The sequence below is a fragment of the Lontra canadensis genome, unplaced genomic scaffold, assembly GCF_010015895.1.
Source record: "Lontra canadensis isolate GAN:19392208 unplaced genomic scaffold, GSC_riverotter_1.0 scaffold94, whole genome shotgun sequence".
NCBI lineage: Eukaryota > Metazoa > Chordata > Mammalia > Carnivora > Mustelidae > Lontra > Lontra canadensis.
The window spans coordinates 4,154,450-4,295,344 of record NW_022631088.1 but is presented as its reverse complement, the minus strand read 5'-3'; the positions used below and the strand labels follow the sequence as shown (position 1 = coordinate 4,295,344).

At 51.4% G+C, this 140,895-nt stretch overlaps 3 protein-coding genes across 4 annotated transcripts in view; 2 read left to right on the top strand and 1 right to left on the bottom strand.

Annotated features, from left to right (window-relative positions):
• Nucleotides 1-25,895: 25,895 nt before the first annotated feature.
• On the top strand, nt 25,896-103,640 carry HOMER2 (homer scaffold protein 2). The gene is made up of 9 exons (XM_032836893.1): nt 25,896-26,095; nt 69,499-69,655; nt 79,361-79,492; nt 91,213-91,305; nt 96,851-96,957; nt 99,736-99,892; nt 101,582-101,692; nt 102,285-102,365; nt 103,448-103,640. The coding sequence occupies exons 1-9, from the start codon at nt 26,091-26,093 to the stop codon at nt 103,634-103,636; spliced, it is 1,032 nt and encodes a 343-aa protein (XP_032692784.1). The 5' UTR covers nt 25,896-26,090; the 3' UTR covers nt 103,637-103,640.
• Nucleotides 103,641-118,098: 14,458 nt separating this feature from the next.
• On the bottom strand, nt 118,099-135,823 carry WHAMM (WASP homolog associated with actin, golgi membranes and microtubules). The gene is made up of 11 exons (XM_032836902.1): nt 135,148-135,823; nt 133,875-134,048; nt 131,327-131,477; nt 129,801-129,970; nt 128,707-128,872; nt 125,229-125,416; nt 124,106-124,192; nt 123,749-123,844; nt 119,908-120,120; nt 119,646-119,784; nt 118,099-118,409 (listed from the first exon to the last, which is right to left on the bottom strand). Exons 1-11 carry the CDS (start codon nt 135,733-135,735, stop codon nt 118,111-118,113), a joined length of 2,271 nt encoding a protein of 756 aa, XP_032692793.1. The 5' UTR covers nt 135,736-135,823; the 3' UTR covers nt 118,099-118,110.
• The window catches only part of FSD2 (fibronectin type III and SPRY domain containing 2), a 45,460-nt gene continuing 37,981 nt past the window's right edge, over nt 133,417-140,895 (top strand). Inside the window, exons 1-3 of one of the 2 annotated variants that reach the window (XM_032836941.1) lie at nt 133,417-133,428; nt 138,517-138,550; nt 139,522-139,692. In XM_032836941.1, coding sequence (XP_032692832.1) covers nt 139,535-139,692 — 158 coding nt within the window. In that variant the 5' untranslated portion in view covers nt 133,417-133,428; nt 138,517-138,550; nt 139,522-139,534. Of the gene's footprint in view, nt 133,429-138,516; nt 138,551-139,343; nt 139,693-140,895 lie in introns of those variants that run through there. The other variant, XM_032836942.1, reaches the window with a different exon arrangement.

Here is a 140,895-nt window from a genome sequence, read left to right as displayed (position 1 = left end):
GTCGGTTAAGCCTCTGCCTTCGGCTGTGGTCATCATCTCAGGGTCCTGGGATCGAGTCCCACATTGGGCTCCCTCCTCAGGGGGCGCCTGCTTCTCCCTCTTCAGCTGTGCGTGTGCTCTCTCAAATGGATAAATTAAAACCTTTAAAAAAAGAATAAAAAAAATAAGCCACCTTTCTTTCCCCCAGCCTCCCTGCCCCACCCATGAATATACTGACCGTCTTCCATAGAGCCAAGCACATGGATGGGCTCAATAAATAAGTTCCTGAAAAAGAACTAAAATACAAAAGTCTTCCACTCCCTTTTTCTGACCTGGGCAAATGTCAACATGTTTCCCTGCCCTGCTTTTATCTTCTGCAGAATGGGAATAATAATCCTCTCTTTCTCTGCCTCAGTAGGTTATCGTGAGAAATAATTACTGCATATACGAAGTCCTTTGTGTTCAAGTGAACAAAGACATTATGCAGATGCTAATGATAGTTATTATATGATACATAAATATTTAAGCGGCATGAAAATGCTTCAGGTTATATGCAGCATTGGTTTAGAGAATTCTCTCTTATAAAATTTTATTTATGTATTTATTTTAGAGAGAGAGAGAGCACAGGCCTGCATGCATCACTGAGGGGAGGGGCCGAGGGAGAGAGAATGTCAAGCAGACGCCCCGCTGAGTGGGGCGCCCATTGCGGTGATTGATCTCAAGACCCGGAGTTCAGTGACCTGAGCTGAAGTCAGAGACACAACCAGCTGAGCCCCCCAGGCGCCCCAAGGCATCGGGGTAGATTCACATCTGTCCTCCTGTGACTTTTAATTACAAGGAATTGTTTTAATCAGAGATTACAAGATCCTAATCCAATTCCGGCCCTCTGGTGCCATCCTCCCACAGGAGGAGTCCTTCGAGTAAGGGACTTTCCCCAGGAGAGGGTAGGAAGCAAGCCCGTGCTAGTTCTTTTGTTTGCTACCTGAGCTTGACTATTTCCTGTAGGAGCCAGTTGGTATCATCGAAGAAATCACAGATGGAAAAATGAGCAATCTTGGGGAGGAAAAAGCTATGCATTGGGCTTAATGGGTTGGAACTAAAGTCTCTTCCCATTCTACAACCCAATTGTGATATGAAGGGTTTTTCTCTCCTTTTCCTTGTGTTTGTTATGTAAATAGTGGCCCAGTCTACGTTTTCTAGGTGGAGGAGACTTGGATTCAAGTTGTGCTTGAATATCTATCTGATTCTGCTTCATTTGGCAGGGCCCGCGCAAGGCCCTGTGATGGCTCCCGTCTTTAGTGTCCTTCCTTCGCTTTTCGTGGCTGCTTTCTCTGCGTGCTCCAGTGCCCAGCTCTCATAATCTACTGCAGCGTCCTGTTCCCGTCCACCTCTTCATCAGATATGCTTGTTACTCTTAGAAGGGACCTTGGAAACGTGCAGAGAAGCCAAGAGACTTGTCCACTGAGGTGATCATCACAGTTTAAGTGTTACAAGCATTCGCTAAGCCGCTGGGACAGGCATGAGGAAGTCAGGATCCTTATCTGAGGAGGAACTTCTGCTAACTGCCCCATTTTAAGAAGGTCTCAAACCAGGATCTTGGCAAGCTTCTTGTCTTTGATGACAGGGTGGCCTGTTCTGCCCTTGTGGGAAGGCAGCCTTACCTGGCGATCTTTCCGAAGAAAAGTATCGGAAGCCCCCTCTTAACAGGGTGGCGTTATGTGAAGCAAGTGTCTTCAACCTAAGTGAGTGTAATGTAGGGAACAGAGCACCAGGCAAGGAGTCAAAGACACTTGAGTTAAAAATCTTACTCCCTGTGGCTTGTTGCAGGAGGTCATAGGGTGTGACCACCAGATGACCCCGGAGCTGGCCCGGGAGCCATCAAGCTCCTCACCTCTCCCTCAACCTTCCAGTGCTGGTCCTGCCCACCATGCCCACGGCTGGAGCTGTTTTCAAGGATGCAGCCTGGAGAGACAAGATGTTGAGACCAACCCAGTGGAGGCCTCTAGTAAGCGTCTGAGAGTCTGGCAGGCAGTGTGGAAATCTACCTGTCTTGTGGCCACCCAAGACAAGCCTCAAATGTACGTTCCCTTGCTTATGAAAGCCGCCATCCACTGATCAGGAGGGGCCCCCTCTTTCTTTGTTCTCTCCCTGCCTTCAGTGGGGGGTGGGGCAGTTCACGCCGCCCCTGGGCCTTACTTTCCCCACCTTGTGGGGAAACTGTGGCTTCAGCCTCAGTTCCCTCAGCTTCTCGATCACAGACCTACAGCGCACCCACCTCTGGCCCCTTTCCCCCATTTGTCTTCCAGGGTCTCAGGGCCGCTGTGTCTTGCTTGGGTCAGTGTGCAACCTGCTCTTCGGGTCTGTGCTTCTGCAGTTCCTTCTGTCTCCTCTGTTTTCATCCCCCTACCCCCACCCTGGAGCCCTTACTTGGTCTCAAGTTTCTCAGTCTCAAAACAAAACCGACACCTGCCCTCAGTCCTGTGTCCTCCTTTGAACACCTCGGATCTGCTTTCTCCACACCGTGAGCCCCTCACCAAGAGCCCTGCACACCTGCACCAGCCCCTTTCTGCCCCCAGGCAAGCCTCTGAAACACTTCGCCAGGACAAAGTTGACCTGGGGCGGAACGCAATGACTGACTGTCTAAGGCTTCAGTTTATTTCGTACCTGTGCGACATTTGACACTGGCCTCTCCTTGCTCCCTTACACCTTGCCGTCCCCTTGTTTCCAGGTTTCCCATGATCCTCCTTGGCCCCAGGTCACTGTCACGTCTCTACCTCCATCTCCTTGGCCGACTCCTCAGTCCCCTGCTCATCCCTAAGTGCTGGTGTCCCATGACCTCATCTGTACTCTCCCGGTGTCACCTCTGCGTGCTCAGTTTCTCTGTGACTCCAGCTTCCAGCCCTGTTTTGACGACTCAGCAGTGGTGCCCCCAGCCAGCTCTAGACTCATAAGTACTGCCTGCTAGAAATTTCTCTCTGCAGGTCTGGCCGACTTCTCCAGCACATGTCCATAGGCAAGTTCATCCTCCTTTCTGGACCCATTCATCTGCTCTGTCTTCATTTTCAGGGACTGTGTCCTCCCAGTTACCCACACCAGTAGCCGGCGCTCATCCCGGACCTCTCCCCCTCTCTCGCACACCCTCCCTCCCCGTTCCCTGGGGACCTCAGCTCCTGACCGTCTCTTCAAGCAGAGAGCCTCCTCTTCCCTGCTGCCACAGTTCTGACCCTCACCCCTTCTCACGCAGACCAGGTGACAGCCTCAAACTGTCCCTGTAAGCCGGCTCTGCTCCCCTCCAAACACTTCTCCACCCCGTAACAGGTGTTCTTTAATTCTTATGAAACACGCAGAAAAGAACTGAGAATAACATAACCAACCCCGGTGTGCCAACCAGCTGGGGGGGGGCGGTGTCTTTCTAAACCACTAAGCTGGTGACTTCTGCCCCTTGACGGCCCCACCTTTCCGGGGTTTCTCATTGCTTCCAGCATACACTCGAGGCTGCTGAGTGTGGAATTCCGGCCTGGGAAGTTTCATTCTGTCCTATGCAGCCTCTCCCGCCACTCTCCCCATGCGGACTAAATGCACGGCCGCCGCAAACCATTTCAGGTTCCTGGAAGACTGTGTTGTGTTGTCTACGTGCTGTTCCTTCTGTTTGCGGTGCCCTCCCCACTCTGGTCTACTTGGTAAACCCTAGCCTGTTATGTCACCTTTGGGCGGCCTCAGTCATACACCCCTTCTCTGTCCCCACCTCCAAGGAGAACCAATGATTCCTTCCTGAATATCTTGCACGTGTATAGCCCCATCTCCCTAAGTTAGAGACTCCTTGAGGGCAAGGCTGTATCTTTCACATCTTTGGCGATTAGTGTAGAGTCTAGTGACCTGATACATAGCTGGTGCTCGGGAAATGTTTACTGCTCTGGCCCCTACCTTCCTGTCCCGTCTTGTATTTGAGAAATCTTTTCCCACTTACTTTCTCCCCAAACGCGTATATAGACCCTGCCCCCCTCCTGTGCACAGCATATGTGTCCCCTAGACACCCCTTCCCTAGGCACCCTGGTCACCTTGTGGAACCTCTCCGTGGTCCCTGCTGGAGTGTAAGGTGCTGCGAGCCCCTCCGGACCACCGTGCGCGGTCTCTGCCTCCCAGACACCTGAGCATCAGGGCCAAGGCTCAAGGCAGGGGAGAAGCGTTTGCGAGCCTGCAAAGGAAGGAGTCAGGCTTGCTGATTTCTATGTCCTCCAAACTGTGTGATTCGAGGTTCTGAAAACTGTGACATAATCTGGAAGTTTTCTCCCAGCAGATGGTCAGAACGGTTGAAACACCGGTTCAGACAGTTGGCAGATACGAAGCTAAGCAGTGAAGACAGTGAGTCAGAAGGAAGGTGAATCCTCCGACGGGAAGGGGAGCACTGGCCAACAGCCTCCCGGGGTCGCCCGCGGGCCTGCACCCAGCGGTGGGTTCCGTATGTTTGCGCCCGTGATCCGTGGCCCTCGAGAGCGTCTCAGAAAGGTGTTTGACAACTTCCCTCTGACTAAACCCCACTGGCTAGGAAGGAGCTGAGAGCACATTATTTCTTTCTCTGCAGCAAACATTACTTTTTCTTTCCCTTCAGCGTTTCACTTTAGTTTGCTCATTTTTGTAAACTCTAACACCAAGTTTGGTCATTTATTTAATATTTTATTTCTGTTCAGATAGAACACTGGAGAAAACCCTGCCTAAATGCTAGAGAAACTCCCCCCTAAAGACGTTCTGAGGGCTTGTGACCTTGCTTATTTTCTCCCCTCCATGAGCACTTATCCACACCCAGCATGTTTCTAGGGTAAATGCTGGGGGAAATGGACAGAAGTGATGAGACGTGGAACACAAATCGTAGGATCTAAGCGAAGAGTCCAGTAGAGGATTGTCCCGCTGTAGTGTAAGCATCATCTGAGCAGGACGAGGTGACCCCATCGAGTGCAGGGAAGGGTAATCCCAGCGAGGTACCTGGTGTAGACAGACTCGAGGCTGAGGAAAAACTCAGAGCAAAGTGAAGTTAGGGCAGATGCACGCACACACACACACACACACACACACGTGCACACACGCATGCCCACAAGCAAGCACAGATGCCAGAAGTGAGCCCCAGGGAGGAATCTGGGCTTGGGGTGTGGGGGATGGACAAGGCTCCCCACTTCCCTTTAGGCCCACTCACTCCCTCTCTACTCCTCTCTCTCCCGAGACCCCCCAGAGTCCCGCTGTGTAACGTTGCCCCCCTTCTACTTGGAATGTGGGTTGTGACCTCTGCTGACACGGGGCAACGCGTGTGTCTCCTTGACTTTGGCCTGTTCCAGTGAGACATTGCTGAGGGTTGACTCTGTCTCCCTCCTGGCGGGTGAGAGCCTGCCCCCTCCCACAGGCTTGTGTTGGGGGGAGAGCTTTTGCTCCATGGGGACCTGGAGCATTTTTAGGTGGAAAGAGCATCGGCTTTCCGTGCAGGCCAGCCTGAGTGACCTTAACCAAGAATGAGGTTATTTCTTCTTATTTCTAGAATGAGATGATAACAATCATCTTCCACTGCCGAGATTATGATTGTAGGGCTTAAGAAACGTTAGTGAGTCCCCCCCTCCTTCCTCACTGTTCTCCAGACCGAAGCGAAACACTCTGACTTGGCTGGTTTGAGCAGGGAGAGGCTCTGAGGCGAACCTTTTGCAATGGCCCCATGAAAACACGCCTGTCACAACACTCCCACCAGCGCCGTCTGCTGAGTGCGGACTCCAGTCCTCGGCACTGCCTCGGAACTACTACGTTATCTCCTTCAGGCCTCGCTGACTCGAGGTAACTCGCCCAAGGTTACGCAGGCACGCAGAAGGGAGATTCGAATCCACGCCCTCCTCCCCAGAGAAGGGACACCAGACAACCTCAAGAACACTGCATCAGACCTGGAGGTTTAAGGAATAGGCGACGTGAGACACAGGCCAGTCACGACTGCCCCCTGTGGCTGAGAAATGAGAACCCGGATGTTCGAGGCATTGGTCAAGGAGGCGCCATTGGCTTTCGTATGAGACACTGCTCGAGCCAGCCGTGGACTTCCACATAGCAGCTGAGACTCAGTTCACTTTGACTTTGGTTTAGTCCAAAGCAGGGATGGGAATGAGGCAAGGAGTCCAGGGGGGCTCCCTGAGGCCTGCCTTCCTGAGCCTCAGGGAGGTGTGCGCATACTCCAGCGTGTCCAGCAAGCCCACGCAGGGTGAGGTGTCTGCCAGGTCTGAAGCAAATGACCCTATAACGACGTGGGCCGCCACGGAATGCCGTCAGCCTGCTACTCACAAGGCCACATCACCTGGACCTGAGAGCCACGGCTTCGCCCTTGAACTTCCTGCCCAGTGTGTTAGAATGTGCAGCAGCCTCCCTTTCCCTGCACGTACACTGCAAGGCCTAACAGGTTTCCATTTGTGTCCACTCGTGTCCACTGGGGTGCTTTCCGTGGGCAGGCCTGGCCACGGCCTGCGGCAGATGCACCAGCACAGAGTCACGTTCTGCTGTAGAAACTGAGGAAGGCGGTGTGTGTCCTTACCCAGAGGGCCAGCCCTTCCTCAGGCAGAGGCGCGAGAATTTATGGACAGCGACATCCAAAATTGTGTTCAAAAAAGAGGCTCTGACGGAGACGGAGAACTCATCAGTGATTGCCGGGGTTTGGGTAGGAGAGAGGGACAGACTACAAATGACAACGAAGGAGCTTTTGGGGGTCAGGGACCATGGAAATATCCTGAAGCCAGATAGTGGTGGTGATGGCGGCACGACTCTGAAACTTCGCTAAAGAGAGAAAGAGAGAGAGAGAGAGAAAGGAGAACAGCTCTGGAATTGCATGAACAGATGACAAGCACTTTGTTGAAACCCCAGCCTAACAGACCATGGACCATCGAAGAGAAGATTCTGGCCTAGAGGGTGTTAAGAGCAGAAGCAAATCATTAGATCTACTGTTACACATCCAGCCTTGAGTAGTCTGCCTCCTGATGGGCCTCCTTGGAAAGAGGACGATTGCAATATATATTTTTTAAAGATTTACTTATTTTAGGGGCACCTGGGTGGCTCAGTCGGTTAAGCGTCTGCCTTCGGCTCAGGTCATAATCTCAGGGTTCTGGGATCGAGCCCATTATTGGGCTCCCTGCTCAGCGGGGAGTCTGCCTCTCCCTTTCCCTCTGTCTACTGCTCCCCTGCTTGTGCTCTCTCTCTCTCTGTCAAATAAATGAATAAAACCTTTAAAAAATGTATTTATTTTAGAGAGAGTGCGGGAAAGTGTGTGAGTAGGGGAGGGAGAGGAAGAGAGAGTCTCAAGCAGACTCCCCGTTGAGTGCAGAGCCCAACTGGGGTTCAGTCCCACTACCCTGGGATCATGACCTGAGCCAAGATCAGGAGTTGGAGGCGCAACAGATGTGCCCAGGCGCCCGACAGTCATAGTATTAGCAATGCCTCCGACAGAAATGGCTCGTCCCCTTGTCCCCTCCCCCGATATCCACCCCCTTCCGCAGAGAGGAAGGGCTTTGAGGCCCTGGTGGGCCCTTGGCGGAGTAAGGTTAACAGCCAGAGCCATCCTTTCTCGCTTCCAGGAATCTTTCAAAATCCGTTTGAGTTTTCACATCAGTTCTCTGTGGTAGAAGTTGTTGCTCTGAAGAGAAATGTCACGGTGAGACATTCTCAGTGCCACAGTCACTAAAATTTGAAAAGGGTGTCAAAGAGAAAAAAAAGATACCCTTAGTGGCTCTGCCTCCCCAACAGCATCTGTCCGTCTCCCTCTGTGTGTGTTTCCGTCTCCACGCCCACCCACCCCTCCATCCCCTGCCTTTGACCACCACCTGTTCCCCCACCCGGTGCAGATCTGAGAGAACCAGCATCACCAGGGTTAGGAAGAAGCCTCGTGCAGTCGCCACGCCAGGGAACTGGGGTGGCAGGGAGGGGCACGTGAGCCTCCTCTACCCCCTCCCCACCAGGTGATTTGAATTACCCGCACCTATGGCGTGATTCAGAGCCCAGGCCCCCCGCTGGAAACATCCAGAACTCCGGGTTGCTTGCTGTTGGCTTATACCGACCAAGCTTGTGTAACCACGCTAGCGTACCAGTGTCTCGGGAAACCAGATGTCAGTTTATTAAATTACGGTGAGAAATACACCTTCTTTGCGATGGGCTACTCCCCCCCACCCCCATCGACAACTCAGAGTGCCTCTTTCCTGGCGTCTGGGCCTCTGGGCCGCCGACCATGCCTTTCCACCTCAGCCCCCTTGGAACACAGCTGGTGCTCAGTAAATATTTGCCAAACCGAGCTGAAATTTTGCCGGGGATCAGCGTTGTTTATCTTTCGCCATTTTTTGGTTGAACAGGAGCTAGAGATGTTTTACTCAGCGTATTTTCTGAGTCAAACGCAGTTTCTAACCCACAAGGAGCCATGCAAACACTGTATGGCAAGATTTACCAAGAGGCCATTTGTCTGATTTTCTACCCCCAACGCGGCTGACTTCGTTCAAAAGCAAATTCTTCTCCGAGGATTTACCTAGCAAGAAGGCAGTTCGCCTCACTGTGTGTTCTCCCTTTTCCTCTATGTTTGAAACGAATGCTGTAAAAGATACGGTAATAATAGCACACACGGCTACGGCGGTCCACTGCCCATCCCCGAAATAGATCTTCAGTAGAAGAACAACAGTGTTGTCATTTACCCGGTGGTATGGGAAGCAGAGATCGGAACTGCAGACATAAAAAGACTTATGAGTCAGCGGAGTCTAATTTAGCCTTGGTAGTAGTGTGAGGCCTATTATTAGGTCCATTTTCAGGGAAAATTGTATTGTTAGGGAAGGAAGCGTTCCGTCCCTTTGTCAGAGCCCTGGTGATGAAGTCCCTGGCTGTAGGGAGCTCTTTTTCAGGCTCTCAAACAGTCCTCCCCTTCCGCCCTCCTCTCCCCTACCCAATCTCCTGCTGATCTAAACACCCGTGAAGGTCCCCAACCCCTCTGACAAGCTCTGACCACCCCCGGGTCAGGCAGGAAGACTTTCTGGGGTAGGGCTGGTGAGGATGACTTGCTCTGAGCTCTCAGCTGCTGTGACACTTACTCTCTCTGTGGTCTGTGTACCCGGGGCTCGGCCCCCGACCTCTTCTCATCCTCCACGCTCTTCACGGGAACCGTGTCCGATCCTGAGGCTTCCACTGCCCCCAGATGCGGGCACCCCTGCTGCTCATCCATGGGGTTCGGCCCACGCGGCTGCTGTCCACCAGTGCTCTTCCCCTCCGTCCCACTACCTGCTCGGTCCAGCCCCACAGACCCGGACTGCAGGGTTCTAGTCTCTCAGAATAAATGCTCCTCTGTTCAATCTGCAGAATTTTTCATTTTAGTTTACTGTCCAGCAACTGTGGAATCCCTGAAGTCTTAGCTGTCCGCTCCTCTCCTCTTCCTAGCCCTGCATCCTCCCTGAGATCACTCATTAACACAGTTTCTGTGTCCCAGAGAGAATTTTCCAATACACATGTCAGGTTCCAACTGTTACCTGTCTCATTCGGTATATGAACTTGGATGTTTCTCTATCTCCTTAAAATAAACATCTGTTGTGGCTTCGGTTCCTGGATCTCTAAAATGCAGCAGTGAATACAGAGATAATTTAGTAAGTTACGGTGTATCAGTGCAACGCAGTTTTTAAAAAAACACTTATTCATTTATTATTTGAGAAAGAGAGCGCACACACGTGAGAGCAGACGGTGGGGAGGAGGGCAGGGGATGGAGACGGAGAATCTCAAGCAGGCTGTATGTCTGACACAGGGCTCGATCCCATGATGCTGAGATCATGACCTCAGCCGAAATCAGGAGTCGACTGCGCAACTGACCGCACCGCCCAGGAGCCCCTCAAAGCAGTGCGGTTTTGAGCAGCTATTAAGAATGCTTGCAAACGACTGTGGGTAAATCCTGTCTCTCTATGCACTTCTAAATTTCCCGAAGGAGAATTCTTTCTTTCCTAATCAGGAAAGAAGGGAGGACACAGGTGACACGATCAGTTGTGCCGGAGACGAGAAGGTGGAGAAGAGGCAGTAACTCACTGACCCCTTCACCAGCCACACCTGGCAGATCCCTGGAGACTCCCCGGAATCCTCCAGATTAGCAGTCTTTTCCCTTTCCCGGTGCCCGACTGTGAAGACAGATGAGATGATGATCGGCCTCGAAGCTGAAGCCTCTAGTTTGTCTCTAGTTCTCTATTCTCAAAAGAAAGTACTTTTTAGACCCAGAGCTTCCCCGGGAAAGGACCTTATTTTATTCATCTCCATAACCCCAGAGCACGCATCGCAGGATGCGGATTCTAGCGTGGCACCACGGGATACTATACAGCTGGGAAAAGGAGGGGTTCTTTTTGTTCTGTCCTAGAACAAGCCGCAAGGTACTTAAGGCGGAAAAGGCCAGCCACAAAGCAGTATGCATAAGATGGTACTGTCTTCGTAAACGAGGAAGAAGGAAAGTTTTAATCTCTGGAAAGATGAGTAAGAAACGGATACCTCTGGAGAGGGAACTGTGTGGTGGGGCCAGAGAGGTCAGAGTGAAGACTTTCACCGCAAACCCTTTTGAACTTTTTCAGTTTTAAACCCTGTTGAATGTTTTAGTGATTACAAAAAATAAAATTTAGGGGCGCCTGGGTGGCTCAGTGGGTTAAAGCCTCTGCCTTCGGCTCAAGTCATGATCCCAGGGTCCTGGGATCGAGCCCTGCATCGGGCTCTCTGCTCAGCAGGGAGCCTGCTTCCTCCTCTCTCTGCCTGCTTCTTTGCCTACTTGTGATCTCTGTCTGTCAAATAAATAAATAAAATCTTTAAAAAAAATTTAAATTTAAAAAATAGATGTTGAATTTATTTCAAATATGCAGAACAGGTAAATCTGTGCAAACAGAAAGCAGGTAAGTGGTAGCCAGGGGCTAAGAGGAGGAGCGAGCAGGGAGTGACAAATTAATTGGGAACAGGTATCCTCCTGGGGTGAGAGAACTATCGGAAGCTGGATGGTGGTGATGGTCTCGCAACCTTGTGAATGTACAAAATACCACCGAATTGTACACTTTGTTTTTTATGGAGGTATAATTGGCATCGTGCACACTTGCAAATGGTTAAAATGGTGAATTTCATGTTACGTGAATTTTGCCATATTTATACAGATAATTTTACGTATTCTATGTAATTATATTTTTGAATGAGCAAATGAATGAAAAGATATAATGTCTATTGTATTTATAGGCCTAAATTAGGTCGTCTCTCTCTGTAATGAGATGTCCCTGCTTTGTGGAGTCTTTTTTTTTAAATGAAAAAAAAGTTTTTGGGGTCACCTGGGTGGCTCAGTGGCTTAAAGCCTCTACCTTTGGCTCTGGTCGTGGTCCTGGGGTCCTGGGATCGAGCCTCTCATCGGGCTCTCTGCTAGGCGGGAAGCTGGCTTCCTTCTCTCTCTCTCTGCCTGCCTCTCCACGTACTTGAGATCTCTGTCTGTCAAATAAATAAAAAAAAAAAAGTTTTTGTAAGTAATCGCCGTACCCAGTGTAGGGGTCAAACTCATGGACCCCAAGGCCAGGAGTCTCAACCTGTACCAGCTGAGCCAGCCAGGTGCCCCTGCTTTGCAGAGGTTTCAATGGGAAATTTCAAACATACGCAAAAGTAGAACTGTATAGTGGCCCCCTTACCTAAACCCCAGCTCTGACAATTAGCAACTCGTGGCCAGCCCAGCTGCACTGATACACTGGGCCGCTTCTCCTCCATACCTCCCGGATTATTTTGAAGCAAATTTCAGCTACTGCTGTGTAGACCTCTAATAGCTAAGGACTCTTTAAAAACAAAAACAAAACAAAACAAAAAAACTTATTTACAGTGTGTTACCATCTCTAAGAAATTAGGTTATTCCTTAATATCATCAAAGGGCAGTGTTCCAATTTCCCAGACTGCCTCGCAGATATGCTTTTTAGATTCGATTCATTGCTCTGTGGTTTAAAGAGACCAAATTGCTTTTCCCAGAACCGACCTCGTAAGTTCATTCCCAGCCACAACGAGATCTTAAAAAAAAGAAATTCAAGTTTCTTCATGAGGACGACTGAAGTCGGGCAGCATGCTCTTAAAGTTCCAGTCCTGCTCAGGCGTTTTCTTGGAGGAATCCCTTTGCCTGCCGTGACCCACATTGCTGTGTGGTGATGGAGGCCAGTCCTGAAAGGCCAGTGGGATGACTGAAATCCTTGTTTGAGAGGCCGCAGTTTAGCGCTGGAACTCACCAGCGAGAGCATCTCCGGTCTCCCTCTCAGATATTAGTATGGTAGCCCCCACTTTCTTGTTTGGGGGGGATGTTCCAAGCCCCCTAGCAGATGCCTGGATCCATAGAGAGCACCCACCCCATACAGACGACCTGTTTTCCTGCACACAGATACCTGCGATCATGCGTACCTACGTACCAGTTAGACACAGCAGGAGATGAAAACAGTAACTCATTCTTTTTTTAAGATTTTACTTATTTATTTGACACAGAGAGAGAGATCACAAGCAGGCATTGAGACAGGCAGGGGGGCGGGAAGCAGGCTCCCCTGCCGACCAGAGAGCCCGTTGCAGGGCTCCATCCCAGGACCCCAAGATCATGACCTGAGCTGAAGGCAGAGGCTTAACCCACTGAGCCACCCAGGCGCCCCAGTAACTCATTCTAAAATAGAACAATCGCAACAATACATTGTAACAAATGTTATGTTAATGTGGCCTCTCTGTCCAAAGACCTTACTGGGATATTTCTTATTCTTCCCATGAGGATGTGAGATGAGAAAGCGCCTACAGGAGGAGATGACGTGAGGTGGGGGACGCGGGCACATATCTGCGACAGAGCGTTGCGCGGCTGGTGACCTGGGATGTGTTGGGATCGTCTGCTTCCAGACCTTGTGTTGACTGTAGGTAACCGAAACCCCTGAGACGGAATAGTGGGTGTGTGGCGGGGAAGCTACTGGATCTTAACTTCTCCCCCTCTTGGCTTATGCAGTTCCAGATGCCTGTCCTTCTCCCCCTGGTGACTCCTCGGTGGCTCTCAGCTCCCCACACTCTCCTGACTGCCCTCATCGGTCATCAGCCCCCTGAAGACGAGGGCGATGGCCCTCGAGGCATTGCGAGTTACAGTGGAAGCCGTCCCAAGAAATTCTGAGGTTTGACTCTTTGCTTTCTTCTCCTCTACTTTTGTCCCCTCTGTTTTGTGTTTGTAACGCCTTGGTGGACCCGCATAAGTACATATTTCTACATGGCCCATCTTAAGGTGGACTTGATTCTCTTCTGTTCGTCTTTCTGCACATTTTAGTGATCGTTTTCCTTCATCCCACACCTCTGCATTGCCGCCCAGATGCTCGGAGCTTTAGTACGATGCTCGTCTTCGGTTAACTCCTACCCCTTCCTTCACCCCTCAATTCTACTCTCCTCCCAACGTGCTGTGCTTTCCAAAGTGACCACTAGCTTATGTGCAGGATTATCAAGCCTGGAAGTGAGCGAGAGGACCCCCCTCTTGCAGGAGACCGTGACTCTGTGGCTGGACAGTGCTAGCTCAGGGCGTGGCTTCGTCTCCTTGCCAGCACCTTAGTGCAAAGGTGCCAATACTGCCCATTTTACAGATGACAAACTTGAGGCCTAAGGAATTTAGTAAACATGCCTGAGCCTAAAAGCGGGGGGAGCCCGGGTAAGAATCGAGACCGTCTACTCACCTAACTACAGTGCTCTGTTGCTTAAGCCTTGGAAGTGATTTTTGTTGTTACAGACAGAATAGTTGGTATTCACCCGAGAGCAAACACAGTAGCAACCACTTCTTTCTTTTTTTTTAATTAAAAAAAATTTTTTTCATTAACATATAATGTATAATTTGTTTCAGGGGTACAGGTCTGTGAATCATCAGTCTTACACAATTCACAGCACTCACCATAGCACACACCCTCCCCAGTGTCCATCACCCCGCCCCCCATCCCTCCCACCCCTCTCCCCTTCAGCAACCGTCAGTTCGTTTCTTGTAAGTCAAGTTGGCACTGGGTTATGGCATCCCTTGTTTTACCATTTCCCAAAACGTGTCCCCTCTGGAAAATGTAAGGTTTTGTTGTTAGTAAATTCACTTAATTTAGGAAAGATAGTATATTGCATTTACTTCTTGGATTTTCCTGTCTATATCAACACAGTACAGGTTCTAAAAAGTGAGCGAGAGAGAGAGAGAGACAGATAAGGAAAGAAACCTATTTTAGTTTCATCCAAACCCACGGAGGACAGAAACTTTTCCTGCTGTGTAACACCTGCTGACATCCCACGGAAACGCTGCTTTACGTAACTCTGGAGCGAAGGTCAACACGGAGCTTTTTCAGAAATTTCTTGTCCTTTTCTAATTTGTTTTAATGACAATAAAGCCCTTCCTGGCTTTATTAAAAGGAAGACATTTCTGAATTTCTAGACTGTTTGGCCATAACCTTCTCTGACCCATCATACCCTGGAGTGGTTGTGGGAGAGGAGGGTCATGTTTCTGTGGTGCTCGGAGGCCCATGGGGCCCCCGGCTAGAGCAACCTGAACATGAGTCAGCCTCCCGGGCTTTGGGCTTCCTTAGGCTGGCTTGCATCAGAAGGGCCCCCAGGTGGAATTTCAGCTGTGATGATATGGTTGGTGTCCAGTGTCTCCCTCGGTAAACACTGACCTCCGATTTGGTAGATATAAGCTTCCAGACTTATTTCCATGTAATGACCCAGATGGAGCTAAAGGTAGAGTCTGATGTTACCGGCCAGCTGTAGTCATTCCCTAATTAATACCTAGCCATGACTACCTGGCTCTCTTGTTCTAAATTAGGACTCTAGCTCATTGTCATCCCTCAACTATGGGGAGCCAAGCCAGGGGATGAGCCAGGGCCTGGATTAACCAAGGTCCTCGGCACAGAGCAAGGAACGAGAGGCGGTACATGGGCCCTGTGTTCAGGATGTGGAAGAGGAAGGGCCAAGCATGCAGAGGCAGCAGGCACAAGGGAGTCTTAGGGGCCAGGAGGCCAGGGAGGGCTTGGAAAACAGCCCACTGGTCTGAGCAGCTCTGGAGCATAACGAAAAGTCTGGCTGGGAGCCTTTATCTTCCCAGCCCCAGGCCTCTAGGTTGGCCCCGCCTTACTGATGGAACATTCTAGTTCATTCTAGTTCATTCTTTCCAAATTTGTCTTTCATAAGAATCGCTCCATGTATTTATTAAATACGCAGATTCCCAGATCCCACGCCCTGAAAGTACTGATTGGATCTGCTTAATGAAGGCCCTGAGAGGTCTGTGTGATGAGGCAAGTTGGGGGAAATCTTCCTCTGGTTGTTCAAGGGATGTTACTCCGGAGTAATGGGCTCGGTCCATGCCTCCAAGTGATTTTGTGTGCTGTGGGCTCATCTTTTGGTCTGAGATGGAACCCCACAAGGGTCTCACATTCTCTCAGCAGAGAGGACAAGGGCCTCGTCCTCCTCATTCTCATCTTCTTTGAGGGTCTTGGACACCTGGCCCCTCTGGCCAGGGACAGCGTGTAGCCTGATGTTGGGCCCCATCTAGAAAAAGTTTCTAGGTTTTCTCCCTCTCGGGGATGGGGGGGAGTGTCAGTCTTCCCCGTCTTGCTTTAGTAAGACATAATTTGGGGAGATGTGGTTTGATGCACTCTTGGTTCCTGTTTGGTGTCTTTTATATTAAACCTCTTGTCTGCACTAGTTGGCCCAGAGTATTTATAGAGCAAGGATTATGTGTAGAACAAGGAATAAAAACTAAATTAAACATGTTCCCATCCTCTGGGCATTGACAACTTTGTTTGGATTTCGAAAAACGAAAAAGTTCTGGAGACAAAGAGTGGTGATGGTTTCGCGACATGGCGAATGTGTAATTTCATCAGAACTGTATACTTAAAAATGATTAAAATGATAAATTTTATGGGACATGTATTTTGCTGCAATTAGAAAGAAAGAACAAAACCCAACTTGCTCAGGAGACGATATACCCGAGAAACAACCGAAGATGTTTCCCGAGCGATAAACCAGCAAAAGTGTGACCTTGAAGGGCCACTTGAGTGAAGAAAAGCAAATGCTCAGGCAGGTTTTGGTGTTGTTTCTGAAGAAGGTTAGGAATCCTGAGCTCGTGAGATGTTGCGAGGGAAAGAGTTCACACAGAATAGAAAACAAAGTTCTATAGGGGAGGCTCCATGGAGAAGGCAGCCCCCACACTTCCCAGCAGCCCGGAGTCCGGGAAGTGTTTGCCGGGAAGGAAAGGGAATGATGATGGGGAGAGCTCCCTGGGGGAAGCAGGGGTGGGCTCTTGTTTCCACAGGGTAGAGAGGTATTGTCTTGATTTCAGGGGATTTTCTGCTGTCTGGTATTATAGCACTGTGAGAGGAAGGAAACTCTGGAGATCCCCCTCCATAGCCCCACCTCTAGGGGTGAGCTGTTGGAGGGATGGTTAGAAATGGCCAGAAAAGGGGCGCCTGGGTGGTTCAGTGGTTTAGGCCTCTGCCTTTGGCTCAGGTCATGATCCCAGGGTCCTGGGATCAAACCCCATGTCAGGCTCTCTGCTCAGCGGGGAGCCTGCTTCCTTTCAGAAATTTCTTGTCCTGCCTGTCTCTCTGCCTACTTGTGATCTATTTGTCAAATAAATAAATAAAATCTTTAAAAAAAAAATGGCCAGAAAAGGTGGATGTGCTCCTCTCTGGACCGACGCCGGATGGTGCATCTCTGCCCTGCGCAGCATGGCGAGAGCCAGAGGTGGGTCTCGGAGCAGGACTGGGCTCTGACTGGGAGCCCTGCACAGGCAAGGGCTTTGTGGAGCTCACAGAGCCAAAACCCACTATGCAGTGATGGGAAACAGGAGGCTTTCAGGAAAGGTGTTACTTGGCACAAGGACCCAGATTCGCGGCATGGGGGGGGGCCTCACTGAGGACAGCTGGTGGATGCGCTAAGCTTCACTGGAGGCAGGGATGCCAGGAGCCGGAGCCACTGTGGCCTCCCAGATGGGGCTGGGGAAGGGATCAGGGGTGGGGCTGTGGGTCTCACCGGCTCCCAGGCCAGCCCAGACATCTGTGGCCAGTCTGGCACGTGGCAGGCATTCGGTGACTCTGTGCTACATTGAAATGAATCGAAAACCCACTCGTTTCTGTTTCGTAGGATTTGCTTTTTGTTTGTTTTTGTTTTCTAGTAAAGAGTTACTTCTATTTTTAATTTAAGATATTTGATTCAACTAAATCTGGCTGAAGGGGGTTGGTCCACAGCTACAACAGGTGGCCCCCTGGGTGCCAAGGGCCACTTTTCCACCCCCCAGGCTCCCCTCCCTCTCCGGGTAGTTGGCCCTATGCCTTCCGCCCCACCTCCGCCCCGTCAGCTCAGGGACGCTCCTCCTGGAGTCCTGTCTCAGGGCCGGCCCAGAGTGCCCTTCCACACGCCATCCCTGCTGTCTCCAACTGCCCACTGATCATCTCCTCTTGCTTGTCCCTCGGTATCCTGCATCTCAGCACGTCCAAAACTGCACCCACCATTTCTCCTCTCTGCTCTGCGGCTGCCCCCCACCGCCCGCCCCGGGCTTCCCTGTACGCTGGAATGGCATCACCATCCACACCGTATCTCCAGCTAGAAGCCTGCTTAACTCATCCTCAGTAATGTTGAGTCGCCTCAGACGGGGCTCCGGAGCTCCAAGCTGGTCTAGATATGCAAGCAGGCACCTCTCTGTTCGGGGCTGATGCCAGTCAGAGGCAACTCTCCCCTGAACCCAGCCTCCCTCAGAAAGCGGGAGCAGGCTTTAGGATCACCTCCTTCTGTCCTGTGCTCAGAGGGGACCCTGCACGTCCCTGGCCCCACAATTTCCTGGGGTTTCTTAATTCCCCTCTGGAGCCCTAAGTCTCAACCAAGCCCGACCGATGAGCTAGGATATGTCCTTTCACTCCCTTCCAGGTCCCAAACTCCTGGGGCTCCAGCCTCACCCGTGCCACTCTCCGGGCATCCCGAGGCTTGGAGTGGTGGTTTGCAACCCTGGCTGCGTGTTGGGATGGCTTGGGGAGTTTACGGGCTGACGGCTGTCTGGGCACCACCCAGGCCAATAAAACCCCGCTGTCTGCAGGTGGGGCGCTGGTGCTGACATTTGGTCAAGGCTCCCTAGCTGACTTCAATTTCCAGCCAAGGTTGAGAGCCACTGGTTTGCAGCATGTCTTTCCACTCTTTCTTTTTTGGGGGGAATCTCAGAATTAAGTGTTCTCCAGCTCCCCAGACTGGTTCTTTCAAGTTCTCCTCCAGGAATAGCTTAACTTGGAATGATTCTGTCATATCTTTGACTTTCATCTAATGATTCACCCATCTCCTCTGTGCCCGTCCCCAGGAAACCAACAGAACCATGTGTTCATGGTGGGCATCTGTTCTCATAACCCCCTGCCCCAGCCCACATCGGTTTACTTTGATTGTCCCAACCCTTGATTTTCCTGTGGGTGTCTGCTCCCGTCCTAACCCCAGCACAGTCCTCTGCGAGCAGCTGCCTCCGCACCTCACTTGGGGCTGCGTGTGACCCCCACTAAGCCCATCAGGGCATGCCGAGCCCCCAGGCAGGCCAGTCAGATGCGGTGCGCCTCCATTCTGGGACCGTGGTTTGAATCACTGGGGAATTTGCTCATTTCTTGCTGCATCTGAATGTGGGCCCAGCGCTGGGAAGAGAGCCTATCCACGAACAGAGCCCAGCAAGGAAGACGAAGTGAGGGACCCTGCCCTCGGAGATCGCTGTCCTACAGGGGGACTCGCCTGCTGAATCGTCCCAAAGGCCCAGTGGGGGTGATCGGGTGCTAGCTCGAGGCTGTGTAGCGGCAAAACCCAGACCACCCTGGGGTGCCTGCAGTTGGCCGGGCTGCTCCTCTGGTCATTTCCAGTGTTGCCCGTTGTAGCTGAACTCTGGGTGGAGACGGCCAGGGAGGTTCGGCCTCGCCTCAAGTTTGTTGGACTGTTGGATGACTGACCCCTCCGCCCAAAAGCTGGAGCTTTCCAGCGTCACAAGAACTCCCTGCTCCCCGCTCTTAGTCCAGGCTCCCGTCCCTTCCTGGAGGCTGGTCAAGACACCTCCTCTCCCTTCCCAGCCTCGGCTGAAACCTGCCCTAACACCGTTGTGCCCACAGCCTCTGCCCCTCTAGGCCATTCTCCCTCCAGCTGCTAGAGGGTCTAAGATCCGAATCTGATCATGTTCAGGGTTTGTACTTACTCCCCGTGGCCCTCAGAATCAAGTCCAACATCTTCACGTGTCCCCGAGATCGTTTGGTGGGGTCTCACCTGACCTCTCATGCCTGGCCACTTCCTACCACCCACTACTGAGCCAGCCACGGGGACATTGCTACCGTTCCCTGTGTGAGTCACACCCTGGCCCTGGTCTGTTTGTAGGAAGCGGCTTTCCCCTCCATACATCCTTCACGACCCAGCTGGGATGTCCCCCTTTTGCTGTCTAAGCCAGGGAAAGTCTGTGTCTCATGGAATTTACTTGTACCTCAGTTACACGTTGCGTATTAGGTTGTTTGGAATAGGTGCTCAGTCAGGGTTAAATGAATTATTGAATGCTTTCAGAATTGCAGCAGGACAGACAGACTTAGGAGAGCCCTGGATGGGAGAGTAGAGGGTCACAGGGACTGCTGAAAACCGGTGATGGCTCGCCTTCCTAAGGGCAGGTCCTGGGCCAGATTGGAAACAGAAGGGACTGGCGCTGGCGGTCCCGTATCCCTCCGGTGTCATCTTAAGATGACATCTTTTCTGACCCTCCGGTGCCCTGCAGAGGAATCTTGACACTATGGAGAGTTTGGGACACAGGTTTGCAGAGTGTCCCCAGGCGAGAAGTGTGTGAGCCATTTCGTACATTCTCAGAATCCTTAAGCTGACCCCACTAAGTTGTAATATGTTGCTATATAAATAGTATTGGATCAGTATTCGTTCGGATTTTCCCCAGTTCCACCACGAAAGCCAGTAATAATAACGGTACTTATAGTGTGTCAGGAGGTACTGCTTCAGGGACTGAGCTAAGCACAGAAGTCTTGATCGGGAGGACCACAGGGAGCAAGCACGGTCCAGTGAGGTCCCTTGCCTGGCAGGCAAGCGGACAGAGAGGCTGGAAAGCTGGCCCCCATCACCGATGGTTCATGGCACCGCCAGCGTGAGGCCCAGCTCTGTCTGACTCTGGTGTTGGTGCTTTCCCCCCCGTATTCCTTCTGCTGCCTGTGAGCCAGATTTTCATGTTCTGTATGTCCGGCTCTTGGTCCCACACACTGATAGTTTCTGCCTAACCAGAGTCCTGACACAGTGAGAATGGAGACCTAGATTACCGTCCCAACTAAACTTCCTATCAAAACACATACCCGGTCCCTCACCCGATCCTGTGGACTCTACCCCCAGATGCATGTCTGATCCGTAATCCACCTTCCTGCAGCCCCTCCCTTATCTTTTGTCTCCACGTCTTTACTCCTGCCCCCTTCTTACTTCTCCTCCCTGTAACCAGACTGGGCTTTGCAGAAGCTAAATGAGATCCTAGCATCCTCCCCGCCCCCGCCCCACCGCTGCCAGCGAGCCCAGATCCTGAACCAGGCCTCGGGCCCCTGGGTCCCCCTCCCACCTCTTCTCGTGCCTCATGAAACTCACCATATTTGAAACAGCCTGACTTTCCAATTCCTCCAAACTTCCCGCTTCTCCCCCAGCCCAGTGTCTGTCCTGTCCTCTGCCCAAGACCTCGAGCTCCACACCATCCCCAGCCCGTCTTCAGGGGCCGTTCCTGCCCCCGTCCTCAATCTAAATTAGAACTCTTCTCTTCACACAGATCACAGTTTATATATTGTGTGATGATTTGACTCCTATATTTCACGTGATTTTATAATTCCGTGATGGAAGGACCAGGTCTCTTTTGCTGACAGCTTTGTCCCTGGTGCCCGGCACAACATCAGACACCCAGTAGGTGATGAATATTTGCTGAAAGAATAAATATTTTTCCGTGTTACTCTATGGTCTTCCCAGATCTCATCTAGTAGCTGCGTAGCCCCTCATAGTTCTCCATTGAATTAAGGGCTTTCATGAGATGTTTGTTTCCTATGTCAAGAACTGACCTTGTAGGGTCAGAAGATAAAAAGTGTTTAAAGTCCTCAGATCAGCAGCATCAGAAATCTGAACACACTAATAATATCATCCGTGGACACGGTGAGCCTCATCTTGCTGTTGAGAGAAAAAAACATGTATAGATTACAGGTTTCAAAATCAATGGAGCGAGTTGTGGGCAGCACCGCTTTTAAAAATAGAACAGAAGGGACGATGCTGAATGCTTTGCGGGTGAGAGGGTAAGCATTGTTCTGTGTGACTTTCCTATATATATATATATGTAACTTTTGTTTCCATTTTGTACAGACAGGTATCTGCAGAGAACGCCGAAGCCGGGCCTGGGCTGCGGTGTCAGATGCGTTTCTCAGCGCCAGTTGCCTGCAAAGCATGGATACGGACGGCTGGCTTTGGGGGTCTTGCACACCGTGTCAAGCCCCAGGCCTCACCAGGTGGGGTGCTGGCCCCGAGCTCCGCAGGCTCACCTTCCCGCCGTGGCCGGGGCGAGGGGTGTGTGGGACTTGGCATACAGGACATCCCCAGGGCTACTTTCTTTTTCAATAAACTTGTTATTTTGGATCAGTTTTCGATGTACAGAGAAGTGGGAACGATAAGGCCTAGAGCTCCTACACACCCCTCACCGGGCGCCCCCCGCCATCAGCGTCTTACGGTGCCACCGGATGGCAGCGCGAGGAGCCTGCCCTAGCGCGTCGCTAGTCACTGAACTCCTGACTTTCTTTGGATCTTACCCGTTTGCCTTTTCCCTCTTCCAGCACTGAGTGGAGGATCTCGGATGCATTCAGGCCTCATGTCTCCTGGGTCTCCCCTGGCCTGTGACGGTTTCTTGGTCTTTCTTTCTTTTTCATGACCTTGACAGAGGAGTCCTGGTCAGGTATTTTGTAGAATGCTCCTGAATGTGGATTTGTCGGGTGTGTTTCTCGTGAGTCAACCGGGGTTATGGGTTTAGGGGAAACAATCGTCACACAGGTGAAGTACACGTCTTGTCACACCCTATCAGGGGCACGAGATGCCAACATGCTTCATCACTGGTGACGTTAACCTTGATCGCTTGGTCAAGGGAGGTCTTCTGGGTTCCCCCACTGTGGTGTGACCACGTTTCCCTCTCTGTATTCTTTCAAGGCAAATCACTAAGACACTAAGACACAAAGGAGAGGAGGGTGGAGGGGTGGGGTGTGTCACATGCTACCTCCCAGAACGGAGGGTATCTGTGCATCTCATTTGGAAATCTTCTGTAGGGGAGATTTGCCTCTTCTCCACTTACTTAATAATTTATTATTTTTTAAAAACTTTATTTATTTGAGAGAGAGAGCATGCATGCACAGAAGGAGAGGGAGAGGGAGAAGTAGATTCCCTGTTAAGCAGAGAGCCCAATTCGGGACTCGATCCCAGGACCCAGAGATCATGACCTGAGCCACGTCAGGCGTCCCCTTAATAATTTACTTACGCATGGACCGATGTCGATTTGTTTCTTATTTTGCATCGTAATGCTAATCAGTGTCATTTATCAGAATGCTCCCAGTGTTTCAGCTTTGGCCACTGAGAGCTCTTTCAGGGGCTCCTGGGTCCCCATCCTCGTGTCTGCTCGAGCAGGTCCTTACTTCCTGGTACACCAGCATGCTTTAGCTCACTTGTACTTACCCTGCCCCAGACGGAAACCGGCCATTTCTCCGGGAGCTGGTGTTGAGAGGCAGGAAGTGAGAGTCACGGAATGCTGCCGTCTCAGGCACAGAGAGCGCACAGTGCTTTTCCGCCACGGCAGCTGGGGGTTGAGGGGGGGTTGCAGGCCATACAGAGGAGGGGCGCATGGGAAGCTGCTCCCTGTTTCCTCCGTTCCTCAGCTCTCTGCGCCTGCAGCTCTCGGCTGAGCCCCTCCCCACCCCCCCCTCCCCCTCCGCGGTGGCCAGATCTGCCCTGGTCAGAGTGCGAAACGTTCCTTAGGCCGATTGTCTAGATTGTCCGTTCCTGGTGCTCCAGCTCTGGAAACCTCTGTTACCCACACAGAATGGCAGGAATGCAAAGTGCCTGAGTTTGTGCTGGTCGAGGTCTGGCTTCCCAGACTTCTGGGGGCATCTCTGCCCCACCCACTCCCAGCTCTGGATCTAGGCAAACATCCCCTTTGACCTTCCCGAGGCTGATGCTTCATAGTTGGCCTTCCCCAGCCCTGCTCTCGCTCGTGCTTCCTGCAGAAGACTGTGAGCCCACCCTCGCTGTCAGCTTTCTCCTCCAGACCCTCCCCTCCTCTCCAAGGCTCACGCCTCTGCCTGGGGCTGGACCCCGTGCTCTCCCGCTCTCCTCTGGGCGGGACCTCCCTCTCCCCACCCGCATCTTCAGTCTGTGCCCCCACTGGCTCCTCTTGCCCAGTCTAAAAGGATACCCAGGCCTCCTGGCCCTGCCTCAGCCTCCAGCCAGCACAGCCTCCCTCCTCTTCACCTCGGGCCTCTTCAAAGAGGAGACTTGGCCCATTCTTTTCCTTGACAACTGGGCCACACAGAGCATGTCGCTGGGAGAGGTTTCCCACAAAAGGGGTGACGGTTTGGATGGAGCAGCAGGCCCGGATAGGAACTCCGCGTGGCCCCCCTCGGGGAGATCCCACGGTGACCAAGTGCTGCTGAGAGGGCCCACCCGAGGCCCTGGCTTGTCTGGGAGCCTCCCAGGAGGCAGCCCCCACTCTGGGCCCGGAGTTGGGGTTGAAGGAGAGAAGGGAAACCTCCCCACAGGTCCTCCAGAGTTGGTGCGGACGAGGGGCATCTGTTTCCAAATCTTGTCTGCTCCATGCTTTTCCTTTCTCTCCTCACCCCGTAGGGAGGGCCTTTGTCCAGGGGACAGGCACTTAACTCATGGAGTTAAGCCTTCCGTGTCGAGCCTTCCGCGGGCTCCTACCTCCAGCATCGCCCTGCTTCACACTGACTGTGGGAAACAGCCCAAGTGAGTCACCAGCTCCACCTGCTGTGCCTGGCTGTGCCCTCCCAAGGTAAGTGGGTGCGCCCTCCCGTCAGTGGAACAAAAAGCTATTCCTGTTCAGGATTCGGGAGGCTGCTCAGCCCCGCCGCAGGGCGAATCTGTGTGCTGATGCCCCCGCCAGCTGAGCTGGCCTCTCCATTATTCTCCTCTGCTGACTTCTGCCTTCCACACTGCCCAGGACGGCCCTCACCCCCACCCCAACCCCTGGTCTTTGGAATTCAGCTGCTGATAGATGCAGCTCCTCCAGGACCAAGTACTGAACAGACTCCGAACAGACTCACTTGTGCTTATGGACGCTGGCCAGTTCTGTCTGTCTGGGGCCTGGCTTATGCCAATTCATTCATTCAACAGGTGTTTGTGGAGGACGTGCAGGCATAGCTCTATGCACTGGAGAGACAATGATGAAGAAAAAGAGATGGCTCCACAGAGTTTGCAAATGTGCCCTGGAGAGATAGTACACTGGTAGCTTCACAGATACATACTGCAAATAATAAGTGCAATATGGGCGTTCACAGTTTGTCTAGGGCATTAATTAAAGGTTCCACAGGAAGGGAGAGTTTAACTGCGATCTGAAGAGTGAGTAGGAATTGACTAGGAGTGACACAGACATGAGGGGAGAAGATTTTCCCAAAGGGTGAGAATAGCATGTGCAAAGGTCCTGGGGCTGGAAGGGGGATGTTCAGTTGGCTAAGGGCAAGAAGAGGAGAAGGAGAGAGAAAAGGCTGGAGAGGGCAGTGGAGGCACCATGGGGGCAGGGTCTTGAGGCATGTTTAGTATCTTGGTCTTTATCCTAAGGACAGTGGGAAGGAACCCCCTGAAGGGTTTTAAGAAGAGTGACATGATCAGATTTAGTTGAGATAATTACTGGCCACAGTGCGAAGTACAGGGTGGGTGCCCCCCACCCTCGCCCAGGAGACCTTGGTGGTTAGCAGGTAAACTTGTGGTCCCAAAAGAGATGAGGGGAGGTTTGAGATGGTGGCCCTACTTCTTATGCTTCTTCCTTTACTTTTTTTTTTTTTTTTAAACTGTCCTGAAATGGCAGGTTTATGTGGGCAGTGTGTTCTCAGCAGATGATCTGGTGGGAGGCCCTCAGGGGCAGAAGGTTAGCTTAGTCCCGGTGCCAGCCTTTGGTAGGGAACCGGAACATGATGACAAGGGATTCAGGGACTGCTCTTCAAGTTCTTGTTGCCATCTCAATTTCCCTTGCTCTAAGAATAAAACCAAGCTTAATTAAGCCTCCTTAAAAGCTATTAGGCTCTCACTGGGAGCCCAGCCCCGTCTTCACCCGCGGAAGAGCCCAGAGCACCCGCTGCAGGTGCAGGACCGCCTGCCACGTTGGCTTCCCGGATTTCATGGCGGCGGGCACCGGGAGCCACGGAGCCGGGCAATGGACAGCAAAATGAAGGGCTCCGAGGAGGGGCGTGACCGTGCCCATCTCAGATTCTGGAGACCCGAGCTCGGGTCTGAAAATGTGACCTGGGGAAACTCACTGCCCCCCCCCGCCGGAGCCTCAGTTCCCTCCCCTGCAATCTTGGGTGGCACCAAAGTCCCTCCAGCTGCGAGGGCGACTCTCGGTCCCGCAGGCGGGGTGCCCGCCCGGAGGTACAACGCCAAGCCCCCCCGGGGCGGGACAGGGACGGGGGTGCGCCCACGCTGCCCGCGGGAGAAGGGGGCTGCGCGCAAGGCTGGCGGGGAGCGCGCAGCCGCGCGGGGAAACGGTCCCCGCGCAGCCGCGCCCCCCGCCCCTGGCCGGGCGCCGCGGCCCCGGCCCCGAGGTTACGTAAGGAGCCGGCGTGGGGAGCGGGGCGGGGCGGGGCGGGGCCCGAGCGCGGCCGCCCAGCCCCCCCCCCCCCCCCGCCCAGCCCCCGCCCACCCCCGCCGGCCCAGCCCCCTCCCGCCCGCGCCTGGCGGCGGCGGCAGCTCCACGGCAGCCGCGCAGCCCCGCGGAATGGAGCGGCGCCGGGGCTGAGCCGGGCGCGCACGGGCCGCCGCATGTGCCGCGCGGGGAGCGACTGCGGAGCGCGCGGGGAGCGAGCGCCAGAGGGCCCGTCGGAGCGGCCGCCGGAGCAGCGCCGGAGATGGGGTGAGTGAGCCGGCGCCCGCGGGAGGGGCCGCCACGCGTGCCGGGCTCGGAGCCCCCGGGGGGGCGGCGCCCCCTGCCCGCGCGCGCCTTCTCCCCGCACCGGAGGCCGGGGGCCGGCTCCTGCCAGCCGGGGGGCCGCCGACCCCGCGCCCTCCGCCCCGACGCGCCGGCCTCCCCCCGCCTCCCCGCCGGGGCAGCCCGGCCTGGGCGCGGACTTTCGGCCCCGCGCGCGTGGCCCTCCGCCTCCGAGCCGGCCCCGGGCGCGACCAACTCCCGGGCCTGTGTTGGGGAGTGCGAGCAGCAGTTAGTCGTCCTCCAGGACGGGGTTTGTTACCAGCGGGATGGAAATGGAAGTTTTCCTGCGGAGGGAACGGGCGAAATCATCCCGACCCCCCTCCCCGAGCGTAGGAATAGTGGACTTTGCTTGGAGACGGATGAGGGTGAGGAAGTCTGGAAGGAGCCGGAGGGAGGCTCCGGCCCTCGACACAGCGGAGTAAGGTGCTCAGGGGAGAAGTTGAAATACTCTGTCCGAGTGACTAATGCTTGTGCGTACGTAAAGTAATTCAAAAGGCGGGACTGATTTCTCCCTTGGCGTCTCCGCGAGCAGCAGGCGCCCTGAGTCAGGGAGCCGCTGTGCTGACACCACTGACTCCTTACACCTGCTCCCCGGAGAGCAGCGGCGAGGTGCGCCCGCCTTGTTCCGGGCACAGCTGTTCTGCCCATTTTACAGATGAGGAAACTGATGCCTTAAGTGGTTCGGTGACTGTCCCCAGGTTGGACAGCTGATGAGTGTTTGTAGAAGGACATTTCGTGCATCTGCAGAGGGGAAGCCGCAGCCTGACAGCGGCCACGGGGATGGTGGGCGTGTGGCGAGTTCCTGAATCTCTGTGTCCCCTGCTGCTGTGCTTAGCGCCCTTCAGACGGCCCTTATCACTTTTGCTGGGTGGGTTTAGAGAGCGTGCTTTTCTGTATGGGGTTGGGGAGGAGTGGAAAGAGGCGCCACTGTCCTGGTGGCCTGGCTCCCACCGGTCAGTGGCTCTGTGGCACCTCACTCCAGGGAAGTTTCTGGAGTCCACTTACCCAGTGAACCTTATTTGTGGGGTCGGCAGGGTGTCAGAAGGAACCAGAGGCAGGCGGAGAGGAATTTTGATGAAAGGCAGTGTGAGGGCTCCAGACCCCCATGAACAGGACAGTGGGGAGAGAAAGGGACCGAGAGATTTGCTTAAGACATAGGTGCCAGTCCAGGAGATGTCACACGTAGAGAAACTGTGGGTGAGAATACCAGAGGCATACTGGTGGGGAAGCAGGTTTTCTGTAACATTTTCAGTGACCTCTTGGTAGACTATGAAAGAGCTGCTCTTTGTGCAGTGGAAAACTTTGAGGTTCTCAGATTTCATACTTTAAAAAAAATATGTACGGGGGGAAGAAGGAGTTGGCAAATGTAGGTCTCAAGATGGAAGATGAAAGGGATCTGGTAATTTTAAGTCCGTGTCCCTCCCCACAGACAGCCACAGAACCAACTCAGCACGCTTGTGTGATCAAAAATATTGAAACTCTGGTTGAGATCAAATAGTTCTGTGGAAATGAAAATGTTTACTCACAGAAGCTTGAAGAAAACAGCAGAAGGCAACTTGTTTTTGGAGCATCCGGGAGGACTGGCTTGGGGATCGGGTTTAAGTGGGAGGTGGCTTTCCTGTACTTTTTTCATCACTTAGTCTGTCCCTCACGTCGCAGAGGTGAGGGCTGGTTCGTGACTCCTGCTTACTTCTGCCAGTTTCCATATATCCCTTCTTCTGTAATTTATGTGATACAAAGCACGGCTGAAAATGGGGTTGGCGCTAAGGCTGGATAAGCAGTTCAGACAGAGGAGGGTGGAGGGAGCCATTTTCACTGGAAATAGAACCAATGTCATGCTTTCTGAGAGTTGAGTGGGACGGGGGAAAGAACAAAAGGGCAGCCAGTGGAGAATCTCACTGTGGTTATCTGGCCCTGTTACGGCTTGACTGTGCAGACGTGGCCAAGAATTAAGGAAAAAAAAAATTCTGAGTTTACTTCTTCCCCACTTAAGATGCTTTTCCTCTGTCAGACATGAACTGTTTCCGCTTCTCTTCTGTGAAGTGTTTTGCATTGAGCCTGTGATTTCCCCAGTAAGTTTGCGCTTTTTCTCCCCGAGGCCGCTGTTTCCTACCTTCTCTCCTGAGACCGGTCTCCTCTCCCCTCACACACCTTCACTGACAAAACAAGAGCCACAGACCGAGGAAAGCCTCATGTTCCTGCCCCCTGCCGCGGGTGGCTGCCCCTGGTGGCTTTCTTGCTCCCTGTCTCAGCAGCTGGCCAGGCCCTCCTGTTGTCCCCCACCCGGGACCGTCCATCCCGTCCCCTCTCTGCCTTGTCAGGCCACCTCCCTTCCTCCCTCCAGGGTCTGTCTCATCCGTATACCCACGAGCTTTGGTTCAGTGCTGTCCAGTAGACCTTTCCACACCAATGGGAATGTGCTCTGTCTGCAGGGCCTGATACAGCTGCCACCGGCCACATGTGATTGTTGGGCACTCGAAATGTGTCTAGCGTGACCGAGGACCTGAATTCTTAATTGAAGTTGAAATAGCCGCATGCGGGTAGTGGCGGCCATCTTGGAGAGCCTAGCTGTAGCTTCTGTCTTCTCTCTCTTGCTTCTTTGTTCTCCTTCACCTGAAAACATCTCAGAAGATACGTCCCAGTCTCTCCATCAGCTTTCTTCTACCATGCGTTACCCTTCACACTCTGCAGTCGCACCCAGCGGCGGGATCCCTGGGGACCTGCCAGATCTCTGTCCTTGTGTTGGCCCCTTGGCCCTCTTCCTCACCAGTGGCCACTCCCTCCTTCCTGGAAGAATTCCCCCACCCCCCATCCTCCCACCACCCTCCAGCTTCTGGCCTCCCTACTCCCCTGGTTTTCTGCTCACCTTTCTAATGGTTCCTCTTCAGTCTCCCTGCTGTGGCTTCTCTGACCTCTGAATGATGGGGCTGCTTAGGGACTGGACCAGCATCCTTTGTGCCCTTGACTCTCTCTTCCGACAGTGTTATCCACCCCACCCCTGCTGGTGACTCCCATGTTTTTTTTTTTTTTTTTTTCCAACACAGCCCTTCTGGGCGCTTCTAGCTCTTGTCCATGAATGGAGCTCTTGATACCCCGTCCAGCTCTCTCGTTCCCTTCATCTTCTCCGTCTCCGTCAGGGGCCCCACCATGCACCCACTTGCTAAGAGTAGTCCTTGCTTCTCCTCTCCCTCACCCTCCACATCTTCACTATCTGTGAGTCCCATGGTTCAAACACCAGGATGTTATCTGGTGTCCCCCTGTCCTCATGATCGTAGCTCCCACTCTGGTCCTGGCCACCGTTGCCTCCTTCCTGGACCAACATCCTAACAGGTCCCCCAGCTTCCCCCCTGGGTATCTCCAGTCCATTCTCCACACGGGACCCCGAATGGACTGGCTTTTAAAACTGCCGATCAGATCACATAACCCTCCTCCTTGAATACCTTCAGCCACGAGGGGCTGTCCTGTGCCTCATCCCCAGCTTCCTGGTCCCTCTGGCCGTCCCTCACTGCCTTCTGCTAATGTGAGCCTCATTTCTGTCCTTGCTCTGCCTGGGGATCTTTGAACTTGCTCTCCTCTCTGCAGATACCCTCCTCCTTCTCACGCTTCCAATTCCAACATCAGGGTCACCTGCAGAGTCTCTCCTGCGCACGGCCGTTGCTTGCTAACGTGGCCACACCTTTTTGTCTGCACGAGCTCGCCACTGCACACCTGCGATCACTTGGGCTTTGTTTAAGTGTTTATAACCTGTCTTCCCCAATAGTATCCCACAAGGATCGAGTCTTCGCTTTGTCCCCAGTGTCTCTCAAAACCTAGCGCGGTGACCGGCACCTAGGAGGCCCCCAGGATTTCTTGACTGAGTTAATGCTTGACTGTGGCGGGTGGCCTTGCTTGGATGCTGGCCTGGAAGGTGTGATAATTTCTGGATTACCTTTTATATAGCTTGCTTAATTGAGGGTTGCAAGGGCCAGGAGAGAAAGAAATCACATTTGGGTGCAATTTTCTTTTAATGCTAAAGCAAGCCATTTAGCTTTTATTATGACTTGGGTTAATTCTCGGGCTGTCAGCTGTCACCCGAGTACTGGGGCTGTAAATTATCTTTTTACCCGCCTGCAAAGGTAATGGAGAAGCCGGCTTGCCTGCTGTTGTGACTTTCAGCTGATTCTGCTGGTGTTTACAAGCAGGATCTACTGTAGTTCTGTTTGGCTTCCGTTTACACACTCATTTATTTTGTCCAGCCAAGGTTACGTTGTGATGTGCGGCGGGCGCAGCCGTGGTCATCGGACACCTTGGGCCTCCTTTTGGTAATCTATCCTGGTTAGCCTTCTGTTGCTGTTCCTTCCTTCCCCTCTGACTTTCCATTCCTCCTGCAAAGTACAGGCTTTGCTCTGGGGTTCGTGTTGACTAGAACAGATATCGTCTCTCCGATACCCTGAGGGAACTTGTCTTTCTTGGTCCTGCCTTGGGCTTCCAAAACTTCACCCACTAAGGCTCATTCAGTCTGTCTATATGGAAGGCATTTGGAGGGTGCAGGACGAGCAGACCTGCTAGGTCATTCCTGTCCTTATGGAGTTTGTATTTTAGCCTCGGAGATAGGCCACAGAGAGAGGTAGCAGCTCTATGTGTGAGTTGAAACAAAATGTTGTCCTGCAAAGGGTGTTGGAGGCAATGCCAGCCTATCTGGGCACTTAGGACAGATGCGCCGGCTTGCTGGAGGGGGCGCCGGGGGGCTGTTAGCACCTAGGACCGCCCTCATGACGTGGGCAGCCCTTAGTGGCCCCCTCTGTGCCGGAGCTGGGAAAAAACCGCAGTGTTTGGAATGGGGTAGACGCCAAATGGATACGTATGGCATGAATGAAGGAAGGAAGGAATGAATGAATGGGAATTAGTGACTACTCACTGGGTTGACTTTTGCTCTGGGGAGATGCCATCATTCCTGTTGAAAACAGCCCCCAAACCCCTTACCCTTGAGAGCTTGACGATGGAGTCAAGGGCATATTGGCTGCTCCCACACCGTCCCTTGAAGGAGGACTCAGGGCCCAGCGGGGGTTTGTTTCTGTCAAGTGCACATTGTGATTTCTGTAAATCGTTGGTTTTCTTTTCTGTAGTGGCTCCTGGGGAACTTAGAGTTAAATGCGCGGTCACTCACAGCAAGTTTACCAGATCTCGTCCTTTACCTCTATTCCTTGCTCCATTGTACGGCTCTACCCTTGTTTGCCTTCCTCCTGGCTCATCTACGACTTCTTCTTCCTCTTCTTCTTTTTTTTAACAAAATGAAAATAGCTTTGCTTTTTTTCTAATTATAAAAATGCTACATGCTCATACTAAAACATGACAGCATAAAGAAGGAAGTGAAAATTACCTGTCATCCCACATCTCAGGCTTGACCCCCGCCAGTAGTCAGATGTCTGCCTCTGCAGACTTGTTCCTGTGTATCTGCGTCTCTGTGTCTAGATGTAGGTCTACCTGGAACAAGTGTATTTTTAACAAAATGGAATCATATCCTACATCTGTTTTGTAACATAAGTTTTGCAACTTAAAATACCTTGAGTGGACATCTTTTCATGCCAGGAACTATAAATAATACAGCAGCCTTTAAATCCACACCTACTTCTAAGTTGTCATGTTGCTACATTTTATGCATCTTTGTAAATTTGTTTGAATGCCCTCTAAAACAGGCAGGGTTTTTTTAGGGTGGGGGAGACATTTTGACAATTCCTTAAAGCAATCGGTTGCTCTAAATGAATTACCAAGGGAAAGAAATGGTAGAGAAACCAGCATCACAATTAAGATTGGGTAATTTGCGACGACTGTGCAATTTTGGATGAGTCACTGCTCCTTAGTGAATCTTGGTAAGAACATCAAGGATTCATCGTTGTTGCTAAGGGTGGTTGGTGGACTAGGACCCAGCTGCTCAAATTCTTTCTGCTTGTTTGGAAATATCAGGGCAGAGTGATTCTCCTTTCAAACCTGGACTAGAAGGTTCTCTGCGAGCAGAAAGCACCCGTACCCACGCCTGAGGGCCTCTTTGGCTTCAAAGCCCTTTGCCTGGGGGGCACCACCACCCGTCCTTCGGAGAATTCCCTTGGCAAGAGGGTTGACAGGGACATACATACGGAAAGGGCATTATAGTCCCTGCTTTCGTTGTAAGGCAATTAAAACACACATAAAACCTGGATAAATCCTGTAACCTGTCACCTCAGCCAGCACAGGCACTTAAAACCTTTGGAAAAAGACTTCCCTTCGGTCAAAGGAACGGGGATGGGAAGCACTTGAAAAGAAAATCTTTACTCCACCTTTCTTAAAAAAGCAGTGAGCAGGAGACCCCTATGATACTGTATGTCAGTTAGGCTTTGATGATTTAACAGTGTTAAGAAAAAAAAAAAAAAAAGGTAAACAGCAGTCCCAAAACAGATTTACAATAGAGAAAAAGCATTTTTCAGAAGATTAGAACTCTCATGTGCCAAGTCCTCACCTTCTAGATCTTGAGTGAGACGCGCCCCTCCCCGCCCCCCGCCCCGTGTCTGCATTTCTTGTTGGGGTGCGGTGTTTCGGGGTTCGGAGGTGGGCCCCGGCATCGCGGGGCTTGTTTCTGAGTGGGGCGCACCTGTGTGGGATGTGGCAGGTTGGGAGCCCTCGCTAAACCACCCGAAGTTTCCAGCCGTTCTGCTGCGGGGCACCGTTCGTCATATGGTATCATTCGGGGGGAATTTATTTAAATTATATTTCAAATTAGCTTGTTAGAATAAAAATATGCTCGTGGGGAACACATTTAGACATTTGTCAACGACTAGAGAGATTAAAGGGTGGGGGAAGAAGCATTTTTATTCACAAGCCCAGCTGATAGTCCCGTGGTTATTGCTCTGGGGGCCGGGGACGGTGGCATCACCCCCAGCCCGGGCGGTCAGCCGAGAGGTGTGCAGACCGAGCCGCGGGGCGCAGGTGTCTCCCGCCCACTCGGAGCCCGGTCCCCACTGAGGGAGGGGCTCTGGCAGGCCTCGCCCTGGGTAGGTCCTAAGTCAGGGCGGCTGAGGCTGTTTGTCCCCTGGCTCTGGGGGGTACTCCTGTCTGTGGGTTATTGGGTCGGGGGTATCCGCGGGGACCCAATTAGTGGGGAAGAGCACAGACGCTGCTGTCTGGCCAGTGGATTCCTTCTGGGATCTTTAATTGGGATTCACAGAGGGAGGGGAGGAGACCTGCTTTGCCTCCTGTTGCCCTGGGGGAGGAGGGCCTGGGAGGTCCTCATGGGGAGGAGGAATGGAGCCTGTTCTGGAAGGCTCCAGAGAGCTGGAGGAGGAGCTCCCTGGGGGTAGGCTTCAAGGGACAGCTCCCTGCCGCCTCCCAGTGACGGAGGGCAGAACTCTCACCCAGTGGCTCCCCTTGGGTCACACAGGGCCACCTGTCAGGGGGACCAGGAGGACGGTGAAGTAAAGTGCAAACCCAGTGCCCCAGGCTGTGTGCTTGAACGGGTCACTCTCTCTCAGAGGTCTCTGTCCTCTGTACCTGCACAGCGAGGTGACTGAGCGGGGGTAGGGGGGAGGGTGTGAGGTGTTGAGCACGGTGCCTGGCCCCTAAGTCCCCAGCACCTGGTGGCCAGCTTTATCAGCCTGGCCGTCATTCCTGCGCTGGGTGGGGTTTGGCGGGTGAGCCCTGAGGAGCCTTCTGGAATATGTGGTCAGGGTTGCACCATCCCTCATCTTGGATCCTCTCGTGCACACAGCCCCCCCCACCCCCCACTGTGGCTGCTCTGAGCCCCGAGCACTGCCAGAGGTGGCTCCCTGTCACTGGGCCGGACAATATGACGTCTGCCCTTGGAAGCCTTGCTCACCGCATGAGAGCGCTCGGGGGCGTGGGAGCAGGACGGTCACTGGAGGGGGGACGGGGAAGCTCAGGAGAGCCCACCCACGTACGCCAGCCAGAAAGCCAGTCTGCCGGCCAGTTGCTTTCGTGGGGAGGAGAAACTGAGGGGTTTCTCCCCATTCTGGGCCTCAGACTAAGGATTTGCGTTGCTGGTTGGAGAACCCTTGGCTTGCTTAGTCGTACATTCCCTGGATGGTGGTCACCGGACGGACTTTACCTCATGGATTGGCCCCGGGGAATACGGGGCCAGGGGCCGTGTAGACTATGAACCAGTGTTGTTCAGGGCCCTGCATTTCGTGGCCCTCACTCGCTCCCAGGGGTCCCAACTCCTTTCTCATCACCCCTCATCTCTTCATCAGCTCCTGTAGCTTTCTGGAGCCTCTGCCCAGTGACCACCACCCGGCCGTTGAGCGCCGCCTCTGGGCCAGGCAGCAGGGAGACAGAGGTGGTAGAACCGGCTCCCCGCCCTTCTGCGGGAGGACGGTGGTGAGCAGGGCAGGAGGGGCCTGGCCTCGTTGCTGTAATAGGAGCGAGACTGAAGCGCTTTCTTCCGGAAGAGGTGTGAGAAGGCTTCTTGAAGGAGGTGACCTTCAAACTGGGTCTTGAAGGATGCATAGGAGTTTCCCAGGCAGATGAGGAGGAGTTTGGGCGGGGTGGGTGCGAGATACTGAGACACAGAGCTCTGCCCGGGCCCACGGGAAACGGTGGAGCACGGAGCTTGAGATCCCGGACTCCGTCCTGGCTTCCCGCTCACCTGCTGCATGACTGGGAGGGAGACGCTGACCTCCTTTGAACCTCCATGTCTTCATCTGTGAACTGGAAGCAGTAGTAGTACTGACGTCATGGGGTCATCATGAGGAGCTGAGGAAAGGGGCACATTTTGATGTGCCTTAGCCGGGAGCAGTGGAGGCCAGGGAGAGCGAGAGGTGCACAGTCAGATCGGGAGTGCAGAAGGTTGGGAAGGTATAGGCCTCTGTGCCACGGTGCTGGGACTTAGTCCTGGGAGTGCTGGGACTTAGTCCTGGGAGTGGCAGGGAGCCTGCCAGAGGTGAGGCAGGACAGAGGGGAGCAGGCGGTCCTGGGAGGAGGCAGTGGCAGGCAGTGAGCTCGGGGAGCGGGAGAGGACCGAGTGGGAGGCGGAGGCGTGCTGTCCCCCGGGGGTTTGGACTTCAGTCTGCAGGCCAGGAGGGAACATTTTTGAGCTTGAAGATGAGAATAATACTGGGAGCGAGGACGTTATTCCATGGACCGTGCTGGGAGCAGAGGGGCGGAGAGGGGAGAGAAGACACAGCCTGGGTGTACATGGCGTGAACCTCGCCTGGGTCAGTAAGGGATCCGAGGAAGCCTCTGGGAATACTGGAAATACAGGAAATGGACTGTATATGTCCGGCATCTCGCTGGGGCCTCCCACCCGCGGAGAGGGCTGGAGAGTCTTTCCTAAAACATCCCTAATTTGGGACACAACTGGAGACATCACCTCACGAGACATTAGCGGGCTGGCGTTACTGTGTCTGTATCTCACTTAATCTCCTGGCCCCCACTCTCATGGCTGGGGAAGCTGGCCCTGGGGAGACTCCGTGATCTGCGCAGGTCCCCACAGGGAGGGATAGAGCTTGGGACTCCAGCTTGAGTCTGTTTGGGAGCAGAGCCCACGTTCTTCAGATATACTTCCTGGGGCCACATCCCCTGTGCCAGTCACAGGGCCAGGGGACCCACAGCTCTTGCTTGCTGGGATGAGGGACGGGAAGAAGCTGGGGGACCAGCTGTTGAGATGTTTCTTGACTGTGTGGCTGGTGCCATTGGCTGAGGTTAAGATCATAAGGGGAGGTGCAGTTTTTGGGGGGGGGGCAGTTGGGAGACCTTAGTTTGGGGTGGATATGGTGAATTTCTGTCTGGGGTGGATCTTGCATGGGGTGGCCTCTGTAGGTGGAAATTTGGCTCTGGCACTCAGCAGTCAGGAGAGAGCTAGAGGAACAGATTTGGGAGCCGTCTCCTCTGGAGTCCGTCTCCCAAGGAGAGGACGGGTCCGGAAGATGACAGTGTAGTTCTGGATAATGATTGAAGGGATTGAGAAGAAGCCAGTGGCTGAGACAGAGGCCAGAGGAGGGGAGGCAGAGAGCATGGCTGCTCCTAGAGCCAAGGCCTCAGAAAGCTTGGAGAAAGGTGGGGATGCGAGGTCCACCCCAAATACCGCAGTGTGGGGGGGGATTGGGGCATGGGTGGATTCTAAGGGGAGCTCTAGTCCAGGGTAAAGCTCCAACCCATTTAAGGCCTGTCAGGGAGCAGGTATGTGGTGAGGAGGAGACAGTCTGGCTGAAGAGGAAGGTGAGCAGGGGAAGGAGGGTTGACTTCACCTCATAAATTGGCACGTCGGGAGCTGAGGGCAAAGGAAAGGAGACTGAAGGTACTAGAGAGAATGAGAGGTCAGAGCCTCCAGAGGGACTGGAGGGCAGTCCTTGGAGATGGACACCAGGTGAGGTGGCATAGGGAGGGAGGCGTTCTGAGGCTGTGGCGGGAAGGGGCGCGAGGAGCTGGGTGGGCTGGGCTTTTCCTTCTCAGCATGAGCTAAAGAACCGATTGGAGGACCGGGGTAAGTCAGGAAGAAATAAATGGTGCATCTGCTTGTGGAGGCCGGGGCAGGGAGTTAGCCAGGGGCAGATACACCCTGTGAGTAACCTTGAGGGCCCAGCTGGAGCCCCAAGAGCAGGAGTCTGGGAGGGGCCAGTCGCCACAGCTCAGAGGTCGCCAGCATGCCCGGCGACCTGGGGCAGGAGCAGGCAGGCGGTTCCAGACCCTGACGGTGGATGTGCAGAGATGGAGTAGGCTGGACCCCGAGTGCTGTGCCCTCTGCAGCTGGGGGCCACTGTGCGGGAGGAGAGCAAGCCTGCTTTGTCCCCATCGGTCCCCTTTCTGCCCTTGCTCCTCCGAGGGGCCAGTCATTGTTCTGTTGTGATAATCCTTCCAGACCCTCTCTCAAAAATGCATTAACATGCTTGCCAGCATGTCCTCTTTGAGTAATGAGATCTGTGAGTTTATTCACCTCTGTGAGAAATGGATCTCCTTGCTCCACGGGAGCAGATAATCTCTGGGAGGGATGAACATTGCTGTGCTGACCTGCAGGGTGAGCTGGATGCCGGAGGGCAGGGGCGGGACGGTGGTGGCTCACTGGGGCCCTGCCCCTGTCGGGCTGAGCAGGTGTCTTGTGGAAGGTGGGCTGGTTGCTGCTGTACTTCGACCACCACTCAGCCCCACTCAGGGAGTCTCATGACGGCCCAAAGTCAAGCTGGCCAGAGAGACCGAGTCACAACAAAGCTTTGTCTCTCTACAGGAGCCTAATTCTTTAAGAAGGGGGAGGAGGAGAGGGGAGCGTTGAGCATCACGCACACAAGAATATCCAGACTGCGTGTTCATTCACAATGGCCTGGGAAGCCACTAGAGTTCGCATGGGCGTTAGGACACTTGCTGTCCGACCATGTTGAAACACGTCCTCTGTCTTCCCAGTGTTGGTCTTCACATGTGCACACGTGTCAAACAGCCGATGGAAGCTACGGGTAAGGCTTCCATTCCTACGGGTAAGGTAACCATCTGTGGCTTCAGCCTCATGCGTGTGACATTTCAAGCCTGCCGTCGCCCAGCCTGACCCGTCTGTCCTTGGGCGGACTCTGAGGACTTGGCCCATGCCCCTGTGTATTGCTTATCACCTAAAGCAGTTCGTTCTAACACAATGTTCTGTCGAGCTGTCATCATCTGCCTCTCCCCCATCCTTGACAACCAGACCCGCCAGTCCTATGGAAACACCAGTGCCACATATGGAATTTCTCATGCTCTAACGTCCACATTCAAAAAGCAAAAAGCAACAGGTGAAATAAGTTTTAATGTATCTGAAGCCAGCATATCCAAGATGTCATGGTTTTCAATGTGTAATCCCTAGCGAGTAAATCAGACACGGTCCCTCTTACCGTGGAATTTACGTTTTCGCGAAGGAGACAGATTCCACGTGTCTCCGCCCTACACCCGATCGTGAATGGATTCACAAAGGAAACGACCTGCGAGTCGTGCTCAGTGCTGTGAGGGAACGAGGCAGAGCCTGAGAAGGACTTGAGGATGCGAAGCTTGGAGATGCCTCTCAGAAGATGGGACCTTTAAGCCACTACCTCATGTGAAGAATGAACAGAACATTCCAGGGAGAGGGAGGAGCAGACGCACAGACAGAGTGGGAAGGAGCTGCCTAGAATGTTGGAGAAATTGAAATCAGGAAAATTGAAGGTTTCACCAGGGACGTGATGCAGTCCTCCTTAAGTTTTTAGGAAGATTACTCCTGTGCTCTGTGGCGACTGGAGAGGAAGGGGACAAGAACTGGGGCAGGGGCAAGGTTCCTGGGCTCCGGGTGATGGAGGATGCGTCTGAAGCTAAGAAGGTTGCAGAGGAGAGGGAGGCAAATGGGCGGATTCCATGGAGCTTGGAGATGGGTTCACCAGGACTTTTGGAGGGACTAGATGTGGGGTAAGGGATGAGGGAGAGGGAGGAAAGAGGAGGACTCCTTTGGTTTCTGGTGTAAGTGCCTAGTAGACGTGGGGAAGCTGCAGGTCAGGAGCAGGGCTGAGGAGTCAGGGTCAAGGATCTGCACATCAAGCTTGAAGCAGTGAGTGGAGTGACAGTTAACTATGCACCTGTGGGACTCAGCAGAAGTCAGACTGGAGATAGGGCAGGGTGGTGATGGAGAGAAGGTGGGCAGAGGAGGAGAAGGCTGGGGGTCGAGCCCGGAGCACCTGTCTCCACGGTGGTACGGGACGAGGAGCCAGCCCAGTGGTGTGGGGGGGGGAGTGGCAGGGAGGGCAGAGGAACTGGGCTGATGGCATCAGGGTGGCCGATGGAGAAGTGTCTCGGGGGGAGGGCTTGGGTATCTGTGTTGCACTTTTGGGAGGTGGCCTCCCACCGGGGGTGGGGGTTGGCAGTGGCACCTGCTGGCGGCCCTCACCTGAGCTGGGTCAGTGGTGCGGTGGAACTGTGCGCCATGCGGTTGACAATGCAGGGAGGCTGGGCAGCAGAGCCGGAGCAGAGAGTAGGACAAAAATGGGAGAAGCCGCTGGTGAAGGGAAGATGTATCCAAGATGGGAAGACCCCAGCACCCGTGGGTGTGACGCGGATGCCACCTAAGAGGAGGTGGATGGCGGAGGAGCGGAGGCCCACAGGGGATGCCAGAGCTGGGGTTCAGTCCCAGAGGGAGGGCCATCCCTTGGAGCGGGGAGGGAGTCACCTGTCATGGGAGGAGGCCCCAGCACGGGCAGATACAGGCAGGTTTGGGTGTGGTGGAAGGTGCGTGAGCTCTGGACATGGCTCCTATTTTCTCCAAGAAGTGGGGGGGGCAGGGTCACGAGAGAGCCAGGGTGGAGGGCAGGTGCGGGTATTTGGAGCAGAAGAAGGCAAGAATTGTCTGGGAGTGGGTGGCAAGCCTGGTAGGCCACTGCGCAATGACGTTTGAGGTCAGAGAACATGCGTTTAGAGCGAAACTTGTCCACCCAGTTTTGCGGCGTTGCCCAGTGGCTTGGGTGTGGGCCTGAAGGCAGGTGGAGGGCAAGGCGCACCCGGCCGGGGTTCCCCAGGCTGGAGAGGTGGGATATTCACACGGGGCTGGCAGCAGTGACGGTCCCATGGGCTGGGTAGGGGCTGCGGAGGAGGAGAGGAAAGCCAGGAGGTGGCTGGTGGAGAGCAAGTAGGTTAGTGGAGGCTGGGAGGATGGGCCGTGTGGGCAGGAAGCCAGGGACCCGAAGGTCACGTTCCGGGGGGCTGCTTTCTGGAGATAAGGGGTCCCGCACATGGCTGTGGCAGAGTGCCCCTGAGGGGCACAGGGAAGAAGGCATTGCAGCGGAGGACAAGAACTGAGTTCAGGGCATTGGGGGGTGTCCAGGTGCATGGTGACCATGACAGGAGGTAGGCGGAGAGCGAAGCCAGGCCCGGAGCTGAAGCCCCTGATTGGTGGCAGGAAATGACTTAGCAGGAGCACGGGCAGAAGGCAGGGGGCTGGGATGGCCTTGCCTCCACGGGCATGGAAAGAGCCACCTGCCAGGGCCACAAAGACACCATCCTCTGTCTCCGCTGGGGCTCTGCCTACAGGCAAGGGGAGAGGAGCAGAGCTGTGCGTGGTCCTCACAGACTGACCTGGTTTCAGGGAAGGTGTGATCCCCGGTGGGGCTGCTGGTGTCTGCGGGTCTCCGACGGGTGTCAGCGAGTCCCTGGAGGGGTGGACGGCATAGGGAGGAGCCTGGAGCCTGAGAGAGGCCCAGGACCAGGAAGGTGTGGTCTCTCCCAGGAAGGGGTGGGAAGGGTTCACGTCTTGGGCTGTGCTGATGGGCAGATCTTTCCGAGCGTGTGAGAGACTTGGGGCCTTCTAGTTGAAGGTGAGCTCCGTGTGAGTCAGCCCTGGTGGTGTGTCCGTCCCAAGCGCCCACAGAGACATCGAAGACCTTGGTGGAAGCCTGTAGTAGCTCTGATAAAGGAGGCGATGGGTGGGAGGAGGGGCAGCAGAGCGGGAGGGGTCTGGACACATTCTGTGAGGGTGGTGTGGATTTTTCTTTGTTTAGTCTTGTTTTGTTTTTGTTTTTTTAATATTGAATTAATCTCTACCTCCAACATGCGGCTCGAACTCACGACCCCTGACTGGGCCAGCCGAGCACCTCCCCCCCAACTCTGGGAGGGTGGTTTGGAGGAGGGGGCCTCAAAGAGTGGTTTCTCTGCCGTTCAGGGGTCTGTGAACGTCCCTCCCCCAAACTGCATGGGACACCCTATGCAGGTGCTTTTCTGGGGAGACACCCATTGTTTTTATCAGATTTTCAAAGGGGTCTATGGCCCAGATGGGATTAGCACCACTGTTGGAAAAACTGGGGGGTACATTTAGCTGGGGAGGGGAGCTGGGGTCCAGAGGAGCAGGTGGGGGAGGGGAGAGTGGTTTCCACACAGGCCACCAGCTGTCACTTGGTGTGGGGGGGCTCATGGTGTATGGACTCCGCTGGGCCAACCCGAGTCAGGGAGAGGGAGGCACAGGGAGCCCGGGTTTGGCTTTGTGGGCGTCTGAGGGATCCTGCAAGCACCTGTCACAGGTGGGGTACGCGCAGGGCAGCTGACAGAACCAGGGGGGGCCTGCGACACCGGCAGGAACTCTGCCAGGTGCTCTTGTTCTGAGGCGTAAACCACTCAGGGTGTCGCTGGGTTTTCTCCGTCCTCAGGGAGAGTGGCTCCGAGATGAAGCCCTGACAGGTGCTCAGGTGCGCAGCTCTGGGCTCCAGGCGTCCTGGGAAACCTGCCTGCCCTTCTGGAGAATTAAATACCGTCTTGGGGAGCGGGCCCTCCACCTGTCTGGGGGCCTCAGCTGACTCCTCCGGGCATGGGGGAAGTAGGTTCCTTCACTCCTCCCTGCATCTCATTCGGGGCTCGTGAGCCCCGTCATGGGCCCTCTGTCGCCCACCTCCATGGTGTGTGGCACTGGGCTCCCTAACACCCCGTGGAGCTGGGGGGGCTCGTGGGCTGGGGTTGAGCACAGCTTTCTCTCCTGGGGGGCTCCTGTAGGCCCCCGCACCCAGTGTGCTCGAGGGATGGTTGGGCCCCACCTTACTTTGGCACCAACAGGGTCAGATCCGCTAAATTTAAAAGTGGCTCCCGTGAGACAAAAGTGATGATTAATCGAGTTTGGCTCTGTCAGAACTTCCTCTTTTTTTTTTTTTTTTTTTTTTTTGTATTTAATGTTTTGTTTTCTCTCAGTCTTTTTTTCTAAAAGTAGGCATGCCTCACCAAGGTTGGAATATTCTGGAAGACTAGAATTGGAATCCCAGAGTCTGATTGAAAGCCATATCGCTTGCTTTAAGGGAGGGAGCTAAAAAAAGCCACTCTTTGGCTTCTCCCATGAATTTTAAATGTTCTGAAAATGTTGCCCACAAAGGAAACAATGTCTCATTCCTTAAATAATTAAGTAGAGTATACCAAGAGTGGGGCATCACCCCTGGCCGGGTCACACCGTAGCCTCTGGGGGCCTCTTCTGCAAGGGGAGAGCTCGGGTAGGTGAAGGAGGTTATCCTCAGGAAAATCGATGCGGCCTCAGCTGCCTTTCAAGCACTTGGTGAAATTGGCGCAACCCCGGAAATGTCACGAAAGAGGAGAAAGGTGGAATGTGCTAGAATGCAAGCTTTCCTCTGGGAGGCTGCCGCCATCAGTGTTTGCATTAGCCCTGCAAACTCGCAGTTGGCCTTGTTTGTCCCCTTGTGGCCACGTGACTGCCCACGAGTGATGACAGTGGCCTGAGGCCAAGTCCGTATCCTCGCAACCACTATAGTATTGGCACTGATTTCTGTATATACTTGGTAGAAATTTCTGGAGAATGTGTATAGGGAAGAGAAGGCTACTTTATCTTCTGGCAAGAAACCCTCCCACCCGGAGCCCTGGTGGTCTCTCCAACCAGACCCATCATTTCCTGGCCCCCTGGCCAGCCGCGCATTCTGCGATGACCCGGGATCCTTATCCCTGAGGCCCCAGCACTGCAGGTGCCGGACAGACAGAGGGTCATGCCAGATGGTTGTTACGCGGTCTTGCTCTGTTTCTGCAGAAGAGTGAGCTGAGCCAGGGGAAGGGAACTGCCGTGTATCGATTATGCAATATGTACCCTTTCCTTTAACCGTTCTGATTTACTGAGGAGGAACGGGCGGGGTTCCGAGAGGGGGAGTTCCTCGGTTAGGGTAACGCGTCCAGGACACAGACGGGCTAGGGGCCGTTACCGATGTTGTCCCGCTCTGGGGTTCACACTCTGCAAGACTTCTACAATTCCCTGAGAAAAACGACCTCTGTTTCAAGAGTACACCTTGCGGTCTAAGCTGTTTGAGAAAGACGTACCTCCGGGGAGTTCTGTCAGCCCCCCTTTAAAAGAGAGGGGTTCGAAGCAGGGATTGATTTGCTCTGATGTGCGCACAGCTGTTCGCACATCTGTCTGAGCCATCCACAGCTGTCTTCTGCCCAGAACCTCCTGCTGTCTTTCCTTCCTCATCCTTGTCTCCAGGTTCTCCCAGGGTCCTTTCTGTCAGATCTCGGTGGAGGGTCTCAAAGTGACACCGTTCATCAGTCTCGAGCTGTACCTTGTGATCACGACTATGGGGATGTTACTCATCACACAGCGGGGATCTAAATCTCCGATAAGTAGGCCCGTTGGTCTGGGTCTGCATCTGATCAGTGACAGCGATATTAGTGTTGACAGGAGCAGGGCTGTGAGCTCTCCAAAGCCCTGGTTCCCCTCCCTCTTCTTGGCAACGACTGAGAACCCGTCATACTTCTCAGTGTTTCACACTTGAGGTGGTTGCCTGCATTGTTTGCCTCAAAGACGCATGAGAGCTCTTTTTCCCTTCCCTTCCCTTCCTCTTTGTCTTTTCTTTTCTTTTTTTTTTCTTTTCTTTTCTTTCCCATCCTATCCCGTCCCATCCCGTCCCGTTGTGTGTTCTGGCTACATCGTTGTAGCTGGGGATCTCCTGGCCACAATAGAAGGACTTGCCCGCTAGGAACCTGAGTGGAAACGTGGGAAGGTGCCTTTGTGATGCAGTTTTCAGGAAAGCTTTGCCAATCAAGCCACACTTTATCTCTGTAGAAGGTGAGGGTTTCAAGCCCCTTCGTCCTAGGTAAGAGGTCAGACTGAGACTGAAGCAGTGAAATTTGGTGCTCTCCAGGACTCTTATAAAAATTGTTTGGTTTAGGGGCGCCTGGATGGCTCAGCGGGTTAAGCCTCTGCCTTCGGCTGAGGTCATGATCTCAGGGTCCTGGGATCGAGCCCCACATCGGGCTTTCTGCTCAGTGGGGAGCCTGCTTTCCCCTCTCTCTCTGCCTGCCTCCCTGCCTACTTGTGATCTCTGTCTGTCAAATAAATAAATACAATCTTAAAAAAAATTGTTTGGTTTATTTATATGTCCCCTTCCTTAGAGCAAGTCTCTTACCCACCAACAGCTAAACTAACCTGGTAAATGATGGGTGCGGCTAGAAGAGGAAGTCACAGGCTCAAATGATCAGAAACCTGGATGGGACCTTGTTGCATGTTTTTGGCTGGAAGAAGTTCATGGTTGAGGGTCTTCTAGGTCATCTGTTTTTGGAATGAAAATTTCCAAGTGGTTGGTAACAGGTAACATCAGTCCCCCCCTTGTCCGTAGGATCACGTGTTTGCACGGCAGAGGCAGAAACCCCTGGATGTGCTCCTGTCCCCGTGTCCAAGGGCTTCTGGTGTTGTGTGCTTGGGCTTATCAGAGTCAACACCTGTGTCAAGGTGGCAGCCAGTGGGGTGGGGGGAAGAGCTGAAGTCCAGGTGGAGGTCACCTCGCCCGAAGCAGAGTGAGCCCAGCGGGGCGCATCTTACATCCTACCTCTGCTCCTCCACACCCTCCGTTAAGCCATATTTACTGAGTACCTCCAGGGATGACTAAGACAGATCTGGCCCTGTCCTTGTGGATCTTATGGGAAATTGGATGTTGATTATAATTCACTCATTCATTCAACAAGTATTTGTTTAGCGTCCGTATTTGCACTGGGAGCTGTTCGTGTATTGGGGAGATCAGAATCGCTGCCTTCATGAAGCTTACATGCGAATGAGACACAACAAATTAAAATGTAACAAGTCAGTAACTTTCAGGGTGTAAGGGAGGAAAACTTTCTCTCTCCTCCTTTTTCGGTTCTTTGGCCAGTCTAATAATTAAATGTACACAGAACAGATAAATGAGAGAAAAATTTAATTGCTAGGGGAGCCCCCAAGATAGGAGGCTCAAGGAAGTGACCAAAGCCAGCAGCTTTTTCACCTTTTAGACAAAGAAACTATAAACTTGTGAAGAATTGGAGAGACAGGTTTGGACTTGGCAGGCTCAATTAGTGAAGGATAACAGGGGTTGGTTATACACCTTCTCAGCCTTGGATTCCCTGTCTCTGGTGATAAGCATGCCCTCTGCCCTCCTGGTCCAGGAAAGATTCCTCATGGAATGATTTACCTCCTGCTTTCAGGGGGACAGAGGGGAGTCAGAGTCTCATTCTTGCACCTGCTGTTTCTAAACTAGCTTTAATGCAAAACGATCAGTGTGCCACAGTGGTGTATTTTGCGGGCATATTGCGCCCCCCCTCCGTGGCATGCTGGAAGGGGGTAAGTGCTGTGGGAAACAGGCAGGTAAAGGTGATTGAAGTATGGGGGGGTCAGTTGCAGAGGGGGACGCATGACATGAAAATTATGGCTAGGTTGGAGTTAAAAATCAATGGCAGGTTATGACAGAGGGGTGGAGGGCTGCAGGGAGAGAGAAAAGTCTGTGCACCGGGGGGCGGAGGGAGGATCATCCGTGTTGTGTATTGAAATGACTGAGAATCAAGACAGGAGTCGTGTGGGAGGGAGGGACTGTGGCCCGGGAGCTAAAATCATCGAGAAATAAGGGGGCGTGATATGGGGGTTGCTGGTTGATGGCAGCAGTGAGGGGTAGTGGGTGATGGTCTGATGACAAGTGATTGAAAGCTAGGGAGTTTGGGGCGGGGGGAGGGAAGAGAGTTGTCTGGAGGGGCGGAGAGGAACTTGTGGTCCAGCCATGGGAAGGGCTCGGAAGGGGAGTTACAGGGTGGGTGGTGGGTATCAGCCTGGGATGGATGGGCTGGCGATGGCTGCTGGGTGCCAGATTTTAAAATCAATACATATTTGGTCCTCGTGCTATTCCTGGCACAGAGCTCCCAAAACCTCTGGAATGAGAGCCAGAAAGGTGTCTTTTGTTATGTTAATGGGATGGCTTTTGGAAGGCACCTGAGGAAGGGCACTGGTTGCCTGGGACGCCAGCCCTGTGATTAGAGGATGGAACATTCAGCCCCAGCCTCCTCTGTGGAGGGGAGAGGGGCTGGAGTTTGAATCAGTTGCCAGTAGCCAGTGTTTTAATCAATTGTGCCTATACAACGAAGTTTCCATACAACTCCAAAAGGACAGGCCGTACAGCTTCTGGGTCGGTGAACACGTGGAGGTTTGGGGAGGACAGCGTGCTCAGAGGGCGTGGAAGCCCCACGCCCCGTCCCCGTACCCCACCTGGCTGTTCCCGAGTTCCGTCCTTTCATAATAAACCGGGGAGCTCATAAATACAGCGTTTCTCTGAGCTCTGTGAGCTGTTCTGGTAGATGAATCCAGCCCAAGGAGGGAACCTCGGGTGTCCAGCTGGGAACAACCTGGACTGGCAGCAGGTGGCAGAAGCAGGAGCAAGGGGGCGGTCTTGGGGAACGGGGCCCTGAAACAGCAGTACCCGGTACCTGACGCTGGCTCCAGGCAGACGGTGTGAGGACCAAGTGGAATTGTAGGACATCCCGCTGTTGTCTTAGAGAATCGCTGAGTGGTGTGAGGGGGGAACCACACATTAGAATTGGGTGCAGAATCTTAGCTTCCCTGAGGGGCTGCCATTTGAGAGGGTGACAGGTTGGAGGGGTGTGTGTTCCAGAGGCCGTCAGGAGGGAACAGGAAGTTTCTAGGGCTGCGCTCAGGAGGAGGACTGCTTCACATGTGTGGGGGCCAGTGGGGGCATGGAGAAGAGGGGGTTTCCCAGGGTATTTGTTTAGTGTGCGGGAGGAGGAGAACTGTTTTGGTAGTTGGAGGCTGCAGAGAGATCCTGGGGGCCAGAGGGAGGTTTTCTGTGGCCACCCAGGAGGCGGGCTGTTGAAACACCAGTGGAGTCCCATCTTACTGACCTAGTGGTTGGTCTATCAACACGGTCCAAACAGCGCTGAGAGGTACCCTTCAGAGCCATGAGTCCTTGGACAGGAGCTTGAAGGTTTGGGGAACTCAGTTAGAATTTTCCGGACTCTCCGCTGACTGTTGGGACTTTGGGAAGAGCTGTGGGGATGCTACAGGAAGACAGCCTGTGTGAGAGATGGGTAAGGGTGAGCCGGTTTACTCTGAGACCCACAAACTCCTCAGGAGAGCCTTGGCCTGCCCTTGGTGAGGGGAGAGGGGAGAGGGGAGAGCCGCCCAGGTGGGCTGGTGGGGGGGCGGTAGAGCGCAGGTGTGGGACATCTCTCGGGGCCCCTGGAATGGACCCGTGTGAAGGGTGCCGAAGCAGTGTGTGCTGGGCTCGGGCGGCTTCCGTGACTGTCACTTAATGGCCGTGACCTTGGGCATATCACTTTATCTTTTTTCTCCTTTCTGTTTTCCTCTGTGACAAAATCAGGTAAGAGACGGATGTCAGGGCCCAGCAGGATGGCAGCACACAGCTGCGGACCCACTCATGCTAAAACCTCCAGGAAGGACCTTTCCGGAGGGACTGCTGGGACGGGTAGGGGGGCTGGCACGGAAAGACCACGGAAAGGCATTTCCTGTTGAGAAAACAGATACAGAAGGGAGCGTGAATGTCATCCGAGATGGGAATGTGCGCAGAAACCCGCAAATCTTGGAGAAGATAAAAATGGAGTGGGGAGAAATCTACACACGGCCATCTGGCCCTTCGGAGGAGCGGGGCGATGTGTCCTTGGTGCAGGGGAGCAGGCTGGGGCTGTTCCCGGGCCAGACTCTGGGCCACACACACAGGCCCCAGCTGTCTGGCACCTGCCGGCTGCCTCGCTCTGCAGAAAGCCCAGCGTCAGACCTTTTCCGAAAGAGGGAAGAAACGGTAGAAGACCCAGTACTGTAGTCCCATGTTTGATGCGTCAGACCCTGCAGCCCACACAGCCTCCAGAGCCTTCCACGGAGGGACGGGAACACATGTCACTCTTCCGGAAGGCTTTTATTTCTCTCCATTGCAGACCCGCCGGTACTCTGTCCCTTGTCCTCCCAAACCTGAGGACGGTGTTGGTGCCCATGCCCTGCTGCTCTGTCTCTGTGCACCCTACTCTCTCTGTCCTTTGTCGAGGCATGTTTGCCTCAGCTGTGGCACGGCCCAGAAGAGGCAGTGCGTGGCCCTTGAGCTCCCCTCGAGCTCCCCCTGGCAGGGTTGCGCTTTCAGGCCAGGCCGGGCTCGTGGGTAAAGGTCACTCGTGCAGCCCAGCGGGGTAGAGGGAGGAGGAGGCTAGTGGGGAAGCCAGAAGCCAAGCCTTCCCCTGTCCCTGTGCCGCCTGGTGCTGGGAAGGTCAGGACGTCTGGGTGGCCCATGTATATGTGCACACTCTGGGAGAGAGCATCAGCGGGCAGCTCGGCAGTGGAGAGAGTCTCCCCATGCTCCCACACGGGTCTGCTGGCTCGCTCGCCTGGCGGAACTGCATGGAGCCCACCAGTGGGCCCCTTGTCCCCCTGGGCTCTCTGCTACTCTAGTCAAAGCTGCTGACGTCAGCTCGGAGCACGTCCTCCATCAAGGCCCCATGGGAGCTCTGGAGATGAAGACTAACTAACCCATGCCTCCAGGGGGCTTACACCCCAGTCTGGGGGCGCAGCACTCTCACAGGTACGCAAGGACAAGGCAGAGGAGGAGGGCCACGAAGGCGGTACGGACAGCCGGGCTCCGGGGAGAGAATGCCGACTGGTGCTGGAACCTGGTGCCTGGGATGGAAGAGCGGCCTTGGCTACCCTTCACCTTGAATGCTGCAAGACTGAGTGGTGGAGGGTGGGCCTGAGCGAGAGGCCTTCTGGGAGGAGGGCACAGCTTTCCTGAAAGCACCGGAATGGGGCGAGCACGGACTTCTGTTCGGTGAAGCCTGGGGGCTGCGCACAGGGATTGCTGGGGAGGAGACCACGAAGTCAGGTGGAAACAAAGGCTGGGTGAGGGTCTCGCATTTCAGCTCTGGGTCGGGGGGCTGTCTTCAGAGCCCGGGTGTGGATGGCTGGACGGGGCGGACATCTAAGGTTGGTTTGAACGGAGTGCGGCTGACTCGCTGTTGTACAGGGGATCAGGCACAGAAAAGGCTCCCTTCAACTCCTGTCACCCGTTTGAGGTCCACAAGGGCTAACTTTCCGTGGACCATGGCCTCTCGCTCCTTCTGAGCTGGCGTGTGCCCCAGGTTGTAAGGCTCCGGGGCGCTGTGGGCACAAGACTATTTTTGTGGTCCTTCAAATGCCTGTGTTTATTTTTAAACCGGCGCCTCTGTACAGCCAGGAGGTATCACACAGGCTCTGCTTTTGAGTAAAAAGATTCTCTCGGACTGATGGAACTGGCAAAAGATGTTCTCAATGTAAAGTTGTCCGTGCTTTTCATTTACCGCCTCAGCACATGTGATCAGCGTTTTGGGGAGGGCCACAGAAGTCCTTTGCTCTTTAAACAAAATCCTGGAAAGAGGAAACCCACATTTAGTTTGCCATTTTCCGAGCAGGCGCGCGCGCAGGGCTGGGCCCTGAGCAGCAGTGCTTGGACAAGGGGGGTCCTCAGGCGTCGGGGGTGGGACCGGGTGGGCTGTAAGTCTGGGCCCTGCCAACCTGCCTGCCCTGCTCTCTCCAAGAGGAGCCTCAGGATAGAGCGTCTGCTGTCTCAGCATAGGCACGTTGTAACTGAAAAATGGATGAGGGCAACCGAGTTGGAGGTGGGGGACTCAGAGCAGGTGCCCTCTTGTGCCTTCCCTCCCCAGAACCATCAACCTGCTGGTAACGTGATCACATAACCCTAGGATGGCAAGGTGAACTGCGATCCCAGGGGAGGAGGGGCAGCGGGGAGATTGTGGCAAATCCCCGGATGCAGGAAAGCAGGCAGGGAAATGGTGAGGCCAACAGTGTGTCCGACCGGAGTTCGGCAGAGGGGCTGCAGGTGGGGGAGGGGGGTGCTTCGGGGGAGCAGTCTGCCCTGCGACCCTCCGGTGAGCCTCCTGACCCAGCCCACAGGTCCAGTCCCGGGCAGGCCTGAGAAGTGGGGCCAGAAGCTGGAACTTCGATGGAAGCTCCCAGGGGCGCTGTGTGTATCAGGAGAAACTGAGGGCACGTGAACATACTGGCAGAGGTGAGGCGGCGTGGGGGGAGGGGTCGGCATTGTAGAGTAAAGTCGCACTGGTCTGGGAGGGACCCGGCGTGGGCAGGAGGCATTGGAAGCTGTGGAATGAGTGTGATCAGCGAGGACAGGCAGTGCTTGGAGCGCCGAGGAGTCTGGAAGAGGAGGAACCAGCAAATGAGCTTCTCATCTGATACAAGGGACCAGGACGGTAGTATAGCAAGGCTCAGAGGGAAAACCGTTTGTCAGCCATTGAAAAAAAAAGTTCCTGTCCAGTGGGCAACTGAAGCGTGCCCCCTTAGCTATGTGGCCCCAGACCTCTGCAACCAGCAAACGTGACCGCGTGTGATAAGAGGGTCTTTGCCGATGTGATTAAAGCAAGGGCCCTGAGATGGGGAGCTTCTCCTGAACGATGCCCGCAGACCCTACATGCAATTAGGGGTGTCCCGATGGGACCGAGGCAGGAGACAGAGGGGACGTCTGGCCTTCAGCAGGAAGAGTGACCTGAAGATGCCAGCCTGCTGGCTTTGCAGTCAGAATGCCAGACACCGACTCTCCCCCAGAGCCTCTGGAGGGAGCGCAGCGCTCCTGGCTCCGTGGTTTCAGCCCAGGGGCAAGGACGTTGTGCTTCTGGCCTCCGCTCTCTGAGAGTCCAGATCTCTTGTTTCAAGCCCGCAAGTCAGCACGGATTCAGGGCCACAGCCCTAGGAAACGCGCGCCTGCCAAAGCAGTCGGGCGAAAAGGCGGTTACAGATATTGGGGTCCTTAACGGCTCCCTCCCACTCGCTTTGAGGGTCCACAGCAGTAAGTCAAGTGGGAAACTGAAGAAGACAGGTGGGGGCACGCAGAGGAGCCGTGTCTTCCAGGAGTCCAAATAAAGCAGTCCTAGACAGATGGCCATGAGCGGGCCCCCCAGCGCCAATTAGAACCAAGAGTCACTGGTTCCAAGAATAATGTCTTCAGGACAGAAACTGGAACGGATTCCAGACGATGGACAGAACAAACAAGAAGCTGGGAGACACTAGCGTGGTGGAGGGATGGGCTGTGTTTCTTTTTCTCAGTTGGAAAAAGAAGGCAAAGGAAAAACACAAAAAAATAAGAACATTCCCAAGCACGTCCTATTCCAAATATGAGAGGCACTAGGATCCCACCTGCTTTTATTTTTTATTTTTTAAAGTAAACTCTGTGTCCAACATGGGGCTTGAACTCACGGCTCCAAGATCAAGCATCACCTGCCATACCATTGAGCTAGCCGGCGCCCCCTGTATTTCCTGCTTTTTGAACAGTTGGGAGAGCACTAAAGAGAAGCTTCTCTCTGACCTCAGTGCCAAGAGCTTTTGTCTTTGAGGAGCACTTGGCTCTGGGCATTGGAAAGGTCCAGAAAGAAATAGGATCCCGGCCCATTTCTTGGCTCTGCAGGGAACAATATTTGTCTAGTTCTAATAACGTTCTCTTTCTTGGGTGGTTACACTGTACTCTTGTGTTAACTTAGTGATCTAACTCTTCCTGGTGCTGGGCATTCCATGTAATTTCTGGTGGACCTTTCTGTAAGTCATGCCGGAATCTGACGTCCGTCTGATCCCTGAAGCCTCCTTGTTGGAAGGGCTGGAGAACTGAATTGTCACCCCGGTCATGTGTATTTATGTACGGAGGGGCAGGGGCCTTACATGCAGGAGTGATGACCCAGTTCCGAAGGGAGGTGGCTGGTCTAGACCGACCCCGTTATGGACTGACCGGCCCGTGGGCTTCCCTGCTCCTGTACCCTCGAGCAGCATGGTGGTGCTTCCCTGAGCAGGTGCCGGCAGGCAGGAGGGCGTGTTGGGTGGGGCGGGCAGGCCGACTCACAGGTCGGTTTGAAATGGGAGAAACCCGAGCTTGTGTATGCCCTATCAGAAAGGATCCAGACACAGGAAGAGACTATTATAATCAAGGTTGGCATTTCCCAGTCTTTTTTAACGTCCCGGACACAGAGCACATTTTTGTTCAGCGCACGGGTAAATGGACGAGCCCACTTGTGGTCGGATGTGACCCGCCGGGCACTCCAGTTGTGCCCCAGGCTGAGCTCTGCACCCAGAAGCTCGAGGAGAGCCTCCTGCTCCCAGCCCAAAGACATCTGTGCCGTTGAGAAAAAGGCAGTCCTTCCTCTAGGTGCCTGCCGGATCTCTGCCACATGCTCAATTCTGGGCAGAAGAGTACAGATCTTTGGGAGCACGGAGACGGCCATCTTTAGACTGTGTGCCGAGCCACCAGTTGCAGGCTGGCTCGGCTCACCGGTGGCCCACTCGAGGATGCTGCGTGCAAGGAGGCCAAGGGCCCCGGTGGCGAGAGGTGACGAGGGGCATGAGTTCCTGGGCTCCTGGCTCGCTGCTGGAGCTGACGCGGGACTCACTGAGCTGGGGCTGCGGGGAGAGCCGGCAGGGAGGGGAGCTGCAGCCGCTGAGCTCAGCGCAGACACCTGGGCTGCAGGTACACACCGGGGCTCCCCAGGAAGAGATGGTTCTCAACCCTGTGGAAGTGAGGCGTAGAAAGGGTTCCTGGAGGAGAACCTCAAACAACCCTTGTCAAGGGGGGGCCTGGTACTCCATTGGGGGGGATGCTGCACATGGTGGGGTCCTGTCCCAGCAGGCTCTCGTTGCCCTGGGGCATCCCTGGCAGAGACCTCTGACCGCCTTCCCCGAGCCCCGGACCTGCACCCTCAGGCACCGCCCGCTGTTCCTGCTGGTGAGTGCAGTGGGTGGGGGGATGGGTACCGCATACATCTCTCTGTCCCTGGGGCCTGGTGTCTAACTTTTGAGGGGCGCCGATGACCGCAGATGGAAGGCCAGAGTTGGACTCTGGGCGACACAGGGCGCCAGCACCCTGCCAGCTCCCGGCCCTGGGTTTCCTGCAGGGGCTCCCCAGGATCCCTGCTCTGAGCTGCTCCACAGAGCGTGTGGCCCACCCGGGACTAGGCTGGCTCTCCTGAAGGGCTCAGGTGTCAGCAGCTGTCCCGTGGGGGCCCCGCAGGGACTGCAGGAGTCCTGTCTGGGGGCCTGTGTGTTTGCACCGGACAAGCCGGTCTACACTTCTGCCCCTTGACAGGGTGGGAAACAATGGTTGTTTTGCCTTGCTGGGCCCGAGTGATGGGGTTTCCACGTTACATCAAAGCCAGATAATTCAGTTTAGCAAATATTTTGGACCTACTGTGTGCACAGAGCTTGGGAGGTACCCCGTTTCCGCGTGTCCGAGTGAACTCAGGCAGCTCTAGTGCGGTGGGCTTATTTTTACTTACTAGGTCTCCTTCCTCGAAACACCGACTGCCTCGGCCTCGTTACGTGAAATCCTGAACGTGTTGCTTTTCCCTTCTGTGCGCGCCAGACCTTGTTGCCTCCCCCCAGGTAGACCCCCTGGAGCTCGCACTTCCCACCAAGGCCGTTGATGTCACATGCACTGTCCTTGGGCGCAAAGGGAAATGGCTCTCTATCTTTCCCCACCCAGGGGCCTGGGAGAACAGGGACAGGTGTCCACGCTGTTCTGCTCTCTCCCCGAGACAAAGGGCAAGTTGTTGGGCTCCCAGACGGCTGAGGCTGGCAACGAGCGTTCCTGCATCTTTGGCTGGAATCCTATCCGTTCTTGGGGCCACCTCGGTGCAGTCCTGCCGGGTAGAAAGCTGTTTGGCAGTTCGCTGTGACTTTGATCAATAAAGAAAAGAGAAAACAAATTATTCTTTCATAAATACCACCCAGAAGGCCAAACTCTCTCAATAAATGGGGTCCGCAGGGAAGACACAAATAATAAATTACTTCCTGGTCACGAGGTTGGAAACCAGCGGGTTAACCGTGAGGTAGGATCAAACCCAGATCATAACTCAGGATGGGGCTCTGGCTTTTTCCAGAGCAGCCCTGGTTTAGAGATCTCCAGCCAAGCACCTGGGCGCTTAGAGGGCCCCTCGTGGGTTCAGGTCCCTCGGTGCCACATCCCCATCCAGCTCCTGTCATCTCTGTCCCCTGGCTATCTAAACTTTTTAAAATCACTTTATTGAGGTATAATTGACCTACAAGAAATTGTACGTATTTAATGGATACAGCTAATGAGTCTGGAGATATTTACATACCCAGGAAATGGTCACTACAGTGTATGCCGTAAACATTTCCATGTCCCTGAAGCTTTCTCCTGCCCCCTTCATCGTCATTGTTGTGTGTGTGTGTGTGCATACAGGCACTCTAGGAACACTTATCACAAGATTTCCCCTCTTTGCAAGTTTCACACCATGCTGTAGAAAGTTCTTGGGAGTACCTGCCTCTCTCCCTCTGTCCATGGGGGGGCTGGGGTCCTCTCACCCCTGTCTTATTTGGTGCACGTGGTTGTGCCTTTGACCTTAAGTTTGGGAAGCAAGAGACAGGGGCCTCTCCCTTGCCCAGATACCAGTCCACAGTGCATACATTTGATGAGCCTGGTCCCTCTCCTGCCAGAGAACACCCCGGCTGCATGGTCACCTTTCCACACTTGTCCCCTTGCACACACACGGGCACCAACACAGATAGGGAGGGAGCTCCCTGGATCCTGAGGCAATACCTTAGGCTTATTTCCTGGGGTGTTTTCAGTGCCCAGCTCAGCCCTCTCTTGTAGCTGCCGGTAAATGTTTGTTAAGTAAGTATGTATCGGTATTAGTATACATATTTATGAGAATGGGAGCAGAGCAGGATGCTATTCTGTAACCTTTTCTCTTAATACTGTGTCCTTGACAAGGGCAGCCCTAGTATTGGCTAGGTTTTGTGGGAATTCTGACACCTACAAGGTTTTCTCCCCCCACCCCTTCTTTTCTTGTTGTTTTCTTTTCTCCAAGAGATTCTGAGAGACATTCAAGTTCTCCAGCCACTCTGCTTTCGTGGTAAAATATTCGCAACATCAAGTTCTCCATTTTAACAATTTCTAGATGCATTTGCAATTCATCGGCATCGAGAACATTCACAGCGCCGTGCACCTGTCACCACCATCCACCTCCAGATCCTCTTTATCTTTCCAAACAGAAACTCTGTCCCCACGGAGCCGTAACACCACACCCCCCACTCCCCCCCCGCAGCCCCTGATAATCACCTTCTACTTTCTGTCTCTATGCATTTGACTGTTTGGGTCACGGAAGTGGAACCATACCGTTTTTATCCTTCTGTGGCTGGCTTATCTCACTTAGCTTTATTTTCAGGGTTCACCTGTGTTGTCACGCGTATCAAAATGTCATCCCTTTGATGCCTAAATACTGTTCCGTTGTGTGTCTACCCGCTCGTCTGTTGGTGGACACGTGGACTGTTTCGGCCTCCCGCCTGTTGTAGCCGTGAGCAGGAGTGTCCGAGCCTCTGTGTGAGTCCCTGCTTTCAGTTCTTTTGGGTGTGTGCCTAGAGTTGCCGGGTCCTAGGATGATTCTATGTTTACCTCTTGGGGGGAGCAGCAAACTTTCTTCCGTAAGCCCCGCATGCTTTCTGGATAAGTGACAACAAAGAGATGGCCCCTGCAGCCTCCCTGGACCCGTGCCATGTGGGGACCCTGCTCCCGGGGGTCTGGACCAAGGGTCCGGGCAGGGGGCTGGGGCAAGAAAAGTTTCCTAAGGCTGCAAAGCTTGACGGTGTGGTTGGCTGTCCGTAGATGACTGCTGAATGTGGCTCCTGTGGGCTGAAGGGAGGGTGGCCCCACATGCTCCTTGCTGGGATGAGATGCCAGAAGCGAGGACAGTGGCTGAGATCTGGGGACAGGAGGGCCGCGGGCTCTGGGCCGGGGGGTACCAGGTCAGACTGTTGGGCCCCTGCAGGTACACACCATTAGCCAGGAGTGGTCAGGAGCAGCCAGGGCTTTCCCAGCTGCACAAAAGAGGTTCTAGAAGGATCTGGAACTCTCCTGTCCTTGTAGTTGTAAGAAGAGTGGAGGTGCTCCCAGGGGATTGGGGGCTCCTATAAGCCACTCCCCCCACCCCAGGGCACAGGGATGCAGAGCTGTAACTGTCCAGGTCACTCTAGACAAACGGAGAAGGGCAGAACCCAGAAGGACGTCTTCCTGGCCTTGAAATGTGGCCCACCCCAAGTCTACAGGTTTGCTTGCGTCTTCCGAGGTTGCCTTACGTAAAAACCACTGGCTGCGGGGCGCCTGGGTGGCTCAGTGGGTTAAAGCCTCTGCCTTCAGCTCAGGTCATGATCCCAGGGTCCTGGGATCAAGCCCCGCATCAGGCTCTCTGCTCCACAGGGAGCCTGCTTCCTCCCCTCTCTCTCTCTCTGCCTGCCTCTCTGCCTACTTGTGATTTCTCTGTCAAATAAATAAAATCTTTAAAAAAAAAACAAAAAACAAAAAACCACTGGCTGCGCTATTTACCAAATCCCTTTCTTGCCTCTCTCTAAACCCCACCTCTCTGTGTTTTCTGTATTTCTCAAAGCATGAAAAAATTCTCCTGTTTGTAAAAGACTGAGATAAGCAGTCCGGTTCCTTCCTTTGGCAGCAGCCACCAAGGAAGGTGTGGGAACACAGAGGAGGCACACATTCTGTCACCATGGGGTGTGGTCACCAGACCCAGGGTGTGCAGCCTCTCCGACAGGCTCCAGCCCCTCCCCAGAGCTGCCCTGTGACCCCGCAATTCCACTCCTACGGACGTACCCAAGATCCAAGAACACACACGTCCACGTGAAGGTAGGACACAAATAATTCACAGCAGCATTCTTTACAAGAGCCAAAAGGTGGGAACCACACAGATGTCCCTCTCCTGAAGGACGGAGAGACGAAATGTAGTGTACAGCCGACTGATGTCCCCCACAGAACCTGGTGAGGTAGTGAGACACGCCGAACATGCATGACCCTTGAAGACACTGTGCTCGGTGAGGACAGCCAGACGTGGCCCACATGACCTGTGTGACTGCATTTATGGGAAGTGTCCGGGGAAGGCAAATCGATGGAGACCAAGTGTGCATCGGTGGTTACTGGAGCGGACAGAGGGGAAGGGGGAGTGAGCGCTGATGAGCATGGGATTTGGGGGTGGGGGTTCCTGAAAATGCTCTGAGGTTAGACAGTGGTGGTGCCGCACACTTATGTGAGCAAATCGAAACTCACAGAATCGCGTACTTCACAAGGGTGGGGGGTTGTGGTGTCTGAATTACAACTCAATAATGTAAAGACTGTCTATGGTTTATATGAAATTTAAGTTTTGCCAGAAATCCTGTATTTTGTGTGTGTGTGTGTGTGTGTCTGTGTACGCACGCGCATGCCAAATCTGGCAACCCTCTGGTTGCCACCTATTTTTGTAAATGAAGTTTTCTGTAATACGTAAAAAATCGAAGAGCCCGAGAGGCCAGTTGATGGCGTAAACGAAGGCGTCAGGGTGTCCTCTGGAGGTGTGTCTGCACCTTCGGTTCCGTGGTTCACATCTTCTGCAGTGGACTTGGCAAGTTACCAGCCCCTTCACACTGCGCGTTTTTCGTTCTAAACAAGAGTGGGTCCTACGAAAACAAAAACAGCTTCTCTCCCCCAAAATCCGAATTCAGAGCGGTAGCCATGCCCTTAAAGAGGGTTTGGCTTCTCGAACCAGGACTAGAATCCCCCGTGGCCACACAGGAACCTAAAAGGGTGAACCATGAAAGCAGTTAGCCACAACCAGTACTAATTCATCGGTAGAGGAGAAAACAAGTCTCAGACTTTTAAACTTTGAAAAAAAATTTTTTAAATTATGAACACACACAGTTACTCTTCTTAAAGATTTTTTTGTTTAATTTGATGCTTTTAGGAGAGATGGTCGATTGTGTCCGGGCCACTTGAGCTGTCCAAGGTGGGAAAGGGATGGTCTTCCGCGCAGCGGGATCTCTGCCATAACTAGCGTCTTACAACGTTCCTTTAGCAGCTGCTGTTCATGACAAGCATTTTGCACACAGTCCCTTGGGCTGGTGGGATTCAGAGTGAGGTCACTGGCCCCATGTTGCACAGGCAGGGCGAGCGTCCCCTGCCCCGGGGCCCTGACGCGGCTCCTCTTGACTCTTCAAGAAGTCCCTCCACTTCTTCAGCCTTGTCCCTGACGGGGACAAAGTGTCCTGTAATGGCCCTGAGACCAAGGAGGACTCTTAAATCTTGTTAGTCCCTCGCTCGGATTTCTGTCCCTTTGTTTTCCTTTCTCAGAAAAGGTAGAGCAGCCTGGTAGTCTTCTAGAGGGCACGAAGCCCCTGGTCGTCCACCTGGGTGGCCTGGGGACTTTCTTAAGTTTCAGGACCTGCCCCTTGCTCCTCTCGCCGCCCTGTGCTGGGTGCTGTGCTGGGTCCCTGCTTCGGTAGTCTGTCCCCTCCTTTCTCCCTGTGGGCTCTGTGTGGTGTCGTCGACCCAGGGGGCTCCTCGAGGTACTTGCCCTGGAAAGGGACCCCGTCCGCCTTCCGGCGTTTCTGCCGCGTGGGCCGCATGCCAGGAGGGCTCTGCACTGTGCAGGTCCCTCTCAGCCACCCCAGCCTGAAAACTCAGTCATTGGGTCTTCTTTCTGCCCGTTCTCACGCACAGTTGATCTTCAAACAAAACAAACAAACACACACCAAAGGCATTTTATTGCGACGTAACTCAAGTACAGTACAAGTCAGTTTTATAAAATATACAATTCACTGATTTTTTTTTGTATTCATAACTGGGGCAACCATCAGCACAATCTAATTTTAGAACATTTTGTTCCCTCCTCCAAGAAACCCAGAACCTGTTAGCAGTCACGCCGCGTTCTCCCCATCTTTACTACAGACGGGTACACCAGTCCCCAGCATTTAAGGTTAGGAGCATGTGTTTTCCGGTCCTTTAAGAACATCGCGTCTGCTGTGATGGGGCGTCCTGTCGCCAATTCACATTCTCATCTCACGTTTGGCATCGAGTCTTCTGTATTTTGTTGGCATTGCAGTGTCATAAGGAACTCTGTGCCCAGATGTATTAGAGCACAAGAAAGAGCAAGGACCGCTTCTCCAGCCGCATTTGGGGCGCCCCTGAATTAGCCATCCCAGGACTCATTAATCGTTACGACCTGGGCAGCTCACCGCCTGGCTTTTCAGAAATCATCACATGGGTGATCTGATTCTTGGCTTGGTGTTCACAGTCCATGAATCATAAAACTCTGCTTTTTTGTTTAAAACTCCCTTTTTTTCCCACCATAGATTCAGATGGAATGAGTTTTGATAGCATAAATGCTCGGTATGCCACACACAGCATGAAATAGCACAAATTTTAGCATGAATACATGCTAAAATTCCAAGACAGGATACCTCCCACAGGGTAAACACAGACAGAAGGTGCCCATCAAGGTGACGGTCAGTTTGCGTGTGGCGAGCACACAGCTCCCAGATGACTTCCAGCGGTCTTGGATAGAGAATGCCATTTCTTTCTTTTCTTTCTTTTTTATTTTTTTAAAGATTTTATTTATTTATTGGAGAGAGAGAGAGTGAGCACAAGCAGAGGGAGAGGACAGAGGGAGGGGGAGGAGCAGACTCCCCATGGAGCACAGAGCCTGACATGGGGCGCCAATCCAGGACCCCAAGGTCATGACCAGAGCCGAGGTCAGACGTTTAACTGACAGATCCACCCAGGTGCCCTGAGGATACCGTTTCCTAAAGGTGACACCACATGGTGAAGAAAACAACTAGCCAGATGCATTTCACATTTTCCTACACGGGTATTTCTTGGAATGTATTTGAAGAGAAAACAGCCTTGACATAAACCTTCCGTGGAGCCCAGGTGGGAGAGGGTGGCCCCAAGGTGGAGACTCTTTTCCATAGTGTGGCGGTCAGTGTCTCTGGGTATCCAGCCGGGGCCCCCCTCTGGCCTTGTCTTCTCCCTCCGCTCCCGCAGCCGCGCGCACCTCGGTGCCGGCTTGTCTCCAGGCACACCTGCGGTGTCTGGAGGGCCTCTTGCCCCGCACCTGCCAGGCCCAGAAGAGTGGTGCGGGGGCAGCGGAGGGTGTATGTGCGGAGGAGGGAGAGAGGGTCTGGACGGGGATAGACGGGGGGCCACGTGAAGATGGGATGACATCGTAACCGATGATGAGGTGGGGTTTTTAAAAGTGTTTATTTTGGGGCGCCTGGGTGGCTCAGTGGGTTAAAGCCTCCGCCTTCGGCTCCGGTCATGATCCCAGGGTCCTGAGATCTAGCCCCTCGTTGGGCTCTCTGCTCAGCAGGGAGCCTGCTTCCTCCTCTCTCTCTGCCTGCCTCTCTGCCTACTTGTGATCTCTCTGTCAAGAAAATAAATAAAAATCTAAAAAAAAAAGTGTTTATTTCATTTCCAGTTCACATGCAGTGTCATATTAGTGTCAGGTGTACGATATGGTGATTAAACACTTCCGCACACTGCCAAGTGCTCATCAGGACGGGCGCCCTCCTGCGTCCCTGTCACCTGTTTTGCCCATCCCCCTGTCCCACTCCCCCCTGGTCACCAGCAGTTTGTTTCTTGGTTCATCTCTTTTTTTCTTTGTTTCTTCAATTCCCCATAGGAGTGAAATCATACGGGATTTGTCTTTCTCTGACCGACTTAACTCACTCAGCAGAATACTGTCTAGCTCCCGCCATGTCATTGCAAATGGCACGATTCCATTCTTTTTTTAAGAGCTGAATAATATTCCGGTGTGAGTGTGTGTGTTGTGTGTGTGTTGCTGCTGTAAACATCGGGGTGCGTGTATCCCTTTGCATTAGTGTTTTTGTGTTCTTTGAGTAAATACCCAGTAGTGTGATGGCTGGGTCATACGGTAGCTCTATTTTTAATTTTTTGAGGAACCTCCATGTTGTTTTCCACAGTGGCTGCCCCAGTTTGCATTCCCACCAACAGCACGAGAGGGTCCCCCTTTCTCCGCATCCTCACCAACACCTTTAGTTTCTTGTGTTGTTGATTTTAGCCGCTCTGTCAGGTGTGAGGTGGTTTCTCATTGTCGTTTGATTTACATTTTCCTGATGAAGAGTGAGGTTGAACGTCTTTCCATGAGTCTGTTGGCCATCTGGATGCCACCTCTGAAGAAATGTTTGTTCATATCTTCTGCCTGTTTTTTAATTGGATTATTCATTTTTGGGGTGTTGAGTTGATAAGTTCTTTATAGATTTTAGATACTAACTGTTTATTGGATACATTGTATGTGAATATCTTCTCCCATCCAGTGGGTCGCCTTTTCGTTTTGTTGATTGTGTCCTTTGCTGTGCAGAAGATTTTTATTTTGATGTCGTCCCAACAGTTCATTTTTGTTTTTATTTCCCTTGTCTCGGGAGACAGACCTAGAAACATACTTCTATGGATGAAGTCAGAGATGAAGTCCTAGGAGAGCATGTGCTCTTCTCTAGGATGTTTATGGTTTCAGGTCTCACATTTGGGTCTTTAATCCATTTTCAGTTTACTTTTGTGCATGGTAAAAGAGAGTGATGGTCTGGTTTCATTCTTCTGCATGAGGCTGTCCAGTTTCTCCAAACCATTTGTTGAAGAGACGGTCTTTTTCCCATTAGATATTCTTTCCTGCTTTGTTGAAGATGAATTGACCATAGCGTCCAGGGTCCATTTCTGGGTTTTCTGTTCTGTTCCATAGATCTGTGTGTCCGTTTTTGTGCTGGCACCATATTGTTTTCATGACGACAGCTTTGTCATAGAGCTTGAAGTCAGGAATTGTGATGCCGCCAGCTTTACTTTTCTTTTTCAAGATTGCTTCGGCTTTGTAGGGTCTTCTGTGGTTCCACACAGATTTTCGGATTGTTCTAGTTCTGTTGGAAAATGTATTTTGATGGGGATTGCCTAAAACGTATAAGTTGCTTTGGATAGTATGATGTTTTAACAATATTTGTTTTTCTTTTTTTTTTTCCAAAGATTTTATTTATGTATTTGATAGAGAGATCACAAGCAGGCGGAGAGGCAGGCAGAGAGAGAGGAGGAAGCAGGCTCCCTGCTGAGCAGAGAGCCCGATGCGGGGCTCGATCCCAAGACTCTGAGATCATGACCTGAGCCGAAGGCAGCGGCTTAACCCACTGAGCCACCCAGGCGCCCCAATATTTGTTTTTCTAATCCATGAGCATGGAATGTTCATGTGATATCTTCAGTTTCTTTCATCAGTGTTTTATAATTTTCAGAGAGGTGGGGTGTTTTTTTAAAAATAGTTCTTTAACCAGATTTATTTCTGGTGTATCATCATTTTTGTCAGTTTTGCATAAGATGTATTTTTAAGGAAAATTTTTTTGGTTATAACATATATACAGAAAAGTGCATACATAAATTATACGTGTACAGCTCAGTGAGTTTTTACAAAGTGAGCACAATGATGTAAGCATCACCCAGATGAAGATATGGAACATCACTGGTACCCCAGAAGCTTCCCTCACGTCCCTTTCACTTGTCCACCCTGGTAAATTTTGTTTTATGTTCTCTCTTGATCCTGCCCTTGGTCTTGTCCTCCCATAATCTGTTTTCTTATCCTTCGTCCTCAGAAGAGTCCCCCATGCTACCCCACGCAAGTATTTGCCTTCCATATCAGCTTTGATTTTCTGAAACTCTGCTTCTTCCCCTCCCCACTGTCGGGATCCCCACCCACTGTTGGAGACTCCTGACCCTTTCCCAGAGCACATGGGAGTGGATCTGATCTGGGGCAGCCCCGCAGCCTGTGACCCCGTCCCGGAACTTGGTCAGCCCCATACCACAGGAGGACCCACAGAGAACGTGTGTGGAAGGCTCCCGAGAAACCGTCACGCCTTCTGGGACCTAAGGCAGTGTCATTAACAAAGCCTGTCAGCATTCATCAGGGTCACTTGCCTCATTCCGTTTTCTGATGTAAATGTGACCCGAAAAGGGAATCCCCAGTCCTTGGAGGGATGGTGACAAATGTGACTTAACGTGAGCTTTCTCCTTAATCGGTTGTGTTAATCTGGGCAGTTTGGGGGCAGGCAGAAATAACTTTGGTAGACTGGGTCCACCGTGACTCGCTTGGCAGGGCTCAGACCAGGCGTGGAGACAGACTCCTGGCTAGGGTCCAGCAGGTGAAGGCTTTCCCCGGAGAGTTGCTAACCCCTTGTTGTAACAGGGTATGTGGGGCAACTCCCTTGCCCCCCACGGGTGAAAAGTGCCACCTACGTCATGTGCTCAATTCCTCGGGCTTCTAACTTGGTTGTTCTGTTCCATTAATTCATTAATTTACCTCTTTGCTCGATACCTCCCTGTTTCACGTGCTGGACTCTACAGTTAAGTATTTCATTACCCGACAGGGCTGACTCTCACTCCTCTTCATTTTCAGAATTTTCCTGGCTGTCTCCGTGGGGCGAGTTTCCCACACGAATAGCCCTGTCTGGTTCTCAAGATACTCCTGTTGATACTGTGACAAATGTATGGATTAGTTTAGGGGTGCTTGACATTTTTTTTGTTTAAAGACTGAATTTATTGATTTGAAAGAGAGAGAGAGAACACACATAGAGGAAAGTGAGCGGGAGAAGCAGACTCCCCGCTGAGCAGAGAGCCTGATGCGCGACTCGATCCAGGACCCTGAGATCATGACCTGAGCCAAAGGCAGATGCTTAATTGACTGAGCCCCCCAGGTGCCCCAAGAGTATTTTTATATCCCCAAGATATCTTTATATTGACTTTTCCTATTTAAGAACAGAATGTGTTTTATTTATTAAAGTCTGCTTTTCTGTGCCTTTAGAAATTCTCTTCGGAAATTCTTGTCTTGATGTTTTTGAGGCAGATCTTGCACAGTTCTATAGATTTCTAGAAATGGTATCTTTCTGTTTGCTGCTCTTGAAGGGATCTTTAAAAATCTGTTACATCACCTGCGAGGTTGTTTGCATCTAGAAGAAGGCTGTTGAGTTTATTTTTTGTTAATCTTGTAACTAGCCATCTTACTGAACTTTATTACTCATTCATGTTCACTTTTTCAGTTGATTTTCCTAGGCACTGTAGGTGTGCAGTCACATTAGCTGCAAATAACAGTAACTTCACTCTATTATATTTATTATGGGGGTTGGTATGAAAGGAGAGCCATAATACAGTCATGAGTTCGAGTCTTGGATGGAGAATGTACTAGGTGGACCTTCTGTCCATCATTTCCTTTGTCACCCACTCTGTGTCCTCATCTTTGGAGGCTTGACCCTGTCTGCGAAGGGCCGTTTTTTTTTTTTTCTTTTTGTTTAGAGATTTCGTTTATTTATTTGTCAGAGAGAGAGAGAGAGAGGGCATGCACAAGCAGGCAGAGTGGCAGGCAGAGGCGGAGAGAGAAGCAGGCTCCCTGCCGAGCAAGGAGCCCGATGCGGGACTCAATCCCAGGACCCTGGGATCATGACCCGAGCCGAAGACAGAGGCTTAACCAACTGAGCCACCCAGGCACCCCTGTGAAGGGCCTTATTAACCATCCTGGTTAATAACCAACCTGGCTCAGAGCCAGGAGAGCCCACACTGCTGGTACCTGTGACAGACACTCAGTGCAGGGTCCGTGTCCTGGGGAGCAGATGGGACATCTCAGGAGGCCGTGACTGCACATGAAGGATGAAGAGGAGGTCTACCGACCGCAAACAGGGTGGGATGTTTAGGCTCAAGACAGGGCATGTGTGGGGGCACCTGGAAATGCTGACAGGTGAGGAGCAGGGCCAGGCGGTCCGGGCTGGGGGGACATTCTAACACACCTGCAGTGTGTCCGATGGGGGCTGGAACCAGGGAAGGCCTTTGCGGCGGAGGGGAGGGGGGGACCGTGCCTTCCCTTAATCTGTGGAGCTGGGTGACGAGCGTTTGTCTTGGTGCCGTGATGGCTGTTTGGAGGGGCTCGCGACCCGGGGCAGACAAACCAGCCAGGGCTCCCTGTGAGACCATGAAACACTGTTTAAAGAGCCTCAAGGTAATGTCTGGACGGTTCGGTTTTCACTCGAGTCAAGCAGGAGTAGGAGTGATAAGAACCGTGAGGTTTCACAGACCCGTATCCGAAAAAGCCTGGAGCTGAGCATTGCCGTGGCAAGTGGAGGGTGATGACAAATTAAAACATCATTTTTCTTTTTATTTTCTTCCCCTGCAAAAATTAGTCCTGCCAGTTCTTCGCAGAATTCTCTGACTCGGAGCCAGAAGCCGTTGAGAGCAGCAGTGGCGTCTCTGCTGAGTGGGTTTCATACTCCAAACATACATATGTTGCGCAGAGTGGCTGATTATCCTCGGGGACAATTACTGTCAGGTTCCAAAATGTGTTCAATGAGCCACAATTGCTGTTTATCCAGCTCTGAAAAGCCTGTGCGCGGGAGCGGTGGGTTACATTGTCTGCCTGAAGCAACGTTTCGCCATCCGGAAACATCTGCTTTCTATTTAAAGCACTGGAGAAGGAATGGGAGTATTTTTGAAATCCACTCCCTAAGCATCAAACAGCAAAGAAAAGAGAATAAAATTGGGTATGAAGGTAGTTTCTGTTCTCTGATACACACTCTCCTCAGCTTTTCCCTGCTGGGAGGGAAAGGCGGCCTCCTGGGTTGGAAAGTTTTGCTTCTCTTGAGTTTTTCTATTTATACTGATTTGCACACTTGTCGGAACGGACTCCTGTGTCCTAGTTCCAGTGCTTTTTTGCTTTTTCAGGTGAGGCAAGATGATCTCTCAGAGCTGGGAATCTGCGTTTCTGAATTTTGGGGCGAGGTTTATAGACTTCTCTGATTTTGCCCATCACGATGTAAGGATTTGTGATATGTAGTAGACTTTCTATGACGGTCAAGGTATTAGTTCTCTTTTGCTGAGTAATAAATTGCCACCAACTTAGCAGCTTAAAACAAAAGACTCTCTCTGGGTCCAGAGTCTGGGTGTGGCTTAACTGTGTCCTCTGCTTCTGGGTCTCTTAGGAAGTGTCTTTAAGGTGTCAACGAGGGGTGGGGTCTCAGGTGAGATCTGACCCCCGAGTTTCCAAGTGGTTTGTTGGAAGAATTTCAGTTCCCCACGGGGTGTTGGGCGGAGAGCCTCAGTTTAGGGCCTCAGTTTCCCTCTGGCTGTTGGCAGGAGGCCACTCTCAGTTCCCAAACGTGGGTCCTCCCAGCATGGCAACACGCCTCACCAAAGCCATCAAGACAGTCAAGAGAATCTGCTAGCAAGACAGACATCACAGTCCCGTATAGCTTACTTGCACAATGACATCCCATCACCTTTGTTGTACTCTTTTGGTTAAAACAAGTCACAGGTCCCTCCACCACCTCCATCATCAAGCTCGGGGTGGGGAGGGGGATTTCATAAGGGCATAGTGACTGGAGGCCGGGATCACTGAGAACCACATCAAAAGCTACGTCTTACAGAAAGCTATTCTTTTCGAAAGAGTGGAACGTAATGATTAAGAGGAAGGGTGACCATGTCCCTTGGACCTGCTTTTATGTCTCAGATCTGTCACTTACTGTGAAACCCAAGGCAGGTCCTTGGCCTCTCTGAGCCCCCATTTCCCCACCTGCACACCTGCCGCAAAGGATCTTTATGATCCTAAAGAAGAGGTCACGTGTAAAACATGGCAGGTGGAAGGAGTCAGTAAATACTTTTTTAATCCTTTCTTCCTCCTTTTCTTTAAACACCATTAGATTTGTGAATTTTAGAAGAATTCATTAGAACTCCCCATTGGCCTCAGACACAGTTATTCATGTGGAAATCTCAGTCCTGTGGGCAGTTTCCTGGGTTCAAGGCTTCGATCAGACTGGCCCCAGCTTGCCCAGGACTGAGGAATGCAGGTCTCCGGTCCCCGTGCTCGTCCTCAGCAGGGGTGTGGGACTCCCTGCACCTCTCCCCTTGCAGAGGCCTGACCACGGGACACCTGGTCTGCAGCCACGGACATTGTGGCCAGCTGGGTCTGTGGTCCTCTTCTGACATCCTTGCATTTCTGGCCAGGGTCCCCAGGGCGGCCCACCATAGCTTTGGTCCATCCCCAGAGCCCAGCCAGCAGGTCTGGAGATGGGGGCGTCTTCATGTCTCTGTGCTCAACTTGACCTGAATCACGCCTCGCAGGTGACTCTTGGCTTTGGCTTATCCCCCGTCAGGAAGCCTCCCTGTCCTTCCTGCCTGGTTTCTGGTCTCACTGCTCCCCTCACTTCCTCTCCTACTGGGCTCAGGGACACAGAGCTGAAGTCAGTGATGGTTTGGCCATACGTCCTTCCCGCCGCCCCCATCTCTGCCCAGAGCACTTCTGCCTCCCCACGCTTTGCACTCCCAAAATCCTGTCCTCAGTTTCATCGTAGTCCCCTTCAGGCTGTGGGAGGAAGATCTGGAATCATTCAAAGCTCGTTGTGTCTTTCCGGAGGAGAGATGCTGGCCACAGGCTCATTTCTTCCGTCTTCTGTCTAGATCACCTGTTAATGTCTCATTGTGGGTTTCTCCCCAGCTTCTCTGAGGATCAGAATCACCTGGAGCTCTTGTTAAAAACAGAGCTCCCCAGGCCTTCCCGGAGAGCCAAGTTCCTGTGGGGGGCAAGGGGGAGTAGGTTGGGGCCCAGAAACTTGCTTTTTATGAAGTGCTCAGCTAATTTCTGTCAGAGGTTTAGGAAACACTGGTCTAGAGGCGCTAAAGCCCAGACCCAGTCCCTCTTGCTCAGTGTGGAGGACGTGAGCGCAGGTGAGAGAGCCGGGCCTCTGCCCCAGCTGGGGCTCCTGCCTGACCCGGGTGCCCCTCCCCCGCTCGTTAGTGCTCGGTGGGAGGGAGGCAGAGAGACTTTAGCACAATGCAATTATTTTTTTTTAATTGAGGTATAATTAGCATATAACATCACGTTAGTTTTAAGTACACAGCATGATTCGGTATTTGTATACATTGCAGAATTCCTCTAAAACTCTTTTCTGTGGTTACTGTCCTTTCAACCGTTGCCTCCTCTCGCATCTGCAGAATTCCGTGTGAGCAGGCGTTTTCCTTTCTGGTGCTGTACTTCGATGATTAGCAAAATATGGTGCCTGGGCTGGTGGTAACACAGCTGGGGAGCCCAGATGCCAGACTTCCCCATGGGGACTTGACGAAGAGCGCAGGCAGTCATGGGCACACAGGCTCCCCCACAGGCTGGCCACCCTGGTGACAACAGATGTGGGAAATTGCAGCAGGAATGTTCCTTTTGTCTCTACGTCCTGTCACCGTGTGGCTGGAAGGGTATCAGTTTAGGCTCCGGAGGGTGGGTAAACCTAACCACGTTGAGGGAAGACAGACGTCCGAGTGATCCACGTCCCCAGAGGGGCTTGTCCTGCTCTGGGATCTTGAAGGGAGATTTCGGGGGGCAAGAAATGCTTCCATTGGTTCTTCTGGAAAGCTGGCCTCTTGAACCCATTGCATTGAGTTAGCACAAGTAGCATGCCCTTGGCTTTTGTTCTCCTGGAAGAGCAGTCATGGAAACGGGTCTGCAGCCACGACTGATGGTTGATGCTGATGTTTATGGCGATAGTATCCTTTGCAGGAGGCTCAAATAGTAAATTGCTTTTCTAGGAAGACGTTTCTCTTCTAAAAGAGCTTTCTCTCCAGTAATGAGCCTCGTCTAGGCAGAAAAGGTTCAAAGACTGCTTTGCCTAAAACCTCTCCATCTGGAGACCAGAACACTTGAAATTCACTTTCTCCCTTTGATTTTTTTTTTGTATCCACTGAGTGTCCTATATTTTATGCCACCCCTTTGGACACTGTAAGGATGTTAAAAGTTAATTTGTTTTGAGTTACTTTTTGGTTTTGTTTTTATCTCTAATAAATGCTCATTAAATCTCATGAACATGATACTTCAACAGAAGTATCACCAAGTTAACAACATCACCAAGTAGATTTGAGGCATCTCATGAACAGTGGGGCCACTTTTACCTGCTGGGAGCTGCTTCCCCCCCCACCCTGCCATCCCTGTGTGATCGTATTTGGAACACTTAAAGGATTTTTGAGCCAATTTGCCCGAAAACCCTTTCTTTAGAATTAAGTCTATTTTGTAATGAGTTTGTGTCTCCTTTTACATTACTTTGTGAGGTCCATAGCTTACAGAATGAAATGCTGTGGAATCAGTTTTAGATTTTTATCCATCCGCTTTATTTCTTGATGCTTTATTGTCAAGATCAAAACAATTCCCCACTTTGCAGAAAGAAACCTGGATCTGTGTCCATTTGGTTGACAGTCATGTTAAGAATTTACAGGAGCCAAAGAGCAACAACCCTACAGAGGCAAGAATAGCAAAAGGGAAGTATTTCCTGAATTAAGCTCCTGAACCTCCAAAGATTTCTAAGTTGGGAACATAAAACTTTAAGGCTCCGTCCATTACAAACGAATGCGTCTTGGGTAAGATGCTGTGAATTTGAGAAGTACTTACTAGAAATATAATAGGAAGTTGCAAATGGATTGCAAATCCTAAAGTTGTGGCAGGATCCTCCAAAAGAAATGTATCGCAGCATCCCAAGCACACCAGCGGGATGTCAGACAGGACCGAGACGCTCGACAGGAAGTGAGGACTTGGGACCCGCATGTAGAGTGAGTCGCTCCTTGCCAGTTGCCCGCAGCCCTTGGGGGCTGGGTTTCCGTGACTCCCGTGCCGGCCTCTCTCCTTCCCCCTTGTCTTATTTTACTTGTCCTCCTGTATATGCATCTCTCCCGATAAGCCGTTGAGATCTTTGGGGACTGCAGGAGGTGGGGCGAGAAGTCCTAAATGAGGCACGAAGTCCTGCACTGACCCTCACGTGCCCTCCTCTCCTCCCGCAGAGAACAGCCCATCTTCACCACGCGGGCGCACGTCTTCCAGATCGACCCCAGCACCAAGAAGAACTGGGTGCCGGCGAGCAAGCAGGCGGTCACCGTTTCCTACTTCTACGATGTCACCAGGAACAGCTATCGCATCATCAGCGTGGATGGAGCCAAGGTACCACCCGGACTGGGAATGGCTGATGTCACCATTCCCAGTCCCTGCCTTGTCAGCAAGAGCCGTGTGATACGGGGGTGTCCCAGGGGCTCAGTCTGTTAAGCGTCTGACTCTTGGTTTTGGCTCATGTTGTGATCTCAGGGTCCTGGAATCGAGCCCCGCATTGGGCTCTGTGCTCAGTGCAGAGTCTGCTTCAGATTCTCCCCCCGCTTCAAATAAATAAGTAAAATCTTAGAAAAAAAGGTCAGTATGCTATGTTTCAAAGGGGAGGGGAAAGGATGCACCCAGTTCCTGCCATGTTACACAGGTGTTCCTGTATTAATCGTGACGTTGGTCTAATTCACACCCTGCCTTTTTTTTTTTCCATTTAAAATTATGGCAAATGAGGAAAAAAAAATAAAGAAGATTTCCCTGTTACCACGTTGTCTTTGTAATTAGCATTTTGATGCTTGTGTAACAGTTCCACCAAGGGCCTGCACTCTTCTTAATCTCTCCCCTTATGGTTGCCTATGTTTGTGGCTTCCAGTTTTTTCCTGGTCTAGATAATGAGCATCTTTATAAAACAAGTTCTCCCACTCATTCATCACGTACCTATTGCTTTCTTTTGGGTAGTTCCTTAGGCTCGATTCCTGGAGGAAATATGGTAGGCTGAGATAGTAACCATTGATTCATGGCATGTGACCACTGTGACCAGATTGCTTTCCGCAGAGTCCGTTCTTCTAGCGTGCATGAGAATGCTGGCATATTGCACACGTCCCAGCAATTATAACTAGATAGGTGTTATATCTAGTCTGGTTTTTATGTTATCATTCCTAGCGATCGAATTTGATTAAAAGATTTTGGAGAATTTCTTGAAATACCTTTTTCCCCAGGTATTTGTATTATTCTGCTGTCTTTCTTGATATTTTTGCCACGTTGCTATGGCGGCACAGTAAAGAAGGGATAGCAACAGAAGTATCGCCAAGTTAACAGAAAAAAAAAGTAGATTTGAGGCTTTATAATTTCTTTTCTGTCTTTAGTCAGTGTTCATCCCACTGGACAGTTTTACAATTTCCATTTCCTGCTGTCACCCTAAACTTAGTGTACCTGGGGCGCCCAGGCAGCTCCGTCAGTGGATTGTGCGATCGTGAGTTCAAGCACCGTTTTGGAGGTAGTTTACTTAGAATAATTAGGTAAATCAACAAAGTCACTTATAAAAGAAGAAAGTGGAGTTCACTGTATTTGAAGCAGAATTCCCTGATTTACCCTCTAAACCACCTCCCCATTTTCATTCCCTGTCAATTTAGGCTGGAAAAAAAAAAGAAAGAAAAGCACAAATTCATTCCCTTTTTAGTTGGTCAGTGAGTCTGCTTTTGAAGGGCCTCACATTTATGCCTAGTGTTTTAAGACCATAACTGGTCCTGAAAGTCTTTTTTCTTTTTTAAGATTTTTTATTTCTTTATTTGACATAGAGATCACAAGTAGGCAGAGAGGCAGAGAGAGGGGGGAAGCAGGCTCCCCGCTGAGCAGGGAGCCCGATGTGGGGCTCCATCCCAGGACTCTGGGATCATGACCTGAGCCGAAAAGCAGAGGCTTTAACCCACTGAACCACCAGGCACCGCAAGTCTTTTTTTTTAATTGGAGTATAATTAGCCTGTAGTGTTGTCTGCGTTTCAAGCGCACCATGTGTTGGACAGTTCCATCCCTCGCGCGGTGCTCCTCACGAGAAGGGTAGTCACTGTTGGTCACCAACAAACATTTTTACAGGATTATTGACTGTATCCCCTATGCTGTACTTCTCGTCCCCACAACTCATTTATCTTATAACCGGAAGTTTACACCTCTCAGTGGCCCTTACAGATTTCCTCCTTCCCTCCCACCTGCCTCCCCTCTGACAACCGTCCGTTTGTTCTGGTTTTTGTTGGTCCATTTGTTTTTTGGATTCCGCAAATGAGTGAGGTCATACAGCGTTTGCCTTTGACTTGCTCCCTGTAGCCTGACTCCTTATGGGTCCATCCACACTGTCACAGGTGGGGAGAGCTCATTCTCTCACGCCTGAGGGATGCTCCATTGTGTGCATACGCCCCGCGCCCTTTTCCCATTCATCGGGGACAAATACTGGGCTGCTCCCGCACGTACTTTTGCTACTGTAGATAATGCTTGGGAAACACAGGGGTGTGTATCTTTTTAAATTAGTGTTTTCATTTTCTTTGGGTAAATACCCAATAGTTGATGACTGGATTGTATGGTAATTTTATTTTTGATTTTTTTGAGGAACCTCTGTACTGTTTTCCACAAGGGCTGCACCAGTTTACATTCCCACCAATAGTGCACGAGGGTTCCCTTTCCTCCACATCCTCGCCAACACCAGTTATTTCTTGTCTTTTTTTTTTTTTTAAGATTTATTTATATGAGTGGCACCTCGATGGCTCAGTCGTTAAGTGTCTGCCTTCAGCTCAGGCCATGATCCGAGAGTCATGGGATTGAGCCCCACATCGGGCTCCCTTCTCCCTCCTCTCCTCCTTGCTTGTATTCTCTCTCTCGCTCTCTCTGTCATAAGTAAATAAAATCTTTAAAAAAAAAAAGATTTATTTATTTGAGAGTGAGAGAAGTCTAAGCAGGGGGGGAGAACCCCAAGCAGACTCCCTGCTGAGCACAGAGCCTGATGGGGGGCTCCATCCCATGACCCTGAGATCACGACCTAAGCTGAAACCAAGAGTCAGGCTCTTAACAGACTGAGCCACCCAGACGCCCCTCTTGTCTTTTCAGTCCTGGCTGTTGTGACAGGTGTGAGGCTGTCTCACTGTGGTTTTAATTTGCATTTCGCTAAGGAGGAGGGATGTTGAGCACCTTTCGTTTGCTCAGGATTTTCGTAGCCTTTTGACTGGCTCCCCTCTCCTGCCTAAAGCCTGTCCCACCCTCTGCCTATAGGCCAGCAGCCCTCGGAAGCAGGGGACTGGGGGTTTGAGCAGTGGAATGGGGCCTGGTGGACGCTTCTTACTCCTCAGAGCCCCCAAAGCAGAAGGCACAGAGAAGCCTCCATTGGAATGTCCTGGAGGGAAGTTGGGAGAGCCTCGTCTCCTCCTGATCTCTTGACAAGGCTCCTTGTCCTAAGACCGAATCCCCCCTTTCAGCCACGTTCTCTCAGCAGAGCGAAAACTGCGGATGACGTTGGTCGGGCACCTCGATCCTGTGTCTTTTCCTTCCGGTTGTCACAGCCCTTCCTCCTACTTAGGAAGGGAGCCCAGAAGTCCTCATTTCATGGTTGAGGTCGAGGACAGGCAGTCACCCAGCCCAGTTTCGCCCTGCCTGTGAGGCTTGGCAGGCCGGCGCCTGTGGCCAGACCCCGGGACACCAGGTGCCCAGTGCTAGGGTTGCAGCAGGCTGGCCCCTGGCCAGTAGAGGAGCACGTCCTGACACGATGTCACGCGAGCCGTGTGTCTTCTTCCGTGTTTGGACAGCTGTAGCTGGTGTGGCAAAGATGTCTAAAGACAGGCAGGGGCTGGTTCTCTCCTCTAAGCAAGCAGGAGGAGGCAGCGCAGCATTCTGCTGAGTGCTGAGCACGCGTCGCAGTGCCTGGCACCCAGTAGGTAGGCAGTTGTGTTTGTTAGTGAGTATCTGCAAGGTGCCTTTGTTATTATTATTATTGTCGTTGTTGTTATTATTTTCTTCCGGGAGACACGGCGATACTGCAGTTGAACTACCTCTTCCCTTCTCTGGGCTTCTGAGCTGGAATCGCTGTGCCTTGTGCCTGGATGTTCTGCTAGGGGTGGTGAATCAGGCTGACCTGCTTTCTTTTATCTGTCGATGCTGTCACTTCATCTGCTGTCCTCGAGCTGGGTTTGCACTGGTGTCGGTTGAGTTACCCAAGGATATATTGGGCTTAAATATAGATAAAATGACTTGCTTTGAGAAAGTGCTTTTAGTCCTCTTAGCTGGGCTTTTAGTGATTTGTCAAAGTGTCAGCCGCTCTGTCATCCAGCTCTGCAGTTTCGGAAGGCTGTGGCGGTGTGGTGGGGTGTGAGCCAAACGAGGCAGCTAAGAGAAATCAGATGGGGTGTGTGTGTGGAGGGGAGGGGGGCTGACCCCGGAGCTGCGGAACAGAGCCAGCTCAGGGTTGGCGTGGGGGACCTGTCGATTTAGGGAGTCACTTGCAGACGGGGAACCCAGCCACGGGATGCTACTGGAATTCAGAGATGGTTTGTGGTTGGTGAGTGCCCAGTGCATGTGTGTGGGTGGGAGGAGCCCCTGGAGGCAGGGTGAGGAAGGGACCTAGGGCACAGGGTGCCTGACTTCTGGGCAGATGAACGGACCCTTCTCTTGTGAGACAAGAGACTAAGGGGGGGCCAGGGTCAGGAACTAAATCACAGGCTGGGTGACACCTCCCCACTGACTCATTTGCTCATGGGTGACAGAAAGGGAGCAGTGAGCTGGGCAGTTGTCTGGGGGTCTGGGATCCTTGCTCAGAGCGGGCATGGGGGGATCTGAGGAGTGTCTGCCACCGATCGGACCCACCCGCTGGAAGTCCCGCGAACGAGGCAGATGGGTGCCTCGCAGTACGGGTTTGCCTCCTGAGATAAACAGCACCCCGCGCGAGTTACATGCTTCCCACAGCAGAAAGTGTCACCTGAGACACATAGTAAATTGCATCTCTCTGAACTTTCCCAGAGTCAGCACTTGCGTTTTTGAGTAAATTATATACATTCTGGCACGCGGTCCAAGGTGGTCCTTTTGGCAGTTGAAAGCAGAGCCCAGATGATGGCAACTGAAAGGCATTGGAGAGGACGCCTGGGCGGTTCAGTCAGTGAAGCCTCTGCCTTCAGCTCGGGCCATGATCCCAGGGTCCTGGGATCGAGCCGCACATCGGCTGCTGCTCCCCCTGCTTGTGCTCTCTCTCTCTCATATAAACAAAATCTCAAAAAGAAAGGAAGGAAGGAAAGATGGAAGGCATCAGGAAACTGCAGGAAGGGAGGAAGGAAGGAAAGAGGGAAGGCAGGAAACCATAGAAACACCGTGAACACAAGGGACTACAATTCCAGAGCGGTAAGGACCGCTCAGAGATGACAATGACAATGACAATGGCCGTTGGCAGCTCTTTTCTGCTGAGCTTTTGCCAGTCCAGGCTGCAGGTGGACGCTGCTGGGGGAGGAGAGAAGCCCCCGGGGCAGGGAACAGTGGGGGCCAGAGGGTCTTTAGGCCACGGCTGGCTTCCCCACTAGATGGTGGCTGAGCGGCAGGTGCGCGTGGGTCTGCAGGGACAGGCTGAATGTTTCTGCGGGTCGAGTAAAATCCCCCTCATATTCACAGAGCTTACAACGAAGACCTGCCCAAGGGGTCTAGGAGGGAACAGCGAAGGCACGAGAGCCCCAGAGAAAGCGGGGGAATCGCGGGGGGCCTCTCTGTACCCTCCTCCCCTGGGAAGGGCACTCGCCGGTGTGGCAGGAGGTAGAGGCTGAAAATCCACGCCCGGCCCCCAGGAAAAGCAGAGCAGCAGGGACTTGGGAACTAGAATGAGACACTGGGGAGCGAGCGGCCCAGACACATGGCCAGCTTCTCCTGAGGTTTGCCAGATTTGGAAGTTAAACTTTGGAAGGCCTCAGAGCAAAGCTGGGGACATCTGACAAACAGAACTGAATCCCCTGAAGCCTCTTGGGGAAGTGGAGATAGAGACCTGCCAGGCTCCCAGTGGAAAGCCCTAGAGGGCCTGCCCTGAGGCAGAGGCGGAGGGAGACTTACCAGACTGGAAATGGGGCCCTGACCCAGCTCTGTCCCAGAGCGAAATAGGGATTTCTTGTATTCCTACCCACCCAGCAGACAAGGGGGGAAACGTCCTTTGTAGGCGACAATATCACGTGGAACCCTAACAAGTCCTTTCATACCCATTTCCCACCATACGGTGAAAAAGGCTGGACACCGTAGGCCTAGAATCAAGAGAAGCAAAACCCAGAGAGTAGAAGCAGGTTCGGGCACAATCCAGACGTTAGAGTCAGCATCTAGCATTTCTAAAGAACTATGATTATTATCTTTGAGGAAATAGAGGGGAAAATGGACGGAGTAGATGACAGGAAGGAGGATATCCCCCAAAGACTTAGACATTTTTTTTTTTTTAAAGAATCAAATGAACATTCTAGAACTAAAAAAAATACAGAGTCTAAAATTGAGTTCAGTGACTCAGTTTAGCAGCAGATGGGTTCTGTCAGGAGCCGGGATTAGTGAACTGGAGGACAGACCGATAGAACATATCCAGATTGAAACAGAGAGAACCAAGAATCAGGGTGATAAGAACCGGTAGGAACATGAACTGTGTTGAGCGCACTCAGGAGGTCTAGCACATGTGTACTTGGAGCCCCGGAGGAGAGCAGAGAAGATGGAGCAGAAGCGGTGTTCTTAGAATGGTTGAGAATTTTCCAAAAAAAAATAAAAAAGAGAGAAAGAAAGAAAGAGAAAGAAAGAAAGAAAATTGAGTCTACGGGTTTGAGAAGCTAAATGAACCCCCAGCAGGATACATATTCAGCTCTTGAAACCTGTTCGTCCTTGCTCTGTAAGTAGTACATACTTTATATTCCTTTTAACCACTTCCTAGCTGTGTGACCTTGAACGTGTCATTCAACTTTGTTGAGCCTCAGTTTTCCCGTCTGTAAAAATGGGGATGAGAAAGAAGACTGTGTGAAAAAGTGCCTTAGGAATTATTACACTGTAAAGAAATACCAGGGGTCCTCACCTTTGTTATTCCAGCCTGACTGACCCTGGAACAACGTCTTTGGGGCGAATTCTGGAGGTGTGTCCTGTACTCTGCTCAGCCTCTGTCCTCTGCCTTTCAAGAGGGCTTTGGGGAGGGGTTCTGGAGGCTGACTGGAGGAGCACAAAGATCTAGAAAGAATCAGGTTTCTGAATGGGTCTGGTGATTGCTTCGCCGTCCCGGAATTCTGGTAATTGGAAGGTGACTGGGGTTGGCTTTCTGGGATCACGTGATCCACTCTGATCCGGCGCCCAGCCACACACCTGCACTCAGCCTGCTCTGATTTCCACCATATCAGTCCCGCCTGGGGCTGAGCCAGACCCCAGTCAACCTCTGAGATCCCAGAAGCATTCCTTTATGCTCGCCCCTGGTTTAGGTCTGCATTTTCCATGCCCCACTCCCCTGCCCCCATCTCTGATAGTGTCGGATGACAGCAGGCAGAGCTCTGGACCCGCTCTGCTTGCATCCAGTTATCTGAAAAATGCTTGATCACGTGTCTTCACTCACATGAACTGTGGTGTTCTAGGAGTTATCACACTCAAGGGAAAGGATGGGGAGTGCAGTGGAGGCACCCATGGTACAAAATGAGAAACATGTTGTATAGAAATTCCAAATGCAGGTTTCTGAGTCTTTTCTCCAGGCTCTGCTCCTTACCAGGTCATTTCCCCCTGTGACATGGAGGGGATAGTCCCACCGCACATGTCACATGAGCTGATGGAAGTAAACCATTCAAGACATGCTAAATACGTAGCAATTGCTGTTCTTGGTATTAACTTCCAGAAGTTATTTTGGCAAATAAACAAGGTTTATACTTGAGCTAATGCCTCCTTAGAAAACTCAGTAGGAGGCGGGGCACCTGGGTTGCTGAGTCGTTAAGCATCTGCCTTCAGCTCAGGTCATGATCTTGGGGTCCTGGGATCGAATCCTGCATCCAGCTCCCTACTCAGCAGGGAGCCTGCTTCTCCCTCTCCATCCGCCTCTCCCCCTGCTCGTGCTCACTTTCTCATACTCTCTCTCTCTCTCAAATAAATAAAATCTTAAAAAAAGAGAAAGAGAAAGCTCAGTAGGCATTCATACACACATAACGATGATACCTCTGTTTTTAGAGGCGACTCTGACTCCCTCTTTGGGTCTCTTTATTAGTTAAAGCAAGAATCTGTGTCCAGAAGGTCCGTCCTTCAGCGAAATAATTGGCTGATGTTCCCACCATGGAAAGGGAGGCCATGCTCGTCAGCGTTTTCTCTTCCCTGTTTTATCAGTTATGAGTGGAGCTGTTGAGAACGCACATTTCCTTAATAAGGAAAACTGCCAGTACATTCATCCTTTAGCATACTTACAGGCACACCGCAGAGATACGTGGGTTCGGATCCAGACCGAGGCAATAAAGCAAGTGTCACGATTAAGCACGTCCCGTGAGCCTTGTGGTTTCCCGAGTTCGCAGACTCGTCATGTGTGTGCTGCGTCCGCTCAGCGTGCCACAGCAGGACTTTGGGGAAAGTCCATGCCTTCATTAAAAAATGCAGTTTTATTGCAAAAAAATGCTAACAATCCCCTGAGCTTTTGGTGAGTTGCCGTCCACGATCACGGGTCATCATCTCAAGGACAGGAATTGACAATGTTTGAAATGCTACAAGAATAATCCACATGTGACACCGAGAGGTGAACGGAGCAAAAGCTGTTGGGATGGCGGCGCCCGCAGACTTGCTTGACGCAGGGTTGCCGCGAACCTTCGGTTGGTAGAAAGTGCGGTTATCAGGGCGCGGGGCAAAGCGCAGCTGCGGAGCCAGGTGTGCCCGCACTCAGAAGGCTCTGTTTCTGCTCAGATCGTCACAGACTCTTTCACGGGGGGCGTGAGCTGTGGGTTCTGCCCTCCAGACTGGCACAGACATCCGCTTTCCCCACGAGTGTCCCTGGGAGGCTTAGGGCTTCTAAGGGCTTCTGCCCGGGTGAGCCTCCCGCTGATTACTCACTAACACTTCTGGATTGTTCATTGGTTGGTTGTTTACACGTCTCTCCCCTCTTCCTACTTCTGCCGCGGGAGGATGAGGAGTCCGGACTCCTCCACCCCTTGTCTTCGGTGAGCAGCGCGCTGGGCCAGTAGATGCTCAGTAGACACGGAAGGCCGGACCCCGCCGGGGCTGGAGGGCCTCCTTTTACCCCCGCTTCACTCGGTGCCCTCCCTCCCCTGCCGGGGTCTCCGAGAGTCTGATCTGCGGGCTCCAGCCCTGCGTCCGCCGAGTCTCTGGCTTCTGGCTGGGGCCGGCTGCTGGCAGGGACCACAGGGCAGAAGTGAGGGTTTCCATTCTGTGGGCTCCCCTCCAGGGGGACGCCGGGTGCGGACTCGTATGTCAAGACAGCCTGTGGCTGCCAACCACGACCCTGGCCTTCTGCAGCCTGTGGCCTCTTCCTCCCCTCATCCTTTCAGGCCACGAAGGGGGCACCATTGAGCACCCAGTCCCTGCACCCCTGCCGACAGCTTTTCTACACCCCGCTCGTACCACTACCATTGCTTTCTTTGTAAATTAACCGTCCACGATCTTCCCGATCAGAGCACGGCTGTTCCTTCTTGTCGGGGAACAGCGAGCCCCAGTCGCCGATGGAGATTCAAAGTTGTTCAGGCTGCACACGGGGGCTCCAGGTGCTTGAAAAGGGACACAGCGTGGCTCCTCCGAGAGTGTGCGGCGTGGCTGGCTCACCCCTGAAGGCTCTTGGTGCCCCGGAGCTCTGGGGAAATAAACAGCAGTTTGGGAAACTAGTCTCTCCTTAGGGCAGACTTTCTCCCGCCAACTGTAAGATCTTATTTTAGAGCAACCGTCTGTTTTTAGGTCTCTGCAAGGACCCCTGATTATGGGTGTGTGACTGATTCAGCAGAGGCTGTGCTGGGAGGCCCCGGGGGCAGGTGCCGTGGGGCGAGGATGCACGCACTGGGTGCTCCGTCCAGGTCAGACCCAGCGTTCAGCTCCTCTTCATCTGGCTCTTTCCTGCAGGTGATCATAAACAGCACCATCACGCCCAACATGACCTTCACCAAGACGTCACAGAAGTTCGGGCAGTGGGCTGACAGCAGAGCCAACACCGTGTTTGGCCTGGGGTTCTCCTCGGAGCAGCAACTGACGAAGGTAAGGCGGTCGTCCCGTCGCACGCTCCGTCCCTCGGTCCCCGGATGCTGCCACTGGACAGGATTCCTCTCCAGGCTTTGATTTGAGCCCCTCCGGTGCGGGGCTGCCCGACCCGATGACCTTTTAGAGATCCCAGGTGCCCTGAAGTAGAGCCGTTGTTGGGGAAGGAAAGCTCACGTGCCACCTGCCCCTGCAGAGCCTGAGGTCGCGGCCCCAGCAAACCGCTCTACCTGTGGTTCTTTTCCTATGTGGGGTCACCCCAACCCCTGGGTCCCACATGCACCTGACAGCTGTCAGCGTCAGTGACCCGTTAGCAGAGGGCGGGGCTGCCGAATACCGACAGCACACAGTTCCCGCCCTGGGGTCGCCATCCCCCTTAAAAGGTCACAGTGTTTGGGGTGCAGGTTGCTTTTTTTCCCCTGGGGAAAGGATTCATAGCTTTGATTTGATTCTCTGATGGGGCTTGGGACACACTCTGTAGACAGTCAGAAAGGTGTCGAGGAGCCAATGGTGACCGAACACAGGTGGGGAACCCCAAGGTTTGTGGGAATAGGCCGAGCGCCTCGGATGGCGGGACGGAGCTTCTCTGGGCGAGGGGGTCTCCTCGTCGTAGGCCGCCGGAAGAGCCGTGTGGGGTATGGGGAAGGCCTTGCCCGAGCGCAAGACTGGCTAGTTTACAGGGCACGGAACAGGAAGGACGTCAGAGGGTCTCCGAGAATCTGAGGGAGTGTGGAAAGGGAAGGGCCAGAGCCTTACTGGCTGCAGGAGGCTTGGCTTTAGGACTGACATCTAGACAGTTGCTGTGAACGTACTTCCTGGGCTGTGGCCAGGCCCACGCGGTGCCAGGTGCTGAGAAGACAGAGCTGTGGCCCATCCCAGAGGCGTTCACAGAATTCCAGATTCCAGGGGACTTGACTGGGTCGCTGGGTGTGGACCTGGCTGCTTGGGCTTGCGGTGTATACTGAAGACAGCTTTTGGGGGAGGGCGGTGGAGACAGGTCGGGAAGCCACCATGCAGGGGCCCACAGATTTGCACCTCGCGTCTGTCTAGCACACAAGCACAGGCTGTGCACACACACACACACCTACACACTTATGCACACACACGTATTTCTAAGGAGGCCTGCAGCCTGCAAGGCAGCCATCCTACCTCCAGCAGGAAGGAGCCCCTGATGGAGGACACCACATGGACCGAAAGGGCATCTCCGCGTACTTCCATGGGGATACCACTCCCTAGGAGCCCCAGAGACCGGAAATGGCCTGGTGGCCCTCTGGGCATCCCTCTTGTGCCTGCATGCTCGCAGAAGCATTCTTTCCTGGGTGACAAAACCTCCCCTCCAGGGGCGCCCAAGCGCCTCAGTCCATTAAGCATCTGCCTTAAGCTCATATCATGAGCCCAGAGTCCTGGGATCAAGTCCTGCATCGGGGCTCCCTGCTCAGCGAGGATCCTGCTTCTCCCTCTCTCTCTGCCCCTCCCCCTGTCTGTGCTCTCTCACTGTCTCTCCAGTAAAAACATAAAATCTTTAAAAAATAATAATAAACCTCCCTTCCAGTTTATCAGGGCTCTGACACAGGGAAGGAAGCAAAATTCTTGAGTCTTGGTCTCCGGGTGTCATTGTGGAAACAATGTCCTTTGGTCCCCAGACTCCTGTGCTGGGGACCAAAAGGGAAGGGCAGGAGCGTGTCCCATGCGTCTAGAAAGCATGTGTTGCGACGGGCAGCCCCGCAGAGTTCTGCAGGGTGGGAGGACTGAGAATCCTTCACTTCATTTTGTCTGGGGAGAAGTGAGTTTGCTGGTTTGAGCCAGTGCTGTGTGGTGTCCACGACCTCAGGCAGGTCTCTGAGCAGCAGGGCCGGCAAAGCCGACGGAGTCTGTCAGGTGAGGACGAGTCACTGCGTCCTGTGGACGAGGCGCCGAGGCAGGCGGCTCCTCACCGAGCCGCTGGGTGCTCACGTCAGGCAACGAGGCGGAACGGGGGGCTGCGGCGGGGTCACCGTGGTTGGCGGTGGGCACGCAGCCCGCCAGAGGTCGGGGTGGCCTAGAGAGCAGGAGTGAGTTGTCAGAGTCAACGTGGCCTGTGTCCCTGGCGCCCAGGCCGGTGTGTCTGTGAGCCTTGTGGGCAGGCCCTGGGCTGCCAGGAGGAGAAGGTCTGGGTGTCCCTAGATCGAACCTAAGGATTACCTTTGGTGCGGAGGCGGGGAGCTGGGGAGACTGTCTTAGTCCATTCGGGCTGTCGGGACCCCGGGCCGCACACCGGAGAGCTCACGCACAGCAGAGCTGGGCTCTCGGAGCTCGGGGGGCTGGAAGGCTGAGACCCGGGCGCTAGCACGGTCCGCTTCACGGGAACGCCTGCTGCCTGGTTGTTTGCCGGCACCTTCTTGTGGTGCTCTCCCGTGCTGTAAAGAGAGCCGGGGGGCTCTGTGGGGTCTCTTATGAGGGCACCTGTCCCATTTATGCGGGCTTCACCCTCCTGAGGTGAGAGGTGACCTCATCACCTCTCAGTGGCCCTACCTCCTGATCCCTCACCCTGGGGCCTAGGATCTCAACGTAGGAACTTGAGGGGGTCACAGGCTTCCAGCTGGTTGCAAGCGCTCATGTGGGATGTGAGTGTCTTCAGACTTCAGTTCCACGGGACCCCCCCTGGGTTCCACTGATGTCGCTCTTCCCAAATCTCTTTGTCACCTTCCAAATTTGTTTCTTCCCGGTCCCTGCCCAGGCAGTGAGGCCCCGACCATTTCCCTAGGGTTCAGGGGAGATCGTGACCCCAGGCCACCTGCCCTGTGCACACTGGACAATGAGATGTTTCAAGTCACGTACCCGGGGGAGGACTTCCCTTTTCCATCATCCTCTGCACAACAGCAGCAGCATGAGTAAACCCATGACACCCTGGGAGAGAGGCTGTGACCAGTATGTGGGGGTGTGAGGATGGGCAAGGCTGTGGCCAGAGCCCAGCCCAGGACTTGAGACCGTGGCCTGTGAGAGTTCTCAAGCCAAGAAGGAAAACCAGCGGCTTAGAGTCCTAGGCAGGTTTTCCCGGCAGACTGGGTTGTTCTGGTCCCGATCAGGGATGATGAGGTCCTGAGTAGGAGCCGGAGGGACTTGGGCACTACGGAGGCGCTGAACCGGTGGGACGTGGTGAGTAGACGTGGGAGGCAGGGGCTCTGGGATGAGGACGGACTGACAGACAGAGGGAACTGCTGTTTTCTGAAACGAAGAACAGAGCTGTGAGAATCCGAGAATTTATGTGACGTGGAAGTAGGTATGATGGTGATTTGTTGAACAAATGATACCAGCACCCATCCGAAGTGGACAGCAGATTGGGTGCCTGTCCCCTCTGAAGGAGCACCTGGAGGTGGCCATGGTGTGGGGGCAAGGGAGACACTTGGGAGCAGGCCCCCCATCCCCCATGTCCCCTCCCTGCACCGGGTGGTGTCCTCACGCCTCTGGGGAAGCCCACAGAGAAGCAGAGGCTCCCGTGGGAGGCAGGACCCCAGCGACCCTGACCCCACCCGACGCTCCGGGCCTTCCAGAAGCACCAACGGCTGACAGAATCGCTCTCAGGGGCCTGGAAGAATTTCTTCCCTCTTAAGAGGAATCAGAGGAGCTGGGAAGCATAAACGGTGAATGTTTCTAATGAAAAGAATCGAAAGCAGGGAGAACTCAAGACAGAAATGAGAACAAATTGTTGAAGTTCACTCCCTGGGCCTCTGAGACCCGGGGAGACCTCAGGCCGTGCCTGCCTCCCCCCGCGGCCATCCCTCCCTTCCCCAGGCCGAGGGAAATGTCCTGTCATCACAGAGGAGGGCCCCATCTCCCTGAGTCCCTCGGGCGACGCCAGTCGACCTGCCTTTGTCACAAAAGCTTCTCGGGTGTCTCCTTTGTTCAGAATGCTTCAAGTCAACCTCTTCCCCGTCTCCATGAAGGGAACGATTAGCCACACGCTGATAAATTACCGTCAAGTGAGGCTGGCAGTCTCGACAAGTGGCAATTAGCCGGCAGAGAGGAGCTCGGGCCTGAGGGGACGGCTGTGGCCCCACATTCCTAACTCCTCCGAGCAGCGCCCCGCGGTCCGGAAAGAGGGCTCGGTAATCACACCCTGTGACTGGGCGAGGAAAAGGAACTGGCTATTTTCGCTTAAGAACAATTTACACACTGTCTCTCTCTACCCCCCGGAAGGAAAATAGGTGCCTTGGTCTTTGCTGCTCCCAAGATAAGGACCCCTTCACACCACAGTCCCCAAAGCACTACAGGGACGCTCTCTGCCCTTGAGACAGGCTTTCCAGAAACGATAGCAGCTGCGTATTCCCAGAGGTAAGCGGGGGCTCATCGGTCCACCTCAGCCCTCCTGAAGACCCTGGGAAGGGGCTTGCATGTGCTGATAAAAGGACAAGCTGCTGAACAGAGACCCAAGGAGGGCGATGCAAACGTGAGGGTGAACCAGTGGTGAGGGGAATGTTCTCTCCAGCAGCTGACCTCGAGGGGCCGCTGTCCCAAGTTTGGCTCCGTGTCACTTATCACAGACAGAAGGAAGCCTGTCCTGCCACAGAGGGGCTGATCCAGCATGGGGCTGCTAGTGCTCTGTGACTGATTTGTCTAAAGTCACACACACACACACACACACACACGCAGCGCAGTGTTTGCTGTTGACCCATTTTAATGATTTCGTCTGTCACTCAGATGTGTATCGTTAGGTTCATCAAATCTGTGCTGTTGTGGGAACATTGCTCTGTCTTCTACCTTTCCGATTTAAGGGCTGTTGTTTTAGAGTGGGGGAGATTAATCATACTTTTGATATGTTGTAGGGAGAATGCTTTGGGCTATAAGTAACAGGAACGAGTCACAGTGCTGAAGCAAATAGCGTTATTCTTTTCATACAAAACTGAAGTCCTGAGGCAGGCCATTGCCAGTATCCATACTGTGGCCGTATGACGTTGGCTGTGAGGTCTGTGCATGACAGTCGTTTCTTTCATTGGCCTTTTCCTCATGGTGCTAAGATGGCTTCTCAAGCTCTGTCCATCACATCTGCATTCATGGCAAGAGGGAGAACGCAGAAGGGTTCCTTGTGAGCTCCCTTGGCAGCTCCGTGTGTCCGAAGTCAGTCTTCAGTCCCTGGGCCACCTTCCCACAGCAGGGGTTGGGGGCTGCGGAGAGAATTAGGTTGTTATGACCAGCTTAGACTGGTTCTCATTCTTTCCCACCTGGGAAATTTCCTGCTCTGGTCCAATTTGAGATGTTATTAAGCCAAGAGAAAACAAGAAATGGATTCTGAATAAGCAAGTAGCGTCTGCCGCAGGGTCTTCCATGGCCAAGGCCAAAAAAAAAAAAAAAAGCCACAAATGAAACAACGGTCTTTCATTTCTGGCATGATAATGATGAAAAAAATGACGATTTTAATTTTTTTAACAGATTATTAGTACAAGTTTAAACACTACAGAAAATGATCCTAATAAGTAAAGATGTGAGAATTTGGAATACATTTCAGAAACCTGGATGCTTTGAATATCCTTTGATCTGTTGGTTTCATTTATTGGCATCTATTCTAAGGAAATAATTATACCTGAGCACAGATTTCGCTGTAAGAATTTTCCTTGCAGCATCATTTGTAACAGCAAAAGCAAAAAAAGCAAAAACACCATCCACATGTCCAGCGGTAAGAATCCAGGCTAAATGAACTCCAGTATGTCCTTCAGGGTATTGTGCTGTATGGCCGTTCAGAAGCTTTACAGAATTTTGTATGATTACATGGCAATATTAATGTTGCACCGTTAATTGCAAAAGTGGCTATAAAATGAGGTAGACGACATTGTTCTGGTTTTGAGAAGAGATATGTGTAATGGAGCACCTGGAGGGCTCAGTCCGTTGAGCGTCTGACTCTTGATTTTGGCTCAGGTCATGATCTCAGGGTCCTGGGATCGAGCCTCGCATTGGGCTCTCTGCTCAGCGGGGAGCCTGCTTCCCCCTCTCTCTCTGCCTGCCTCTCTGCCTACTTGTGACCTCTCTCTCTATATATATAAATAAATAAAATCTTAAAAAATATATATATATGTAATGGATGCATATACACAGATAGGAAGCTATTGGATGTGTATGTAATAAGTGCGTATCACTGGGTGATAGGACTATAGGTTTAAAAAATATTTTTTTCTAAGCTACCCTTTCTAAATTCACAAGCATATGTGATATTTTAGAATAAGGGGGAAGATTAGAAAACTGTAGATTTGGAGTCGGGATTTTTCACCGAAGGACAATCCTCTGGGGGCCCTTGGTTGCTGCCGGGTTTCCATTATTATCCATAATGCTAGGATTAGCATCTTTGTATTGAAGCCCCCCTTTTTTTTAATGTTCTCAATTTTTCCATAGAATTGTTTCCCAGAAGTGGTATCACTAGGTCAGTGGGTATGAATGCTTTTTTCACTGATGATCCCCATTTCCAAATTGCTTCTCGGTGGGGCCGAGCCGCCCACACAATGGCCTGGAAATATCTTGTCCACACCGGGTATTCTAATTGTATTTAATGTTTGCTAATTTAGCGAGCAAAGAATAGTACCTCATTATTTCGATTTGCAAGAATAGTACCTCATTATTTCAATTTGCATTTCCGGCGGGACTGAACAGTCTTTTTTATCAGTTGCTTACTTAGTGTTTTTTTTTATTGGTGAATTTTGCCGTTTATCTATTGGGCTTTTCATTTTTTCCGTGTGCACAAACTCTTTCTCTGCTAGAGAACAGGGTGCCGGCCTAGCTCCAGATATTACCCCCTCCAGTGGCTGTTTCCCTTCTGATTTCATGTTTTTCCCCTTTCCTGTTCAAAAGCTTTAAATGGTTGTGTAGTCGAGTCTGTCACTCCCGTGATTTTTCTTTTATTTCTTCCAAGTTTAGATAATTACCCTCTCACCCTTCAAGCAGGAGTTTGATACATGTTCAATTCTGTTTGCATCCAGATTTTTATTTTTATTTTATTTTTTTGTAGATTTTATTTATTTATGTGACAAAGAGAGAGAGAGAGAGAATGCAGGGGGAGCGGCCGGCAGAGGCAGAGGGAGAAGCAGGCTCCCCTCTGAGCAGGGAACCTGATGGCGGGGCTGGATCCCAGGACTCTGGGATCATGACCCGAGTGGAAGGCAAACACTTAGCTGACTGAGCCACCCAGGCGCCCCACGCATGCAGATTTTTTAAAAACATGCTTACCCCTTTACCTCACTGAAAATGTATCTTGCTCCTCGTTTGTAGTAAGGATTTAAACTCATTTCCCTCTGTTTACTGAAGTTGTATCACGCGTTATGCATCGAATCATTTCTCCCCTTCCGTGGAAGATTCCTCCTCTGTCACCAGCTCACGCTGATATCAATGGTCTGGTCCGTTTCCGTCGTGCGTCTACTGATAGCCCATCTTTTAGAACGATTTTTTATTTAAAATTTATCTGATAGGGTTTATCCTACTTTATTGCATTTTAAGCTTATCTTCTGGAATTTTCTTTCTGATTCTCACCCATTTGAGTGTAAAACCAAACCCTCTACAAAGTCAGAGTTTCTCTGGGGACAGAAACCCAATCTTTCTTGCGTATCTCGGTGTCCCCAGAACAGCCTCTGGCACGTAGCCATAACGAGTTCCTGTTTCTGAATGAATGAATTTTATGGCGCTCTCTTACTAAAGGTCATGGTTTCCTGGCTTTTTCACTTTCATTTTTTACTTGAAGAAATTAACCAAATGAAGGCCAGAGAAGCCCAAGTTCCCTTTGCTGTGCCCCTGCCGCACACCCAGCAAAGCCGCATCTCTTCTCCTCTGGTGGTGCCGAGGTGCTTCGTTGGGCCGTTGCACAGAGGAGGCAGCCGGGGCTCGGCATGGTTCAGCTGCTTGCGTTCGAAAGGCTGGTGAGGGTCGGAGCTGAGCAGCTTGCCTGAGCTAGCCAGGAAGAAGGTAGATCTCAGCACACGTAGTGTCCGGTGTCGGTGTCCGATGGCCTGTGTGATGCTGGCGCTTATGAGACCCCCCTCCACGCCGTCCTTCTTGGTATCCCGAGCACCCGAGCGTGGCCGTGACCGCAGTGAGACCAGCCACTCCGGCACCTCTTCTCTTCACATCCCTGTGAGCCAAGAGTGTGTGTCCTTTTCCCTTTGCTGAGATGTTCGAGGCAGTCATTACTGGGAATGACACCATCACTTTGCAGTCCTGTGGGGATGTATGTTATAGACGTCCGTGTGACAGCTGTTCGCAGTCTCCCTTCTGCAACTGAGAAGGACAGTGGCTCGATGGAGCGGAGGATAGGAATGGAGCTGGTCGGGGCCCCCGCTCCATGTCGGTATTCTTTGCCTCCGGCCTGTCTTGGCCTTCAAGGTCCCCATGGCCTATTTCAAGTTGAAGCTTTGACAGGTAATTTTCTTTGAAAGAGGGAGCCAGTACGATTCTATCTTACATTTTAAGGTAACGGGGCTTCTCTTTGCGAATGGAAAATCTAATCGGTAAATACTTAGCAACTGCCACGGGCAAGACTTTCGGCATCCTTGTTGGCACAAGACGGTAACTGGAGGCATGGAAGATGGACCTGGGCCCAAGTTCAGGTTTACATTTATTAGCTGTATGATCACGGGCTTGACCAACCTAAGGCTGCCCTTTCTCATCTGGAAACGATAGATGAGAATCCCCGTCCTACAGAGTAGTGGTGAGGAGCCCAAGAGAGAACATGAGTTAAGAAGCCATTAAACTCGTTAACATATAGATGTGGTTGTCCTGTGGGCCCAGGGGAGGAGGGTAGGGCCACGAAGGGGTGTCCGGGACAGAGGAGGAAGAAGCCATTGGAGCTGAAGGTCGATACCCTAGGCTTAGGGTCTCCAAGAGTAGAACCAAGGTCTTCACCAGGTAGGGATGGTCAGGGTGAAGTAGGAGAAAGAGGGAATGGAGGCCCCAAGCTCTGTCCAGAAGCGACTGGCTCTGTCAAAGCCTGGCAGAATTTTACATACTGACTTGGTTGCCGGTGTCTTCTACTCAGCTCTTGGCCTGCTGGGAGGCAGAGCTGCATCTGGCTGCACAATGTACTCGCCCCGGCACCCAGCTTTGTGCGCGACCTGGCTCAGGGACGGTGGAAAACACTTGTTCCCTGAAGGAGCAAGGGCTCCTTGGACTGTTTGTTGACTGAATGAGCGTGATGCTAGTTAATGACGTCTCCAATGTGGTCTAGAAGCAACTTCAAATAAGACCCATGAGAGAAAGGGACTCTGGCGGGGACAGGAAGGATCTGTGAGAAAGCGCTTCTGGTTGGAGAGGCTTGCGGGGGGAGAGGCGTCCCCCCCCAATTACTGCGTCCAGTGTGGCTGAGACTCAGTCAGCAAGGGGGTCTCTTACAGCTTCCTCCAAGTCACATTTGACTTTTAATTGATACTGGATACAAAAACACTGACAATAAGACCTTTAAAAATCCAGTCTTTTAATGTCTTAATAAGATAATAAGGCCTTTAATGTCTTAATAAGGCCTTTATGGTGCCTGCAAAAAACCTTTCCTGGGCCCATGTTCATGTTCTGAGGGAAGCCCAGCCTTGCTCTCAGGGGGATCCGGTCGGGTCAGCTGAGGAAGCAGGAGGAGGGAGTGGGGTGCTCCCAGACACCAAACCACAGTTCCTCGCTGAGCGCTTTCTCATCTGTCCAGCGAAGGAAGAGCTGCGCCCTTCTTAGGCTAGACCCGTGCCTTTGACATGATCTGTTCTCAAGTGGTCAGGGGAGGGGGCGTCTGTCTGGAACCCAGAGTCCTTCATTCACCCAACAAACCGACTTGCATCTGCTTCCTGCAGGTACTGGCGAGGAGGCCGAGGGGAAAGGCATGGAGCCCGCCCTCAAGGAGTCTCTACATAAGGTGTTCACTTTAAGGGCCCCCAAAAAGGAAGCAGGCCGGGGAGGGGCTCTGTCCATCCCTGCTGGACCTCACATGTGTTACCCAAGTCATGTGGTTTTCCTCCGACAGCTGTGGGGCGGCTACATACAAAACCCCGTGGCTCTGGCTGTATTTCTGGTCCTGCAGGAGCAACACGGGTCAGAACAGAAGGGCTGACCTCTCCCGCGCCAGCCAGGGCACATCGTTCCCCGGGGTCTGTCATCCGGCGAGGTTTCCCAAAGCAGACCGCTGCCACCTGCGCCAAGCCGGTAGTCAGAGGGTAGCCCGCGCTCCGGAGTTAATGTGTTCTCAGCAGAAGCCCTAGAACTGTTGGCAGCCCTGCTCCCTGCCAGCTCCCTGTGCCCGGCAACCGCACTCCGCTCTCTCTTGCTTTGTGATGCCGACACCGCCCTCCCAGGATGTTCTCTGCTCCAACTGTGTATTTGCTAATTAAAATCAGTTGCCTTGTCTGTATCCATAAGCCTGTGATTGATTTGATCGCCCTGGCATTTGAAGGATGTTTTTTAGCATGGAGATATTAGAATCAGTTTTTTTAAAGGTAGAGAGCATCATATAATCAACCCCCATATACATATCACTAGGTTCAGTGCTTATTAACAGTTTCCACATTTCTTCCTCTCTTTTATTGTTTTTGAAGTCTTTTTTTTTTTAAAGATTTTATTTATTTATTTGACACAGAGATCACAAGTAGGCAGAGAGGCAGGGAAAGAGTGAAGGGGAAGCAGGCTCCCTACTGAGCAGAGAGCCCGATGCAGGGCTCGCTCCCAGGACCCTGAGATCATGACCTGAGCCGAAGGCAGAGGCTTAACCCACTGAGCCACCCAGGCACCCCTGTTGAAGTACTTTCAAGGACACTGCAGACAGCAAAAGATTTCAGTATCTGTCTCTAAAAAAATAATGACGTTTTCCCTCATAACCATGACATCATTGGATTTTTTTTTTAATTTATTCATTTGAGAGAGAGAGTATGTGTAGGGAGGGGCAGAGGGAGAGAGAATCTGAAGCAGACTCCACACTGAACGCAGAGCCTGATGCAGGACTCAATGCCATGACCCTGAGATCTTAACCTGAGCCAAAACCAAGAGCCTGACACTCAGCTGACCAAGCCACCCAAGCACCCCAGTTTCCCCCCAGTTACAGATGGTCTGTTCAGCACAGGATACGGTCATAGGCTACATGTTGCCTTTTGCTGTTTTGCATTTTGCTATTTTATATCTTAAGCTTTTAAAATCTCGAACAGTGCCTTCTCCCCAACTCTTGATCTTGTTGGTTTCCATCATATTGTAGGAGTTCTTGGATCTTTCCATAGTGATGGTGAAGTTTAGGGTGGACCCTTCTGTGATGCAGCTACACTTATGTTCCTGCCATGGGAAGCGCTTGTTTTTACTGCTTCATTATTAAACTAGCTTCAGCAGCCTGGAAGAGATCAGATCAGATCGGGGCGCCCGGGGGGCTCAGTTACGCAGCCCACTCTTGGTTTCAGCTGGGGTCATGATCTAAGGTCCTGGGATCGAGCCCCGCGTCAGTCTCCGCGCTCAGCAGGGAGTCGGCGAATCAGCTTGAGGTCCCTCTCTGCTTCTGCCCCTCCCCCATGCCCATGGGTGCTCTCTCTTTAAAATAAATAAATCTTTAAAAAAGCAATTTGGATCTGACCTTGGCTGGGAGTTTGCTGGAAGAAGCATTCCTTATGTGCATTTCTTTTTCATCTCAAATAAAATCATCTTCTGGATTTATACGGTTTATTGACTTAAAATGAGTGCAAAGCACTGAAGGTGGGTTCTGAAAACCAGCGCGCGCGGGGCCGAGAACAACCCCAGTAACTCCTGTTCGCGGTCAGTTTGCAGAGAAGTTCCAGGAGGTGAAAGAAGCGGCCAGGCTGGCCAGAGACAAGTCCCAGGAGAAAATCGAGACCTCGAGCAACCATTCCCAGGTACGTAATTTGTGCACAAAATAAATCTGGCGTGGGATCAGTAAGTGGGACTCTCTGTTCCTTGTCACCTTTGACAAGAAATAGGGACTTGTGGCAGGAGGGCATTTTGAAGGCTCTTCTGGCGGCTCGCATGCTCCCGCTGAGGTGGATAAGACATGTTCGCACGAGACTCGGATTTTCCAGATGTGCTGGTGTATTTTTGACAGAAAGATTAGAACCGCTGCACACCCCTGGCTCCTCAGAGGCATTTTCTGTCACTGTGTTTCCGCACCAGAGAGAAGCAGGGTGTTCCCCTCTTGTGCTGGGATGTGCGCCTCGAGAATACGGTGCCTTGTGCCCGTGACACAGAAAACGTGGTTGATGCTAGAGAACCCCGGCCTCTGTTTTGTTTTGTTTTGTTTTGTTTTTAAAGAGAGAAAGGAGAAGTAAACTTTTTTTTTTAAGATTTTATTTATTTATTTGACAGAGATCACAAGTAGGCAGAGAGGCAGGCAGAGAGAGAGAGGGGGGAGCAGGTTCCCCACTGAGCAGAGAGCCCGATGCGGGGCTCGATCCCAGGACCCTGAGATCATGACCTGAGCCGAAGGCAGAGGCTTAACCCAGTGAGCCACCCAGGCGCCCGTCTGTCTTTATGTTTTAATAAAGTTGGACGGGAGATGGTGTTCCAGCAGCTCTGGATTTAGCGAAGGAGATGTGGCTTTGCCAGAAATTGAGTGTTCTGTCTACTTGAAAGTGTGATGATTGACCAAAAGGAATCTCTTTTAACCCAAAGTAAAAATCCCTGCATTCTTGATGTCTGGTTTGGCGTCTGTTATGGTGCGCAGAAGGCCTGACTGAGGGGTAAGGTTCTGCGCCGAGAGACAAGGGAACAGGAGACATTGCGGGGAAGGTTCGGGGTTAGGACTAAGCACGGTGCAGCAGCAAGACGGCCGGGAGTCTGCCTGGCGGGAGCAGGGTGCGCTGTGGGAGGAATTAGAGATGTGCTTAGAGATTCTTCACTTCTAGTTTATTTATTATTATTTACTTAATTGTTATTGGGTCGTTGGGCAGACATTGGAGGTGTTGCGTGATGGTTTCTCTGGAATCGACATGAGGGTTGCTTTTGCAGGTGGGAAGGAAGTCGGAGTGACAGACAGCGGGCAGATTGGCAAGGACACAGCCCCGGGGGTAAAGAGGAAGGGGTGGAGGTTGGGGACAGCCCGGGCACTGGGCTGTCAAGTTGGAGATTTTTGAGATGACCGTCTGCTTTGAAGAAATAATAGCTGAAGCCTTGGGTATACCAAGAAGCAGTGTGGGGGGCTGGTGCCTGGGGGGCTCAGTCGGTTAAGCGTCTGCCTTAAGCTCAGGTCATGATCCCAGGGTCCTGGGATCGAGTCCCATATCCGGCTTCCTGCTCTACAGGGCGCCTGCTTCTCCCTCTGCCTGCTGCTCCCCCTGCTTGCGCTTTCTCTCTGGCAAATAGATCAATAAAATCTAAAACAGTAAAGAAAGAAAGAAGCAGTGGGGAAAGGAGGGCAAAGCTAGAGCCTTGGGAAATGCACCCAGCTGTGGGAAGAGAGCCCCGGAAGACTGCAGAGAAGGAGACCTCTCCCCGTCACCGAACCCGAGGCAGGAGCGCACTCCGCAGGCAGGGCCCTGCGTTTGTCTGCTGCCTAGGCTGGCCCTGAGGACCCGGGATTTCCCAGTGCCTGTCCTGGCTCGTCAGATGAAAGATGCCCCGTGTGAATTTATGGAATGTGTATTAGGCTTCAGGTGGACAGGAACTTTCCTGAATCTTTCTAAAGAATCTTTAATATGATCTGAATGATGCTCTTAATTTCATATACTAATTACCATACTGAGTAAATCGCTGAAGACCTATAAAATTGGATATGGGCAATGGTCCATAACCTAAAGAGTTTCTAATACATGATCTTTTTCTGAATACCACGTATTATAGAAGCATCCTTGAACTTCATAATCAGAAGTTCTTTATGTAAGGTTTCCGTTTTAATGTTTGTTTTTACCAAAAAAGTATTTTTTTTTTAATTTTTCAAAGGTTTATTTAGCCATTTGAGAGAAAGCCTGGGCATGGAGGGAGGGACAGAAGGAGAGGGAGAATCTTAAGCAGGCTCCCTGCTGTGTGGAGCCCATAGTGGGGCTCTGTCTCACGACCCTGAGATCATGACCTGAGGTGAAATCAAGAGTCAGATGCTTAGGGGCGCCTGGGTGGCTCAGTGGGTTAAGCCTCTGCCTTCGGCTCAGGTCATGATCCCAGGGTCCTGGGATCGAGCCCAGCATCGGGCTCCCGGCTCATCGGGGAGCCTGCTTCCTCCTCTTTCTCTGCCTGCTTGTGATCTCTGTCTGTCAAATAAATAAAGAAAATCTTAAAAAAAAAAAAAAAGTCAGACACTTAACTGACTGAGCCACCCAGGTATACCCCCCAAAAAGGTTTTTTTTTTTTTTTAAGATTTTACTTATTTACTTGACACAGAGTACACAAGCAGAGGGAGCAGCAAGCAGAGGGAGAGGGAGAAGCAGGCTCCCTGCTGAGCAGGGAGCCGGATGTGGGGCTCAATCCCAAGACCCTAGCTAGGATCAGGACTTGAGCTGAAGGCAGCTGCTTAACCGACTAAGCCGGTTGGCGTCCCCCCCAAAAAAGCATAAACCTTAAAAAGAAACAACTATATCCCTAAGGTGCTATTTTATATATATTTATTAATTATCTGTCAGTTTTTTTGTCTCTAAGCTTTAGTTTTCATTTATCTTCCTGACGTTTCCCCAAATGTCGAGATCATTGTCCATTTTTCTGTGCATTTTTTTTAAAGATTTTATTTATTTATTTGACAGACAGAGATCACAAGTAGGCAGAGAGGCAGGCAGAGAGAGAGGAGGAAGCAGGCTCCCTGCTGAGCAGAGAGCCCGATGCGGGGCTCCATCCCAGGACCCTGGGATCATGACCTGAGCCGAAGGCAGAGGCTTAACCCACTGAGCCACCCAGGCGCCCCTTTCCTGTGCATTTTTATTGGAAAACATACATTTGCTTGCTTTCCTGAATCTCTTAGGGAAATGAACACTTTGGGCAAGTTTTCCAAATATTTGAAGATCTTAAAACATCTTACATGGGTCTTATCCTGAAGGTGAAAGCAATACTATTTACCGTAGAAATAAAAACCGTGCGGTAGTCTAAACAGGAGAATGGGAACGACCTGCTTTCTCACCACACAAAGACACTGTTCATGTTTAGGTGTGTTCCTGATAACAATTTTGTAATATATTTTTATATCTTTTTTTAACCTTTTTACTTTTTTTTTTTTTTTAAGATTTTATGTATTTATTTGACAGAGGGCGATAGCGAGAGAGGGAGCAGAAGCAGGGGGAGTGGGAGAGGGAGGAGCAGGCTTCCCGCTGAGCAGGGAGCCTGATGTGGGGCTCAATCCTAGGACGCTGGGATCATGACCTGAGCCGAAAGCAGATGCTTAACCGACGGAGCCCCCCCAGGCGCCCCAACCTTTCTACTTTATATTTCATGATCATTCCCCTGTGTTTTCAAATATCCCTTTTCAAAACTACCTTAATGGCTAGCATTTGTCTGTATAGCAACATATTCCATTAACCCACACTTTGGGACATCGATGTGATTTCTAATTTTCAGGAATATAAATGACCCTGTGATCAGTGTCTTTGTACATCTCTGCATTTGGTAATTTCTATAGGATAAATTCTTGAGACGCAAGTATTAGGTTAAAAGGTAGTGACATTTTAAAAGCTTTTGACAAACACTGCAGACTTAGCCTATAGAAATGTATGATTCTGACTCCCACCAGCAGGGCCTGAGAACAATTTTTTCCTCCCACACTCTCACCAACAAAGCTTTGTTGACTTGACAGCAGGAAAATATATTCTGTTGGCTTTTTTCATTTCACGTTTCTTTACCAGTGAGATTAAATATTTTTTGTGTCGATTGATTCTATCCATTTCTTCTTCTGTAAATGTCAATTATGTATATTTTTCCTTTTTTAAAAAAATCAAAGTATTCATCTTTTTGTGTTGACTTTTTTTTGAGATTTTATTTATTTGAGAGAGAGCGAGAGAGCATGAACACAAGAGGGGATAGGAGTGGGGAAGAGGCAGGCAGAGAGAAAGGGAGAATCAGACTCCCCGTTGAGCAAGGAGCCTGACTCGGGGGCTTGATCCCAGGACCCTGGGATCATGACCTGAGCCAAAGGCAGAGGCTTAACCGACTGAGCCACCCAGGTGCCCCTTTTTGTGTTGCTTTCTAAGAATTTTATTTTTTAACATGTTTATTTTTGAACATACTCAAAGATAGGCAGAATTGTATAATGAACCCCCATGCAACACACAGATCAGCTTTAAACAATTAGGAATTTATGATCAATTGTTTGCTTGGTGCCCCCCTCCACCTCCCCCTGAATTTCAAGCAAATCTCAAACATCATTTCATCCGTAACTACATCAGCATGTGGCTCTAAAAAGACAAGGCCTCTAAAAGGTTTTCAGATACGAAATGTATTAACATCTTGTTTTTCATATATGCAAATGTTCGGCAGCCGATATTTTCCCCAGGTTTTTGTGCATTTTTAATTTTGTTTACGGCATTTTGTTTTTTTCCAGTGCAGAAATTCAGTGTTAGTCAAATGTAGGCATCGTTCCCTCCGTGGTTCTTTCCTTTGCCTTTACGCTCAGTGGAGGCCAAGATCTAAGATCTTCTCCAAGAGCAAATGAGATTTCACCGCCCTGTGGCATGACTTATTACAGGAAATATTTCAGAATATTTATAATAAAGCTGACGAGCCATGGGGGCCACACACACATCCACAGCTCGTCCCTGCTGGTTTCGCGCGTCTTGCTCTCTCTGGCCCCAGGGGCTATAGGTTGTCCCTATTTCTGATACTTTTTCTCTTTTCCTCACTCACACTTTCTTGTTCCCTGTTGTAAACCCCACTCCCCTCTCCTCCGTGGCTTTGGTGTTGAATAAGGGAAACCGGGTATTCAGGCTTGTCTGGTGGCTCTGTGGAGTGGGGTACCACGACGGAAGTGTGCTCTGGTCAGGAAGGTTCACACGCTTTCTCAGCTTTCCCTGGACTCCTCCGGGCCTTTTCCTTGGGTCTTTTTTTTTTTTTAACAACTTTTTTTCACGGATTTTATTTATTTATTTGAGACAGAGAGATACAGAGAGAGAGAACATGAGCACAGGCTGCTGCACAGGGAGAAGCAGGCTCCCCGCTGAGCAGAGAGCCCAATGTGGGGCTCGATCCCAGGACCCTGGGATCATGACCTGAGCCGAAGGCAGACACTTAACTGACCGAGCCACCCAGGTGCCCCCCCCACCCCAGTTTTTAAAATTAAGTTTCCGAGGTAGAATTGAATGATTGCTAGCCTCTCGTGCTGGTCTCTGCCGCGTTCTGGTCTGACGAGTTGGTCGTCCCCCGCTCATGAACACACTTTCTCATTATGCCTGACCTGCTGCTACTATGAGCAAATCCGGTGTGAAGGTGACTCACTTTGGCCCGGAACCTGGGTGTGAAACCCCGTCTTCTACTCAGGTGTCCAGCGTCAACGGGACAGACGATGAAAAGGCCTCTCATGTGGGTCCTGCTGACGCACAGCTCAAGTCTGAGAACGACAAGCTGAAGATCGCCTTGACACAGAGGTACGGCTGTTTACAATCCACTCGGCCTTTTCCCAAGGTCAGTGCCTCCCGCGGCCTTTCCCGCCAGGCGGGGTTTCACGAGGAGACCAGGTCCTGCTCTGAGTGTCTGGTCTTGTCTCCGGGCCAGAGGAAGGCCAGCTGGCTTCATGGCTGTTCTCTGTCTGACCGCCCAGACCAGGAGCGTGTGTGCCTGCCCGGGTATGTGCGAGATTTCTGAGTGTGTGAAACAGGGGTGTGTGTGTGTCTACGCAAGTGTGAGAGAGACTGGTCCCTGTGCTTCTGTTTTGTTCTGGTTTTTTGAGGAAACAAATATATCATTGATTTGTACAGAATAAGACTGAGTCTCAAACATCCAAGAAAAATCTATAAGAAACTAACTATTAAGAATACAACCTCTCACAAAAATTAATAGCTTTTCTAGATACAAACAAGCATCACATAAAATATGTATTTGAAGATGAGAAATTCCTTTGTGATACGAACTAAAACCATCAATTACATGAACTAGAAACATAAATACAGAAAACTTAAGGGCACAGAATCTCCGTGAGGAAAGTTTTAAACTGATTTTGAGGGCCATAAATGAATAACTTAACAAATAGAAAGATATATTCTATTGGGAAGTGATAGAAATGTCTTCATAGTTTAAAAAGAATCCATTTCCTATAAATGGATGCATAAATTTAACACAGTCCCCATAATAAGATCAACATGATTTTAATTTTTAATGACTACACAGGCTGTGCTTACATTTTCCTGTCTTGAGAGTGTGGCCCATTTCCCGACGGCTGGGCTGGCCCTGAGAGCCCGCTCAGAGCGGCTGTCCTTGGGAATCGTGCTGTCCTCACCCCAGGCGGGGGCTTGGCCAGCTCCCCCCAGCCTTTCTGTGGCTGAGAAGCTGCTCTCCCCAGACTTGCCCCATTAAAAAGCTGGATCTCATTAACTCCATTTTACAGGAGTAAACTGAGGAAACTGAGTCTCAGTGGTAAAATGAGTCCTTGCCTAAGGTCACATGTCAAGGCAATTTCCCCACCGTCCTGCCTGCTTTTCACTCTTTTGTTGTTTAAGACACAAGATGCTGTTGGATGAAAACGTTTCACCCCTAAAAATAAAGGTTTTTAAATCCCAACTTAATGAGCAAGGGCATTCTAGGAATGGGTGTGAAGCCATTTCCCTAAAGCAGCTTAAATTCTCAATCATGAGTTCTGAGATTAACCAGATTCCATCTTGCTATTTTTTGCCTGTGGTGTTTGAAACTGAAAGCTTGTATTTCTAGTCACGTTCCTCTGTCCTTGAGGCTGTGGGATGGAGGAGAACACAGGTCATTGAGAAACATTCCTATTTACTTACCCCCCCCCACAAAAAAAGGCCTTTAGAGACAGAAGTGACATCAGCCAGGCTGGATTGATTAGAAGCCGGACACTTTGAGTGGGGTGTGTCCTGTGTGCCCACGTGTCTGTGTGTCCACATGTCCTGTGTGTCCTGCGGGTCCTGTGTGTCCTGTGTGTCTTGCGTGTCCTGCATGCCTACATGTCTGGAGTGTCCATGTGTCATGCTGTCCTGTATGTCCTATGGATCTTGCGTGTCCTGCGTGCCCACGTGTCCTATGTGCACTGTGTGCCCACATGTCTGTGTGTCCATGTGTCCTGTGTGCCTACGTGTCCTGAATGCCCTGCGTGTCTTGCGGGTCCTGCATGTCCTTGTGTCTTATGTGTCTTGCATGTCCTGTTTGTCTTTTGTGTCCTGTGGATCCTGCATGTCTTGCGTATCCTGTGTACCCACATGTTCTGTGTCCGTGTGTCCATGTGTCCTGTGTGCCCACACGTCCTGTGTGTCCTGTGTCTTGCGTGTCCTCTATGCCCACGTGTCCTGCATGTTCTGTGTGCCCACATGTCCTGTGTGCCCACATGTCCTGTATGCCCTGCGTGTCTTGCGGGTCCTATGTGTCCTTGTGTCTTACGTGTCTTACATGTCCTGCGTGTCTGTGTGTCCTGCATGCCCATGTGTCCTGTGTGCTCACATGTCCTGTGTTTCCTGTGTGCCCACATGTCCTGCATGTCCACGTGTCCTGMGTGTCCTATGCAGCTCTGGCCTCGGGGCACCTGCAGCTCCGCGCACGTGTGGGCTGCAAAGCCAGGAGGCAGAAGGACCATGAAAGTCACCAGCCCCTGAGGGGAGCCCAATTGCAGTTTGTTTCTTGAAACTACTCCTCTGTGGAGCACATAGGATGGAAGACAAATGCGAGGTTGTTTTGGTCGCATGGAGGCATCCCACAGACCTGTGGACCTCCCCCACCCGTGAGGTGACATGAGGTCGGCCAGGGGGATACAGAGTCCCTGTCCCCTCTGCCCTCTGGGCGTCGGCTCTGGATTCCCTACAGGCTGGGAGGAGGCACAGGTTGTCACGTGGAGCTGGGCTACCCGTCACCCCCAGGGTCCTGGGTGTCAGCGATTCCTGAGACCCTTGAGGGCCTGTTTCAGAGCCTGCGACCTTGGGGCTCGCTTCAGGAAGGGACGGGACAGCGGCGTCTCGGCAGGGGCTCTGCAGGGAGCGAGGGCTTCCTTCCCAGATTCAGCTGCTCCTTCCCCAAGAGTTTTGTGCTTTCCTGAAGCGATTCTTTAAGAAAGCAGCCCGGCAAGGTGACCTGTTGGCACTAGAGAGGCTCCAGCCCTTCGTGGCACCTGCTCCCCGTGGCCGGCGGGGGGCCCAGGGTATGGTGTGGGGTCAGGCGGGGCGGGTGGCCCCTGGCGTCCGGGTCACTGCCTGGCCCGCCCGCAGTGCCGCCAACGTGAAGAAATGGGAGATGGAGCTGCAGACCCTGCGGGAGAGCAACGCCCGGCTGACCACGGCGCTGCAGGAGTCGGCCGCCAGCCTGGAGCAGTGGAAGAGGCAGTTCTCCGCCTGCCGCGACGAGAACGACCGGCTCCAGAGCAGGGTGGGTGCCTGGGCGTCAGGGTCCCCGTCGCCTCGCTTGTCCCGCCGCCCTCACTCGCCCCTCCCCGCGGCAGGACGAAGCGTCGCTGTCGCTCCCCCCACCTCCCCGCTTTCCCGAGCAGGAACACGAGGGAGTGAGCAGATTTCATCCGGCCTCACCCCTCAATGCTGGTCAGGGGTGGCCCTCCCGTGGCACGCTCCGTGGTGCATTCATTTTGGGTAGAGGACAGGGATCCAGAGGGTGAGCGAGGACAAGAGATTCAGGGAACCACAAGGAGCGTTCCCTGTGCCGCCCGACGGCCACGCCACCGCTGCCAGAAAATCCGCCATGGAGACCCACACGGGGTCCCGTGTGGCCATGCTTTGATACTCAGCACGTTGGTCTGGCAGGCCGTGGGCAGTGGCTACCCTGTAAGTGGCAGGGGGACACATCACCCCAAGACAGGTCTTCACTCTCCCTGGCCCCCCATCTGTAAGCTGCCCTGAGTGTAGCCTGAATGGGGCCACCAGAGGCCACTCCCGTGCTCGCCCATCTTTGCTGCAGATGGCACATAAAACTGCCTCGTGTCATTGTTTCACTTCCACGCTGCAAGTGCTGACCGCGAGGGCACCAGGCCAAGTGCTGACTCCGTGCGTTCCCTGCCGGGGCCAGGCCGATCAGGCTGCCAGCGGGACCGAATGCCCTGTCTTCTTTCCAAGCAGGGAGCTGGCTCTGTCCCTTTGCATGAGTGTGACGGGGCAGGAGAGGAAGTACACTCCTTAGAGTTTGCTGCCTGACTGGGAAGCACTGGGAACTTGATTTCCAGGACACCAGGTAGAAGGTGGTGGAGTCCCCAGTGGTTCCTGGGGCTGGGGGTTCAGACCCCGGGGGCTGGCGTGCAGCTGCCTCTGAAAGTGTCGTCCTCGTGACCACCCAGCGCCCTCGGCCTTGAGGACTCCCGCCTACTTGTGGGACCCCACCAGTATGGGGCTTTGGTGTTATTGCTGGTTCCCTTCTGCCTTGTACTCTGCACACACGCTCTGGCCGCTGGGAAGCGCTCAGCGTTGGAACGCAAGGCCAAGGCTATGAGGCCTTTGAACCCCTTCCGAGGGGTCAGGCCTTGGAAGGGGAGGAGAAGGCACTCTGGGGATTCGCCTGTCCAGCCTGTACCTCTCAGCTCTCCCGGAGGAGGCTCGCCACAGGCCAGGCCCCTCCTGCGTGCGTCAGTAAGGAAAGGTCACCCGGGTTTAAAATGTTTGAACTGTCATTGCATCTCATTTGGTGGCCGGTGGCCCACAGCGTTGATCAGTTCTCTTCCCTGCAGTCTTAAACCTTTCAGATGAAATAGAATAATTCAGGACATGATCAAGTGATATTAAAAGTCATTATGGGAAGAAGCAGATAGATTCATGGGACACCTGGTCCCTACTCGAGACAAGTCCTTTAAAGCAAAGTGCCGTTCCTCCCTGTGGCGGTGAGCGGGAACCGGAAGCCGGGAGCATCCCGTGGCCAGGTTTCGTGACTGCCGTGGCTCTGCTGGCGTTAGACAGGGCGTCTTGTGCACGCAGGGCAGGGCGGGCAGCCCCACGGGGGAGCCACAGGGAACAACGCATAAGTGGGTTAGTTCATGGTTCGTTGAGAGAGCGTAAACAGCCGTGGTGAGGCCGGGGTGGGGGAGCCTCCCGACCTCAGCCTGCGGGTGTGTCACAGATTGACGAGCTGGAGGAGCAGTGCAGCGAGATAAACCGGGAGAAGGAGAGGAACACGCAGCTCAAGAGGAGAATCGAGGAGCTGGAGTCGGAGCTGCGGGAGAAGGAGACGGTGAGTGGAGGCGCCCGCCGGCCCTGTGTTCCCGGGACACGGCAGGTGTCTTGGGGTTGGGGGGTGTGACCAGCCCCGGTGGGGAGGGGATGGCAGCACGGGGTGGGGGGGCTGCGAGCCAAGAGCTGCACCAAGGCTGGGACGCAAGGGGGAGCCGGACATTGACGAAACAGTCGGAAACATTTGTAGGTGATCTGTCCTCGGAAGTGGCCAGCAAGAGCCCCCTCTGTGCGGGCGTTTGTTTTCTGGGGGGAAGGGGGCGCAGGACTGCTAAGTGCACAGACGCTGGAGACTGTGGACCAGGCTCCAAGCCTCCCAGCCTCAGTTTCCCTAGAAGATGGGGATGCTGAGAATCCCTTGTCTCTTTGTGGCGGTGTACAAGCTTCCCGCGATAACGCACGTGACACACTCAGCCTTTGAGGTTACCGCGTGCTGAGTACTGACTCCACCACCTCTGTTATTACCGAGGATGGTGTAGACTCCAAGAGCTGCTTCTGCTAATGTACACACAGATCGTGGGTTTTTAAGGTTTTCAAGAAGACGTTTTATCTGACTTGCTTTCACATCCTTTTTCAAATTTCGTCCCTTGTAGGAATTGAAAGACCTCCGTAAACAAAGTGAAATCATACCTCAGCTCATGTCAGAGTGTGAATACGTCTCTGAGAAGTTAGAGGTAGGAGGGCCACCTCCCTTCGTGTTGGCCCAGACCAGAAGGCATCCATGGTGTTACTCGTTTCTCTGGGGCCTCCCTTCTCACAGCCCTCCTGGTAAAGAAGAGTGACTTTCTAGTCAGGGGAAGCCCGCAGTCCCTGCACGACCGATGCCATCTTTGCCCCCTCAGGGGGCAGACTGGCTTGTGCTTTTTGTGCTTCTGTCAAAGTGGCCTGTGTAGAGCCATAGTGCAGGGACCGTGTCCCACCCCCAGAAGTCTCCATGGAGCCTTAGGGCCGTGAGGAGCGGGGTGAGGGCAGGGCAGAGAGTGTAAGACCCAGAGCAGGGCCACCTCTCTACTCCCCAGCCAGTGACCTTGAACATGACCTTGAGTGGTGCCCCTCACTGGCCTCAGATTCCTGATCATGTCCTCTTTCACCTCCCCCTACTTCAGGAGCACGTTACTCAGGTGTACAACCCCAGTATCAGTCACTCGTTCCTCTAAACCCAGAAAGTCAGCCCCTCACTGGGTGTGGAGGGCGCCGGCCTATGCCTCCGTTAGGGACTCAAAGCCACCCTGCCCTTAGGAGGAGCCCAACTGGCTTCCCAGTCACACCACCTGGTCCCAGAGCGGGGACTGCTGGCCCGGAGTCTGGCACGGCTCATCCTGCCTCACTGAGGACAGGGAGGCGGGGGCCTCTCTGTGGAACCAAGGAAGCAAGTCACTGCGTTTGTCCCATTTCTCTCTCCCATAGCGGGGCTCACGTGTGGCCTCTGCGGACCCTTCTGGGAGGAGGGCCTGCAGATTTCGTCTGCTGGGCCTTTGTGAAAGGGCCCACTTGCAGCCCGCTCCTCCCCGCAGGACCTGAGTTCTGCACCGTGTAGGGCCGCCCTTTACCAGGCCAGAGTGGGTCTTGCGCTCTGCCTGTCAGCACCTCGGCCGGGGAACAGGCAGGAGAGCGGGGCGCCCGGGATGCCCCACATTCTGCACTGATGTTCCCAGTCACAGGCCCGGGAGAGGGGACAGCTGGGCTGTGGCGGGGTCTCGGCGGACGCGCCCCCTTGGCTCCGCTCCAGGCCCTTCTCGCGTTCGTCTCCCTCCAGGCGGCAGAGAGAGACAATCAGAACCTAGAGGACAAGGTGCGGTCCCTCAAGACGGACATCGAGGAGAGTAAGTACCGCCAGCGCCACCTCAAGGTCGAGCTCAAGAGCTTCCTGGAGGTGCTGGACGGCAAGATCGACGACCTGCACGACTTCCGCCGCGGCCTCTCCAAGCTGGGGTCCGACAACTAGGGGCAGGGCCCGGGCCGGGGGCGGGGTGGGCGGGGCATCCTCCCGTGGGCGGTGCTTCTGTCCGCGCAGGGCGGGGTGTCCGACGGCCGGGGGCGGGGATGGGGGCGGGGCGTCCTCCCATGGGCGGTGCCTCTGTCCCCGCCCAGCGGGTGTCGGCGGGGGCGGGGGCGGGGTCGCGTTTGCGCTCGGGTGGTGGGTGGTGCGGTCGCTCTCGCCTCTCCGGCCCGGCCAGGCTGCGGACCCCGGGAAGCCGCTGACTCAGGAACCCGCGCCGGGTCCCCCGCCCGCGGTCACGCGGTCAGGGCGGGGACGGTTGTATCTTTCTCAAGGGCTGTTGCAACCGCACCAACTGAGCAAGGTGTTTTTTAATCCAAATACGCACACCCTTTACACCTTCGCGCAGAGTGTTTGAGCGTCGGCCGGGCGCCCGTGCGGGGGCGGGGGGCACGGGGAGCAGCTGTCCTCTGGGTCAGAACCAAGATGCTTTCCAGCAGCAACTTAGTAGATGCTGGTCGAGAAAGAACAGGTGTCGGGGGGCGCGCAGGGCCCGCCTGCCTCCCCTCCGCCCGCTCCCTCCCACCTCCGGTGTGTAGGGTTGGCACAACGTTCCTTTCCCGGGTTTTAATTTCGGAGCAGATGGCTGTGCGGTGGGAGCCACACGCGGTGACGGTGCCTGGCATAGAGTAGGTGCTTAATAAATATTTGTTCAACTAAACATTTAAACAGCACTTAGTGTTTTAATCAACCCCCCCAGCGGAGTCCATCGGACCCTGTTGGACAATCCATCCTCTTGCTGTGCTGGACAGGAGTTCGACTGTGGTGTGCAGTCCAGCTTCTGGATTGCCTCCGGGTGCCCCCGGGCAGGGTGAGTGGCAGAGGAGGCAGCAGGAGCTGGTCCGAGGCCGCTCACTAGCCCATCCATGCTGCTCTGCCCCTGGTGCCTTTGAACTGGGACCACCCTGTTTCTCTAGGGTGGGGATGTAGGCTGGGACCCCATGTTGGGACCGGACAACTAAGAAATAAAGCACAGGAGTCCTCAAGAGAGAGTCTGCTCAAACTGGCTGAGCCTTGGCCTTAGCGACAGGAGCTTCTTCCCCTGCCCTCTTTCTGTTCCTGCTGAGGAAAGGACCAGAGCCATAAAGCCCTCCTCTCTTACTGAGTTTCTCAGCAGGGCGGGGGGCGTCTGGGCTCCCTGCATTTGGCAAGATGGTTTGAATCCCTGGCCATGGGCATTTCTAAATGCCTTTCTGTGTGATGGAGTCTTTGGTGTCTCCTTACCCCCCCTTTGCCTGCTTTGGGAACCACCAAGAGAACATCTCCTTCTAGAAGGAGTTTCTAGAATTTCCCCCTAGTGGATCTGGGTGAACAATGAAACAGCCTGAGGAGGCAGGTGGGCACACGCAGATGTGAACCAGGTCCTGGGATGAACCCGGCTGTTGAGACCATGTCTCTGAGCAGAGAGCTCCTGTCCAGATGAGGGAGGGAAGGCCAGCCAGCTGGGGCACCCGGGCACCTTGGAGTGGGGAGGGGCACCTGCAGGCTGGGGAGCAGTTCCGCTTGGACACATTGGGCTCATGGCAGACAAAGTGGAAATTATGGTTTCTGGTGGTCTCCGGATCTTGTGCTCCGGTGGTGCCTCTTGATGACTTGACATACGCTGCTGCTGGCCTGCGTTTTCCCTGGAGTCCCAGATGGCTGTCAGGGGAGTAGCAAGCAGCTCCCTGTTGGTCAGGAGCCCAGAGAGCTGGGCTGGCCATGATTCGGCCCCGTGGCCCAGCGCTGGCTCCAGGGGCTTCTTCTCAGGACAGGTCAGCCCACCTATCACCAGACGGGACCTGGAGCTAGTTGCCTGGGAGCAGTGCACGCTGGGATCCCAAAACCTCAGCTCCGGGCTTCAATGCCTGCTACCCCGTCTGCTCAGTGACTTACAGATCTGGAAGGAACAGTCTTGGCTGACTGGAGCCTGCTGGGGGTGGGGTGGGGGCACAGTCACAGGAAGACAGAGTTGCCAGAGCTCTCTGTGCATCCTGCAGCGGTGGCAGTGGGAAGCTCTGCGGGGGCAGCACCGTGACAGTGGGCTGCTGTGACCCTCCATGGTCAGGACCTGTGGTCCCTGGGCAGTGTGGCCAGCGCCTTCCAGGTGGTAGGATCTGCACTGTGGCCTCTTCTGTTGCAGCCCAGGAGCCGAGAGCAGGAAGGGCTCCCCTTGGGGGGGGGGTGTCAGGTTCAGCGGGGAAGGCACCCCAGCTATAGGAGGGTGCTGGCCGTTGACTCCCTTCTGCTTTTCTCTAAAGATCTTAGTGCTTCTTCGCTGACTTTATTTAAGAAAAGATGGCCCTGGGGGCAACACAAAGGGTCTGTGGAGAGACAGGCCCTGGCACCACGAGGGTGGGTCCCATGGGTGCTGCGTGTACCCCACCTTCTGCCCGAGCCAGTTCCATGCCCTCACTTACGGGAACATCTAACTACACAGATGTCCTTTGGTCGCCCTCGCCGAAGCCGAACATGGGCCTCACACCCGCCTCGCACTCGTGCACCCGCCGGCCAGGCCATGCGGCTCGGCCATGTTGAGCCACGACCCCGCTTCCTTGCCAGGTCACATCTCCTGAGGTTGACGTGTCCAGGGCTGGTCGCCTGAGCAGGGATTAGCTTTTTTCCTGCATCTGTGAAACCTGGGGCCTGAAGGAGGCGAGGTGAATCGTGGAACCCCTTCATCATAATGGGCCTTAAAAATAATTTTCCTCCTGGGGCACCCGGGTGGCTCAGTCAGTTAGGCGGCCGACTTGATTTTGGCTCAGGTCATGATCTCAGGGTCCTGGGATTGAGCCCCTTGTGGGGCTCCCCACTCAGCAGAGGGTCTGCTTCTTCCTCTGCCTCTGCCCCTCCCCCTGTTCATGCTCTCTCTCTCTCTCAAATAAATAAAATTTTAAGAATAATAATAATTTTTCTTCTAAGTAACGACCCAACTGGGTGCATCAAAATCAAGAAGGACGTGGCGAGGGGTGTGGGGAGTCTTACTAGTGTCCAGGGAATGTAACCCCCAAATGACAGGTTGGGACAGTGTGGTCACGCCTTGAAGGTAGAGTGAGCCAGCATCCACAGAGACCTGGAGCTTGGGTGGCCCATCTGTCCTGCGTGCTGTCACGTTAGACCTCAGGTGGGTGAGAGCATTGGGCAGTGTCATTCCCCATTTTGCGGATGGGAAACAGAGACAGACAGTGACATGCCCGTCACCCAGCAGCCTCATAGGCTCCGCATCCAGCTCTTCTGGACCTTGGTCTGGTGTCTTTCTGGGCGCCATGCCACTGCTCTCCTCCTGTGACCTTTGCGTGCCAAGAAAAAAGTTCTCTGGGACCCTGATGAGGGCACATTGCAGTTAAGTTATATTAATATATGTCCACAGCAAGTGATGATTTACGAACGAGAGAACCAGAATTATATTTATAGTCATTACAGACCGTAAGTTCCATGTTTGAATGTCTCCGGCTCTGCAGAGATCTTTCTGAGAGCGTGTTGTTTAAAACGATGTCCATGCCCTGAGAGGCCAGATCTGCAGAACACAAACATTGCAAGTTCTTTGTTTTTGGCTTGCTTTGGTGGTGGTAGAGCGGATTGCCCAGAACAGGTGGGGAGCCCTGAGAGGGCAGAGTGGAAGCCGGGTTCCGACTGGGAGGTTGTCCAGCCGCTGCCCACTCCTGCCCGGACTGGAGCCAGCTCTGGGGAAGGAGCAGGCCAGCCCCATGGTTACAGCAGGGTGAGCGGGACCTGGCTTGACCCCCAGGAGGACTGTCCAGGCTCCCTGTGGACTGCTGCAGACTCAGCTTGTGAATTCTGCCTTGAGGTTTGGGGGTACCCGGTGGGTAGATACTGTATTTGGCATGAAGCATTGAGTCTGGGGTAGTACAGAGTAGAGCTCAGGCACTTCCTGGAAACACTGCCATCTGCCCATTCTAAGGGACTGCTTTTGTCTAGAAATTGAGGTGGTGTTGGATAAGAGCCAGCCACCGGGCAGGCCACAGACTGTACTGGGGTGTACCTTAAAAGGGGGCAGCTGTGATGGGATTTTAGAATAGGCGTTCAAAAGAGTCTGCCCTTTGAGATGGAGACCGTCATGCCCTTTGCACGTCACTGAAAGTGGGTTGTTTGTGCCATTGGTTCTTCTAAAAGTCACGACTCTTTTATTTCCTTGAAATGTCACTAGATTTTTGAAGCACTGACCATTTAAACTAGAAGCTTGCAAATCATTGTATGTATTTTTAAATGATGAGCATGGTTTAAAAGGAGCCTAATTTTGAGTACATGATTTCTCCAAAAGGAACATCATATATTTGGAGGGGCGGTGGCGGTGGCATCACAGAGAGGGGATCCTGTGCAGAAATGTGTGTTCTTTACATGTCTTTTCCATACACCTGTCTCAAGGGTATGGGGTTTTCCTCTTTAAAAACCAGCCAGGCAAGAAGGTGACTTTGGTAAAAATTTGGCAGCTGGATGGAATGTTCTAGTGAACTTAGGAGTGTGTGCGTATGCGTGTGTGTGTGTGTGTGATTGGGAAAAGTGGGAGAAACTATAAGGAAGTGTTTTAAATAAAAATATATATATACCTAAGAATGGTCTTTGATAATCTTCGTAGTGATGCTGAATGTTCCGGAATCTTGTTTCTGAGAAGAGTTTGTGGGTCTTTTGTTTTGGGTCGAATTGTACAGAGCCCTACTCTCTTTGATGATGCAGAGCCTTGTGAAAAGTGGTCCCCCAGGCCACACAGAACCCTGGCACACCTGGCAGGAGGCCAGACTGCAGGACATTTTGGCAGATGATTGACAGGTCTGATGACTGGCAGCTGTGGGGAACGTGTTACTATTTTTACCCTGTTGTACTGCTTTCAATGTAAAGTCCTGACTTTAAATAAATTGTAACAATGTTTTATGATATAAAAGCCCATTAGGCATATCTTATATCAAATATAAGAATTTAATGATTAGTATGAGGTGGTCATGTGGACTCTCCCAGAAGTATGAGGGCATGTTTTTTTTTCCCTTCTTAAATGCATTTTTAGTACCTAAATAATATATACATTTTTCAAAAGAAATTACAGATGAGTGAAAAGAAAAAAAATCACCTGCTATTAGACCATCTGATTATAACCACTGTTAACATTTTCGTATATCTCTTTTCAGACTTTTTGTATGCGCCTGTATCCATTTCATTTCTTTTTCATGAAATACAATTATGTTATACATAACTGTTCGGTAACTTTTTTCAATTGTGACATTATATCATGACTTATGTCACTCAGGAGGTAAATTTCATCATTTTTAATGTGTGTATGGGTTTTCCCACGGATACTTGGGTGGTTCCCAATTTTTTTTGGTCACGGTCAAGGATATGATGAAATCTGTTGGTCTAACATCTTTGTAAACTTGTCAGATTTACTGAGGATCATTTCTAAAATCGGACTCGGTAGTTTCGAAGTGTGGGGAGCAGCACCCACGCTGCTCCGTGTCTCCTCTTGTCCTTGCTGGGCACACGGGAGACTGCACTCCAGCCCCCTCATCTGAAGTCATGCAGGGTCCTGTGACCTTCTGGTCAGTGAGACCTGAGGAGAAGAGACCTGGGAAGCTCCCAGGCCGAGACTGTGAGATGCCCATGACCCGTTCTCCAGGCTGTGCACCCTTGCCTACACACGGGGTGATGTCCCGGCCCTGGGGCGTCTGTCAGCCGGGGTCCTTGAGGGACTGCAGAAGAACCTCCTTCTCCCCTCATGCCACCCACCCACACGCCTGCACGGACATGGAGCATGGGGTAAACGGTAAGCCTCGGGCATCACGCCACTGGGGTTTCAGGGCTAATTTGTCACTGCAGCATAACATGTCCTATCTGGACTAACAGAAAAGGCTACACATGTTTTTAGGACTTTTAATATATATTGCCTCTAATTGCCTTCCTGAAAGATGATTCCAAATTATACTCCCACCAGCATTGTTTGAGAATGTCCTGCTCCCCTTTTAACACTGGTGTTCCCATGGGGCAGTGGTGCTAGTTTCGGTATGCGTTGTTTGATTCAAGTGTGACCCTCACTAGCAAAACTATCGATTGGAAAGTATTCTTTTGTACTTCACTTATTCATCTCCTCTGGCCCCTTTTCTCATAAGATGTGTAGCTTTCTTAGTGATTTCTAAGAAGTTCTTCCTTTCCCCATAAATATCTCTAAAAAAAAAAAAAGTACGTATGGCTTTTTAAAATGTTTAGACATTTAAGCATTTCTTTCTTTTTATTCAAACCTATCTTTTCCTTCATGCCTGCTACCTTTGCTGTCAGGCTTATGAAGATCTTTCGGATCCTAATTCCAAGACTGTATAAATAGTCATCAGGATTTTATTCTTACACTCTCATTGTTTTTAAGCAGTTAAATCTATGGTGGGTGGGGGGATGGGTGAACAAAGGGAAGGAGATTGAGAGCACACATATCATGAGGAGCAGTGAGTGAGAGATAGGCTTGTTTGATCACTATATCGCATGCCCGAAACTAATATTAGTGCATGCACTATACTGGAATTAAAAAAAAAAAATAGGCCAATAAAAAGTTAAATCTATGATCCATCAAGAATTTTTTTTTCCAAATTGGGGAATGTGTCCTTTCTCTACAGATATGAAATTCCATTTTTTACTGTATACCCAATCCTTCTATATCATTAAGTGTCCTTCCGAGATTTCTGTGTAACACGCCTGGCACTGGTACCCCACTGTTTGCCATCACATGTTTAGACTAAATGTCTCCATGAATTAAACTTTTTCAAAAAAATTTTAGTACTTTTTGTATATGACTATTTCTAAAAGAAATTTGGGATCATTTTGTAATGTTTAGAAGAATTGGGCATTGGATCATGTAAAAATTTATAGCTTACTCCTATAATTCTTCAGAGAGAAGTAACATCTTTATAATATTTCAACTTTGATTTCAGTAACTTTATAAAGTATTATGTAACCTTGATATATTTTTTCTAGCATGGGTAATTTTTGAAGCTGTGCTTCTATTGTAAATGAGCTCTCTTGTTCATTGCATTTTCCAACTGCTTACTGTTTATATAAAGCACTACTTTTTTTTTAAATGAAAATTAGACTCACTTTTATTTAAAGCATAAGAGCTGTATAAATGTACACATTAGGGGAAGACAGAGAGACTCAAATTTCAAAATAATGAAAATCCCTCTGCCCTAAGATAGTCAACAGTTGGTGCATAGTCCCCCAATTTCTTTTTTCTAAAAATGTTTTTCTCTTTTATCCTTCTGAGCATATGCTACACTACAACTCTTCCACTTCTTGCATTTTTTACTTGGCAATAGATCTCGGGTATCTTCCTGGGTCAGTACACGTCAATCTACCTCATTCTTAGCTCTGCATAGAGAGCAGTGAGTGCGTCTTCTGGTTTATTTAATGTGGCAGTTGGTGGTTCATCTTGTAACCAGCCAATTACTGAGTTTTCTTTTCTTCTAGTGGTTTTGTTGTTATTCTTTTGCCTCTCTCAGGTAGATAATGGTTCTGTGGTGATGATAATTTTACCTCCATATTTTTAATTATCTTATTTCCCCTCATCACATTGATCACTTTTGGAAGAACGTTAAGTAACATGTATATAATTGTGCTGGTTTTGTACATTCTTCATAAATGTATTTTTTACTTAGCAAGAATACTTCTAGTGTTTCTCTAGAAGTATAAATTTGACTCTCAGTGTAAGATATTCTTAACATTTGAATTTATATATTAAAATGATGTCTTTCTAGTTTGCTGAAAGCTTTATGAGTAATGGATGTTAGAATTTTATTAAATTCCTTTTTTTCACATCTGTCAAGATGATCAAATGGTTTTTATCATGACCTAAGACAAATCTTTTTCATAGACTTGTTAATGTCTTAGCTCTCTTTGCATTTCTAGAAAAACCTGGTATCGGCATAGTGTAGTGTTCTTTTAATATAGATCTCCACCCAGTGTTAACAGTGGTTATTTATGGTGGGTTCGTTTATGGTAGATTTTTATTTTGTGTTCTTGTCTGTATTTTCTGACTTTTCTACAGGTCTCATGTCTTACTTGTATAATAAAAAGAGCTTTAAAGTATGAAGAATATTCTGAATTTGGCTTGCTCCTAACTTCAGATTTTTCGTTGTTAAGATGGATAGTTGTGTGATTTTTTTTGTCCTGCTTTGTCAGGTTCTGGTGTTGGGTTTATGTTAATTTCTTTAAAAACAAAACAAAACAAGAACTTGGGGAGCTCTTGCTCTCTTTTTTTCTATGCCCTGGAAACAGTTTAAATAATACTGAGAATTTTTTGCTCCTTCATGTTTTTATAATCTGTGTAAAACTGTCCAAGTCTAGTGCCTTTTTAGGAAATAATTCTTTGACACCTTTTAAAAATGTTTTCCAGGCTCATTGGTCTCTGCAGACTTTCTTCCTATTCTGTGAGTTTTGGGCCATTTAAGTTTGTTAATAAAGATTCCATTAAGATTTCCAGATTTTCCCATATGGAGTATTATCCTTTTTCATCCATAACATTGTGTGTCTGTGCTTTCCCTTTATTCTGAGTGGTTTTTCCAGACTTATTTTATCAGTCTTTTCAAGGCACTTAAATCCTAATTTACTCTTTTACCGTTTTATGATTTTTTGGTTAGTTTTTGTTATTTCCTTAATTTTTTTTTCACTTTCTTTAGTTGAATTCCATTTTAACTTTGTCTAATTTAATGATGGATGCCGTTCCTAGCAATTGTAAGGTTGTGACTTCTCTTCTGAATACTTCTTCATCCATATCCCTCATATTTTTAGGTAGGGTGTTCTAAGTTATAAACAATTTGCAATTTCAGATTTAACTTCATTTTTCACTGGAGAGCTATTTGAAATTATGCTTTCAAATTTCCAGGTATTTTGATATTTGCTGTTGTTGTTTTTAACATTTGTTACACATTTCGAGTTTAACTGCTTTGCTGTCAAAGAGGGTATGGCCTGTACAGTTTCTGCATTAGAGTCTACTGCTATCTTCTTGGGACCTAACAACTTGTCAATTTTAGTAAATATTCCCAGGAAACTGGAAAAGAAGATATATTCTCTGAAGGGAACATAATTCAGTCTCTCTGTATTAATTTGACCTTATTAATTTTAATATTATGGACAGTTAATTTTTACTTACTTGATCCATTAAAGACTAAGGAAAGTGTGTGCATCTTCCACTACTGTGGAATTTCTATTTCTCTTCTGTTTCTAATGGTTTTTGCTTAATGTGTTTCAGTATGATGTTATTTGGCAAATTATCTTTTTATATTTAAGGCCAAAATATGTCCCTTTGAAGACTTGTATATCTTTGTGCATTTCACTTGATTTTATTGTAACAGAGTTGTTTATATAGAAATACATAGTTCAGTAAAATGTTTGTGTCTGTTTTTAAGTCAACAAAAATCTTTCAGGATTTCAAAAACCCTTTGTATCTTAAGAAGGTATGGGGCTCCTGGGTGGCCTAGTGGGTTAAAGCCTCTGCCTTCAGCTCAGGTCATGATCTCAGGGTCCTGGGATCAAGCCCCGCATCAGGCTCTCTGCTCAGCAGGGAGCCTGCTTCCCTTCCTCTCTCTCTGCCTGCCTCTCTGCCTGCTTGTGATCTCTGTCGAATAAATAAATAAAATCTTTAAAAAAAAAAAAAAAAGGTATTTTGGAAGCTCTTGATCTCCCCAAGGGTAGGTTGATGTTCTCTGGGGTCGCTTCCTGAGCCAAAGCAAGGATGGCAGTGGGGGGTGAGGTCCATACGCTTTTGGTGGAACAGATTGAGAGTTTTTGAGTATGCCAACATTTCCAGTTCCTGCTTTGGGACAGCCCCGTGCTTGAGTATGCTTAGGGGACACCTGACCTTCAGGTGGTGACCTTTTGCCTTGATGGGGCCAATACCAGAGCTCTTTCCAACCCAACAGACATGTTTCTCCTGCAGGTCTAGCAATCCGAGCAGAAGGCAGCCGAGTGTATTGTATGTTTGTGTTCCTGGCTGTGCGGGGAAAGTTAATCTCAAAGACTCATTCTACCAGAAAAGATTTTTCCAGAGCTGTTTGAGCAGATATTCATGTGACAAAGTCTGCATCAGGCAGAGAACCAACTCTTTCCAAACACGTATAGGTGGTGTGACTCTCAACCCACAGCTCAGGAGTGGAAGAAATAAGATCTCTCTTCTCCCCTCATTCAAGTTCGTTTCTGGTTTGAGTCCCCGTTCTACCAGGCCCGTGCAATTTGATCTTGGTCAGTTCTGGGACCCCCTTTTCTTCAGTGTGAGTCTTCAGAGGTCCTGCGGGGGCTTACATATCTTTCGAGGTTTGGGGAGGAGGGATCTAGTGCCTGCCAAGGTGTCCTCTGTCCCTGCCCCACTCTGTCTCCCACTCCGCTCCCTCTGGGTCCTGCTTGTGTACTTGGGAGTATGAGAATATCTCAGACATTGCCATGCCCTGGCGGTCTCTCCGCGGCCGTCCCTTTTGACAGCAAAGGTTACAGGTGGAGGGTGATTTAACCTGAAGGAACTGCTGTGTGGCCCAGATGTGTTGGCGTAGGAGCTCACCACCGAAGTGTTTCTGTGTTTCTGTGGCCACGGACACAGGCTCTTTGCTGACAGCTCCCGTCCGCAGGCCCTCAGCTAACTTTTGGGTTAGCCTGTGGCCCTACCTGCCGCGAGCCACCTCCCTGAGGGGTCTCCTCACACCACATCGGGCCCTGCCTTTTACCTCTCAGGGCATTTGGCCAAGTTGACCTGGCTTTTGAAATAACCCTCCCAAGACGCTTAAGTTTTCCTTCCCAGTCCTATCTCACTTCTGACTATCCCTCCTTCCTACACTCCTCCTCCTGCTTTGGAGTGTTGGGGTCTCCAAGCATCCTGCCCAGGGCCACCTTCCCTGACACTCTGCCCCTGGCCATTTCAGGACCTCCGTGATGATTTCATCAGCGGTCGCCCCCACTCTCCCACCCCTCCCACCCCCGTTCAGCTCCCATCCTCCAGTGCCACCGCCCTCCCCTCTGCACTGGCCCATCTTTGCTGCCTGTGCAGCGACTCGTGATGTTGGGGTCCTCCCTCGGGCTGTCTCGCCTCTTCATCCCTGCCCCACTCTGCAGACGGACCACCCCGCCTGCTCCCGGCCTCCATCATCCCAGAGCTCCTCCACCCTCTAGTTCCTCTTATGTGAAGCTGCCCAGAGGCCTCTTCCCACGGCTGGAGACATCAGGTTCTAGCCCACGCCCCACCCCCGCAAGGGGACATGCTCCCCACCTGGCTGGCCTCCTGCTTCTCCTCCGCTTGCCTGGAACCCTTCCGGAAGCTCTGCCAGCCTGGGAACGCAGAGGTGAGAGTCCCCAAGTTTCCCCAGGTATGTACCTGTAGGGGTGAGGTGAGACTGTATGTTCTGGTGCTAATGGAACCCAGCTGATTTGGAGGGGAGGGGTCTGTGGGGTCCAGAACAGGGGCCAGAGCACAGCCGGCTTCTCCAGAACCGGGAGATCCCAGGCCACTCCAAAAGGCCTCAGACCTGTGAGACCTCAGGCTTCCGGGCCCCTGCCCTGGGAGGGAGCCGGCTGTGACTCTGTGCCTGCCTCACGCTTCCCTCGCCACAGCCCCGAGTTTGTGGCCTGTGTGTGCTGGCGGTCTTCAGAGGGTGGTCTGCAGACCAGAGGCTTCGGAGCTACCTGGGGTTTCCAGGCCCTCTCAGAGAAACTTCCTGGATTAGCAGCCCAAAGCTGTCCACAGCCCAGTCCCTGGAACCTGGGACTCTGTGACCTTTCATGGCAGCGGGAACCTCGAAGCTGTGACTCAGGTTACAGAACTCCAGGTGGGGAGACGATCCTGGATTATCGGGGGGGGGGGTGTTGTCTAATCACATCGGTTCTTCAACGCAGAGCACTTTCCCGGCTGATGGCAGGACAGTCGGAGAGTCAGCGGCTGCTGGCTTCAGAGCGGAAGGGAGGCCACCGCCAGGGAACGCCACCAATGTGGAACGCAGGTGCCTCCAGAAACGGGAAGAGGCAGCGAAGCAGCCTCTCCTCTCGAGCCCCCGGAAAGGCACACGACCCCGCTGACACCTTGAGGTCCGCCCCGTGGGGCCCCGGCGGACTTCGCACCTTGAGAACCATAGCTGATGGTCTATGTGAAGTGTCCGGGTCCCTGGGGGCTGCTACGGCGGCAGCAGGAAACCATACGCCCCTCCTGTGAGCTTACGGACCTCAGCATCTCGAAGCTCTGCTGTGTGAATTCATTCGCCTACACGGGCTCACCTGGCGGGTGGTCGTGAGTGGGAAACCGTGTGATCCCAGCACCTGCTGACCCGTCTTGATCCCCTGCTCAGGTTCCGAGAGGGGGCGAAAACTTGTGAGCAGGTAAGTCCGATGGGCTCAGCTCCTCCTTCTCCATGGCAGGGCACCCCCGAGAATGCTGCCCCTGTGGATGGGCGTCCCGGACCAGTTTTGGCCGGAGGACTGGTCCAGGTGGGAACTGTGGCCTCGGTGGGCTGCGCTTGTGGCTAGGGCTGCAGGTGGGCAGGCAGTGGGCGCCGTGGTCGGAGGGGAGGGGGTGGGGCAGGAGGCCGCAGGGCGGACCCTGAAGGATGGGTGTGGGTTTGCCAGGACCTAGGGGCAGGGGACATCCCAGGCACTTCAGTTTCAGCGGGGGCAGCTTGGTCCCAAGGACACACAGCGGAAGGGGCAGGACCGCCCAGGGGACTTCTGCGAGGTCTCTGAGGGTTGAGGACTCTGTCCCCGGTCCCCGGTGGGCTGCGGAAGGGCTGGGGAGCTGGGAAGGCGGGTGGGAGAGGGACCGGGGCCCTTGGGAGAGCACGTTGGGAGGTTGGAAGTTAGGTAATGGGAGGGAACCCTTGTCCCTCTCCTCGGCTCTGAATTCCCTGAGGCCAGAGTTTGGGCTGAATTCAAGGCTTGGCTGGAAGCAGGGGCGAAGGGGGCAATGAGGGAGAGGCGGCTGCAGAGAGGGGGAAGTTCTGCTGCACGGAATACAGTCGGGTGAGGAGCTTTAGTGGCAGGAACTCTCTTAGGAAAAGGATCCTGTCCCTGGAGGCCACTTGACTTTGGCAACCCTTACAAAGCAAATTCTGAGACCTAGCCATGCTTGAGGACATCTCAAGATACTGAAATGTCAATAATTAAAAACAGTACCACACCGCAAAGTATAGGGAAACCTCTGACTTTGCCGTTTTTTTAAAACACCAGATTCTTCCCAGAAAAACGTGCTAAGCTTGTCCCGCCTGAGGCACAGGCCCTCAGCGTGCCTGGGGTTTGGGACTGAGGGCCTGCAGGTGGCTGGCAGCAAGCGTCCCCCGCCATGTGGTGCCCCCCGGGGACCTAGGTGGGGCCGGGCCGGGGCAGCAAAGCTTGGGCTCCGAGGGCAGAGCGCCCACGTGCACACACAGGAACCAGCGTCGGGTTGACACCTCTCGAGGTCGGGGAAGGCAGGACGTGGGACAGACCTGTGGGCGACCTGACAGTGGCCACACACGGGGGTCCAGGCTGCAGCTGCGGAAGAAGGCCCCGATCCCTCCCAGCGGGGCCCCTCGGGCCTGACTCTGAGGTGGAGTTAGCTAAGAAGACTCTGGAAGTAGAAGGGGGTTTTGGTGAATAACTTCTCTGGAAACAAAGGAAGGTCGATACGTCTCGTTCTGTGGAAACCCAGGGTGGCCACGTCAAGGGGGACGCTTCTGAGGTCCGTGGGGATACTCTGGGCCGCCCGAGAAGTGAGCAGACTGTGTTGACCCTGTCCCCTTCCTGAATTCAACACAAAGTGAGAAGGGAAGATCCCAACAGGAGACTTTCGTCCCTACCGGGAACATCACCCCCTCACCCTCAGAATCTGCTTAAGCGGATGTCCATCTGCAATCATCGCGTTAAGAGCTTTAAGGCCCCCCTGTCCCCCACCAGGCAGGGACAGCGTGTTCAGATGTGACGTTTCCTGTCCTCATGAGTGACACTGACGCATTATAAATAGTTCTTTATTATGAGTTTTTATAGTGCTTGATACATAAAATAGATTTCATTTAAAATAGTTAAAATTGTTCCTGGCTGGAAGCAGCTTACTCTGATTCCTGCTAAGATCATGTTCACATTCCAGCCCGTCGAGGCGAGACCCCTGCCGCCCGCGGAAGACCCGGCAGGAGCAGCACGCCGCGGCTTACCCCAGCGGCAGCAGCTCCTTCCCGAGTAAGGGAATGATGCTCGATAATCCTTCGTGAAAAAGGATTCTCCTGCGCCGTAATTCCGTGGGATCTAAGATCCCAGCTCCAGTGTGGCCTGTGGAAGTCACCATCCCTCGACTTCCCGCCCTGATTTTCGGAGCCGCGGCATTCCAGAAGAGCTGCGGACATCCCGCAAAGCCCCCTCGGCTCTCGGGCTGTCGGGGTGTTTCCAGCCCAGGCGCCAGGCCCGTGTCAGCGCATGCAAGTGCGGGGGCCCTGGACGGCGGCAGGGAGCGCTCAGTGGTCCCACTCGCCGCTGGGGCCCTGCTCCTCGCTGTCCTCCTCCTCCGAGTCAGCGGACACTCTCTGGATTCTCTGCAGCGCTGCCTTGATGCTTCTCTCCAGGTCGCTGGCCGGCTTGTTGCTGGGGCTCGGGCTGAGGCCGGAGTGAACCTTCTTCAGCTTGACCCCCTGCCTTATGGCAGCCAGAAGCTGCTCGTTGAAGGAGGCGTGGGGACGGGTCGGAGCGGGTACGTCTGGCCTCTGCAGAGGGCTTCTGCCCCTCCTTAGGGAGGCCAGGACTTCATCCATAGACCCTGAAACGGAGCAGACAGAGCAGGTACGATCAGGAGGCCACACTCTCCCGGCCCAGGACAGTTAGTGACATGATTTCAGCGCGTCTTCGTTCTGTTACGCAGACGCTCTCATTAGCCGCTGGAAAGGTCGTCCCCAGGCACGCTGAGTGCAGGGGAGTCACTCCTCTCCCCCATCCCTCCCTGTCCGCCCCGTCCTCGGAGCCGCCGCCGCCGCTCAGAGACGCGGTCATGCCCACGTGTCCTCACGACGGCTGGGATGAGTGCCCCTCCCCCACCCCGCAGAGGTCTGCCCGGGCGCGCCCCTGCTCCGCGTTCACGCCACGCTGCTGCGAACCCCTGTGCACAGCCCGGGCGGTCTCCATCTGAGAGTGTGGACGTTTTCGTTTGTACGTGCTTCAGGGTACGGCGGGACCGCAGTGTGGAACGATTCTGTTCATACGGCTCATGTCGCCTCCTGCAGAACCCCTGCCCGTCCCAGGTGGAGGGGCTCCAGCGGAGTCTTTGCACCAGATGCACACAGAATTCTGCGGGGACTATCTAACCGCCTCCCCCCGCGAAGCAGCGGCTGAGTCTGGCAGACGGATTTAAGCCCGTCTCCTCGGCAGCCAGTGTATCCGCCGGAACTAGACCTACGGGTCAGAGCGGCAGCCCTCGTTCAAAATACTCACGGGTGTTCGCTGTACTGTACTTGCAAAGGCAAAACGGGGTCTACTGGGGTTTGTTTGACCACTTCCCTTTAGAAAGATCTCCCAAAATACGGCTTCTCAGTCCTCCAGTCTGTAAGAACAGCCTTCTGCCTTCTCCTGTCCCTCTACCATAGTTCCCAAGCCATACTCAGCTGACGTCGTAAAAATTAAACCTGGAAGTGACCCGGAGCAGACTGAACAGCAGGCTTAACTCAACGCAACATGAGAAAAATTCCAGGGGCAGAAACCAAGCGCACGCTCAAGTCTTAAGAACCTGAAACGGGAATCTCTAAGAGCGACCCCAAGCCAGGAGACTATCGAATGTCTAGAGACGGTTTCCTGGCAGTGAGCGGGCGGTCCTGCCTAGCAAACTCCGCTTCAGGCTGGGCTAACTTTGCATTAAGGGAGTGGTGGCTTAAGGCAGCCAACGCTGGAGAGTTTTAAGGCTGCAGAGACTCCTCCAAGAGATCCTGATTTGAGGGTGGTTGCCCCCACCGCGAGCGCGGCCGCCAGCCACAGGGGTCTGGGCGGGACAGATGGCTGCGGTTACCTGGGCCTCCGAAACCCGCTGAGGAGTGACGGGCTCCTGCAGCCCTGGGATCCGACGAGCCCGACGAGTCACACACCAGGGGAAGGGGCCGATCCGCCGTCACCGACGTCCTCCCGGGGGACTTCTGGCGATTGGCGGACTGAGAATACGGAAAGGGCGCAGCAGGGAGGGGAGGCGGGGGCGGTGGTGGTGGGGGAGGCGGGGGCGGTGGTGGGGGCGGTGACAAGTCCTCGCTGGATGGGCAGTGTGTTTGGTCGCCAACGGGAACAGAGCTCTGGACGGTCTTTCCAGAGCCCGGCAGAGCCCCGGGGCTTTGCGTGTGGCTAACTTCAGAGATGGGCGCACCTCCAGCCTCCCTGGAGGACAGGTGGCTCCCGGAGGCCATCGGAGGGGTCTGTGGGGAAGGCCCAGCTGGCAGGTGTGGAGCTGCAGGTTCTGAGCAAGGGGTCTTTAGGACAGAGCCACCTGGACATCTCTGGAAAGGAAACACTGCTGTGAGGCGCTTGCCATGGTGCAAACCGTCGGAATACAGAGCTGCGCGCTCAGTGCGCCAACGTGGACAGGCCTCTGCGGGGATGGTGTCGTGTGTGCGGCGGCTCCCTCTCACTCTGGACAGCCTAGCAAACTTGCTACCAAATCTATTCCTAAGGAATAAGCATCAATTCCCTGGACGTGTAATACCTTCTCTGCAATAAATATGTGAACGCACACACGTCGGTGAAAACATTCCGTTTTAGTATAAAAAATAAGACTCAAAATAACAAGAGACTGTTGGCTGAGAAAATGATGGCGAATCCGTTTAAAGTATGAGTAGCAATGAAAATCGGACAGTACACAAAGTCGGTGAAACAGTCTAAAAAATGCAGATGATACAGTGTTACATTTACAATAACTATGTAAAACACAGCAGTATGAAAAATTCCACCACAGTGGACCTCAAAGTGAGTTTTTATCATGTCTCTTCTCCAATTTTTAGGTTTAAATTTTGTAACTTAAAAATGTAAATTTATATTTTTTTTAAATTTGAGAGATTGAGAGAGCACAGAAGGGGGAAGGACAAAGGGAGCAGGCACCCCGCTGAGCAGGGAGCCGGATGCGGGGGCTGAGATCCCTGAGATCACGACCTGAGCCGAAGGCAGACACTTAACCCACTGAGCCACCCAGGTGCCCCTAAAAATGTAAATTTAAAACATTCTGGTCTCTCGAGTACTACTTTGATAAAGGAAAACATAACCTTATAAAAAAAAAATGAAGCTTGAGTGGTGGGAGCACGGTCCCTAATGAAGGCACTGACTAGCCAGTGAAACGGAAAATGTAAATATGTAGCCAATAGCGTGGACTAGATCTCTATCTATAAACATGGACACATCTCAAAAATGTAATTTAAGTGGAAAAAACCCTGGCAGAGGCTGTATATGATGTGATAATACTAATGTAGACTTCGCAGTAATATACCAAAAGTCCAAAACAAAGAGTACAGGCACACCTCGTCTTACTGCACTTGGCTTTATTTTGCCTTGCAAATACTGTATTTTTTAATAAACTGAAGGTCTGTGGCAACCCTGCATCAAGCAGGTCTCTTGGGGCTGTTTTGCACCAGCATTTGCTCACTTCATGTCTATCACATTTTGACCATTTTTGCAATATTTCACATGTTTTCATCATTAACTTTTCTATGGTGATCTGTGGTCAGTGATCTTTAATGCTACTATTATAGTTATTTTGGGAGGGGCACCTGGGTGGCTCAGTTGGTAAAGCATCTGCCTTCAGCTCAGGTCATGATCTCATGGTCCTGAGATCAAGTCCTGAGTCGGGCTCTCTGCTCAGTGAGGAGTCTGCTTCTCCCTCTCTGTGCTTGTGTTCTCGTGCTCTCTCTCCCCCAAATAAATAAAAATCTTTAAAAACAGTTGTTTTGGGGTGCCCAAACTGTGTCCGTGTAAGACCGTCAACTTCATCGTTGTCTTATTCTAGGAAACTGCCACAGCCAGCCCACCTCTGGCCACCGTGACCCGCCAGCAGCCAGTGACATGGAGGCAAGACCCTCCACCAGCAGAAAGACCACAACTGGCTGAGGCCCGGATGATCACATTTGAGCAATAAAATATTTTTAAATGGAGGTATGTACATTTTTGGAGACCTCATGCTATTAATAGACAACACTAAACAGATGACAGTATAGCATAAACATCGCTTTTATATGCACTGGAACACCAGAAAATTCACCTGCCTCTTTTACTGGGGCGGTCTGACCTCTGCACGGTCTCCCTCCCATGCTTTTCCAAGTCTTTCCACAGCAAACAGCAGAGCGATGGCCGCAAGCCCCAGACCTCACCGATGACTAGCAGTCGCTAGTCATGGAGTGACTGTGTGACACACAGACACAGAACTGGACCCCCAGGAACTCCGGGCCAGACTCTGGGGTCATCTAACCATGCTGATGGCAGGGATGCCTAACCCCCCAGGACCCCCTCCTCAGCATCCCTGCAGCTGCAAGTCACAGTGACCCTGGCCTGCTGAGTTCTGCCTTATGTTACTGGGAGGTCTGTCTCCCCAGGGCTCACCCAAGACAAATTAAGCCCTTGACCTCCAAGTAGCCCCTCAGAAATTTAAAAACAACCTGTCTTGGCTCAACAAGTTATCACGCATCAGGATTCACTTCCTGTCTTCTCATAGTTCCTTCCTTCCTTCCTTTCAAATGTGGTCAAATTGGCTTTGTCCCCTTCGAGGGTGGCACTTCTTGGCAAACATGGGATCCCCTCGTGCTCCAACTCGGTCTTCCCACTTCCAGAGGTGGGTCTGGGCATTCATGACTTTCAATATTCTTTTTTTTTTTAAGATTTTTTTTTTTTATTTATTTGACAGAGAGGTCACAAGTGGGCAGAGAGGCAGGCTGGGGAGGTGGGTGGGAAGCAGGCTCCCCACTGAGCAGAGAGCCCGATGCATGGCTGGATCCCAGGACCCTGAGATCATGACCTGAGCCAAAAGCGGAGGCTTAACCCACTGAGCCACCCAGGCGCCCCATTCGTGACTTAAGCTCCCCAGGTGATTCTGATGCCCAGGCAGGAGAGGGCCTGTTGCAGCTCTGGAGTTCGAGATAGGTGGCTGCATATAAGCCTGGACTAAGTGTGGCCGCTCAGGGTCACATGGTTAAGAGGTAAAGGAGAATGAACGTACGTGTCTAGCACCGGGCCGGTATACGGTAGGTGCTCATTTATGATCAGAGCAGTAAGCACATCAGAAAGCAAGGTGAAGTCAGGATGTCCTGATTTATCAGTCCAGTGGCTCCTTTTCTTGTTGGCATCACAGCACACCTTCAATACCTTATTCCAGAATTCTGTCTGGCTGCAGGCGGTCTCTCCTTGTGGGGGCGGCTACAGACTTGGGTCTTTGTGAAAGTGTGTGTGGTAGATGTGTGATGAGAACAGATGTATGTTTTATACTGCACTAGTTTAACATTGTTTTTAAATAAGTAGCTATTTACCTTCTTTTTAAACCTATTCACTTTTCCCAGAGCACTTCACTATACACTATGTCACTCTGCTCCCTTGCCTGCATTTTAGAGAATTCTTTATCACAGCTGAGGAAACGTGAGCTAAGGTTGAGACCAGTGTAGCCGCCATCCATTTTCCTGGCTGGGCAATGCTACAGCAGGCAGAGTCAACCCCGCGGGCCAGGAGGGGAGAGCAAGAACCCTGGTGCACAGCAATGTCAAACACTTAATATTCTAATATTTTCAGGTGCCCGGCTGGCTCAGTCGGTTAAGCGCCTGCCTTCTGCTGAGGTCATGATCTCAGGGTCCTGGGATCGAGCCCTGTGTTGGGCTCCCTGCTCAGCGGGGAGCCTGCTTCTCCCTCTCCCTCTGCCCCTTCCCCCAATCATGCGTGTGTGCTTGCTCACTCTCTCTCAAATACATAAATAAAATCTTTTGGAAAAATATTCTAATATTTTTGTTTTTTATTTCTACACTAAAAGTAATGGTGTCTGGGGAACGTTTTGTGTTCCCAATGATCTGTTCATAATACTTAACACTTTTCTCCCAGCATGGGTGATCTTCGTTTATTTCTCTAGAAAATGCAGGCGAGGGGACTATTTCTAGAACTTACCTCCTTAAATGCTCTCAGCCGCTGGAGTGTTTTTTTGCGTTCCTGGTTTATCCATTCTTTTTTCTTTTGTTCTTCCTCTTTCATCTTGTCTCTTTTCTGTATATAAAGAAACAGATGTTTGTACATTTCTCCAAATAGAAGTCTTGAGAGAGAAAGGACCAGTGACCGGATGCAAGTGCCTCCCCCAGCCCAAGTCCCAGGCCCCCTCCCCAGACCGCAGGGCTGGACTGCGTGCTCCCCAGGATCAAGCCTGGCGGCCGCCCCCACCCCCCACACCAGGGGAGATCCCCTCTCCGTAGATTTAAGCTAGCGTGTCACGTGATGCGAACATGAGCCGTGTTCTCTGCAGCCACTTACCACCTGGATACGATGATGCTGATGGAAATGTTTCACACTCTCTTCCGCCAGCTGCAGTCGGAGCCGATGGTTCTCTCTGCACTGATCCTGGGAAAACGATACAAGTCACCGGCGCGTGTGCATTGTTGCTGTGGCCGCTAGCAGAGAAGCCTGGCAGAAGGAGGCACTGTGTTTGTGCTGTCGTGGGAGGCAATCGTTCTCGGGGGTTTCTGGTGTGGCTCCGTGGTCCTGCCTCCCCTCAGTCATGGACACGTGCGGACGGGCTACCGATGGGGACTGGCAGCCCCCAGTGGTAAGGACCACAGCTGATTTCGTGCCGGGAAAGATGGAAAAGCAAACCCCCCAAGTGGAAATGAGGGGACACACAGGCAGTCCCCTGTCCTGAATTAGCATGTGTTCTAAGAATCTGTTTCCATGCGACGGTTTTAAACACATCTCCCCATAATGTTACAATAGTAACTTCATGTCCAGACATACCTACACAACCATATCCAACCCACAAATACATGGAAAATTATATTAAAAACTGTATTTTAACTGGGCTTAACCATTCTTAGTATATCACTTTTATGTAATCATGGAGTTTTTAAAAATTAAGAAAAAAATCACTCACCAAATATAGGGAGTGATATGAGCTGAATTTTCTTTTTTTAGATTAAAATTTTTTTTAAGTCATGTCTACACCCAGCATGGGCCTCAAACTCACAACCCCAAGATCAACACTTGATCCCCACTGACTGAGCCAGCCAGGTGCCCCATTATTTCTGATATTCTATAATCGGTAATTTAAAATAAATTTTAGAATATACTATAACTATTATTAGAAGTTTCTTCCTGCCATTATTTTAAAAATAACTGTGTATGTAACAGGCATTCGACACAGTTGTTGAACAGATTAATCAAAAATCTAGACATTACGGTAAATGCTTAGGCCCCAAAAGAAACAGAATCTTTAAAAAAAAAAAAAAAGTAAATATATCTTATTTGAAGCCACTGATAGGTATGTAAGCACATGAAATTAATCACTGTGTTGGCAGAAAGCCCTCCTTTCAACACCTATTTATTTTCCATAGAAGGAGTCCCCGGAAGGGGAAGGGCGGAGAGCGGCTGCCCACGCGCCTACCTGTCTGTTCCTGAGACGGGCTCTCCGGGCGCAGATCCTGCCCCGCTGCGACTCCAGGCGCCCACACTGCCGGCGCAGCTCCTTCACCTCCGCGCTCCGGTCCCCCGGCAGCCCTGCCACGCCGGCGAGCGCTCCCAGCTCCTCTGGGCTTTCACACGGGTCATAATAGACAACCTCCTCCTCTTTATCTAGAAACATATTGATGACGTCTTTAAAACATGGTTGGGTATAAAAAATAACACACAAAAATACTTTAAATGTTAGAAGGTAAAGATGACTTGTGACCCCACCACCTAGGGAGAGCCGCTATTAACATGTGTGTACACACACACACAGCCACACGTATCAACAACACAGGGCTAAGAGGCCATTTTCCATGTGATGGAAACAGCATTTTTTTTTAAAGATTTTATTTATTTATTTGACAGAGATCACAAGCAGGCAGAGAGGCAGGCAGAGAGAGAGGGGGAAGCAGGCTCCCTGCTGAGCAGAGAGCCCGATGTGGGACTCGATCCCAGGACCCTGAGATCATGACCTGAGTTGAAGGCAGAGGCTTTAACACACTGAGCCACCCAGGCGCCCAGAAACAGAATTTTAATGGCAACACAGTGCCCTCTCATTTGAGCATTCTGTACTAGAATATTCCGGGTCCCGTTACTATCTATTTATTTCACACTGATGCACATCTGAACATAAAAACTGTGTATATTTTTATTCTTTCTTTCTTTATTTTAAAGATTTTATTTATTTGACAGAGAGCACAAGTAGGCAGAGCAGCAGGCGGGGCGGAGGGAAGCAGGCTCCCTGCCAAGCAAAATGCCCAATGCGGGGCTCGATCCTAGGATCCCGAGATCACAACCTGAGCCGAAGGCGCCCCTTATTATTCTTTAGAAGAAGAAGTCAGGGCCCTTGATAATCAGCACTCAGTGGCCTCCACAAAGGTAACTACCTTAGACCAGCAGTGTGGCATTTAGGCGCCTTAAAGATATTTAATTATTATATATGTATTTTTTAAAAATACGTGCCACTTATAACAAATCCCAGCCCTACAGAACTGAGTAAAATAGAAAGTGAAATTTTCTTCTTCCTTTCTCCTTCCGTGCTTCCTTTGGAATCCCATTCCCAGAGGAAAACATGATGAACAATTTGGCATACATCTTTATGGATAACTTTTTAAATAGAAATTCCCCCTAGAGGGGCGCCTGGGTGGCTCAGTGGGTAAAAGCCTCTGCCTTCAGCTCAGGTCATGATCCCAGGGTCCTAGGATCGAGCCCCGCATGGGACTCTCTGCTCAGCGGGGAGCTTGTTTCCCCCCCTCTCTCTCTGCCTGCCTCTCTGCCTACTTGTGATCTCTGTCTGTCAAATAAATAAATAAAATCTTAAAAAAAAAAAAATTCCCCCTAGATATGTAAAATGCTCATAAGCTGAAATTACTATAGTTTTTTTAAAAACTAGGATTAAATTAAATGTTTAGATTCAGTACAAAGAAAATAATTATATGGAGGAAATTGAAGGGGAAAAAGACATAAGTAAAAGGAGAGGCATACCATGTTATTGAATGGGAAGATTCAAAATTCAAAGATGATAATTCTCCCCACATTAATCTCTAATTTTAAGCACAGTCCCAATAAAAATTCTAAGGAGTTATGGGTTTTTTGGTTTTGGGGTTTTTTTGGTTCATTTGTTTATTTGGTACTTGCCAAAATGATTCTAAAGTTTGTCTGGAAGAATAAAGGAAGGAGAAGAGTCAGAAAACCTGGGGAAAAGCAGAGTCCTGAGGGAGGTGCTGGCTGTACCAGACACTAGAATGTAGATCCAAGTACAGTAATGAGAACATATGGGACCAGCACCGGAAGCCACTCACAAACTAGCAAAAGGAAAATAATAATGCATAATTAGATAAAAATACATGTAATAATTCTGGACATGAGACCGAAAGCCAGTCAAAGCACCCGGGGAAAATGTTTTCAAAATCAGGGACTGGGACTACCTAGCAATTTGGGGGGAAGGTGAGATTCCTACCTCATACCAAAATTAATTTAACCTGGATTAGAGAGCTAAATGTTTTTTGTTTTTTTTTTTAAATCACAAACATATTCCTGCCTCTCTGCCTACTTGTTATCTCTGTCAAATAAATATAAATAAATAAATAAATAAATAAACAAACAAATCACAAACATACTAAAAGAAAACATCAGCAAAATATTGATATAGTTTGGGGATAAGGAGCACTTTGTCAGGCATAACAACAAACGCAGGAAGACTTTACTGAAAGGAGACAGAGCTACCTAAAAATAAACTATTTCTGCAAGGCAAGAAAAAGCAAATGTCTGCAACACAGGACAGATAATAGTTATAGCCTTCGTGTGGAAAGGGAATGTTCCAAAGAAAAATGGGCAAAGACCAAGGATAGACAGTTAATAAAAGAAATAAAGATGGCTAGTAAACATGCAGAATTGTGCCCACCATGCTTATGATTAACACATGATAAGCACAAGATGCCATTGTCTTCGATCAAGTAGGCCAGAACTTAAAAGAATGGTGTAAGTGCGGGGAAACGCTATTTTCATAATCTACTGGGAGTGTCTTTTTGCACAACCTCAGTCTAGAAAGCCATTATATAGTACGGAATCTGGAAACCAGAAGGTAACAGAAGTGAGGACAAAATGTGAATCGGACGATTACTGTAGTGTTCGCAGGTGTGTGTCCGTGTACAAAGTCTGCACCGTCCTTGACCCAACGATTCCATCTTTGGAAATTTGTTCCAGGAAATAATCTTGGGCGCCGGGATGGCTCAGTCAGTTAAGTGTCTTGCCTTCAGCTCAGGCCATGATCTCGGGGACCTGGGATCAGATCAGTCTGCCAGCTCAGTGGGGAGTCTTCTTCTCCCTCTCCCTCTGCCTGCTGCTCCCCTTGCTTGTGCTCTCTCTCATGCTCTCTCTCTCTCTTTCTCTCTCTCTCTCAAAAAAAAAAAAAATCTATCTCTCTTAAAGGCAAGGATGTGTAAAGGAGGGTTCTTTGCCACACTGCCATTTGCAATAGTGAAAGGCTGGAAATCTTGGTATATCCGTATAATCAAACACTGTGAAGCCATTAAAATGTCTGATGTTTTTCTTACTTACTGCAACAGAAAGATGGTTATTATGTATTAAATGAGAAGAGCTTACTAAACAGGATATGCAGTTTGGGTTTAAAAATTGGTATTTACTTGTGTACATCAGTATACAAACAGGGCTCTCCAGCACACTGTCCTCACTCTGTATCTCTAGGTCATGGGACTGTGGGATAACCAGTCCCTTCTCTGTTTTGCTGTGTGTTTAACTATGACTGTATCACTGGAATAACAAAAATGCTAAAAGGAAACTTTAGGAAATTTCAGTAGATGTTTTAGCCAACTTTAAGAAGTAATAATGTGGCCTCTATTTCCTTGGATGTGTGATTTAAACATTTTAACATAAACATTTAAAGAAAATCTTACCTTTTATAAGCCTTTTAATTGAGTCCAACTGTGTTATAAGCAGTATTTCTTCATATTTTAATATCTCGAATTTAACCTCATACAGTTCTAATTGGACTTCATAATACTGTATTTCTAATTCATCTACAACATCTGTATTTTTTTCTTGATCTGGAAGATCTTCCATCTTGTTTTCATGGAAAAAGTAAGAGCAAGTTAAAATAATTAGTACACTGAAAGCTAATGTTAGATGCATTAGATGAATTTTCTGTTCTCTGCTTAAGACCAAACAGAAAACAGACAGAAGAAACATTCTTCCCTTTCAAGTGACAAAACAAAAATGCCTTATTCAATGTTTGTTACAAATACTTTAACTTACCCTTGAAACATACAAAAACATTCAGGTTTAGAGAAAAATCAATAGCAGTGAGGCATCTGCACTGTTTCGTGCTTCAAACTTTTATCGTTACTGGAAGAAATTTAAATGGCTGTGATCCTAGGAGGAAGGACCTCTGTATTACTCCCGAGTTGTGCTGAAACACTGCTTCATTGATTTAAGTGTAGTACCCACTTCAGTACTGAGCTCAGTGTTATTACCAGGAGCATCTTAGAATATTTCAAAAGCATCTTGACCGAAAGAAGCTGTATGGCCAACCTTCCACAGTCTAAATTTTCAGTGAGTAGAGGATGTTGGAATGAGTGAAGCAAGGAAGGTCTGTTAATAGTGCTTGGAAAGAAAGGTGCTACCTAGAAGTGTGGGCTTTCTTTTCTTTTTCTTTTTTCTTTTCTTATCTTTTCTTTTCTCTCTTTTTTTTTCTTTTCTTTTTCTTTCCCTTTCTTTTTTCTTCCTTTTCTTTCTCTGCCTTTCCTTCCTTCCTTCCTTTCTAGAGAGAGAGTGTGCACAATGCATGTGCGTCAGGCAGGGGCTGGGGCGGTGGGGAGAGGGAATCTTAAGCAGTGTCCACAACCAGTGTGGAGCCCGTCGAGGGGCTCGATCCCATGACCCTAAGATCATAACCTGAGCCAAAACCAAGACACTTAACCAGCGGAACCACTCAGGTGCTCCAAAAGTGTGGGGTTTTTTCCCAACCAGGTTTCATTTATCTTTGTCTTACCTTTCTCTGAATTTCAGCTCTTTTGTGATTTAAACACAATTCTCTCGCTCTCATGAGCTGCAGAGTCTCTCGGGCTAACATCAGCTTGAGTTTTTCTAATCTGGGAGTTGCTGTGGCCCAGGCAGCCTGGCCAAATCTCTTCTTGTCCTGTTCCATTTGTTTCTGCATTCCTGTTGGATTATAATTAACAAAATAAAACATAATTACAACTCATTGAAAAGGGAAAAAGGTATCCTGAGCTAATTGTTTACTGCCTTCCATGTTACTTGCAAAACATCCTAAGAGAAAAATTGTTTTAGTGATTTTTTTATTGTTGCAAAAATAATACATGGACATCAGTATAAAATCTTTAGATACTTTGGGGCTCCTGGCTGGCTCAGTCAGTGGAACATGGGACTCTTGATCTTGGGGTTGTGAGCTCGAGCCCCACATTGAGGTGTAGAGAGTACTTAAAATCTTAACAAAGAATTTCAGATACTTCATTTAAAAATAATAATTATAAATCATGAATTTCGTCTACCTGAGGCAATCTTTCTTACATTTTGGTGCATGTATGTCCAGACTGTTTCTATGTCAAGCTAGACAGACAGTTTGAACCAAAAACAAAAATAAAAACCCCACAAGGGGCACCTGGGTGGCTCAGTCGGTTAAGCATCTGCGTTGGGCTCAAGTCATGATCCCAGGGTCCTGGAACAGAGCCCCGCTTCAGGCTCCCTGCTCAGCAGGGATTCTGCTTCTCCCTCTCCCTCCATCCCTCTCCCTGCTTGTGTTCTCTTTCAAATAGATGAATAAAATCTTTAAAAAAAAAAACCCACAAGATCACCATTCTTCTTTGAAGCTTATTATTTCATTTCACATATTGTGGAACTCTCACCATTCAGAAAAACAGATACAGAGAATCCTACTTCGTGACCACTGACATTTCCCTTGTTGAATGGAACTTAACGAAATGGCACATGTTAGCTTCCTGTCTGGGGCCATCAGCTACCATGACTTACTCCATCAGAAGTCCTTCGTCTGCCCCAGCCACCCGACTGCAGCATTCTTTCGGCCCCATGTCCCTTCCCCTTCCGTCTCTGCTCCAGCCCCCAGGCTCTCCTTAAGTTCCTCACACTTGCCAGCCTCCCTTCAGCCAGAGAACCTGGTGGCTGTCGTTTCTTCTGGAACACTCTTCCCTCACTTTGATGCTCTCTCAACTCCCACTGACCCTTCAGAGATCGGGACAGGCACCACTTCCCAGAGGCCTTCACTGACCTAGTGAAGGAGCCTCGTGCCTCCTGGCAGCTCTCAGAGCCCCGTGCGTCTCTTCTTCATGGAAGAAGATGGCTGCTAGCACCATCTTCCGTGTGTTGGAAGGAATACGTAAGTAGGATCTCTCTCCCCTCACCAGACTGTACAGTGTCTGTTTATACTCATCCTTACGCTGAATCCCCAGCTCCTAGGAAACACAGGGCCTTGTATTCAAGAGGCCTCAAGTGTTTATTGAGTCAAATGAAAATGACACACATAGAATTTTACATTGTTACCTGCTAATGCTTTTACTGTTTCTTTAAAATAATTCACTGTAATGTCCTGAATAGAGACTATGGCTTCTTCAGCCTGTCTGGTCCATTCTTTGGCTTCCTTCTCCAAGGCAACTATCCGCTTAGGACCCAAATTATCCTCATCCAAGGATTTCTACAGAAGATGGGAAAATCGTATTAGAAGAGTAATGCAGAACCAGAGGAAACTGAAAGGAAATTGGCTGCATAGATTATGCCAACTACTTTTATTACTACTACTTAATTAAATTTCCTTCATTCAGCAACTCCTTGCTGAGTATGAAGGAGGCTCTAAGCTAGACACCACCTGGAAGACAAAGGGATACTCTGGGGTATGAAGAAAAAGAAAAACCTACTTTCACCTTGCATTACTAGAATAACACTTTCTAGACAGGAATGCTCTCAAGTTACGTTTCTCTGTTAATACACAATTCTTTTGGGGCACCTGGCTGGCTCAGTTGGTGGAGTGTGTAACTCTTGATCTCAGGGTTGCGAGTGTGAGCCCCACACTGGGTGTAGAGATTAAGTTAAAAATTAAAAAAATTTAGAAAAACCCATTTTTTAAATGGCACCTGTGCTGTTAAGCACAGGGCCCAGTACACAGCATTCAAGTGTTAGCTGTCACTACGGTGTCTTTTAGGGATATGACAGGAAGCTTTTTCAATATGATAATTCTTCTCCGAAGTGCAAAGATAATACATAACCTAAACATAGTAAAATCTAAACATTCATAATTACAGCATATACTCGCAGTCTATTGGCAGCCAATTCTTCTACAAAGCTGTTACTCTAAGAAATACATAGAGGCTGGCCATCAGGGAAATGTAAATCAAAACTCTAGGACATCACCTCACATCCACCAGGATGGCTAAAACCATAAAGACAGTGACAAGTGTTGACAATAATGTGCACAAACTGGAGCCCTCACCGCTGGCAGGAATGTAAAATGGTACGTTTGCATTGGAAAAGTCTGACAGTTCTTTGGAAAGGCTAAATATAGTTACCATATGACCTAGCAATTCTGCTGCTAGGTAAACACCCGAGAGAAACGAACACATATGTCCGCATAGACACTTGTACACAGATGTTCACAGCAGCTTTATTCCTAATATTCAAAAAGTGGAAACTAATTTTCTGAATGGAAGTTTAAATGTCCGCCAAACAAGCCAAAGCTCCACCAGCTCCTGAGTGGGTAAGCAGAGCGCGCATATGCACTATCCAAATGTGATACTACGGCACCAGAGAGAGAAACAAAGTCCTGGTACGTGCACCAGCGTGGATGGACCTTGAAACCATTATGTGACATGAAAAGAGCCAGACACAAATCTGTACCTGATCCCGTACAAGATGAAGTGCCCAGAAGCAGAAAGTAGACTGGTGGCCGCCTAGGATGCAGGGTGGGGGAAGGGAATGGAGAGTGATGCTACTGGGCATGGGTTTTCTTTCCGGGGGTGATGAAAATATTCTGGAGCTAGACAGTGGTGACAGTCGTGCAAATGAATATACTAAAAACCACTGAATTATACACCTTAAGCAGGTGAGTGGTATGGTCTGTGAATTATATCTCAGGGAAGCTGTTAATTAAAGAAAAATATATACAGGAAGAAAAGACTATCCAAATAATAAACTTTCAGAGTAACGAGCAGAACAACTTTCTTTGGAAATCTGAGGGGTATGAGTTTTCTCTAAATAGGATACCATTTCTACAGTCCCAAAGCTTGGCTGGGCATGAGAACATGTGTGGCCGGCCCAGTGCAGGGGGCAGAGATCAAGAGATCTCTCTGATGTCTTCTGACTCCAGCTGGTTGAGACCCAGGAGAAGCTATTTAACCCCTCTGGGCTCTAGGTTCCTTTGTAACACTGACAGGAGAACCCCTGTTCTAACTAAGGTCACTGGATTGTTCCAGAGCTCCAGGAAATAAGAGTGATGGCGACATTTACTAAAGCTTAAATTACTGAATTATGACCCAGGGCCTTACTATTTATATTTTCACCCTGTTTCTTAGAAATCTGCATATGTCCTTAGAGTCTGAAAATAGGCTCAAGTAAATACACATCACATCAAAAACAAGTCATCAGCAAAGAATGTGTTTAACCCTTGAAAAACTGCAAAAATCTTAATGTATTCAGATGACCAATGTAAAATGCCTTCATTTTAAAATTAGTTTTACAAAATAAATTCAGTGTATATATCATACCATCTAAACAGAACGGTGAACCCAAGGCACAAAAACAGACTCAATGTCAAATGGGACTAAAGAAATAATATGTGACGGGGTGCCTGGGTGGCTCAGTGGGTTAAGCCTCTGCCTTCAGCTCAGGTCATGATCCCAGGGTCCTGGGAATCAAGCCCCGAGTCGAGCTCTCTGCTCAGCAGGAACCCTGCTTCCCCCCCCACCCCCCACCCCCGCCTGCCTCTGCCTACTTGTGATCTCTCTCTCTGTCAAATAAATAGGTAAAATCTTTAAAAATAATAAGAATAATATGTGACAAAGGGTAATTTGATAAAATAAAAAATATAAAGAAAACATACCAAAATACTAAGCTTACATAAAGTTGCAACTTCTCTCATATCCCTAAATGGCTTCAGTAAATACTGGAAGAACATAGTTGCCCCCGTAACTAATTCCTGGTATGCGTCATCTTCCTCTCGATAGACGTTCATCAGTGCTACCATGGTCTGAGCTTTCTCATGCCCCTGAAGAACCTAGAAGACAGAAAGTAAATAGAGCTCAAGGAAGGACAGTTATTTATAAGATCAAGCCAAACAAACAAAACTAAAGAAACTTTAATGCCCTGAACTTTAAAATTTGAAATACTGATTAAATATGAAGATGCTATTGTCCTCCGACCAAAAGGCCCCATAAAACAAGAATGGTTAATGAAATCATGCGATATCCATGGTAGAATGTTATTGCTGTAATCATTCATTGGCGTGACACCCTTAACAAGCTCCTTTTAGAAAGCCATTTTAATTTAAAAAGCTCATTCCATAGGCAGCTGAAGGAGATGTAATTAAGAGTTTGCAACGTGGCTGAATTCCTCTCCCACACCCTTCTTCCTCAAAATAATGCGCAGAAAAATCATCCAGATTAAGAACGACCTATGACGAGAACGAGCAAGCAAGAGGACATGTCCAGGGGGTTAGATCACTAAATCTTGGCCACCGTAGTAAACTGTGGATATGCACGTCGTCTTTTTTCTCCCAAACCCTTTTGTGGACTTGCGTTCCTCCTCCCCTTAAATTCTATAAGTTTGTAACTCTAAGAATGAATTGTTCGGCTTCCCAAACGACCTCTTTTAAGCTTAAAATTGCACTCCTGTTGCTAATCCAAATCGGTAAATAAAGCTCACTCCCCTTCGGCTTTCCATCTGACCGAGTCTGCGTCACTTTCCGAACCCTCTCCCCCAGGCCCCTTCAGCGTCTAGAGCAGGGGTCTCCCTTGCTTCCCCAACTCGCAGAACCGGGAAGTGTTTACATCTAGTGCTTGTTGTTTCCCACACGCACTACGGCTGTTTCCGGTTCTGTTTCCGCTATTCTCTGGCAAATCCTGTGAGCACAGCCGGCTCCGCCAGATGCACGGTGACCAGCCGGAGCACGCCGTCCCCCGCCCCGCAACAGGTGTCAGGCACCTGTGCACCTGCGCGCGCCCCGCCCCGTCCCCGCCCACCGTCACCTGGCCGGCCGGGTGGCCGGCCGCCGAGCTCTTGGGAACACTACCCGCCCACCCGCGCCCACCCGCGCCCACCCACAGCGCGCTCAGCCCAGCGGCCCCACCCAGCCGGCGGGAGGGGGCCGGGCGTACCTGGCGCAGGCGCGTGCCCGCCGCCGTCCACCGCGCGCGCAGGGCCCTGTCCCGGAAGTCGCGCAGGCTCTCGCAGTCGGGCGCGCCGCTGTCGGCGGGGAAGAGCGCGTCACGCACCGCCGCCCCGCCGCAGCCGCTCGCCGCCTCGCCCAAGTAGCGCTCCAGGCGCCCGCACAGCTCCTGCAGCGCCGCGTCCCCGGGGCCCGCGCGCGCCGGCCACACCAGCGCCCACAGCCCGAGCCCCAGGCCCCAGGCCCCGCCGGCACGCGCGTCCAGCTCCGGTGGTAGCGGCGGGAAGCAGCGCTCCAGCGGCGGCCACAGCGCCGCCAGCTGCCGGTGCGCGCCGCGGAGCCCGGCGGCCGAGAGCAGGCCCGCCCAGCTCGGGGGAGACGCGGCCGGCTCAGGCTCGGGCCGGCTCCCCTCACGCCGCCGCCGCTGCGCCGTGCGGTCGTGACAGGTCACTGCGAACTTGCCCTCCGCGTCGTTCCAGGCCACGAGGAAGCGCAGCTGGTGCCGCTCGGGCTCGGCGAAGAGGTCGTCGCGGACCGGCACCCAGCCCTCCAAGCTGTCGGGCTGCTCGTCGTCCATGGCCGGCGGCTCAGCGGCCCGAGGACCGGGCTCGCGCGCGCCTGGCCTCCCCGCACCCCCGGGGGCCGGGCGGCATTCTCGCAGGTCCGCGCTCGCGTCAGCGCCCGTCGTGCTCAACCCCCCGGCGCCTCTGATTGGCTGCCAGCGCGAGGGCGGGTTCTCGGCAGCCAATGAGAAACTCAGAAGCTGTCTCGGGCGGGGCCCTGGGCAGCGGTCCCCGTCGCAACCCCGCCCTGGAGCCCCGGAACTTCCACTCTTGCCTCACCGTTTCCACCTTTGTACCTGCTCACGTAGGAAGAGTGTTCCTCACCTGAACGAGCTACCCTCTTAGCCGCCTGCGCTGAACTGCGAGCCTCTTGGGAACGGGGACCGGCCGGGGCGCCACAAGTCCCCGAGGGTTCCTGCGCCCGAGGACGGTGCAGACTTGCTGGACACCAAATGTTAAATCAAACGTAGGAGGTACTGGCTGAGGACGTCGAAGCGCCAGCCAGTGGGTAAAAGCCACACATTTGCCGTTACCGAGTCAGCAGGCTTTCGTGGGGGTGTCAGCTGTGTGCAGGTTCGGGGGCGCACACAGATGTCTCGGTCTTCAAAGCATCCCAGCTCCCAGACGGCATGTGTGCGTGCAGTGCGTTCCTACCCTTCTTTTTACAGCCAACGAGACGGAGACCCGGCAAAGAACAGTGTCCTAACAGACACACAAAGGCTAATAAGACCACCTGGTCCCCCAAGACCTGTTGGAGATGGGGAAATCTCATTTGCACGTGGCAATGGGATGAGACTTGAAGGGAATAAGGCAGCCCGGTCTGCGTCTGGGAAAGGCGCAGTGCGCGCCGCGGGAAACCGTGCAGGTGGGTTTCCTCCTGGGAGTGCACTGGGAGGGCTCAGGGGTGGGGTCCGGGAAAGGCAGGTGGGGGGAGAGGCCCTGGAACCCGCGAGAAGGAGCCCTTCTCTGAGGTTGGGCTCCTGAGGGTTTAGATTCAGGAACCAGGGAAAGAGCTTTTGAAGGTTTGGAGCTGGGAAATCCGGACATCAGATTCGCCCTTGCTGTCATACCCAAAGGAAGCAACCAGAAACCAGGGCCAGACTGGAGCCATGGTTAAGGCATCTCTCCCGCAGAAGATGATCCCAGGGTATCTAGAAACTACTGTGGAATGTAGCTTGAAGTCTGAAGTTGCTTGTCTGAGCGCCCCCCGCCCCCCGACCCCTGTGGAGCCTTGGACTCAGAACTGCTGCTCTTGGCAGTACTCTTGGAGAGAACCTGTTAGTTGAAGGGATTTATTTTTCCCCAAACCATTTTTTAATATATTATCTTAGCTAGTATGATTTACTGATAATTCTTTAAGTCTGTTTTGGTATCTTTTTGTATATTCTTTACAGTATGTCTTTTTACTGTATTTGTTTTAAGTTATTTTATCCTTTCTAGTGGTCTTTCTAATTTATTTACTTTATCAAAATGACACTAGCAGGGACACCTGGGTGGCTCAGTCAGTTTAAGCTCTGCCTTCAGCTCTGGTCATAATATCAGGGTCCTGGGATGGGTGGATTCCTTGCTCAGCAGGGAGCCTGATTCTCCTGCTTGCCACTCCCCCTGCTTGTGCTCTCTCTCTCTCTCTCTGACAAATAAATAAATAAAATCTTTTTACAAAAATGACACTAGCAGGCTTTCAAATTATAAAAGTCATTTCTATTTTTGTGTGAGGGGAGGATGTTTGTAGATTCTTAGAAAAAATAAGGGCAGGTACCCACCAAACCTAATAATTGTTGTTGCTGGCATACACACCTGCTTTATTTTCACTTTACGGTTCTTCTGTAATATTGCCCTTTTTCTAAGCCAAATATCTTATTTTTCAGTAAAAATATTTTTAAAAATTAATAAAAGGTGTATATATAATTGTTATTAAAATAGGTGTAAAATATAAGGAAAAAAGTAAACTACTCGGAAGAATTTAGTACTCTCATTTTGAGTGTACTATTATATACAATATCGTATATTATTATATATCTATAGTACATATTATACTGTGTAGTATATATTTGTTATTTGCAGTATGTTTATATATCTCTATCATATATATACATATCATCTAATATATTGTGATTATGCTGTCATGATATATTGTGGGTATTTTCCACCTACAATATAGGCACCTACATGATTATTAATACTTGCCAATATTGAGTTGACCGTATAGTGATTTAACAAATTCTATATTGTCAGACATAGGTGAATCTCAATTTTCTGCGAGCATACATAAAGTGCTGGTGAACATTCTTGTGCACACATCTTTGCGTAACTTTTTTCTTTAATTTTTTTTACTTTTGATATTTTATTGTGCTTCTAGTATTTTTACGTTATAGATACCTGGCAGTAATGATATCTTTCAAATGACATTTTGACTGAGATTTTAAAAAGCAACAGATGTAAAATTCTGGGATCCAATCACCATAAGCAGACTTTTCAAGGAAGCGGTCCAGAACCCCATTCATGCTCTCAGGAGGGAAACTGGTGAAGCAGTTTCTCTGGGGAACACTGTTGGTGGGCTGCGGGGAGGACTGGAAGTCCTGTCTTCTATCCCCACACCCAGTGAGGGATCTTCCAAGGGACACTTTAGGAAGCTTGCTGTATCTTTCTGCAGATGGCCTGAGGTGAGCAAATTGGCTGCTTTGATGGCAGAGTCCGAGGAAGTGGCAGATTGGGTCCGACTGCCTCCCAGAGTTTGCAGGGACCAAGGATGGGCCTGCCTCCCAAGATCCAGATGTGAGCCAGCGGGAAGACAGAATCAGATCCTGCCTAAGAGAGCCAACTGCACAGGTAAGGAAACCTCATTTGAAAGATCTTGGAAGTGGTCCACCAGGGCCTATAAGGGGAATGTGAGGGACCCCCTGGATAGAGGGGTTCTCAGCCTGGTTGTGGGAGCTCAAGGGAAGGGTCTCCATGATGGGAACTCCAGAGATGTAAACAGCTCCCCAGGAGAGGGTGGAGACAAAGAGGAAAGGAGGACGAACAATAGGGAGCTCTAAGCGCCTGCCAGCCCAGAGAGCCTGAAGCTAGCACCCACTGCGGCATCAGCTCCGTTAGAGGCTGTCTTACTGTCTTGGCCTTTCTGCCCTGGTGTTCCAGCAGCAGCTCAGAGAGGAGGTGTGAGAAGAGGCCAACCTCATTCCTCCTTTCCCAGGGCAGACTTCCAGCTAAAGAGGCCCAGACTGGGTAGGGGAGAAGACTTTGATACTGGCTAAGTGAAGTTTGACTTTTGCATTAGTATTCTGGACGGTGCGCTCAGTTACTGAATGGAGACTATGCCTTCAAATAACCCTAGGACTGAATGTCACCTAAGACAGCGCAGAAAGTCACGGGTCTGCTGGGTTGTTTGTTTGTTTGTTTGTTTTTTTTTTACTGGAAAGGGGAATGGTTTCCACTGTGAGTATATGTGAAAGGAATGGTGGAAGAAAAAAAAGTGAAATTGCATTTGATTCCCTTCAGGGTTGTACTTGTTCAAAACACTTGGGGAAAAGTCCATCAGACCAGGTGGAAGCCACCTGGCTTGAGGATTCTGAGGCCCTCCCTCCCTCTCTGCATGGCTCGCAGCTGCCCCCCTGCCCTCTGCACACGACCAGCCATCCCAGCAGCTCAGGGGAGCTACAGACCTCATATCCTCCCAGTAAATGAAGGAACTCAGGGGACAGCATGTGACCCCTCCTGGTGACACTTGAGCGCTAAGAAGTGCAAGATAGCCGCGGCAGGTCTATATTTGGGCTCTCACACACGACTGTTGCTATTTGCAGTGGGAGCTGGCTCATGTTACCGTCACCTGTCACCTTCCATGCCCCAGTTACAGCCCTTGCTGTAAGTCAGGCAGGGGCAGGCTACGGGGCTCAAACAGGTGACCTGGAGGGAAATCCTTCTCCAGAGGCCTTGGAGGTCAAAGAAGAACCCGTGGACCCTGAAATCAGCAGGCAAGTTTCTGGGTGATCCTATTCTTCTAATGCAAAGGGTATTACTAGGAAGTCAGTTACTTAATGGTGTAATGTTAACGCAATATTGTTCCTTTAGGGAAAGAAGTATCATCCTAAATTGCGGATGTATAAATGGCAGTCAACAGTGGGAATGTTTTCTGTGCCCTCCTGGAGCACGGGCTCGCCTTGACTGAATGCGGTGTTGGTATGGGGTGTGAAAGCCTCTGTGGCTGCTGATTCCTGCAGTGTGCCCTTAAAGTATTTTTAGTGCAGGAGTCCATTTGCTAGAACAGTTTGGAACCTTGTGTAGTGTTCTCCTCCGCTGCGGTGGCAGGCTGATAAACACATTGTATTTTAATCGGCGTGTGTGTCCTGACAAATCATAATTTCATATTTTGATGGAAATATGGAGAAACCGAAGGACAGTCATTTTTCACCTGTTACACATACCCCTCTCCCCACAGAAAGTTTTCAGGTTTGGACTCTGCCTTTGAGAGCTGATTTGAACTATTCATGTCACTGTACAGCCAACGCTTGATAGCAAGTTTCCTTAGTTGTGGCTCGAGAATTGCAAAGGGCTACCTGGGTGGGCTTCTGAAATTACAGGCAAAATTCTGTTGGTGCCCTAGGGGCTCACTTTTAGGGAGAGAATTCACAGCTTTCAATAGATTCCCAGAGGCGCTCGTGCCCCACAGAAGGTTAAAAATCATTTGTATGGGGGGGGGCTTTTCTAATTAATGCAATGGGACACACCTCCCATATAAGACTTCGGCAAAAGCCTTTTTTGTTATTTTGTTTTTTACTGCAGTCCTATGGCCTAGAGTAGAAGCTATCTAGCTACTATATTTTTTATAGGCTGTGACCTATTTATTTCTCTAAGGCTCAGTTTCATCACTTATAAAATGACAAATTCTTTTTTTTTTTTTTAAGATTTCATGTATTTATTTGACAGAGATCACAAGTAGGCAGAGAGTCAGGCAGAGAGAGAGGAGGAAGCAGGCTCTCTTCTGAGCAGAGAGCCTGATGCGGGGCTCGATCCCAGGACCCTGGGATCATGACCCGAGCCGAAAGCAGAGGGTTTAACCCACTGAGCCACCCAGGCGCCCCTAAAATGACAAATTCTTGTTAATCGTCCTTTCTCCCCCAATTCTGAATGTTTTGGTAAGGCGCTGAAGGAGTCCAGACGCTGAGGCGGAATGGGCA

Coding starts and splice junctions, on each gene's coding strand:
- WHAMM (XM_032836902.1), bottom strand. CDS start 135,735: ATGGACGACGAGCAGCCCGACAGCTTGGAGGGCTGGGTGCCGGTCCGC. Junction 125,417..128,706: donor AATTAAAAGGCTTATAAAAG/GTAAGATTTTCT, acceptor ATATGTTTCTAG/ATAAAGAGGAGGAGGTTGTC. Junction 124,193..125,228: donor CCCGTCTCAGGAACAGACAG/GTAGGCGCGTGG, acceptor TCGTTTTCCCAG/GATCAGTGCAGAGAGAACCA.
- HOMER2 (XM_032836893.1), top strand. Junction 79,493..91,212: donor CGGAGCAGCAACTGACGAAG/GTAAGGCGGTCG, acceptor GTTCGCGGTCAG/TTTGCAGAGAAGTTCCAGGA. Junction 101,693..102,284: donor AGCTGCGGGAGAAGGAGACG/GTGAGTGGAGGC, acceptor CGTCCCTTGTAG/GAATTGAAAGACCTCCGTAA.